At 41.2% G+C, this 144,179-nt stretch overlaps 1 protein-coding gene across 5 annotated transcripts; it reads right to left on the minus strand.

The window, feature by feature from the left end:
* Positions 1-1,501: 1,501 nt before the first annotated feature.
* Positions 1,502-77,127, minus strand: si:dkey-156n14.3 (zinc finger protein ZXDC). 5 transcript variants are annotated; one of them, XR_007970994.1, is made up of 10 exons: positions 75,191-77,127; positions 74,909-75,061; positions 74,734-74,812; positions 74,507-74,637; positions 72,740-72,910; positions 50,270-51,129; positions 49,109-49,360; positions 17,252-17,353; positions 7,323-7,560; positions 4,636-5,564 (listed from the first exon to the last, which is right to left on the minus strand). XR_007970994.1 is itself a non-coding variant. In XM_052131149.1 (9 exons), exons 1-9 carry the CDS (start codon positions 77,028-77,030, stop codon positions 1,617-1,619), a joined length of 3,666 nt encoding a protein of 1,221 aa, XP_051987109.1. In that variant the 5' UTR covers positions 77,031-77,127; the 3' UTR covers positions 1,502-1,616. The 5 variants fall into 5 exon arrangements, 4 of the variants coding, with proteins under 4 accessions (XP_051987109.1, XP_051987108.1, XP_051987110.1 ...); XM_052131149.1 differs by lacking the exons at positions 4,636-5,564; positions 7,323-7,560 and adding an exon at positions 1,502-1,694; XM_052131148.1 differs by lacking the exon at positions 7,323-7,560.
* Positions 77,128-144,179: the final 67,052 nt, after the last annotated feature.

Raw genomic sequence — 144,179 nt, forward strand, 5'->3', positions numbered from 1 at the left:
TTCCAGAGTGATTTTTACAGCCTTTTTCCTCACTCTGGAAGTGTATAGTTCTTGAAGGGGGGGCAGGGGGCAACCAATAATCCTCTCAGCAGACCGAACTGTCCTTTGTAGTCTTCTGATGTCTGATTTCGTAGCTGCACCAAACCAGACAGTTATTGAAGTGCAGAGGACAGACTCAATGACTGCTGAGTAGAACTGTTTCAGCAGCACCTGTGGCAGGTTGAACTTCCTCAGCTGGCGAAGGAAGTACAACCTCTGCTGGGCCTTTTTCACAATGGAGTCGATGTGTATCTCCCACTTCAGGTCCTGTGAGATGGTAGTGAGGGGGACAATGTTGGGGTGTTCCTCCTAAAGTCCACAATCATCTCCACCGTTTTGAGCGTGTTCAGCTCCAGGTTGTTTTGACTGCACCAGACAGCCAGCCGTTCAACCTCCTTTCTATATGCAGACTCATCATCATCTCGGATGAGGCCGATCAGTGGTGTCATCTGCAAACTTCAGGAGCTTGACAGAGGGGTCCTTGGTGGTGCAGTCATTGGTGTACAGGGAGAAGAGTAGTGGGGAGAGCACACATCCCTGGGGGGCACCAGTGCTGATGGTACAGGTGGTGGAAGTGAATTTTCCCTGCCTCACAAGCTGCTGCCTGTCCGTCAGAAAGCTGGTAATCCACTGACAGGTAGAGGTGGGAACAGGGAGTTGGTTTAACTTAGTCTGGAGTATATCTGGGATGATTGTGTTGAAAGCCGAGCTGAAGTCCACAAAAAGGATCCTTGAGTATGTCCCCGGTCTGTCCAGATGTTGCAGGATGTGATGCAATCCCATGTTGACTGCATCATCCACAGACCTGTTTGCTCGATAAGCAAATTGAAGGGGGTCCATAAAGGGTCCAGTGATGTCCTTCAGGTGGGCCAACATTAGTCTCTCAAATGACTTCATGACCACAGATGTCAGGGCGACAGGTCTGTAGTCATTAAGTCCTGTGATTTTAGGTTTCTTAGGGACAGGGATAATAACTGAGCATTTGAAGCAGCATGGGACTTCACACTGCTCCAGTGATCTATTGAAGATCTGAGTGAAGATGGGGGCCAGTTGGTTAGCACAGGAACAAAGGCATGCTGGTGAGATGCCATCTGGGCCTGGAGCCTTCCTTGACCTTTGCTTCCAAATACAATATATAATACAATAGTATATTAATTCTGCATGTAACATTCTCTAATTGAATTACAAACTAATGAACTCTGAACACAGTAACACAACTGGTTCTGTCACAGATTAGCCCAGCATTCAATAATAGTGCAAGAACATAAACAAAGATATCTATGATTACATATTTACTGCTAGTTTCATAAGTGTGCTCACAAAAGACCAGTAAAAAAAAAAAAAAATTGTAAAAAGGAAAAAAGTGATTTGTCAAATTAGCATTTTGTCTGGAAAATTTTATTTTTTGGAAGAATTTACTGAAAAACATCTCTTAAGGTTGCTGTATTAAGCATGAATGAATGAACAGGATTTGTTGCATTAAACATGGTAATGACAAAACCAGTGGAAACATTCAGGGAAGATTTTGAGAGCAAGAGACACAAAAGAAGAGAACATGGGTTTTCCTGGTTCTGTTGTCATTGTAGGTTGATTGTGCTGCCAGTGAATTGGGAGCTTTCAGATCCATTTTCGTCTTCAGCAATGGCTGTGGGTTCCTAAATGTGAAAATGTTTAGATTATACCCCCAAAGAAAGATTATAGCAAACTGTGTTAAGGGGCTGTTCACACAGGTGGTGTTCTTGCACTAAAAACAGTAATTGAACAGAAGCAGCGTTTTCTAGGTGCTATGGGTGTAAACAACGTTTCAATAAAAAAAAAAAAAATCCTAACAATTAGGATGCAGGATGAAATCTAAAATGTAGTCACGATTCAATATGATTATTTTAGAGGGATTCGTAATTTATGCAGAAAAGATATTAAATGTTTTTACTGAACTCTTAATTTAGACACATGCACTATACTTGAGCACTAAAGTCACAGATGCATTTAGGACTAAGAAGGTTTGGCTTTTGTGTGGCTGCATTTATAAACTGAAAAATTATAAATAATGTTACATGCATTACTGATCTGAAATGAATAAAGGTTAACAATGTAACAATGACTTGATACAAACACACAAACAGACAGTATGTAAACCATGGAAGAAGTGTTATAGATTTGCATATAAATATGTAACGTTAAAATTGATTGCTGCAATAATTACAAATGAAATGTAATCAATGCATTTTTACACTCCTATTAGGTGCATACCGTATTTCTGGAAATATAGTTACACCTGAAATAAATTGCATTGTTGAGAGAGAAAAAATCCCCACAGATAAGTTGCATGTGTGTATAAGTCACTCTGACAACCTGACAGAAGATGCCTGTAGCAGGCAGGTGCAGCCAACTAACCTTCAGCCGCTCAGCATGTCAACATGCGCTCTGAGAAGATTACCTCAGAATCTACTTATCGCATTTTATTTGGGATTGTTTTAATCACAAACATCTGCTTAGGAGTCACGTGATGCCATGCGAGGTTCGGAATTGTGAACGGCAAGCTCTGTTCTTGGCTAGTTTTTATATTTTTTGTGTCATAAACCAGTGAGATTCGAAACACCCTGATACATAACTGTTCTAGGAAGACAATATGTCAAAGAATTCAAAATCCTCGAGCTCTGGAGACATTAAAAGACACTTACGTGCTCAAGCTGACGCATCCCCAGAGGCCCAGAGCGATTTGGTCGGAGAAGTGAAAGAAATATGGCGTGAATTGTTAAACGTGTCGGCAATGCTGACGAAGGTCGTTGCTGACTTGGAGGAGCTTGCTTCAATATGTCGATCGATCACGGCCATGGAGACGAAATTCACAGAGGTGGTTACAAATGGCAGATGTCTAGAAATGGGTCGATTGTCTGGAGTCATCGGAGAGGGAATTAGCTGCTAATCTGCTAGCGACCAAGGCGGATTTGGAGATTGTTTGTAAGAAGCAGGAGGACATGGAGAATCGTAACCAGAAGAAAAAAAACAGAATTGTTGGAATTCCGAAGGAAGCAGAGGGACAGAATATGGTTGAAATCCTGGACGGGCTGTTTCTGAATCTGCTTGACATAACAGGCTATAAGCTAGAAAATCAAGTGAGTTCACAGGGTACTAGCTCGGCGATCCAACTGAGGGAGACAGGCCCCAATCAATTCTGAGTTTATACGACGAAGAACTCCTGTTACGCAAGGCGAGGAGTAAAGGAAGGCTTTCTTGGAAGAACCACAGCATTTTCTTTTTCCCAGACTTTGCGAATTCGACAAAAACAGAAACGTGATCGAATCAAGGAATTCAAAAAACTTTTACATCAACCGAAGATCGCTTTTGTTCTGATGTTTACAGCCAAATTGAGAATAGATACTAAGGATGGCTGCAAAATATTTACATGCCCATAACAAGCATGGTGTTTCATAGAGACAATGGGGTGAGTCACCATTTGGTGAGTTTCATATGGCCTCCAAGTGAGCTATCTCACCGAAATTCACTTTACCGTCCATGGAAGCTGGGTGAATTTTTTGTTTCTTTTTGTGCTGTTTCCGCCTGGTGGCTTAAGTTTGTTTTGTAGAAATAACACTCCTTCAGGACAGCTTTGGATGAATCTGCTTGTTCCTTGTGCTTATGCCTCCTATTGGCTGGAGCTTGTTCAGTGGAGTATTTTTTGCAGGACATAGGAATGATTAGGTCATCTGCTGAACTTATGAACGGCTGGATCACTGAACATTCGTTTGACAGTCCGAGGAAATTGAACGGCTTTATTTTTATTTAATAATTTTGTGTACTGGTTCCACTTGTGGCTGGAATCTGTTTTGTGGAGGAATACACCTTTGAGACACTTTTGTGAATGAATCTACACATTCTTTGTTTATTACATACAAAAATTCTTCAGGAATAGATTGAGTAACATGACCATGAATTCAACTTGGCCTCCAAATTACCCAGGTCTCAATCCAATTGAGCATATATGGGATGTGCTGGACCAACAAGTCCTATCCATGGAGGCCCCACCTACAGGACTTAAAGTACCTGCTGTTAACGTCTTGGTGCCTGATACCACAGGACACCTTCAGAGGCCTTGTGGAGTCCATCCCTTGATGGGTCAGAGCTGTTTTAGCACACGAAGTGGACCTAAAAGATATTAGGCTGGTGGTTTTAATGTTGTGGCTGATCTGTGTATATGCAATTAAAATGGAAGCTACGCCCCTGAAAATAGCCCTAGTCCTTATGAAATGGACAAAAATGACACAAATCGGCACTGACTCTAAGCTTTGTGGTGTGCGGTTACAAAAAGTCAATGTGTATTTAATGAACCAAATATTTTTTTTCTGAGTGATAATTAATTGTTTAGATTTAAAAGTATGACTTGATTTAAAAAATACATCTACACAAGAGAAATTTTCATTGGAGTAAAAAGAGTGAAAACTAGCATGTTCACCTTATAGCACACTTTTCACTTTTGAAAGCGGATTTTAAACATGTTTGAATGGATATGAATATAAATTAAAGCATGCAACACGAAATTGCTGACAAAAACAAGAGCCAAGAATTTATTTGAATGTAAAACTTTAATAACTTCTTTCGAACCAAACATATTAAATAAGTTACAATTGCATGATTTATAAAAAGTAGAACAAACTTTTTCACAAACATAGAACATAATTGTATCTGCAACTTTACAAAGCCATACAAAAATAAACATGAAAAAACATATTTTGTTCTGTCAGACTTTGTAGCTGTAAAACAGGACAGGAAAACCAGATAGACTAAAGATGACAAAGACAGTAAAAGATCATAATTGTTGCCAGGAACATTCACATTAATAGTAAATATGCCCAAGAGTTCACATCAAATTGCTTTTTCAAAACTAGAGCAACCTGTCTGCATTAGTTATGAAAGTATTTAGTATGACTATAATTAAAAATGCTGCATTATCATTTTTGATTTGGGGTGGCATTATTGTGGGACAATGCGGTGCTTTTATGCACCTTTATTATTTATATAATACAATAGTATATTCATTCTGCATGTAACATTCTCTAATTGAATTACAAACAAATGAACTCTGAACACAGTAACACAACTGGTTCTGTCACAGATCAGCCCAGCATTCAATAATAGTGCAAGAACATAAACAATGACATCAATGATTACATATTTACTGCTAGTTTCATAAGTGCGCTCACAAAATACCAGTAAAAAAAAAAAATTAAAATTAGCATTTTGTCTGGAAAACTATTATTTTTGGAAAATTGTACTGAATAAGATCTCTTAAGGTTGCTGTATTAAACATGAATGCATGAAAGGGATTTGTTGCATTAAACATGGTAATGACAAAACCAGTGGAAACATTCAGGGAAGATGCAAGATTTTGAGAGCAAGAGACACAAAAGCAGAGAAAAAGGGTTTTCCTGGTTCTATTGTCATTCCAGGTCTTGTAGGTTGATGGTGCTGCCAGTGAATTGAGAGCTTTCAGATCCATTTTCGTCTTCAGCTATGGCTGTGGGTTCCTAAAAGGTGAAAATGTTTAAATTATACCCCCAAAGAAAGATTATAGCAAACTGTGGGGCTGTTCACACAGGTGGTGTTCTTGCACTAAAACAGTGTGTTGTTTACACAGGTGGTGTAAACAATTATTTGATGAAATTTTTTTTCCAAATGATTAGAATGCAAGATGAAATCATATAGTCACGATTCAATATGATTATTTTAGAATGATTTGTAATATATGCAGAAAAAATATTTAAAGTTTTTACTGAACATTCTTAATTTAGACAGCCCACACATTAACTACACTTGAGCACAAGTCACAGATGCTTTTATGACTAAGGAGGTTCAGCTTTTGCTGTATGTAAACCATGGAAGTGTTATAGATTTGCATATCATAACGTAAAAATGTATTGCAGCAATAATTACAAATGAAATATAATCAATGCATTTTTACACTCCTATTAGGCGCATACCATATTTCTGGAAATAAAGTTACACCTGAAAAAATCCCCGCAGATTAGTCGCATGTGTGTTTAAGTCACTCTGACAACCTGACAGAAGATGCATGTGGTAGGCATTACGACCAGGGTGCAGCCGCTCAGCGTGTCAACACGCGCTGCCATGCATGAGCACGTAAGTGTCTTTTAATGTCTCCAGAGCCCAAGGATTTTGAATTCTTTGCCTTATTGTCTTCCTAGAACTGTTATGTATGCCAAGTGAGGTTCGGACGTGTGAACGGCAAGCTCTGCACACTTTGCTAGTTTTGATATTTTTTGTCTCATAAACCAGTGAGATTCGATACACTCTGATACATAACAGTTCTAGGAAGACAATAAGTCAAAGAATTCAAAATCCTCGAGCTCTGTAGACATTTTAAGACACTTACGTGCTCAAGCTGACCCCCCACCCCCCGGGATGATGGTGTTGAAAGTTGAACTGTAGTCCACAAAAAGGATCCTTGCATATGTCCCTGGTCTGTCCAGATGTTGCAGGATATGATGCAATCCCATGTTGACTGCATCATCCACAGACCAGTTTGCTCGATAAGCAAATTGAAGGGGTTCTAAAAAGGTTCCAGTGATATTCTTCAGGTGGGCCAACACAGTCTCTAAATTGATTTCATGACCACAGACGTCAGGGCGAAAGGTCTGTAGTCATTAAGTCCTGTGATTTTTGGTTTCTTTGGGACAGGAATACTGATTGACTGTTTGAAGCAGCATGGGACTTCACACTGCTCCAGTGACCTATTGAAGATCTGTGTGAAGATGGGGGCCAGCTGGATAGCACAGGATCGAAGACACGCTGGTGAGACGCCATCTGGGCCTGAAGCTTTCCTCTCTTATGTTTCCGAAAGACCAGGCTCACATCATCTTCACAGATCTTAAGTGCAGGTTGAGTAGCAGGAGGGGGAAGGAGGGGGGTTGCAGGAGGTGTCGATGTTTGTGTGAAGTGAAGGTAAGTGTGGGTGTGGGGTGTGAGATACGACCTTTCAAATCTGCAGTAGAACACATTAAGGTCATCAGCCAGTTGTTGGTCCACCACAGGGTTGGGGGTAGGAGTCCTGTAATTTGTGAGTTGTTTCATGCCACTCCACACTGATGCAGGGTCTTTAGCTGAAAACTTGTTTTCCAGCTTCTCAGAATATCTTTTTTAGCCACTCTGATTTCCTTATTCATTGTTCCTGGCCTGAATTTCTGCCTGTAGGTTGGTCTGTGATTTGACCAGTCAGCTGTTAAAGCGCTGCGTTCACACACGTTTGGCGCGATATACACACTTACCAGAATAAATGAGGAAAACTCCCGCAGCAAGAAGAATGGCTTACAAAGAGTGCTTCCAAATTAGGACAGCATATTCTCTTTAACGTTGTTACATCTGTACACCAACTTTCATTGATGTAAAAGCCTGTTCCACAGCCTCTCGTTTTCCCTGTTAACTCCACGATGCGATCCGCTCTGAACAGCTGAAAGCCTGGCAGATGTAACGCGCTGTCCGGAATGGCTTCACTCAGCCAGGTTTCTGTGAAGCACAAGGCAGCAGAGTTTGAGAAGTCCTTGTTTGTACGGGTGAGATGATGTAATTCGCCCGTTTTGTTAGGAAGAGAAAGCTGCGCAGATGGAATTTGACCAGCACACTGGCTCATCTCCCTCACCTGCATCTCATAGGGCATTTAAACAGCTGTGCCTCTGACTAAAATGTCCAGCAAAACGTACAAATAAGACCAAGCCTATGTAATCTTGAGGGGGTCCAGTAAAATCTATGCAAAATCTTAAAATTGTAATAGGTGAACCCTTGCATCTCTAGATACAGACTTTATGTTTGTAAGAATCCTAGCCCACACTCCCTCCACCAAAAACAAATTTAAATCTTCCTCCCATAATCTATTGAGAGAGTTCTGTCCCCCAGACTCTGGATTAGCAGGGAGTAATACACTGATGCCTCATGACCCTTCCCAAAAGCAGCACTCACCACTCCCAGAGCATCTGCCACAGATACTTATAAAACTGAGATCTGGTAATCCCAAAATAGTGAACCAAATTTTAAAAAGATACTACACTCTCATATAGGTCACAGAGTGCATTACCCCCCCTCACAATCCAATCTGACCAACAGAAAGGGAACTTATTAATACATAGTTTAGGGTTCAGCCATATGCTCAAGGCTACGTTTAAATAAATATACGAATTAAACACAATGGATATTTTTGTCCATATGAGTGTAAATGCAAGATAATGGGGTATAATTTAACAGAATAGTTTGATTGAAAAGGCTTTGCGGTGGCGAGATAGGGGCAAGATCTTTTTTAATACAAAACAAGAGGGGCTCCCTCTCAGATGGAAGCGACCAATCAGCCAAATATCTGAGATGGAATGCATAGTAAAAAAACAAAATCTTGGGTAGGCCTAACCCACCTTTGTCAATCGTGCTATGTAACTTATACAAATTTTACCTGGGATGCTTACAATTCCAAATGAATGACTTCGTTATACTATCAAATTGCTTGAAATAAGAGAGGGGGAGATCTACAGGGAGAGATTGTAACAGGTAATTGAATTTTGGAATACAATTACTTTTAAAAATATTAACCTTCCCAATCATCGATAAATGTTATGAAGCCCACCTGTCCACATCATTAGAAAACCTTTTTATTAAGGGATCAAAATTAACTCGACTAAATCAGACTAATACTTAATGCCCTGACTGGGCCACTGGAAGGCGCCTGGCTGGAAGGCCGTTACTGGACAGTACGCTGTCAAAGCCAGTGTTTCGGCTTTAGACCTCTGTATCCTAAGAACTTGGAAAAGGAATGAATAATTCTGTGGAGGCAAGGCATAGATTTAGTAGGGTCAGAAGTATAATAGAATATCATCTGTGTAAAGCAGAAGCTTATGCGCCACTCCCCCCGCAATCACCCCTGGAAAATCAACCTCCTTTCTTAACACGGCTGCTTTCTTAAAACGGCTGCCACTTTCCAGAGTAAAATAATCTGAAATTATTAAATTAGTTTGTACCACCACTACAGGTTGTCTATAAAGTTAAATTAATTAACTAAAGTTAACTAAACTTAATCCAACCAATAAATGTACTCCCGAATCCATACATTTCCAACATTTTAAAAATATAATCCCATTCTAACATATTAAACACCTTTTTGGCGTTAAGTGAGATGGCAGCGACCGGAGTCTGATCATTCGCTACGGACCACATGATATTGATGAAACGCCTAATGTTATCAGAAGAGCTGTGGCCCCGAATGAACCCCACCTTATCTACAGGTGAAACTCGAAAAATTAGAATATCGTGCAAAAGTTAATTAATTTCAGTAATTCAACTTAAAAGGTGAAACTAATATATTATATAGACTCATTACAAGCAAAGTAAGATATTTCAAGCCTTTATTTGATAGAATTTTGATGATTATGGCTTACAGCTTATGAAAACCCCAAATTCAGAATCTCAAAAAATTAGAATATTGTGAAAAGGTTCAGTATTGTAGGCTCAAAGTGTCACACTCTAATCAGCTAAACACCTGCAAAGGGTTCCTGAGCCTTTAAATGGTCTCTCAGTCTGGTTCAGTTGAATTCACAATCATGGGGAAGACTGCTGACCTGACAGTTGTGCAGAAAACCATCATTGACACCCTCCACAAGGAGGGAAAGCCTCAAAAGGTAATTGCAAAAGAAGTTGGATGTTCTCAAAGTGCTGTATCAAAGCACATTAATAGAAAGTTAAGTGGAAGGGAAAAGTGTGGAAGAAAAAGAAAAAGAAAGGATTGTCAGGAAAAGGCCATTCAAATGTGTGTGGGAGCTTCACAAGGAGTGGACTGAGGCTGGAGTTACTGCATCAAGAGCCACCACACACAGACGGGTCCTGGACATGGGCTTCAAATGTCAAACGTCTTACCTGGGCTAAAGAAAAAAAGAACTGGTCTGTTGTTCAGTGGTCCAAAGTCCTCTTTTCTGATGAGAGCAAATTTTGCATCTCATTTGGAAACCAAGGTCCCAGAGTCTGGCGGAAGAATGGAGAGGCACACAATCCAAGATGCTTGAAGTCCAGTGTGAAGTTTCCACAGTCTGTGTTGGTTTGGGGAGCCATGTCATCGGCTGGTGTTGGTCCACTGTGCTTTATTAAGTCCAGAGTCAACGCAGCAGTCTACCGGGACATTTTAGAGCACTTCATGCTTCCTTCAGCAGACAAGCTTTATGGAGATGCTGACTTCATTTTCCAGCAGGACTTGGCACCTGCCCACACTGCCAAAAGTACCAAAACCTGGTTCAATGACCATGGTATTACTGTGCTTGATTGGCCAGCAAACTTGCCTGACCTGAACCCCATAGAGAATCTATGGGGCATTGCCAAGAGAAAGATGAGAGACATGAGACCAAACAATGCAGAAGAGCTGAAGACCGCTATTGAAGCATCTTGGTCTTCCATAACACCTCAGCAGTGCCACAGGCTGATAGCATCCATGCCATGCTGCATTGAGGCAGTAATTAATGCAAAAGGGGCCCAAACCAAGTACTGAGTACATATGCATGATTAAACTTTTCAGAGGGCCGACATTTCTGTATTTAAAATCCTTTTTTTTTATTGATTTCAAGTAATATTCTAATTTTCTGAGATTCTGAATTTGGGGTTTTCATAAGCTGTAAGCCATAATCATCAAAATTATATCAAATAAAGGCTTGAAATATCTTTCTTTGCTTGTAATGAGTCTATATAATATATTAGTTTCACCTTTTAAGTTGAATTACTGAAATTAATGAACTTTTGCACGATATTCTAATTTTTCGAGTTTCACCTGTATATGTATAAGAGATGTCAACTTAATTGGTTAGCCAGAATTTTTGACAACATGTTTGCATCAAAATGGATCAGGGAAATTGGATGCCAACTCTTACACTCGCTTGGATCTTTGTCCTTTTTAAGAATCAGACTGATACGGGCTTGTGTCATGGTTGGGGTTAGCTAATGGTTCCACAAAGTTTCTATTATCCTCATCAGTAGACGTAGACGTGGAACTATAAAGACCTAGATAGAATTCTTTAAAAGCATTATTAATGTCAATGGCCAAGGTATACATTTCACCACCAGCAGATTTCAGGAAATGGTAGAAAAAGACTCTCTGCTTTATATATCTAGCCAAAACTTGCTATATCTATATCTAGCAAAAACGAAGCCAAAAATAGTCTTGCCCCGAAAAACCAAAACTCCACTTTCCGTGACAAAATAGTATTATATCTGTATTTCAAATCGCGTCAATTCTCTGAGGCCATCAGACGACATACAGTGCTTCAGCTCTGCACTTTTAATATTTCCTTCCAACTCCACAAGTTCTCGTATTTTAGATTTTTTTTTTTGTTTTTTACGTATGAGGCATACTGTATGATCCGGCCCCTAACAACCGCTTTAAGTGCCTCCCAAGCCATGCCCACAGAGGATACTGAGGACCAGTTGGTCTCCATATAAACAACGATTTCAGTCTTTAACATTTGTTGGAAATCAGGATTTTGCAAAAGGGATACATTAAGGCACCAACTAAATTATTTCTTTTTCTCCGTATATGGCAACACCTCTAAACTTACCAGGGCGTGATCTGAGACGAAGATGTTTCCAATTGAGCAATCCACAACAGATGAAATGAGTGACACACACATATACATACATATATATATATATATATATATATATATATACATATATACATACATATATATACATACATATACATACATATATATATATATACATACATATACATATATATATATATATACATATATACATACATATATATACATACATATACATACATATATATATATATACATATACATATATATATATATACATATACATATATATATATATATATATATACATAAACTATTCTAGAATAAATCTTATGGACTGATGAAAAAAATGTACAGTCCCTACCAGATTGGTTCAAATGTCTCCAAATATCTGTAAGACAAAGATGTTTACACATCATGTGAAGCATCAATGTTGCACTAGGGGGCTTACACACTATTGCTTCACTATGATCAAGGACTGAATTCATCAATATATTAAAAGTCTTCTCCCAATATTATATCATGAGGGGTGCCAGGGGCTTGCAACATTCCTTTAAGATCTCTAAAAAAGCCCAGATCCTCAGAATTAGGTGAGTAAATATTAGCCAAAAATCAGCCTTTGCCCTTGAATTTCCAATATAATGTATACAATCTCCAATACATTTCCAAATGTATCATTAATCTGTTTGAGAAATTTAATTTGTAGATGTTTATTTATCAGTATGACCCCCCTACTCTTACTTGTGCCAGCACAAAAGAAAACATGTCCACCCCATACCTTCCCATATTTTCCAGCTTCCTGTGGAGAAAGATGTGTTTTTTGAAGAAACACAATATCATATTTCTTACGTTTAAGAAATAACCATCCTTCTTTTTATGGGGTGCCCCAACCATTCATATTCCACGTGGAGAGAGATAGCCAACTCATTAACATTTGACATTTTGATATAGAAAAAACATTGTGTATGAAAAACTAAATTATAAAGAATCAATCCCCGAACTTCCCACCGAATCAAACAAACAGAAAAAAGAAAAACGCGCGCATTAAACCAGCACACGACAGCGCCAACCGGCGTCGATCAATCTAAACTCAAAAGCTCCATGTACGCTTACGACTTTCCCCACAACAACTTTGCCATCGGATTGCTAAATTGTTCTTCAGAAATTTGCAAATTAATGTTCAGTGAGCTAGCTCTTTGAGTGCAGCAGATGATGTAATCATTCCAATGTCCCGCAAAAATACTCCACAAATCAAACAAACTCCAGCTGCTAGACGAAACTACCACATAAAAAAAACAAAACATGCATCCCGGTTCCTTGGATGGTCAACAGACAAATTCATTTGGGGGCCACATAAAAATATATACCATGACTTATTCAGTCCGTCAACTTTCTAAAATAATTTTTTGTGTAGGCATGTAGATATTTTGTGTCCATTCACAATCTAGCCAAAAGGAGTGTCATTCCACAAAAAAAAAAAACTTCAGTCGCCAAGCGGAACCAACACAAAAAGAAACAAAAATGATGCCCAGCTTCCTCCGACAATCGAGTATGTTCAGCGTGTCGATCCACTCACATGGGAAACCACCCAATGGTTACTCACCCATCGTTTCAATAAAATATTTTTGGGGGCACAAAAATACCTTGCAGCCATCCTTGGTGTCTAGGCCCAGTTTGGCTGAAAACATCAGTGCAAAAGTGATCTTCCGTTGATGTAAGAGTTTCTTACATTCCTTGAACCAAATCGCATTTCTCTCGTTGAATTTGAAAAGTCTGGGAAAAAGAAAATGTTGTCATTCTTCCAAGAAAGCTTTCCTTTGATCCTCGCCTGGCACAACACAAGATCTTTATTGGATAATCTCAGAAATTTGGCCAAAATTTATCAGGGCCCGTTTCCCTCAGCAGATCTGTGAGCTTGCACCATTTCCAGTTATGTTGAGCAGACTCGGGAATAGCTCGTCTAGGAATTTCACCATATCTCTGCCTTCTTCATGCTCAGGAATTCCAACAATCCTTCAGCTCCTCTTTTCCAAATCTTCCAGATTTTCCAAAATGCCTTCCAGGTGTATTTTGGTCACGAGTGGATTAGCGGATAATTCCCTCTCCGATGACTCCACATAATCGATTAATATCTCAACCTCTGCCACTCTTGTAACCAACTCAATGGAATTGTTTCCATCGCTGTAATTGATCGACATATTACAGCGAGATCCTCCAAGTCAGCAACAATCATCATCAGAATCAAAAACATGTTGGACAGCTGACGCTGAATTTCTCTGGCCACGCAATCCAAATCGAGTCCCCGGTCTGCAGGCCTATCAGCACTCTCATCTTGAACATGTAAGTGTCATTTAATATCTCCAGAGCCCAAGGGTTTTGACTTCTTTGCCATGTTTAGCTCAAACAGCAAATGTGTCACTGGGTGTATCGAATTTCACTGGATTATGACATTAAAATAATAAACAAATTAGCAAAGTGCGCAGAGCTGTCGCTCACACATCTGCTTCTCGCATAGCGCCACATTCCCCCTAGAGCAACATTGACACTTCACAGGATGTGTAAAAATCTTGGTCTTGCAGATATTTGGAGACTTCTGAACCCATCTGGTAGGGACTATAATTTTTTTCCATAAGATTTATTCTAGAATAGATTTTTTCTAGTCCCTCATTTCTTCTATCATTGATTGCTCAATTGGAATCAACCAATCTTATTCTCAGATCACGCCAGATCTATAAAGCAGAGAGAGTCTTTTTCTACCATCCCCTAGGTGAAATCTTTACCTCGGCCATTGATATTAATAAAGCCTTTAAAGAATTCTATCTTGATCTTAATAGTTCCAAATCTTTGTCTACTGATTAAGACATTAGAAACTTTGTGGAACCACAAGATCTACCTAAACTGACGACTGAGCAAAAAATTATCTTGATTCAGAGATAACCTTGGAGGAGCTTGACGAGGTAATTAATGCCCTGAATACAGGCAAGGCTCTGAGGCCAGATTGTTTTGCTGCTGAATTTTGTAAATGTTATGCTACAGAATTGGCTCCACATTCATTAGAAGTTTATACAGAATCATTCAAGAATGGAAAGCTTCTGCCAAGCTTGGATCAGTCTGATTCTTAAAAAGGACAAAGATGCAAGCGAGTGTATTGCATTAATTTCCCTGATCCAGCTAGACATAAGTTATGACATCTCTTATATATACACACACAGATCAGGTGGGGTTCATTCAGGGCCGCAGCTCTTCTGATAACATTAGGTGTTTCATCAATATCATGTGGTCAGTGGCAAATGATCAGACTCCGGTCACTGCCATCTCACTTGATTCCGAAAAAGAGTTTGATATTGTAGAATGGGATTATCTTTAATACTTTGGAAATGTACAGGTTCGGGAACACTTTTATTGAATGGATTAAGTTACTTTATATAGACACCCGGTAGTGGCGGTAAATGGATTCATTTCAGAGAATTTTACTCTGGATAGGGGCATCCAGCAGGGTTGCCCTCTTTCCCCATTATTGTTGTGTCTTGCCCTGGAACCATTAGCAGCCGCGTTTAGAAAGGAGGATTTTCCAGGGGTGATGGCGGGAGGTGTGGCGCATAAGCTTTTGCTTCACACAGATGATATTTTATTATTCGTCTATGACCCCACTCAATACCTTGCCTCCATAGAATTATTAATTGCTTGTCCAAGTTCTCAGGATACAGTCAATTGGTATAATCCGAAGCTTTGGCTTTGACAGTGTAATGCCCTGGCATTACACTGTAATGCCCTGGCATTACACTGTCAAAGCCAAAGCTTCAGATTATACCAATTTGTGTGATTTAATTAAGAGTTCATTTCGACCATTTAATAAAAAGATTTGAGTGATGCGAGTAGGTGGGCTTCATTATATTTATCTATAATTGTGAAGGTTATTATTAAAAATGAATTGTATTCCAAAATTCAACTTCCTGCTAAAATCTCTCCCTTTAGATGTCTCTTATTTCAAGCAATTTGATATCATAACGAAGTCCTTTATTTGGAATGGTAAACGTTCCAGATTACATTTCAACATGTTACAAAGGCTGATTGACAAAGGTGGGCTAGGCCAACCCAAGATTTTGTTTTATTATTATGCATTCGGTCCCAGACATTTGGCTCATTGGTCACTTCCATTTGAGAGAGCCCCTCCCTGGTTTCGTATTGAACAGAAATTCTTTCCCCCATTTTCCATTGCAAAGCCTTTCTACTAAACTAACCAGAGAAGATAAGTAACACCCAGTTATCTCGCATTTGCACGCGGTATGGACAAAAGTTTCAAGAATGTTTAATTCGGACATTTATTTAAATGTCGCATCAAGCATATGGCTGAACCCAAAATTATGTATTAATAAGTCCCCTTTCTGCTGATCAGAGTGGATTGTTAGGGAGGTTAATACGCTCTGTGACCTATATGAAAGTGGAGTGTTGAGATCCTATGAAAATATTGTTCAACGTTTTAGGATTCCTAAAACGTTGTATAAAAAAACGTATTAAGTGTTACCGTAATTTAACTGTGTGTGGCATAAACATGTAACTGCACAATATAACTAGTAAAAGTGTGGCAAAGGGCACTTTTTTAAAAAAAATCGGTATCTGTATCAGCTGATCTTTGTGCAAAAATTGGTATCGGCCTCAAATTTCCTGATCGGTGCACTACTAATTAATAATTAAAAAAGTTGTTTGTACTGTAAATCACAGGAACTTTTGGATGATGAAAAAAACGGCACTCCCATAACCTACATAAACAATATGCTGTCCATATCTAAATATGTACAAGTCTTTCAAGGCTGTGTGTTAAAAACGGAACACTTTAACCTAATCTAGCACATATTTCCATATATAAACAATAATATAGAGCAAACATAAGAACACGTCCTGTGTGAACAGCCCCTAAAAAGGTAATTTACATAAATAACAAATATTTACAATATTATTGGATGATTTTGCTGGCGGTATAAAATGAAGCATTATGTTGAATATCGCAATGATATAAATGCACTTTTTATTTGGCCACTATGCCAAAGAGCATGTCAGACTAATTTTGTGATTCTTTAGGGCTGCACAATTAAATCAACATAAGATCAAATTCGATGAGATTGATGGTCTGTATGCACTTTAGAGTGAGAGAATGGGTGAAAACCACTGTTCTGTACACTCACAGGGCTCCCACACCTCTGTTTTCAGTGGTTTCAGAGCAGTTAACAAAGACTGTAAAAGCAAAGTGCGGCAGGTCTAACCGATTGGATCGCTTCATTAGACCTGGATTAATCCACTTGAGTATTATAGAGGACTTTTATGTCCTTTTGGAGCTTGAATATTTGGACACCATTCACTTACATTTTATGGACAAACATATCTACATTAAAATATCTCAGTTGGTGTTCCACGGCAGAAAGAAAGTCACATGAGTTTGAGATGACATAAGGGTGAGTAAATGTTGGGTTAACTACTCCTTTATCTTTTGGATTGATATGGAGTAATCCCACAAAACCAATTTAAAAAGAATAAACTCAAAAATACACATGCTCACTGACACTCAGCAAGTCCATGAACATAAAAATACTTCAGCAAATTTTATTTGTTCCACTAACATTACAAAGCATTTCAGTTACCTGTAGGATGTTGACAGGCAGATCCACTGTGAGCTGAGAGTGTGAACATGAGGCCTGTGAACTCAACTGGAAAGCCAATTCTCCATCAGCAGCTGGATCATCCTGCAAAGAAACACAAATCAGTGCACTGAATTACAAAAGTGAGAACTGCCCCAAAAAAATGGTTTCCTGTCATGATATGCAGCTCAGTGCAATGAAAACTCTTATCAACTTGACATTTTGTCAGTTCTTTAGGAAAAGAAGCTAATTGGTCACCTGACAAGAACACAAAGAGCTTGCCCCTGCGACAGAACAATTTTTTTTAGTCATATTGGATCCTTTTTTCAGATCGCCATTACCATTAACTCAGCAGGGAGTCCCAACAGTCAAGGGATTAACAAAATCCCAATGGCACATGCTAATGTGCATTCAGTCTCTCACCTACTGGCCGGCAATTTTATAAACGCAGCTCACATCAGAAAATTACTGGAAAAATTGGCTAGTGTGGCACCAGCTTAACCAGCTAGAATAAAAATGTATCAAATACTTACTCAAGTACTATTTTTAATTTCTCTACTTGAATATAAAATATTTTACTTAACATTTGGACAAAAATGTAACTTTTACTCCAATTCTCAATATGCCTTTTCATTACTTTAGTGACGGGGGGGGGGGGGGCAGCATCAAATGTAATGTAGGGCCCTATGCTTTCCACAATTGGAAATCATGGAACGAATCGCAGTTGAGTTATAAAAATGCAATTAAGAGCGAAACATGGAATTTCACAGAATTTTACAATTTTGGGATGACAAATGGACAATAATTCTAATTGTGATACGTTAATGTGTGATTTAACAACAAAAGAATGTGTTCTGAACCTGCTTCAGAACATTTTACTTCACTCTCACACAAACACACACAGAGTACGCAATGTGGTGTTTTCAGAGTATGGCACCCTGTGAATGCTCCACATGAATTAACTTTTTGGTGCTGCTCTCAGAGTTAAGTTCTAGAGCATGTCAATATTTTATTTAGAATGAGAACCTAAAAAAATAAAATAATAAATTACAGGAGTGTTGAGATCCTTTTAAATTTAGGTAAACTTTTTGGGATTCCCAGATCTCAGTTCTATAAGTATTTACAGCTGCGCCACCTGCTCTGTACTGTTTTTGTGAGTAGTTTACACCCCCCTAAATCTGCAGATACTCTGGGAGTGGCAATTACCGGTTTTGGAAAAGGTCATGAGGCATCAGAGTATTGCTCCCTGCTAATTCAGAGTCTGGGGGACAGAACTTCAGGGGCTCTATCAGGTGGAAGCGATCAATGAGCCAAATGTCTGAGACCGAATGTATATTAATAAAACTAAATCTTGGGTAGGCCTAGCCCACCTTTCTCAATCAGCAAATGTAACTTCTTGAAATTTAATCTGGGACGCTTACCATTACAAATGAAGGACTTCGCTATGCTATAAACTGCTTGAAATAAGAGAGGGGGACATCTACAGGGAGAGATGAAGGTATTATTCAAAACAACAGGTAGTTGTTTTGAATAATGTTAATAACATTAATCTTACCCATCATAGATAAGGGTTACAAAGCCCACGTCGCTCGAAAACTTTTTTATTAAGGGGTCAAAATGAACTAAATCACACAAATTTGCTGGGAAAAAAAATGCCCAAATATTTAATGCCCTATTTGGGCCACTAGAAATCACCTGGCTGAAAGGCCACCACTGGACTCATACGTTGTCAGAGCCAAAGCTTCGGATTTGCAACAACTGACTCTGTATCCAGTGGATGCAAGGCATAGATCTAGTGGAGGGGGTCGGAGACTACTCTTGGAAAATCATCTTCCTTATCACAGTTGCTAATGGTTCCAGGGCAAGACAACAATAATGGGGAAAGAGGGCAACCCTGCCAGGTGCCCCTGTCCAGAGTAAAATAATCTGAAATTAATCCATTTGTTTGTACTGGCACTACCGGGTGTCTATAAAGTAATGAATCCATCCAATAAAAGATATTCCCGAACCCATATATTTCCAACATATTCAACAGATAATCCTATTCTACCATATCAAATGCCTTTTCAGAGTTTTTAAGAACCAGACTGATCAGTGCTTGTGTCATAGTTGGCAGAAGCTTTCCAGTCTTTAATGATTCCATATAAACTTCTAGCAAAAGTGGAGCCAGTTCTACAGCATAAGATCTAACAAGTTCTGCAGCAAAGCCATCTGGCCCCAGAGCCAAGCTCCTCCAAGGTTATCTCAGAATCAAGATAATGTTTTTGCTCAATCATCAGTTTAGGGAGTTATAATGGTTCCACAAAGTTTCTAATATCTTCATCAGTAGATGAAGACATGAAACTATAGAGATCAAGAAGGAATTCTTTAAAAGCATTATCAATATCAATGGCCAAGGTACAAATTTTACCATCAGTAGATTTCACTGAAGGAATGGTATTAAAAGACTCTCTCTGCTTAATATAACTAGCCAAACACTTCCCTGCTTTTCCCCGACTTTAAGTATGACTGTCTTGCCCTGAATAGCCAAAACTCCACCTTCAGAGACAAAATAGGATTATATCGGTATTTCAATCAGGTCAATTCTCGGAGGCCATCAGACAGCATTCGGCACATCAGCTGTGCCTCTGCCCTTTTAATATTTCCTTCCAACTCCACGAGTTCTCACACTTTGGATTTTTTTAATGAATGAGGCATACTTTATGATCCGACCCCCAAGAACCGCTTTAAGTGCCTCCCAAGCCAATCCCACAGAGGATACAGAGGACCAGTTGATCTCCATATAAACATTGATTTCTGCCTTTGACCTTTGTTTGAATTTAGAATTTTGCAAAAGGGATACATTAATAGAGCAAACTATACGATTTATTTTTCTCCATATGTGGTAACACCTCTAAACTCACAAGAGCATGATCCGAAGATGTTTACAATTAAGCAATTCACAATAGATGAAATGAGGGACATGTATCTATACAAAAATAGATTCTAGAATAAACCTAATGGACTGATGAAAAAAAAAAATGTACAGCCCTACCAGATGGGTTCAGAAGTCTCCAAATATCTGCAAGACCAAGATTTTAACACATCCTGTGAAGCGTTACTGTTGCTCTAGGGGGCTTACACACTTTGGTGCGTTAATATTAGCCAAAATCAACCTTTGCCCCTGAATTTCTGCTAAAACAATAATGACTCTTCCTAATTTAAATTAATCTGTTTGAGACATTTGAATTGTAGAGGTTTACTTATCACTGTAATGACTCCCTTGCTCTTACTTGACCCAGCACTTGAACATGCCCACCCCATCTTTTCCCACATTTTCAGCTTCCTGCGGGGAAAGGTGTTTCTTGAAACACTATATCATATTTCTGACATTTAAGAAATAACCTTCCTTCTTTTATGGGGTGCCCCAACCCATTCACATTCCACATGGAGAGAGACAATCCACACTGAAAAAAGTGAAACGACCGTGTCATTTAAAGTACATTTTTATATTGGTCTAATGTAAAATCGTGTTTTCTAGTTTAAACCTGTTTTGTTCAGTTTGTCCAAAAGCAAATAGCATTCCTCTTAGAAAAACTTAAATAGTATTTTCGCTTTACACCAGAGGTTTTCATGTCACGTGACCACATGACGTTGCATCAGGTTGCTCCTTGTCGAGTTTTCTGTCAGCCATTACATCGCTTCGAAAGTGAAGTAATTTTTTCCTGATTGGGGGGGGGGATCAAGATTCATTGATTTTGCTGAGGGCAAGGCTAGGCTCCCCCGTCCCACACATTTTGTAATATAAATATAGTGATATAAATATTATGTAAAATAAATATTATTTTGTGTGTAATTATTATAATTACGTACTATACAGTGAGTACTGACTGAAGAGGAACAATTCATATTCCATTTATCTGTCAGTATAATGCAGTATAGTACAATACCATCACTGTCTAAGGTCTAGTTAATAAATAATTCAGCAGAGACAATTATGCAAACTGTCCCAACAAAAAACTAAATGTGAAATCTGACCTTTCCTTTTGTGTGGTCTCCTGAAAAGGTCGCAATTTTAGACATATTGCTGAAGTTGGTAAGTCCCAGAATGAACAACTGTGAACGTTATTTGCATGTATGTTTAAATACAAAATAGAAATGCTGCACTTTCGAGAATAGCTTGGAGCTTACCACATATGTATACTTACTAATATAGTATGTAAATGTGAATTCAGTCACTTCACTTGCATTTGTAATGTAGTGGAAATGACATGATAGTATGAAAATTGAACAGCACGTTCACTTCACATTAGTATTTTTATATTTATTTTTAAATAATTGCAAACACAGTTACCCGCAAGTTAATTTGACCAGACAATAACAATAAATAAATTGGCAAGTAATTTCATGTAGTTTTTATTATCCTTAAAAATCCATCTAAAATATTAATGTTAAAAGAGAATGACTGCTGTTATATTTAAACCTATTTCAGCTTTTGAATCATTGCAGAGTATGCAGATTTTCAGCATGGCTTGATAAATTCAAAAGATTTATGGAAATAAATAATGATACCTCTTGAAAGAGTTACAAGTTTAAATACTCTATGTTTCTATCAATTAAATGCAAATGTACCATGCAGCATTTTGTAAATTGGATTAAGTGGCAAATGGGTAAGGTGGTTTATTTTCCCTCCTAGTCTTCTGATGAATGTGGAAATGCAAAGACTGTGGTACTTCCGTTTCACGAAGATCTGAGATTCTTAAACATTACAAGTTTGAACACAGACATGGATGATACCATTCCTATCCATGCATCTATTTCAACTGTCCATGTGCATGCAAGATTTGGAATGCACTATTGAGCCACTTGTCAAGATGTCATCAGCCATCCTCACAAACTGAACTGACCACATTTAAATAGCTCTTATGCAGTTGCAATCAATGTTCAACTTTAAAAGACTATTTTCAACATATAGCACAGCATCTGCAAAACAGCAAAACAGTTGTTTGTGTGTTTCAGGGGTGTTCATACAAATCAAATATTTATGGTTCGTTTCGAACTCACAAAAGCAGAAACCATAAGGATTGTTCAGTAAACAACTTAAAGCCTGGAATACTTGAGACAGGGGTCAAGCTTAGATCTTTGTTGAAAGTCATTATTCTGACAATATCCAGATTGATAAGTGTTGGTACTGAGCCCTCAGATGATTTAAGTACAGAGGACTTGGGTGATTCTAGTTTTGATGTTCAGGATTTAAATGACTTACTACATAATATAATTGACTATGTAATGTAAATTATTTGCTACGTAGGCGAGTGGTGATGGCGTAGTGGGCTAAAGCACTAAACTGTTAAGCAGAAGGTTGTCGGTTCGATCCACACAGCCACCACCACTGTGTCCTTGAGCAAGGCACTTAACTCCAGGTTGCTCCAGGGGGAGATTGTCCCTGCAATAAGTGCTCTGTAAGTTGCTTTGGATAAAAGCGTCTGCCAAATGCATAAATGGAATTGTAATGTTGAGCTCAAAGGTGCCTCTCTCTTAATGAAGCTAGAACGAACGAACGAACGTACGTACGTACATACATACGTACATACGTACATACATACATACATACATACATACATACATACATACATACATACATACACATAGATATAGATATCTTGTTCCTGGTGTGGCTGTTGATGAACTTTTGCAAGAGTTTGACTATTTAAGCACTGCTTCTCTCCCTCTTATCCATCAAACCTTAGCTCAGCACTTACAGAATGGTAAGTGTCAAGTAGATGAAACTGTTCTTCAAGAGCTAACATCTACTCTTATTTTTTATTATTATTATTGAAAGGAGTAAAGCAATATACAGTGAAACCATGAAAGTTAAATTTTCCCTCCTTCTAATTTTAACTATAACAACCCCCCTCACCCCCAAAACATCCATAATTTATAATTGGCTTCAAACAAAGAAAAGGAGCGCATCATGTGAATTCCAAGATATTTAAAGCCATTTGGAGAAAAACGAAAGGGTAATGATTCTTGTTGAATTTGTAATGCCAAATCATTAATGGGGAAACATTCACATTTTGGGAAATTTAATTTGTATCCCAAAAGGTACCAAACCGACCTAATAATGATAGAATTAAAGGACATCTAGATATGGGGTCACTAATGTAAAGCAAAAGGTCATCGGCGTATAAAGACACACGATGTTCAATACCCCCCTCCTAACCCCCTGGAACGCTGTGGCTGTTTTCAAAGCTATTGAAAGAGGTTCAATCACAATGTCAAAAAGAAGTGGGGACTGACGTGTTAACGTGTTGACGTGTTGAGGGACCGGACGGGTCCCTCGTGTTAATGGGAAAAAGTCTGATCGAGAATAATTAGTCCGAATTGATGCCGAAGTGGAATGATATATTAATTGGATCCAAGACATAAAAATATTACCAAAACCAAACTTTAAAACTGCAAACAAATATGGCCATTCAATTCGATCAAACGCCTTCTCCGCATCCAAGGAGATAACTACCTACGGATGCGGAGAAGTGTCAGAAAGATACATTATGTTAGCAAGTCTACGAATATTACAGAAAATTGGTGACCTTTAATAAATCCTGTTTGATCGTCTGAGATTATCGAAGGGAGGACATGTTCTAAACGAAATGCCAATACTTAAGCTAAAATTTTTATGTCGGTGTTTAATAGAGATATAGGACGATACGATTCACACCGGGTAGAGTCTTTATCTTTTTTAAGGAGGAGTGTAATAGATGCTTGCGAAAAAGTTGGAGGTAGGGAGCAAAGATTCTTTAAAAACTTCAAAAAGAACTGGTGCAAGTTTCTCCTTAAATTTTTTATAAAAATCAATAGGATACCCATCAAGGCCTGGGGACTTACCACTACTCTTCATTGCCATAATGGCCTTACTAATTTCTTCAATCTCAAGGTCACGTTCTAAATCTATTGCCCTATCTGATTGCAAAGTAGGAATATACAAATTGTTTAAGAAATTTTCCATATCCGTTGTATCTGAAGGGAATTCAGAAGTATATAATGAGGAGTAAAAGTTTTTGAAAATTGTATTAATTTCTTTTGTGTTGCTAACTAAAGTTTGATTTGAGTCTTTTATCTGAGAAATAAGTCGGGAGGCAGTTTGACGTTTCAGCTGATGAGCCAAGAGCCAACTTGATTTGTCTCCATATTCATAGTAAAGACCACACGTCCTCATTATTAATTGTTCTGCATGAGAAGTGGATAAAAGTTTTTACTTTGTCTGCAAGTCAACTCTTTTTATGTAATTTAGCTGTGGGAGATTCAGAATACTGTTGGTCTAAATCTAATATGGATTGTGAGTGTGTTTGCAGTTCCTTCTTACGTTCTTTGTTAGCATACGATGTATAAGAAACTATTTGACCCCTCAAGTAAGCCTTTAAAGTCTCCCAAAGTAATAAGACACTGTATCTATTTTATTGTATTCCAGAAAATAATCTATACTAGATGAGACAAAGTTACAGAACTTATCATTGGATAGCAATAATGGATTAAATGCCCAGATTGGTCATTCTCTGATGTTCAAAGGGAAGAGCAGGTCCAGCACCACAGGTCAAATCAAAATCACTTTATTGTCACACTACCATGTACACAAGTGCAACAGTAGGTGAAATTCTTGTGTGCAGTTCCGAGCAACATAGCAGTCATGACAGTGATGAGACACATACCAATTACAATAAACAACACTTACACAACACAATTTACATATCAAATGTACACATACTTACACAACACAATTATATACAATGTACAGTAAACAATACACACAATATACAATAAGTAAGGAGTATATATATATATATATATATATATATATATGAAGTAGTATATTGAGGAGAATGTTGACAGTCCAGTGTGAGATTATAGATTAATAAAGTGCAGTGCTAATTATTGATCCTGATAGGTCAAGTGTTCAACAGTCTGACTGCTTGGGGGAAGAAGCTGTCATGTAGTCGGCTGGTGCGGGTCCTGATGCTGCGATACCGCCTGCCTGATGGTAGCAGTGAGAACAGCCCATGACTTCGGGTGGCTGGAGTCTCTGATGATCCTCCGAGCTTTTTTCACACACCGCCTGGTGTATATGTCCTGGAGGGAGGAAGCTCACCTCCGATGATGTTTCTGGCAGTTCGCACCACCCTTTGCAGGGCTTTGCAGTTGTGGCCGGTGCTATTGCCTTACCAGGCGGTGATGCAGCCAGTCAGGATGCTCTCTACAGTGCTGGTGTAGAACCGTGTGAGGATGTGGTGGTTCATTCCAAACTTCCTCAGCCGTCTCAGGAAGAAGAGGCGCTGGTGAGCCTTCTTCACAACGGCATCAGTGTGGACGGACCATGTGAATTCCTCAGTAATGTGGACACCGAGGAACTTGAAACTGCTGACTCTCTCTACCAGTGCTCCATTGATGGTGATGGGGCTGTGTTCTCCGTCTTTCCTCCTGAAGTCCACCACAAGCTCCTTGGTTTTACTGACGTTGAGGGAGAGGTTGTGCTCCTGACACCAGCATGTCAGAGTGTGCACCTCCTCTCTGTAGGCTCTTTCATCATTGTCAGTGATCAGACCTACCACCGTCGTATCGTCAGCAAACTTAATGATGGCACTGGAGCTATGTGTTGCCACACAGTCATGTGTGTACAGGGAATACAGGAGTGGGCTGAGAACACAGCTCTGCGGGGCTCCAGTGTTGAGGGTCAGTGATGTGGAGATGTTGCTGCCCATTCTAACCACCTGACGTCTGCCTGACAGGAAATCCAGGATCCAGCTGCACAGTGAGCTGTTTAAGTCCAGAGCCCGGAGTTTCATATCAAGCTTGGAGGGCACTATGGTGTTGAATGCTGAGCTGTAGTCTACAAACAGCATTCTCACATGTGTGTTCCTTTTTTCCAGATGGGAGAGAGCAGTGTGTAGTGTAGATGCAATGGCATTGTCAGTGGAGCGGTTGTTGCGGTAGGCAAACTGCAATGGGTCCAAAGAGGGGGGCAGAACAGAACAGATGTAATCTCTGATTAACCTCTCAAAGCATTTGCTGATGATGGGGGTCAGAGCAACAGGACGCCAGTCATTTAAGCAAGTGATTGTGGCTTGCTTCGGTACAGGCACAATGGTTGATGTTTTAAAGCATGTGGGGACTACAGACAGGGAGAGGGACAGATTGAAAATGTCCGTAAAAACACCAGCCAGTTGATTCGCGCACGCTCTGATGACGCGGCCCGGAATGCCGTCTGGACCCGCGGCTTTACGGATGTTCACCCGTCGGAAGGATCGGGTTACATCCACAACAGAGACGGAGAGTGAATCAACCTCTGTAGCGTCAGCCGCGAGGGCTCTCTCCGCGAGGGCGGTGGTGTTGTCCTCGAAACGAGCATAAAATGTATTACGTTCATCCGGGAGAGATGCACAGCGATACAAACTAACAAAAATGTACTATACTCATTAGCCCAAAGTCACCAGTTTCACACTGCACATAATCTGCACATGTGCAGATTTTCTAAGCCATCTTTGGAGGTTACTGATGTTTCAACACTTCCCCTGGATATTATTAAAGACGATATTGCACTGGCAGTGAAACAGAAACACCCACATATGGACACTGTGAACCTTGCAAAAAATGTATCCTACAATGGCTTCAGCTACAGGATTGGAATGGTGGTAGCCCATGCTGGCTGGTCTTCCAGAGTTTCGTGAAATAGTTCATATGATTGTTCTACAAGAGACACTATTTTTCATTGTCAAAAAATGTGATGCCTGGTACTTAGTTCACTAGCAGCAGAAATGACCAAGTCATAAGCTCGATAATGTTCTATGGCTTGTAGCACATGAATTTACAGATCCCAACCCTCTGAATCACTACATGTATTGTGGATGGTGCCTCATCTCTCTGAAGAGATACATACATGCATAAGGTTGTATATGTATTGGTGTGGGGTTAAAAATGTTTGGAGAAATATTTGTTTTTTTTAAACTTGCTTTCTTCTATCAATTTCTATTTAATTGTCAGACAATGAACCCTCTTTTCTAAGAATGTCCCCTTAGCCTTTAAATCACTCCTGATCTAATTCAGTTCTGATAAAATAGGCAGTTTTTTATAGTATGTGATACAGCTGTGCAACTGACTAACAACATGCATTTAATAGCTGAATAGCTTTGCAATTTTGATGACACCAGGAAGCTAATTCTGCCTGATGGAATTCCAGAGACAATGGAACAGTTTATGGATTAAGTCAGAAAAGTTTGTGGGTTAAATGGGAAATTAAGACTGCAGTACCAAGACAGAGACTTTGGAGATGCACTAGTAAACTTGACATCTACTGCTAACTTGATGATTTGCCAACTATCAAGGTCATCCCAATAACTAATGATTGCAGCCCAGGATTTAACCTCATTGTCTGTGATTTTGTGTCTACTCAATCAGATGACACAGAGCTCCTCTCCGCACTCTCCAGCACTGTTTCTACAAGAACTCAGGTGTGGCAAAGAGAGTTTCTATCCGGGAAGACACGCAGGCTTGAGTGAAGTTTAAGATGCCATTTATTTGATAGATGTAAAACAGAAAGTAATGTCTCTCTCTCGGCGGTCCAAGGGAGTTGTACCCGGAACCGTCATGTCCTGCCGGAGATAGGAGGCAGGGGCGAGGACCCACCCCCGTGCGGGACGTGGCTCAACTGGTGGTGGTGGGGTGGTGGAGGTTGCAGTGTTAGCACAGCGAACCAGCAATGTGATAGATTGTGAGCGGACTTATAAAGCAATGGCTTACATGCGATTGGCTAGGAATTTCCCAGCTAATGATGTGATGATGTACAGCTGCTAGACTTCCCGCTAGAACTACGCTGCGCTTCCATTTCTATCGGGAAGACACGCAGGCTTGAGTAAAGTTTAAGATGCCATTTATTTGATAGATGTAAAACAGAAAGTAATGTCTCTCTCTTTGGCGTAGGCCCCGTCCGGCGGTCCGAGGGAGTTGTACCCGGAACCGTCATGTCCTGCCGGAGATAGGGGCGAGGAGCCTACCCCCAAAACGAGAGAAAGTAGTATACTACCCCCAAAAGAGATGATCCAGTTTGGTACGAACCAGGTCTTGTCTTAGGCGTTCATTCTGGAGGAGAAAATAAGAGATGTGAGCGTCAGAATTTGACATGAAATCTGCAATACCTCTGGCATGATTGTGGGAAGCCTTTGCAATGGGAAAGCAGTTTTTCTCCTTTTTTCTCCTCGAGTTTAATTTAGTCCCTGTGCATTTCCTCTTTGTCCTCGAGTGTGATTTTGGGCACTCCGTCAAGAGCCCCTGGTTGAGCAGAATCTTTGCTTTAGGCCGGCATTGCTGTGCAGTGTCTTTGTTGAAAGATAAGCGACATTTGATATGAAAACCCTCCGGCGAGGTAAAAGTTGTTTGAGGTATCTTTGCCGAAAGGTGAGCAACGTGGTTGCTTATCTTTGGTTATCTTGCGTATGGCATTATATATGCTGTAAGTGAACAGCATACATAACGCCATACAATAATGGCGATGTTGTCGTGCAATACCTTGTTGAAAGAAAACATTTGATATGAAAACCCTCCGACGAGGGAAAAGTTGTTTGATGGTTATCTTTGCCGAAAGGTGAGCAACATGCGTGATGCCATACGATTATGGCGACGTTGCGTGCAATCCCTTTGTTGAAAGAAAACATTTGATATGAAAACTCTCTGACAAGGGAAAAGTTGTTTGATGGTCATCTTTGCCAAAGTGAACAGCATACATAATGCCATACAATAATGGCGATTTTGTCGTGCAATACCTTGTTGAAAGATATCTCGTTATGGTGCAAGCTTTCCGGCGAGGGCGGCTGGCTTGAGCAATACCTATGCGAAGGAACTGTGCTTGAGATTATGGAAGCCTGGTGAGGGGGGGTGGGGGACATAGTTATGCGCTATCCTTGCGAACGGTGGGCTTGCTTGAATCATGAGCTTGAATCAACAGCCACCAACCACCACCAGATATTTACATTTACATTTATGCATTTGGCAGACGCTTTTATCCAAAGCGACTTACAGTGCACTTATTACAGGGACAATCCCCCCGGAGCAACCTGGAGTTAAGTGCCATGCTCAAGGGCCCAACAGTGGCATCTTGGTGGTGCTGGGGCTTGAACCCCCGACCTTCTGGTCAGTAACCCTGAGCCTCAACCACTGAGCCACCACTGTCCCTATGCATGAGAACTTATAGCTGATGGGGAGTTGAGCTTGTTTGATGATTTGGGTCAAGTAGACCATTTCAGGTACGATTGCGGAGAGCAGCAGCCGAGCATCTTCATTGTAGATTCCAGTATACCTCGAAGGGTGCCCGTAGAAGCTGGTCTGTGGAACTCCTGCGAAGCTAGGGAGTCAGAGACTATGTTGAAAAACCCAGGAATGTGTCTGGCTGGGATGATGAAGTTACAGGAAATGCTCTGCCATGTCAGACGTCTCATAGGGGACATGATGTTTCGAGAAGGGCCAGCCTTTATTGATTGTAGTGACGACTGCGGAATTGACGCATGACTACGATGCGTTTGCGTTTCTGGAGGGAACCCATATGACGTTGGCCGTGATGATGGGTGTGGAATAAGAAAGGCATCTTTTAAACTTCTCTTGTAGATGTAGCTTGCTGTGTCATCGCAAAACGAGGCTGCAGTGGTTCTGGGAATGTATTTCCTATTTCTGAACTTAAACATATTATACCCCTTATAGGGTATAGAACCATTTCATTGGAGGGTAGAGGGGAAGGTTGTTTGCTGGACTATACGGTGAAGTGCTGTACAAATGGCGAGGAAGGATTTGAAGCTTGGGTCTCGGTGTAATTTCTTTCTTCCCTCCGCTGAGCCGCATCGAGATGGGGATTGTAGATAGAGAACATTTATTAAATACTTAAAATTATGAAACGTATAACAATGGGATTACTTTCGAAGAGAGCATCTGGAGCGTAGGAAGCTATAGTGAAGACAGTATAATTCTGGCCATTCCCCTGTGAACCATGGTCCTAGACGGCAACCCCTGAATCCTATGGAGGGAGCCATGTCCGAGAATAGGGGTGTGTCGTCCGGAGATTCTCGGCAGCCATTGTCGAGCTGGAGCAAATACGGTGAGAAGAATAATGTCTCAGCTTCATGAGAGTTTTGTTGTTGGCTGTAAAAGGAACATAAGAGTCTTCATGTACTCCCGGCGTAGAGCCCTGAAGATGCAGTGGACAGTTTCGTTTTTGAAGGAAGTGTACCCCAAAACATACAAAAATGTCTGTATGTTTGTGCAAACCATTTGCACAAGACTGCTTTGTGAATGTGTGTTGATATGAATCGGGATCTTCGAGAATATGATTCTCGAGCATGGATCAGTTCTAGCTGTTCATGTCCCACCTTTACGACCTGAAGATGCAGTATCGCACTTTATATTTTGTGAATATTTGCGAATCTGCTTGATGGCACATCAGCCGTCGAATCAGCTAAGTTACCATTGTCTCTGACAGTATTCCGGAGACCAGATACACACACACACACACACACACACACACACACACACATGGCTGAATTCCGGCATTTACGCTGTCAATCATATTGGTTCTGATTGCTGTAGTGGTCTGACCACGATGAGTGAATGATTTGTGAAGACATGCCAACGAATTTCTGCTCTTTGATGATGCCTGAATGATAATAAAATATAAGTATGCCATGAGATGGGAATTACTCGCTGTATGACCGGATCATAGCGAAATACCTTACGCTGGTGATAGATAATCTGATAAGGGTGTTATGGCCTCAGCATTCATAGGTGTTGCCTGTGTATTCTTGTGTGTATGTTGTCTTGTTTCCTAATTGGTGTTTCTTTCTGAGTGTAGGCTCCTCCCTGCACACCTGTGGTTCGTTGCTCTGATGGCTCGTGCTGGGCATATAAGTGGCGTGTGCAGGAGGGTGAGACACGCAGCGGTGAACTCAGTGCGCGTCATGATGTCTAGCGGCTGATCAACTCCAACTGTGTTCTTTGTATTGTGCTACTACTTTTGTTATATTTGTTAGTGTTTAGTAAGACGTTAGAGTAAAGTAAATGTGTGTTATCTGTGGAGTGAGGGAATTTGAGAGACGTGAGTTTGTGCAGTCATTTATTAGTCTAATAATAAATGTTTTAAACTGCTCTTTGCTTTGCGTCTCCTCTTGGGTTGCTGAACCCTTACGAAACGAGCATAGTTAACAACAGGGGTTCGTAACAACGGGAAGCGGTGCGGAGCCTACCGCTAGGTGTCAGAGTCACGCCGCAACAGTGGTGCTAGCGATGAGAACATGGAAGTATGTCTGGAGTAAGAAAATGCTGCGTTCTATGGATCTCATAAATGCCCCCTTGGAGGCGCTCTGGGAACCTCATCGAAATGTTGTACCGAACGAAATAAATTCTTTCACAAGGCTAGAAGGCTATATTAACCCATTGATGTGTATTTGTTCGCACTCGGGAGTGACGCCACTCTGCTTACGTTTAATATATTTGCATTCTGATATATACATGCATGGATATGCGATTAATGTTAACAGATTATACGTCTCTTCGAAGGTCTAAGTGTTCAAAGTTGGTATCCGATCTATGTTGCATGATTGCAATCCTCCAGAAACAGCAGTTTGTTTATTTGTGCCGGAAGTGCGAATGAAAACATGCAATATCAAAACAGGACTTCATACCTTATTATGAAATCGCGATAACCAGATGAATCCAGTTCAGCCTGCTTGGGTCAACTGTCCATGACAGAGTTCATTCTATAACGTCCAGTAGCACTTTTGTACGTAATTATAAATCTTGATATGTTCTCCATTGTTTACATGAGATCTCGTCTGGAAGAATTACACTTCATCGTTGTTCTTCGACGGACTATGCAATCTGAACAGCATTCCTGTTGTAAAACTGTATATTATCTTATATATTGAAGTCTTCTAAACGGACTGAGCCCATCTCAATTATTATTTAAATGGATTGTAGTTTTCTAGCTTTAAAAATATCAACATGACTTCCGCTTCCGGCCGAATGGAGTGAGCAGCGAAGTTAGGCAGCTCCGCAAAAGTTTCAAGAATTTAATTAACCAGGGTCAACGAACATCGCCCTCTATCGGCAATTCACCTATAAAAATAATTTAGAACAATATTTGAAATGAAGGGCACTCGGAAATACACAAAAATCTTTACAAGCTACACCTGCACCGTGTTAACGAAGTCTCGGCTAACAAGGCCTCAACTGGCACGGCGAATGCTATTGCAGCACAGGCTAACAAAGCCCCAACTGACACTGCTCCAGCTAGTGAAGCCCGGGCCTGCTCACAAGACGAAGGCGCAATGGCGGAAGAAACACCTCTCTCTGTGGGAATATTTCGAAGCGAGCTACGTGCATACCGCGAAAATTTTAAGAATGATATTAAAGCGGAAATCGAGATTATGCATCAAGATATACGCAAAGACATCACATCGCTAAGGGAAGAAGCTAAAGCAGACATTAACACGCTCCGAAACAAACTTTCACAGAAAATAGAAACACTACATAGAGCCCACACTGAAACGGCAGACACACAGAAAGAGATGGAAAGATCTCTCTGTGATGTTTCAGACAAAATATCCGCCACGGACAAAGCACACGCAACCTTACAGAAAGATTACAATAAACTGCAGGGAAAATACATGGACCTGGAGAACAGAAGTCGCAGGCAAAACCTACGTGTGGTGGGAATTAGCGAAGATAGAGGCAGGGAACCCAAACCCCTTCATAGCGGAGTTTTATTCAGAAGTGCTCGGTGAAGAAAACTTTGAATCACCAATTCTAATAGATCGAGTTCACAGAACCCTGGCCCCTAAGCCCCGAGCAGGAGAACGCCCGAGAGCGATGATAGCTCGCCTACATTACCACACCGACAGGGAGAAGATTCTGCAGCTGTCCAGGAGTAAAGGCATATCTTTCCGGATATGAGTCCAGAGGTCAGCAAGCTGCGAGCTTCTTTCAACCCGGTTAAGGTGAAACTACGCAACGCTGGAATACCCTACAGTCTGTACTACCCGCCAAAGTTTATCATAACGATAGACAACACCAAACATTCGTTCACTGACCCACGGGCAGCTGAAAACTTTATCAAATCCCAGTCCCCAACTGCACAGGTAGTAGAAGATTAAAGGTATTTGAGTATTTCTTTCAACATACAATTGGGATGCCACCAAGGAAAACATATTAAAGACACTTCTCTTTTGCCTGTATCACATGGTTTTTAGAGGATATTGAAGAAAGGTTGATTTGACAGATAGAAAAGGAGGGGGAAGAAAAATGATGTGTTGGCAGGTGGATTAGCTGGAGGTGTGGGTGTATATGCATAAGTAGGTATGTAGGTATATGTATATTTATTTTATTCTGTTTTATTTATTTCTTCTCCTACCCCTCAGGTTTTGTTTATAACAAGGTTAATTATTATTATTTTTTAATTTTTTTTACGCGTATTGGACAACAATCTGATTTAAATTTCATGTTTAGGGAAGTGGGTAAGGAGTTAAATTTAATTACTATACTAGATTTGATTTCAGTTTACTTTTATTCAATAAGTGTGGGCCACAAATACAAGTGATCTGACCCAGGAATATATGGTATACAACTTTGAGTTAAGTGGTAAGTCAAGTGTCCATGGACTTAGGGTTTAGGAACTTATTGATCTTTATGAAGATCATTTTTGTTCTTTGTTTTTACCCTAGCACGTTTAGTTTAGGGATGTTGAGAAAGTTAAATTGTTCAGTCTTTGTTCTACTTCAGAGGATATCGTACAAGATAGTTTTCACTGCCGTGCATTAATTAAATATGACCAAGGATAACACCATGTTGGCTAAAACAATTCAACACAACTTAGTCAAATTTGTGACTTAGAATTGCAAAGGGCTTAAATGGAGCCATAAAACGGGGTAATATTTTAGCACATTTAAAAAAACTAGATATGGATATCGGCTTTCTACAAGAAACACACTTGAAAAATCAAGATCACAACAGATTACGCAATAAATGGATTGGACAGATATTTCATTCTAACTTTGGTGCAATGAGTAGGGGTACAGCAATATTAATAAAAAAACAGACCCGTTTATCGCTTCAAAGATAATACCGGACTCTCAAGGCAGATTTATCATTGTCACTGGTAAACTTTATGATAATTTGATCACATTAGTTAACGTATATGCGCCCAACGTTGATGACGAACAATTTATAAACTCATTGTCATCAAAAATTTTAATTTAGTGCTTGATTCTGACCTGGATAGGTCATCACGTAGACCGGTTAGTGTGACTAAAATGGGAAAAAGTGTTAAGAAATTCATGAATAATTATAAAATAATAGATCCATGGAGAACCCTGCACCCCAACACACGGCAATATTCTTATTACTCCCCAGTTCATCAGACTTATACCAGAATAGATTACATTTTAATAGATGGGAAATTCCTTCAACAAATGAAACATTGCAATTATGAAACACTAATGTTGTCAGATCATAGTCCTCTAACTATGCATTTAGCCTTTGGATATAATCAAACATCGAGGAGCTGGAGGTTTGATAACAGCATATTATCATATAAAGGAATAGAATTAAAAAACACATACATTTGTATTTATCATTCAATGACACCCCAGACGTCACAAAATCCACCCTCTGGGAGGCACTAAAGGCATATATTAGAGGCCAAGTAATTTCATGGAAAAGCCTGAAAAATAAGCAACAAAGGGAAAGAGAAACTCAACTAAAAGAAGAAATAACAGAAACGGATAGACAACATTCATCTAGTCCCTCAGTAATTCTGCATAAGAAAAAGTTGGCTCTGCAGACAGAACTGGAATTAATATACACTACAAGAACGGTTAAAATGTTGACTAAAGCAAGGCAAAGATATTATGAACAAGGGGAAAGAATGGGCAAGATTTTGGCTCAACAAATGAAAAAACAAGCTGCAGCAAGGATTCAGGCCAAGTTACAAGAGACCAACAAGAGGTAAATGATACATTTAAAAAAAAATTATTAAAAAAACTATACACTTCAGAATCTAAGAAGAACCCCACACTAATAGATATGTTTTTTGATAAAATGTCTATTACAACAATTAGTTTAGAAAATCTAGAACAACTGGAAAAACCCATAACAAAACAGGAAATTGAACAAGCTATAAACAGTATGCAAAATTCTAAAGCGCCTGGACCAGACGGCTACACTTCAGAATTTTATAAAGGCTTTAAAGAGCAGATCTCGATGTTGCTGTTAGATGCAATAAAACATTATATAGGGGCTCTCTACCTCCAACACTTTACCATGCAAGCATTTCTCTTATTCATAAAAAAGATAAAGACCCCTTAGACCCCGCGTCTTATAGACCGGTGAGCTTACTCAATGTGGACAATAAACTACTTGCAACAATTGTAGCTACACGACTGGAAACAATCTTGCCGACAATCATTTCACAGGATCAAACTGGGTTTATCAAAAACAGACAGTTGTTTTTTAATATTAGAAGATTACTAAATATAATTCACACTCAGGACAAAAAGAATCTACATCCTGAAATTTTACTCTCCTTGGATGCGGCAAAAGCTTTTGACAGAGTAGAGTGGGATTATCTCTTTTCGACCCTGTCAAAGTTCGGATTTGGCTCAAATTATATCTTTGGTAAAATTATTATATGCCCAGCCCCAGGCTTCAGTGCGGACTAACAATGTGCATTCAAATTATTTCCCCCTCAGCCGATCGACTAGACAGGGCTGCCCGCTCTCACCATTACTTTTTGCAATAGCCATTGAACCCCTGGCTCTTGTATTATGGGCAACGGAAGAGTACATTGGGATTAAAAGAGGAAAAACGGAACATTAAGTTTCTTTGTACGCGGACGATCTGTTACTTTTTATTTCAAACCCTGTTAAATCTGTTCCTGTGATAATGGAAATGCTGAAGGAATTTGGGGCAATATCAGGTTACAAATTGAACTTATCAAAAAGTACCTTATTCCCAATTAATTCTAAAGCCCGTATGAATATTAATGTGTTTAATATCTTTCCCTTTTCAATCTCAACTGAATTTAAATATCTTGGGATAAATATTATGCAGGAATATTTCAGCCTCTTTAAGCACAACTATCTGAAATTATATGATCAAACAAAAAAGGATATAGATACATGGATGAACCTACCACTTTCATTAGCAGGTCGAATAAATATTATTAGAATGAATGTTCTGCCCAAGTTTCTGTTCTTGTTCCAGTGTATTCCTATTTGGATAGCCAAGGCATTTTTTAATAAACTAGATTCCCTCATGTCATATTTTATATGGAATGGAAAAACTCCAAGAATCAAGAAAGTGTTCTTACAAAGACCAATTTATCTGGGAGGTATGGGATTACCCTGTTTTCGACGTTATTACTGGTCATGTAATATCCGCTCAATGTCCTTGTGGTTGTCCACTCAGGGGGCTGATTGGAGTAGGATGGAGAATGAAAGCTGTCATCCCTCCTCGTTAAAAGCATTACTTTATTCAGCTTTGCCTATTTCAAAACAAAAACTTGAGAATCCAGTAGTTTCTCATTCAGTTAAAATCTGGTCCCAGATTAGAATTCATTACGGATGGAGAGGCGCATCTGCTTTAAGTCCATTGACAAATAATCACACATTTCCTGCATCAGTCTTAAACACAACATTTCTTCAGTGGGAACATAAAGGTATTCGATGTATAAAAGATTTATTTATTGAAAATATATTTCCCACATTCAAACAATTACAGAGCAAATACAAATTAGAAAGTAAAGATTTCTTCAAATACCTACAGATCCGAAGTTTTGTTAAGGGCTTATTTCCGTCTTGTCCTAATCGGCCCCCAGACTCCGCTATGGAAACAGTGTTTTTGTCTGATCCATTTAAAAAAGGTCTAATTGCTAAAATCCACAATGTGCCAACACAGGAAGAAACAACACCTACATTGGACCATTTGAAAAATGCCTGGCAGGATGACCTAGGGGTGACTATTACAGACAATCAATGGTCAAAGCCCAAAGAAATGTTCATTCTACCTCTGTATGTATTAGACATGGTCTTTTGCAGTTCAAGGTGCTACACAGATTGCATTTATCCAAATTGAAATTGTCAAAGATGTGTCCTTCCATTAGTCCTTCTTGTGATAGATGTTTACAAGGGCCGGCCTCTCTTGCACATATGTTTTGGAATTGTCCTCGCATTACGACCTATTGGAACACTATATTTCAAACCCTTTCCAAGATCTTGAAAAACAGCTTAAGCCAGAACCAATCTGGGCTCTTTTTGGTGTGAAGCCAGTCAATGTACAACTTTCGGACACCCAAAACAGCATGGTTTGTTTTATGACCTTGATGGCGCGGAGACTGATTCTCTTGTGTTGGAAACATAAAATGCCCCCTGCTAACTCAGCCTTAATGAAAGACATAATGGATCATTTGAAATTGGAGAAAATTAAATATATGTTAAGGGGGAAGTCTGAAATATTTTGTTCAACGTGGCAAACTTTCATAGATTACTTTGGTGAGAATGTATAATTGATTTGTTTAGCACGGCAATGGCAATGATGTCCTCTGATGTCTGTTGTTTGTTATTGTGTTTTTTTTTTGTCTTTCTGTATTTTATATGCAAAAAACCTCAATAAAGAGAAGGAAAAAAATAAAAATAAAAAAAATAACATTAATTCTGAAACTTGGGAAATAAAGCCCAAAGTGTCTTCTGTCAAAAGATACTACAACTGTGTCCATACTCCAAGGGGGCCAGTGAAGACAGCCATTTAAGTTGGGTATGTCATTTGCATGGTTTGTGCTAAAAAAAAAAAAAAGGGGAGTTAAACTGTGAAGTCATGCTCCCTCGGAATGCTCACATCATGGACTCGGTCTTCCTAGTGAGTAGGGCATAGGGATGATGAATTGAAAAGCACCCATTACGTGATTTGGGCGAAGGTGACCGACAAAAACGGGGGTATCTTCCGGGGAAGTAATGAGAGCCCGTACGATAAGCATTGACTGTACATGATGATATGCCTGAATAATTATCTTAATTCCCCGATGGGGAACGCTCGGGCATGCAGACGGTAAATGACAAGTGAATGAACATTGACCGAGCTGCCCTCATGAGATTACGCGATTGCCTGCCATTACATTGAGAGTGAATGTGCTGTTGACGTGAAATACTGGCTTTTGATATTGATGCGTTATGATGAACAGGCAGCGTTGCAACTTTGTAATGAATAGGTAGCATGGCAACGGAAGGCCTAGACCAGGGGTGCCAAATACGTCGATCGCGATCTACCAGTCGATCGCAAAAGGCAATGCTGGTAGATCGCACAAAATTTAAAATGTACTTTCGTTAAATTTTTATACAAATAAATATAATGTCTTTCCTTTTACTTTCTGTCTGACTTGCACTTGACGAGTAAATATTGACCAGGCGAGAATTGTGTTTATTCAGTTGCCATAACAACTAGGTTTGCGCATACACGCCTTCCAAGGGCTTCTGAGAACAGAGCGCGAAATTGCGATGCTAGCAGTGTTTGAGACCTGCTACCAGCAGCTACTGCCCGGATTATGCTAAACTGTCTGATTCCATTCAGTGCAAATCATCAGAATAAGGTAAATGCCCTGGCTATTGTAATCTATTGTGCTGTAGGTGTTTTGGGTTTAGTTTTAAACTGAATGATATCAACATTGAACATTATAATATATATTTTTATTAAATAGAAGATGAAGATGAATTCCATGTAGTTGAGGGGGTTATGGTATATAACCTTGAAAAACAGGTGTATTTCTTCAAAAACAAAATGTGTTTCTGTTAATCAATAGTATTCTGATGTGAGTCCTTGGTGTGTTTCCTTTGTGCTGGCACGTATCTTTGCAAAGATACTTTTAATCAGTTATTATATGAATGGTGTCTTGTTCTAATAAGCTGAGTGTATGATATCTTTGAGGCTGGTGTTTTCTTTCAAATAATAATGTGTATGAGTAAACAAGGCTGCCTCATTGTGGGAATGCACTGAAAATGTAGGACAAAGATAAAAAGTATTTGATGGGGACATGGCTGTTTATGCAGATGTTTCTAGGAGTTCATGTACTCTGTCCTTGAACTGTAACATGAGGTCAAGGTATGAGAGGCTACCAAAGATATACGTTTCTTTTCAATAGAGAGGCGAGGATATATGTTTCTTTTTAATAGATGGGCGAGGGAAAGAAACAAGGCAGTGACCTCGTTAGTCAGAGATGGTGGGTAACAAGATAACAAAGTAGTATATAATCATGTTTGTTGGTGTTCAATGAACTACAACTTTGGCATCTGGAACTCAAGACTCCGAGAGTTTTATTACAACTTAGAGAGATTCATCACGATTTTCCACGACAGGGTCAACTAGTGTTGATGTGTTAAAAAAAAAAAAAAAAAAAAAAAAAAAACATACTGGATAGCTTTATTGTCTGCAGAAATTAATGTGTTTTTTTTATTTAGTATTTATTTATTTTGTTGTACATTACAGAAAAGGTGATGCATATTTTAAAAAGACATCACAATAAACAGTAAGGTCTTTCGAAATGAATATTCCTGTATTTATTAATAGTAAACTAAATTAAGCATTGACTAACAAAAAATGTTATCTTAAGTGAAAATTCTACTTTTTATATTATAGCTACTATAGTTTTGTTTAAGTTGAAATTTAAGTTGTTAAAAAGCAAAAAACAAACATATACACACACATATACATTCTATGGGATTAAGGTCTGGAGATTGGCTAGGCCACTACAGGACCTTAAATGTGCTTCTTGAGCCACTCCTTTGTTGCCTTTGCCATGTGTTTTGTGTATTGTCATGCTGGAATGATGTTCTCACCCAAGATGTGATGGTACATGGCCCTGTCCATCGTCCCTTTGATGCAGTGAAGTTGTCCTGTCACCTTAGCAGAAAAACACCCTCAAAGCATAATGTTTCCACCTCCATGTTTGATGGTGGGGATGGTGTTCTTGGGGTCATAGGCAGCATTCTTCCTCCTCCAAACACGGCGAGTTGAGTTGAGTTGATTCCAAAGAGCTCTGTTTTGGTCTCATCTGACCACAACACTTTCACCCAGTTCTCCTCCAAATCATTCAGATGTTCATTGGCAAACTTCAGACGAGCCTGTACATGTGCTTTCTTGAGCAGGGGGACCTTGCAGGCGCTGCAGGATTTCAGTCCTTCACGGCGTAGTGTGTTACCAATTGTTTTCTTGGTGACTATGGTCCCAGCTGCCTTGAGATCATTGACAAGATCCTCCTGTGTAGTTCTGGGTTACGGTGAGAAACCTCACCGTTCTCATGATCATTGCAACTCCACATGGTGAGATCTTGCATGGAGCCCCAGACCAAGGGAGATTGACAGTTCTGTTGTGTTTCTTCCATTTGCGAATAATCGCACCAACTGTTGTCACCTTATCACCAAGCTGCTTGGCAAAGGTTTTGTAGCCCATTCCAGCCTTGTGTAGATCTACAATCTTGTCCCTGACATCCTTGGACAGCTCTTTGGTCTTGGCCATGGTGGAGAGTTTGGAATCTGATTGATTGATTGCTTCTGTGAACAGGTGTCTTTTATACAGGTAACAAACTGAGATTAGGAGCACTCCCTTTAAGAGTGTGCTCCTAATCTCAGCTCATTACCTGTATAAAAGACACATGGGAGCCAGAAATCTCTGATTGAGAGTGGGTCGAATACTTATTTCCCTCATTAAAATGCAATTCAATTTTTGACATGCTTTTTTCTGGATTTTTTGGTTGTTATTCTGTCTCACTGTTCAAATTAACCTACCATTAAAATTATGGACTGATTATTTATTTGTCAGTGGGCAAATGTACAAAATCAGCAGGGGATCAAATATTTTTTCCCTCATTGTGTGTGCAATATATATATATATATATATATATATATATACATATACACACACACACATACATAAAATAACATTTTGGCTTGTGTCTTAAGTAAATATATTGATTAAGGTATAATTAGAAATTATTATTTCTACATAATCAGAAATTTTACTTGCCTATAACAAAAAACAAATTAAAAGATAAACATCATATAAAAATAGGGCTACTAAACATTAGATCTCTTTCTACCAAAGCACTAATTGTTAATTAAATTATTACAGATCATAGTTTGGATGCGCTCTGTTTGACTGAAATCTGGTTTAAACCGGATATATATTAGTTATTATGAATCTACTTCCCCAGGTTATTGTTATATACATGAGCCTCGTCTGAATGGTCGAGGAGGTGGTGTTGCTACAAATTACAGTGGTGTTAATAAAGTTTTTGGTGTTACATTTATATCCTGTCTTAAGTCTTTTGAACTAATAATTCTTAATGTGACACCGTCAGATATAAATGCAAAAAACCATGTCATCTTTTTATGCTACAGTGCATAGATCACCCAGGCATTATTCTGATTTCCTTGGTGAACTTGCAAATTTTTTATCAGATCTTGAGGTTACTGTAGATAGAGCTTTAATTATTGGTGACTTCAACATTCACATAGATAATGAAAATGATACATTGGGATTAGCATTTATCGATATTCTCAACTCTCTTTGAGTCAGACAAAATGCAACAGGACCAACTCATTGCCATAATCATATGCTAGATTTAATTCTGTCATATGGAGTTGATAATATAGAAATTCTGCAGCAGAGCAATGACATCTCGGATCATTACCTCGTCTCTTGTATGCTGCGATCAGCTAACGTTACTCAATCTACACCACGCTATCGTTCAGGTAGAACTATTCTTTCAACCACTAAAGATAGCATCACTAATTATCTTCCAGATCAATCTCATAATCTCAATAAACCCCAATGCATAGAAGAACCAATGCATAGAAGAACTTAATAAAATAACAAAAAATATAAAATGCAATCTTCTCTAGCACCCTTGATGGTGTCGCCCCACTTCGAAAATTTCATAAATAATCCCAGCACCATGGTACAGTGATCACATTCATGCTCTCAAGAGAGCAGCTCAGGTCAGCATATTTTAGCAAACTCATAGAAAATAACTCATAAAAATTGGAATGATGCAATCATCTGTCATAGCACCTCTATGAAAACAGTGTCTAATGATTTCTCATGTGCAACTACAATCCTTCTCTGTCATAGGTCATGAAGAGCTAACAAAACTTATCGAAACATCAAAAGCCACAACATGTTTGTTAGATCCAATACCAACTAAGCTCTTAAAAGAGGTATCTCCTGTAATTTCAGAACCTATTCTTAAATATTATTAACTCCTCGCTATGCTTAGGACATGTCCCAAGAAACTTTAAAATGGCAGTTATCAAACTGCTTATTAAGAAGCCACAACTTGATCCTGGAGAACTGGCTAATTATAGGCCGATTTAAAATCTTCAATTTAGGTTGAAAATACTAGAAAAGGTAGTATCCTCCCAAATATGTTCATTTCTACAGAGAAATGGTATACATGAAGAATTTCAGTCAGGATTTAGGCCTCATCACAGTACAGAGACTGCACTTATCAGAGTTACAAATGACTTATCTGATCATGGCTGCATTTCTCTTCTAGTGCTTTTAGATCTTCGTGCTGCATTCAACACGATAGATCCCGAAATTCTCTTGAATAGGCTACAGAATTCTGTTGCATTAACATGGTTTAGGTCCTATTTTGCAGACCCCTACCACTTTGTCTATGTAAATGAGGAATTGTCAAACCAAACAAAAAGTAAAATATGGTGCACTACAGGGATCAGTTTTAGGGCCTCTGCTTTTCTCCTTGTATATGCTTCCCCTGGGAGATATTATCAGGAATCGTGGAATAAGTTTTCACTGCCATGCCGATGATATACAACTTTATATTTCTTCAAAACCTGATGAGATTTCACAATTCTCCAAATTAGCAGTGTGTATCAATGAAATAAAAGATTGGATGGCCAGAAATTTCCTTCTACTCAATTCTGACAAAACAGGTACTAATTATCAGACCAAAAAAACTCTAAAAATAAGCCACTAAAATATAATTTGACTCTCGATGGATGTAATGTTACATCATCTTCAACAGCGAAGAACTTGGGTGTTATATTTGATACCAATCTGTTCTTTCCGGTGTTTGTAGAACAGCATTCTTCCACCTAAGAAATATTGCTAAATTACGGCACATGCTCTGTTGCTGAAAAACGAATTAATGCGTTCATGACATCAAAACTAGATTATTGTAATGCATTACTGGGAGGATGCAAAATTCAATTGGTTCAAATCGCAGCAGCCAGAGTGCCAATGAGAACCAAGAAATATGATCATATTAGCCCCATTTTATCATTTGTTACATTGGCTACCTGTTCAATTTCGTTTTCATTTTAAAGTTCTGTTAACTACGTACAAAGCTTTGAATGGTCTAGCTAAAAGTAATTGAAACCGAAATTCAGAAGCTCTAACCGATGTAATTTTCCCATGTCGGTTATTTCGTTTTTTAAATCCAGTTACTACATTCCCCTTAAAGGGGTCATGACATGGTTTTTTTTATTGTATTATTATGTTCCCTTAGGTGCAATTATAGTATTAATATATTTTTTTTTAAGAAAAACTTTTAAAATCTAGTGATTTATGACCTTTTCCCACCCTGTTTCTCATCCTCTGATTCAAACAGTCTGTTTTGGGGGCGTTTTCCATTTAAGACTTCAGTGTTAACGCCCACTGTTATGATTGGCTAACGTCAGTGCCTATGTATCAATTATTGACGCTCCCAGCCAGAACAATATGCAAGTAAACTAAGTAAAAACACTGTGATTATTCATAATGAATGAAATTGCGCTTTAAAAAGTAGTTTAAAGTTTAAAATAGATTACTTACAGTTTAGCGTCGTCGTTGTTCCCAGAATAGTCGGCACGGACTTATCTTTGAGCAACAGTTTTCTGGCAAAGCCAGCATCATATTGAGATTTGTTCTCAAAACAGTCATCCTTAAAATGTACAGAACAAACGCTTAAGTTAACACTGCCGTGACTGGGTCGATCCGCAAAAAATAAACTGCATCCATTTTTCCCTGACGTCTGGATCTTTCGGCAGCTTATTCAGAGGTTTTGTTTGACCACAGCCAGGAACAGCACATCTGTGTGGCATCGTAATTTTCCTGTGCACAAGTAGTCTCTGTCAGAGCTCGCTGTCCATCGACTGAACACTTGTGAGGCGCACGGCGATACTGAAATGAGCGTAGTTGTCTTGCGCTTATAGCGTAGTTATGTTGTGCTGGAGGCGGTCATATGCAAACGCTGTTACGTCACTTCTAACCGACACGTCACTTCTAACCATGAATCCAGAACGAGCTGTATTTTGAGCTTGATTAAATAAATGATTCGTTTAGAATGGGGAGGACGTCTTAAAATATTAAACTTGCAGGACGTTTTAATGATACAAAGACCTCTTATATACCAAAAGATCAAGGCAAATTTGGTTTCTCATGTCATGACCCCTTTAAAAACATACTACCGCGTGCGTCACTTGACTCCACCCCGCCCAGTCAGCGGCATTGAAGAAACATAGAGGCGAATTCAAACTCCGAGTCAACTAAGCAACAGGAGCAGCTTGTACCAAAGAAAGACGCAGTGTCTGTCGTTTGGACACATTTTGGCTTCAGTAAAGAAGACACCAAACAAAATGAAGTCAAATGTAAACACTGCAGAAAAACCATTTCAACGACTAAAACCACCAATCTGTTTCAACACTTGGAGCACAATCACGTTACCGAATATGAATAGTGCATGGCTCTAAAAAAGAGAGAGACTGACAAGCGCCCAGTAACAAGTGTCTCCACAAAGCAGGTGTCGATAACACAAGCATTTACAAATGCTACACAATATGAAAAGGATTCAAGAAGATGGAAAGAAATAACTGACGCTATTTGTTACTACATCGCGAAGGATATGGCTCCCATAGCTACAGTGGAGCGCAGTGGGTTTAAACACCTCGTTAAAATTCTCGACAGAAGATACACCATATTTTTCCCAAACTGCGCTGCCCAACATGTACAAAATATGTCGCAAAAAGGTAGCTGTTGAACTGAAGTCTGTTCAGCACTTTGCAGCCACATCTGATCTCTGGTCAAGCAGGACGATAGACCCATACTTGAGCCTTACTTGGCACTACATTGACGATGAATGGAAGCTGTGCAACAGATGCCTTGAGACGGCATATTTTCCAGTCGATCACACGTCAGAGATTATTACACAGGGCCTGAGAGATATGCTTTCTGCATGGGAACTCACGGAAGAGAACCTCGTGGCCATTACGACAGACAACAGCGCTAATGTTGTCAAAGCTGCACAGCTGAATGGATTGACACGGCAACAGTGTTTTGGACACCGGCTGCACCTTGCAATCGGTAAGTGCACGTAACGACTTAATGCTATAATATTCAATAATCTAATTGGGCATATCTGGGTGGTGAATTCTTTGTGTGTTTTGTTGTATGTGTCAAATTATAATGTCTATATGTTTTTATATTACTTTTTTATTATTTTCTTTTCTGTGATGTTCTTGTTAAGCATTTTGTTACATGTGTTTAAAAAGGTGCTATATGAATAATATTTTACTTCAGCACACTAACTATATAATGTGACAACAATAAAAAAAAAAAAAAAACTTCATATTAGCACCTTTCTTAAAGTTACAATGTGCTTAATATTTACAATGTTACAATGTAACAAAATGCTACATTGAGTCATCATTAAAGTAGAAATAAACAAATAATCTAGAAGTGTTATTAATCTGATAATATTCTAGTTGTTTAAGAGGCTTTTCTGTTATTAATTTTGCTACATTTTTGTAAAAGACTCAGGTATAAGTGAAACTATCAATAAGATAATAATACATTTATTTGCGTGCATTTACTTCAGAAAATGGAATGAAAGATCAACGTGTGGCACGGGCAATGAGGGTGTGCAAAAACATAGTCCGTGCTTTTTCCTATAGTTGGAAAAAAAAAAGAAGGCATTAGTGAAGGCGCAAGAAGAGCTGAAGCTGCCACAACACAAGCTGAAAATGGCATGTGTCACCAGATGGGGATCAATGCAAATGATGACTGCAAGGGTCCTTGAGCAAAAGAAAGCCATCACACAGGTCCTCGCTGATGATAAAAAAAATAAATCAAGGCATCTTGTTCCATCTTGGGCTGACCTGGATGTCTTGGAGGCTGTCAATAAAGCTCTCTACCCACTGATTGAGTTCACCGATGCCCTGTCAGGAGAAGAGTATGTGACCATTTCATTCATGAAGCCTATCCTACACATCCTCAATTCACGAGTGCTGGCTGAAGAGGAAGATGACACGCAGCTGACCAAAACAATCAAAACCAGCATCCTTGAGTACCTTGAGGGGAAGTACTCAGACCCCATCACAGAAGAGCTACTGGACACAGCCAGTTTTGTTGATCCCAGATTTAAAATGACTTTTCTGCACACCATGTCCCCATCATTCAGGAGAAAGTGAAAACAGATGGAGTCAGCAGCTGCAGTCCGCAGGGAAAGTCCCTCAGAGAGTACAAAGCCCTCTACAACTTCATCAGAACCAAAGAAGCCAAAGAGGTCATTGGGAAGTTTTTTCAAAGGAAGTGAGGCAACTCCTTCAACTGTACCCACTTTGTCACTTCAGCAAACACTAGAAGCAGAGCTGAGCAGTTACTTGTTGTCCCCCCTTGCTGGATAGTGAGGAAAATCCACTGGAATGGTGGAGAAAGCATCATGTACACTTTCCCACTATAAGCAAGGTGGCAAAAAAGTATCTCTGCAACCAGCAACTAGCTCCCCATCAGAGCGGGTTTTCAGTTCAGATCCTCCTGAACTGAAAACCCGCTCTGATGGGGAGCTAGTTGTAATATAGTTACATGCCTCAGATCCTGCCTGAAACCTGAAAAAGGTAAACATGCTAGTGTTTCTTAGTAAGAACCTAGAGTAAATACTTGTGCATATAGAGTGACAGGACAAGATCACTGAGAGGAATATCACATGCAACAGTGATCAGATTCACATCTATAACGATGACAGGATACACAGCCTGCTGATCCATTAGAGGTGCCCTGTCCAAGCCCTGCTCTTAATCAGCATTTTTTTTTTTGTACATGGCATTGTTTCAAATATTTGTTTACAGGAGAAGTTATTATTTTCTACTTTTCACATTGCATTATTTAAAATCATATTTATTTACAAGAGATACAAGTTATTTTCTACTTTTGACATGGCAATATTTAAAATAATATTATTTATTTTCTACCTTTTTAGGAAACTTGATATTTACATCAAAACTGAAATGTGACCCTTTTTTCATAAGACGTTTTCATTTCAAGCAATGTGTGCTTTGATTTTAATTGTTTGAAATATTCAATAAATAACCATAAATAGTTAGTTTCCTTCAATTATTTGAAAATCTCAAAAGATAAGAAATGCTTTCATTAGAAAAAAAAAAATACCCACCTTTAATAGTTGAGCATATTTACAGTACAAACCTTGTCAGTAAACTATGAGGGCAAAAAAAATAAAAAAAACAAATCGTTCATTCAATCGTAATCTAGGTAAAATTATAAATGAATCGAGATTTTGATTTTAGGTCATATCGTCCAGCCCTACCTTCTACCACGCTATATTCCATCACATTCATTATGATCAAAATATTCTGGCCCGTTAACAGTTCCTAGAATATCAAAATCCACAAAAGGAACCTTTTCACATTTGGCACCTAAACTATGGAATGGTCTCCCTAACACTGTTCGAGATGCAGACACATTCCCTCAGTTTAAGTCTAGACTAAAGACTCATCTTTTTAGCCAGGCATACACCTAATTTATCCTCCAACCCACAATTAGGCTGCCGGAACCAGAAAAATTGATCATGATCTATAACTCTGCAATAAATTGAAGGGCATCTATGCTTATATTATTTTATTTGTTTCTCTGTCTCAACCTCGGCACTCCACTTCCTCGGATGATCAAGTGTGTACTGAGCGAGTCAAATTCACTCTGAGGCCGCGTAAAAATTTTTAATTAAAATATATATATATATGCCACTCTTGTGACCAACTCAGAGAATTTTGTTTCCATCACTGTAGTCGATCGATGTATTACAGCGAGATCATTCAAATCAGCAACATCCATCATCAGCCTCACAGAGATGTTGGATTTCTTCCACCAACGTGCTTTCCAAATCGAGTCCCTGGTCCATAGGGCCCGCCAGAGGACTCAGCTTGAACACGAAAGTGTCTTTTAATGTCTCCAGTCTGAGGATTTTGAGTTCTTTGCCATGTTTACCTCAAAGAGCAAATATGTAACTGGGTGTATCGAATCTCACCGGATTATAAAATGAAGATACTAGCAAAGTGCGCAGAGCTGTCGCTCACACGTCTGCTTCTCGCATGGCGTCACGTCGCAATCCGGATTTTGAATTCTTTGACATATTCCTAGGACAGTTAAGAATCAGGGTGTACCAAATCTCACTGGTTTGACCAAAAAGTATTAAAAAAAAAACTAGCTAAGCACGCAGAGCTTGCCGTTCACACGTCCGACCCTTGCATGGCACCATGCTTCCTATACATAGGTTTCTTAAAACGGAATAGTTGAGCTCAGACAAATGCACCGCCTAGTCAAAAATTGTCAAGTCATACTCGTCTGCTCTTCAATAAACATTTCTTTATTAGAAAAAATATGGTTTTATGCTGCTAATTATATTGTAACATCAAATTGCAATACTAACAGAGTCGCAAAATTTTAAAACGCAAATCCTATACTGAATCGGCAACTAAAATTTGTTGTAATATCTGATTGGGATGTCTGTGGCAATCTCACCTGTAACAGCTGAATCTGCACAAACTGTGCACCAGTCACTGCATCCCGAATGGGTAGGTCACCATTTCTTGTAGCAGCTCCTCCAAAATGACCACATGAAGTATTCGGCAGAGCAGAGCTTGCACCCTTTGACCCTTTAGTCTTTCTATGGTCCGTCTCTGAGGCACATGTGGAAGACCCTGAACCTTTCTGTTTCCTCTTCTTGGCAAGATGGACGGCCCTGTAGTCTGTGCGTGCTGATCCACTGCTCTCCTAACACCAGAACAAATCATCTTAATTTCATATTTACTCTCAAGTCCATTTGTTTTTTTAATTAGTGAACAAAGGACCATTTAAAATCAACAAATCCAAAAGTTTTACATGTTACTTTAAGCCTAATGTTCTGTTGAGATTGACTCATAAGGCATGGGTTATTGAAGCCATTTTCCTTGTTTTTCTGCAGTTCAGTTGCACACTTTAAGAAATGTGACTGGTAACGTTTCTGTTAGGGGTCAATCGGACCACAGCAAAACACATTGTAGAAAAACACAACACAAGAAATCAAATTAAACATCTGTCAGGAGAGTACCATGACAGTGCATACAACAGTCAGAAAATCTTAGCTTTTATTCACGTTTATTATCTTTATCATCTCATTAATTACTGTAATCGAATTACTTTTTAAAGTACAAAAAGTAGTGTAGTGCATTACATTTCCAATTCTTGTAATCAGATAAAAATTACTGACTTTCGATTAAGGTAATTAATTGGGCAACACATATCTAAAATAATATTCAAAGTGTAGAATACATTTAATACATGCATTACATTAATATTTACATTAAAATGTAAACAATTTTGACAGCTAAAGGGATAGGACAGGTGGAAAGATGGAAATACAGGGATTATTTAAAATTTGTTAAATGTGGAAAAATAACCGCTTTTCTGTGAAAACTTGCTTTCGAAATAGATTTTAAAAGCAATTAGTAATGTGATTATTTTATGAAGTAATCAGAAGTCAGTAATGTAATTACAGCTGTTCAGTAGTAACTTGTAATTTATATTGAATTACTTTTTTTTTTTTTTTTTTAGTAACTTAACACTGCTTGGGTCTCTCAGACCCCAAAGAAAACATGAGGTTAAGGCTAACAATTTCCCAAATCTCCTCTCTCTCCAACTAACCATAATGGGGCAGGGGGTGACAGAAGCCAGCTCTGTGTTTGTCTGCCCACAGTAGGATCCACTGTGTCTGGGGAACACAAACTGGCACATCCCCTTATCGCAATCTGACGGGGCCATGACCTCAGCTCTGCTCAGCAAGGGCCCCACAGCAGTCTCAAAGGCTGCCAACTTGGCCTCTGGAGAAAGCAACTCTGCCACAGGGGCTCCCGCGGAGGATAGATGGGCAGAGAGAGAGGGAACAAGAGATGAACTGAGCGCTGGAGGCAGAGCTGATGTCAAAGAGGAAAGAGATGGAGTGAGTGATGATGAAAGTGTTGGCATAAGAGTAGATGGTGTTTCTACAATCAAAGCACTGCAGGAGCTCAGAGTGTGAAGTTGTTCTGACGATGCAGTACTTTGGATAGCCAGAGCTGTTAGTGTTCCCAGCTCTTCTGGGTTGACAGTTTGTACATCATCTAAATGCAATGTTGCCTGTGGTAAAACCCCTCCACCTCCTCCAGGGCCCAATCCTGCATCTAATATGTGTATTCCCATATCTTGCCCGGGTGCTAAAATGAGAGGATCTACAGTCTTTGCCCCATTAAGAGCCGATCCAACTGAAACTGGATCTATCGTAAGGATTCCAGTGTTGACCAGAGACAGATCCATGGAGAAGGATGCTGGCCCAGAGCTACCTACAGACCCCAAAGAGACAGCAGTAGTCGCTGGACATGCAGGGACTTTGGAGAAGAGGGAGGTCAGGTCTAGACTGTTGATCTCTGCTCCTGCAGATCCTGGGGGGGTGCTGACAGCCTGTGATGTGCCTGTCAGTTCGTTGCTGGGGGTTAGAGTGGCTGTGCTGTCCAACTGACTCAATACATCTGCGAAAGAGAAAAAAGATACATTCAGCTTGGCTGGACCAACAGCACCTGTGTCAATTAATAAATGTGTCTGGAATTACACAGAGATGTTGCGTACACTAGAGCTGCGCCAAGAGGCAGATGATTAAAACATAACTAAAATATAGTTGCGAGCAGCGATGACGGGCCCAAGCACCATGGGTCTATTTCCACCTGTTGGCTTTCGGAAAACAATACAAGATGGACACATGCATTAGTGATTTGACATTATTTTGAAGCAACTTGGGTAAATATAAGATAGCTATTTTAGTCTCTTTTAAGAGCCACGCTTTCTGCTGCCCAGTGGTGGCGCTATGTCCTTAACAAAAAATAGTCAAATCCATTTGATTAGCCCCAACATACATCTGCTGTGTGCAATGTGTGATTTCAATCAAAATTGAGATGTGAGACACTGCTGTTCCCAATTTTTTGCCATTAATTTAATGCCTCGCTATGGCAACACCATTTGATATGTGAAAATCTGTTCACAATTTAGCATCTTCAATATCTTAGCATAATGTTGTCTAAATTTGGGGACTGTCTCATGAATCCCCTAGGAGGAGTATTTAAAAGTTCAAAAAAATACAATATTAAAACAAAATCCAAAATGACGACTTCCTGTTGGGTCGAGCTAATAATTATAATTCTGAAAGTTGTCCAGCTTGATGAGAACTATATATGTACTAATTTTGGTGACTGTAGGTGAAAATGGGGGTGCTACAGAGGCCGTCTTACATGCCCATTTTAAACCTGTTAACTGTCACTGGCCAACAGGTGGGCTATTTGAATGTGGCTATAAAACAAATTCTTTGTTTTAAATCAAAAACTCCAATGTTCACAAACTTGGTATCATATTAAACCTTAAAAACTCCATTTTCATCTTCTGAAGTCTATTTTGCAATTTGAAAGTTACAGTGAAAACATTTTAAAGAGTTCATTTTTAAAACATGAGACATGTGAACGACAGTACTTATGTTTCATGTCCTCCGTTTATTATCCAATCCAATAATTGAAGATCATGCAATTCATTGTGATGAAAATGCAACAACCACATCAGATTGGTTAAGTAACATTATTACCTTCTAGTTTAAATTCTGTTAATATTTTTGAATCTGTGATTTAGCAGCTTTATTCACCTGAAATGTCCACTAACATTGCCAATTGTTTTTAACTTAAATTTTTTATACAGGATAAGCTTTTATGTAAATATGTTTGATGCTATTTGTTAAAATACATTTATACATAATATAAATGTGAATCAATCTATCGATCTATCTATCAGAGGTGGGTAGTAACTCGTTACATTTACTTGAGTAACATTTTGGGGGAAATTTACTTTTAGAATAGGTTTAAATGTGGGTATTTTTACTCTCACTCAAGTCAATTTCTAATGATTTTTTTTTTACTTTTACTTCTTTACAGTGTGTGGCATTACTGTTGTTACATTACTGGGTCATTTGTTGAGAGATTATTGAATGGGACTTTTACGAGAACGGACGTTCACAGCTGTGCGTGATGAGACGCTCCCACTTGAGTGAGGAGACTGTCGCTCAAGTCATCAGTGCAGCGGCACCAAACTCTTCAAAGTGAAACACTTTCTTTGCTCCGCACAGTGAAAAAAAAAAGTTCCGTCATGCAATGCCTTCTTTTAACACCAAGACAAGCTGATATTTAAAGTTTAAAGTCACAGCTCCAACTTCAGGCAGCACGCTGAGGTATGTTTTTACTGTAATTCTAACGCGGGCTTTTCTGTGTAATGAGATAATTTTCAGGGTGATTCTGTAAATGTCCTCTTATGACTTCAGTTTTTAAGAGTACATTTTTAAATCTTGGAACAACATGATGGTGAATGATGACAGAATTTCCATTAATAATAATCAAAATTCTGTAGTACATGTTCAATGTGTAATGTCACAATAACAAAACCTTGTGCTTTTGTAAAATAAAAAGGGTGAGCTGCAAGCAGTCTCTGGGTTTGCGAGCATATATCTGAAACAAGTCACAAAAATTAACTGAAACTCCGCGAATACTTATAACACAAACATGAAACATATGTCTAAAGAAAGCTTAAAATGTCTACTTTTAAATAAAACAATTCAAATTTAAAACAAATATTCTCCTGCAATGTAATCTGTATGAAACAAAGCGATGTACAGTTTTTACTAGCTCAGCTAATTATCTCTAATGTGATCACACCCACCAGCAGAGCGCACCATTCATACAGTAATGTGCTGCAACGATCAAATCAAATGGTACATGCCCCCGACTGTGCCTTAAAAACGAAATCATTGACTTTTCTGCACGTTTGAAAAGACAGCATGATACACAAGTGAGAAAACGCCTGGTTAGTGACGAAGAGTTACAATTTTCCTCAGAAGAAGAGCGGGAGACTTGATCCAGCCGAGGATTCAATTTCGGACGAGCAAGTCATTTAGTTTTCATTAGCTGACATGCTATTTTATATAAACATGTACATATTTTAATAGTGGGACTGTTTCCAGACTTGCCAGCCAAGATTCAGAGTATTGAAATATGTCCTAATAGGCAAGTTTTAGTTACATTTAAATGCTGTTTCGGCTAAAGCAGGTATTTAAATTGTATGCTGTATGATATAAATATGATATAAAAACAATATGAATGTTTAATTATATTTTAACTAGTGTTTATGCTGCCTCATTATCATCAGCAAAGCTTGTGCTTGCAAATATGCGTTCAGGTTAAATGAGTATCTTTATGTTTATATAAAATGGCATGTCAGCTAATGAAAACTAAATGACTTACTCCTCAGAAATGTTTTCCTCGGCTGGATCAAGTCTCTCTTCAAAATACGTTCGGAGTCCCGCTCTTCTTCTGAGGAAAATGTTAACTCTTTCTTAATATCCAGGAGCTTTCTCACCTGTGTATCGTTGCAAACGAGCAGAAAAATGAATGAAATGTGTTTACAACCTCACTGTCGGGGGTGTTTACCATTTGCCTTGTTCGTCTCAGCACATTAGCGTATGAATTATCACATTAGAGATAATTCGCTGAGCCAGTAAAAACTGTACATCGCTTTGTTTCAAACAGATTGCATTGCAGGAGAATATTTGTTTTAAATTTGAATTGTTTTATAAAAAGTAGACATTTTAAGCTTTTAGATATAGGTTTCATGTTTGTGTTATAAGTATTCGTGGAGTTTGTTCATTTTTGTGATGTGTTTCTGAAATATGCTCGTGAACACAGAGACTGCTGAAAGCTCACCCTTTTTATTTTCTTTATTTTACAAAAGCACAAGATTTTGTTGTTAATGTGAGTGTACACAAATAAAAGTAGACCCTTTGTCTCTAATGATGTCTTACACTTATCTGTATACCCAAAAATTACGGAGTATTTTAAGTTGTTTCTGCTGTAATGACGAAAATATCCAGCAGGACGTGCCGGCACGTCCATCGACCCCAGTGTGTTAAATGTTTATGTGTTTGTCAAGCCGGTCTCAGCTTCCTCCTTTCCCATCTTTAAGTGTTACACCTTTAAATTATGTTGGGAAAATAAGGACATCAATTAGGTTACACTACTGCATATCCGCCCATAGAATAATCATTAAAAGCAAAAATTACCAACTGGTAACCAACCGACAAACAACTATTGTTTCTCGATGTTGCCTACGAATATCGGAAATTCTCTTTTCTGTTGTCAAAACGTAATCAAATACATTGCCACAACGAAAGTTTGGTCATCAAGTTATGGTGTAGTTAGGTAATGCAAGAAAACACATCTAAGTTTAAAATAGATGTACAATAAATCTATAAACTAAAAAGACAAAAGGAGAATTAAATAATTAGTAAAGTTGCAATATTTACATTTTCTGATATTTAAATCTGGTATATGGCAACATACCAAGCTTCATTGCAACAACTACTAGTTCATTAATTGGAGTCACAATTAAATTATAAATATCCATGAATTTGCGATAACACTGCATTTCCACAAGAATCAAAATTTTGCTATTGAATAGACAACATAAAAAAAAAAAAAATACAAAAAAATCTCCAGAGTATCAATACATTGTCTATTAAACATCAACAAATTCAAAATGTTCCTTAGCTTGACATAAAACGCAATCTGGAATAACCTACACATTATTTATTTATTTTTTTTTTAAGTGTACCCCTGGATGGAGTGCATGCATGTCCAATGTTATTCTGCTAATAAAATCCTGTAGGCCTTACAGGATTTAAGAAAACTGTACCTTGGGTGGCAGTGCTACTGAAGTCATGAATATTAATTATTTTATGCACAATAAGAGATCATTTTAAAATCACCTATTTTGATAAACAGTCGTTCTTAATGGGGCGCTGCGGAGCTGCTAATGGAGTAGGATGCGAAGTTGGAGGCCCCTGCTGTTTTCGATTAAAATCGTAATTTACTTGCGATTTTCAGTCATACATTTGATCTTGACTTACTTTACTCAGTTTTTTTGTTTGCACGTCTAATCTTGAACAAGGGCTGGTCGACCTGGCCAAAATAGTTATCACGATAATCTTTCATATGGTTCGATATTTATCACAATATACATTTACACATTGCACCCCCCCCCCAAGTTGATGGAAGAAAAACTTCTAAACAGTCAAAATAGTCTACAAAACTGCACAGGGGGTCCAGAGACAGCCAAAGCAGTGGGGTCTGCGGGATCTTTTACCAAAATATTTTATAGATTATCAATTGAAAATGTTAAAAAACAGTCCAACTGTTTGTTCTGAAGCATAGGTGACAGCAGTCCAGTATTTGTTAGAATATTTTTACATTAAAATTAAATATTTTCTATATGTAACCAAGTATGCGGGCATAGAAGCCCTTCTGACTGTGGAATGATGCTGAATGTGGGTTCAGGGGTGTCCCGAGAGAAAATGTAGAAAACGTTTATTTTTATTATTTTTTTAAACAAATTTAACATTTTCATTAAAAATGTTTAAGACTATAAATTTAAAACTTCAAAGTCATACATTTTAGTCTTTCCTTATCCATTCCAGACATCCAATTAATTTTCACAAGATTAGAACAGAAATCGATTTGTTTATTATTAAAGGCTCGTAACAGCGCTTCGTGTTTACACATGCAGGGAAGAGGCAACACGTGCGGAGTGGGACGGCAGAAATTATGCACGTTTGGTGCTAGAGAACAATATTCAAGATTACAGCACAGTAAGATCAGAGCTGTTGTCCACATCACTGTTGTTCTTTCGTGCTCTTCACTAGAGACAATGAGTGGGCGCAACCATTGTCATGATGTCTTGCGGTGCGGATGGCAAGGCCGCTAGCATTAGCCTTGCTAACTAGTTAGCAAGGCCGCTAGCATTAGCAAGTTCATCCAGTCTGACCCTACGTTACCACTGGAGTGAGCGATGCAGAGAGCGTTTTCAATCCATTCCTATGAAAGCCAAGCTTCATGCTCGCAAGGTGGATCGTAGGATTGGAAGTGGTGCGGACAAGCTCTCTCCTAGCGCTGCAAGCGCCTTTGAGCAGATTTCGTCCGCCCCAGTGGAAACGCAGCCTGAGCAACCAAACTGCTTGTGTTTTAGCGACACGCAGTAAATATAGAAAATTCCTCAAAAGCTTATCGTTGATATCGTGGATTATTTATCGTGATAAATATCGATATTGTTTCATCGCCCAGCCTTAGCTTGAACTACGTTAAAATGTCTGGAAAAAACAAACTCCTAATACTATTCAGACACAACTGAGGCCTAGTGTACACGCCACGACCACAGCCTCAAGTGAATCAGCTTCTTCCGCAGAGTCCCCCTTGCTTCGGTTTGACCCTGACATTGCCGCCCTCAGGCTCAAGTTGCTGGCTTCGCTGAGTAAAGACATTGCCGATATTTTTTAAATAGAACTGCAGGAGACTCTCGGGGAAGCTCTGCCAACAATCAAGCTCGACCTGCAAGCCATGAAGACACAGCTGATTAAAGAAAGCTGCTACTATATTGACACTGAAAGGTACTGTTGGGGAAATGGAGCATGCTCTCTCCGGTTGTACCGATGACATAGCTCGGATGAAAACTACTATTGAGTGTCTCAATGCTACCGTAGCCAAGCTGGAGAATAAATGTGACAATTTGGAGTCTAGGTCATGGCGTAATACATTAGGATATTGGGAGTTCCAGAGGGGCCTGACACTTGTGCCACTGTTACTGTAGCCACCTTGCTAAAGGGAGCGTTTGGTCTGGAGGAGGAGACCGTTTTGGACCGGTCCCACCGGACCCTTCAGCCTAAGCCCAAGCCTGGTGAATGACCACAAGCTATTGTGTGTAGATTTCATCATCACAGTGATTGTGTTGACATTTTACGACATGTGAGAGAGCTCCAACGGATTGCTGCAACAGCGCCATCTTTTTCGCCCAGGTCTCAGATCTTTAGGCATTTACAGTTGCGCCACCTGCTCTGTACTATTTTTGGGAGTAGTATACACCCCCTTAAAGCGGCAGATCCTCTTGGAGTGGTGAATACTGCTTTTGGAAAGGTTCACAAGGCATCAGTGTATTACTCCCTGCTGATTCAGTGTCTGGGGTGGAACTTCGGCTTCTCTCAAGAGATTATGGGAGAAAGATCTATACTTGGTATTGGAAGAGGGAGTGTGGGCTAGGATTCTAAAAAATGCCAAGTCTACATCTTGATGCAAGGGTGCAATTTAAGATTTTACATCGATTCTATTGGATCCCATCTAGATTGTATAGGCTTGGTCTGAAAGACACACGACCTGCTAGCAATGCAAATCAGAAGACGGAGACACAATACATGTTTTTTGGTGGTATCCAGGAATTTTGGTTTGGGGTTTAGAGTTGTATGTGTGACGTATTGGCTCTCAAATTTCATTTTGCCCCAGACTCTGTATTTTAGGCAATAAGGCAGCCATTAACATTGGAGATAGATAGATCGATCTAGATAGATCTATATATAGATGTATATATAAAAAAAACAGGGTGCTAGCCAGTATTATTATTGGCAGACAGATTATTTCAAGAGTGGTGCGGCATTTAAGGAAATGTCATGTAGAAGGCTAGGCAATTTAGATTAATTTAATAAAAATGGGCAAGTTACTTGGCCCTCTTGGAGGGCAATCGGGGAGGGGCAGTGGAGAGAGAAGTGCAGTTTTAATGTGTTTAAATGTGTGCGATTATTTTTATTTATTTTAATACATTTAAATTTTTTCTTTATTTTTGTGTATATTCAAGTGTGACCACAGGATATTTGTTGAGGGTCACACCCCGCTCTGTGTTCGCTCCTTTATTAGAACACTAAAATTATCCAAAGACTAAATTAAATAATTTTTATAGCTTACTTTTGAAACATATCGGCAGCATTCTCCTGGTTTGATCAATTAAATAAATTGCTAGATGCAAAACCAAAAATTTTAATTAAAAATATAAATTACAAAATGAAATTAATAAATTACCAAATACATTTAAATAAAATAAAAAATAATATTTATTTTTGTATTATTGCCTATCATTTTCTTTTATTGCACTTTAACCTTCTGTGAACGAAAAAAAAAAATTCAGAATGTTCTACACTTTTTTTTTCCCCTCTATTCGCATTTGCTGCGCTTCTTCATCTGCAAATGTATAACGCATAAATTAGTCCACGGCACAAATCTTTTTCGATGGCAATCGATTAAAATCAAACTATACAATATTAACCTGTTAACATGTTGATTAGTTCAGTTTTTGGTGTTTTGCGTCGTTAAAAGTTAAATTCTATTTAATGTGGGACATAATTGTAAACCTACAGTTAAGATTGATATGCATTAGATTAGAATGTTGATATGATTATTCAAAATATTTAATAGGGGATATGCATTACTGACCTATTATTACCTCACACATGTGAACGGATTATCATCGTGTTTTTGGACACGTCTTTTAGGATTTCACAACAAACATTTGATTGTGGCAATCACCTCCCAACACGTTTTCTCCTTCGTCTTTCATCCCATCATTAAATAATTTTTTCCCCAACCATTTTTCTGCCACAGCACACTTTTTACGGCACACCACTATCCCACAGGCTAACCATCATCAATATTTTTCCTTTTCAAGAACTTGTCCATGTTTTCTGTCTGTCTGTCTTATAGTGGAGCGGCTAAGTGATATAATCGTTCAGTTTATGATACAAGTGTGAAAACTGGCATTAGCAGTCTCCATAGGTCACTTGACAAGAATATTGTCCGAGCCACTTTAAATTTCAAGATGGCGGCCTTTTTTTTTCAAGATTACCACCACCTAAATGGAGCAGTTAAGCGATATAATTGTTTAGTTAGTGACATAAGCATGCAACTTGGTATGAGCAGTAAGGGTTGCTTGACAAGAAAACACTCTCAGCCACTTGAAATTTCTATTTTCAAGATGGCCGACCCCTGGATCCTCAAAAGATCAATTTTCCGATAGAAATGTATTGGGTTTTTTTTTCATTAAGGACGATTTGGTGTCATTTTATTTTATATGTTTTAGATTATTCTAAAGAGCAACTTTTAACGCATCAAAATACAGTTGTGTTGATTTGTTGATTATAGATAGATTAGACAAGAGTGAATATCTGCACTACCAGGGCACACTGGTGATATATCACTGCTGTTAAACTCAGAGTGGGGTTCAATGTCAGCTAATTGTAAAGTTAGTATCCCAAATGCTGTCTAATTTACCTCAAAACAGTTAGATAGCCGCACCTGAATTGACAGGTTGTGCCAGCGCGGGAGAGCCGAGCCAAGGTTAATGGGGTTTTAGTTAACCGGATGGTGTACAGATCGCACGGGATATAAATGGCATTGGATGAACGATCGGACTAAGTGTAGGGTTAAGGCATGAACTTAGTTGTATCCCATACATCAAAGTGCTTGGTAAAAGGTAGTAAAAGGATAAACCCTCAGCCTCTGCCTACACATTTACTGCAGACATGGCAGAAGCCATCATAACAGTTGAGAAAACTAACTGGGACAGATGTTTCATTTGTCAGGACACCAAGGAAAAACTCATTCATCCGAGTTTATTCAACAGAGCACGATCGTACTGGTTATGATACCATTGCAAGAAATGTTCCATTATTTCATAAGATCAATGCTCTGCCTATCTTACTTAGTCCAACCCGACTAGATGAAGGCATAGAAAACACATTGACAAGAAACAGAGCAAAATATCATTCAAGTTGTAAACTTATGTTCAATAACACAAAGCTGGAAAGGGCCCAAAAGAGAGCATCTACTGCTGCCAAAGACACTGAAGATACCAAAAGGTATCCATGTCAAGAGGCCAAGAGGATCCCAGCCCTCGAAAGCTTTGTGCTTTATATGTGAAGATGAGAGTGCAATGTCCTCCTTACGAGAAGCAATGATGATGAAACTTAATGAAAGAGTCAATGAATGTGCCCATCAGAGACTGCTCATGCCAATTTTCATGCTTGTATCACCAAATAAACCACTATATCACTTAACTGCTCCACTAAGGTGTCGGCCATCTTGAAAAATGGCGGCCATCTTGAAATTTCAAGTGGCTCTGACAATTTTCTTGTCAAGTGACCCATGGAGACTGCTCATGCCAATTTTCACGCTTGTATCATAAACTGAACGATTCTGCCAAACATAAGCACTTAGCCGCTCCACTATTAGTAGCATGTTTACTTGTAATGTTTGAAATTCATCTATGCCTAAAAAAAAAAAAAAAAAAAAACTTAGTGCTTGCCTTCAACTTTCTCATATGTCCGTCATTTTGATGGACAGGGTCATAAAAATTCCGTCATAATCTATTATTACCCGTCATTTTAATTTTCATATTTTATTCATAAGACATTTAAAAGCTTTTATTTTCGTTCATATTTTCATTTTGTGGAATGTTGCTCAGTTGGTAGAGCGGTAGGCAGGGTTGGTGGTTCGAATCCTGGCCCACACGACTCCACATGCCGAAGTGTCCTTGGGCGAGACACTGAACCCCAAGTTGCTGCCAATGGCAGGCTAGCACCTTACATAGCAGCTCTGCCGCCATTGGTGAATGAATGTGTGTGTGAATGGGTGAATGAGATGCAGTGTAAAGCGCTTTGAATACCGTTAAGGCTTAAAAAGGTGCTATATAAGTGCAGACGACCATATATATAAGTGCAGAATTTACAGGACGAGCATATAGCAGATTATGCATTTATTTATGAACAGATGCACAACAAGGACACCACACGAAACAGATTTATGTTTTTTTTCCCAGTAGTGACAGTGGAGGCCATTAAAACACGACATATGACCTTTGCATTATTACAAAAAACAATCGATTAAAATATTAACTAAATCGACAACTCAAACTTTCCTCCTGTTCCGCATCGACTTAAACTCGCCTGTGCGAAATCAAACGCATCAAGGGAGGCTGATGCCGAGGCAATTGTCATTAGATTTTCCTTCTTTGCCTTGGACAGATGTCTTCTCGTGGCAGTTTTAATTTGGATCCGGGGGCTGAACCCATTGCCCTCCACATGACAAGATTTGCAGAAAGTGTCAGGGGGCGATTTTAGGAGTTTGCCACGTAAAAAAGCGGGAGGTGTGCACAATAAACATTGAAAACATGTATTTGGAAGAGAGAACAAAAGCTTGCAGTTGCTTTGATAGCAGAATGTAATAAAAGGACTTTCTTAGAGAATTGAAATTAGCTCAATAACTGGGGTCTCTGATATTCGTAAATGATAAGGTAATATTTAAAAGAAATCGAGACGTTCAATGTCTCAACAGATTTGAACAGTTTTTAATATTTCTTGTTGCCTAGTACTCTCAAGGACATTATTAGAAGCAAAAACGTGTGTGTGAAAAACACTTTGGTGTGGTGTCACTTCAGATACTTAAATGTATTCAGCAGCGCTGATGCGAGTCGTGAAAAACAGCAGTCCATTTTGCACATTAATCATTGCTCTTCACAAATCACAAAAGTGACCGATTATGGTTTCAACGGCGAATATATTTTTTTCCATGCATTGTACATGTGCGATTTACAATTTATCCTGGCTCAGCTAATTATCCCTAATGTAAATCACACCCACGGGCAGAGGGAGCTATTCATACAGTAATGTGCTGAGGCGATCAATGCAAATGGTAAACGCCCTCGACACTGTCTTAGAAAGCATCAAGTTAATTCACTTTTCTGCACGTTTGGAAGATGGCACGATACACTGGTGAGGAACCTCCTGGATAGTGACGAAGAGTTAACATTTTCCTCAGAAGAAGAGCGGGACTCTGATGAATGTTTGCATTTTGAAGAGTGACTTGATCCAGCCGAGGAAACAATTTCGGATGAGGAAGTCATTTAGTTTTACTTACATTAGTTGACATGCTATTTTATATAAACATACATATTTTACTAAAGGGAATGTATCCAGACTTGCCAGCCAGGATTCAGAGTATTGAAATATGACTCCTAATAAGCAAGTTTTAGTTTTGGCTAAAGCAGGCATTTAAATTGTATTCTGTATGATATAAATATGATATACAATATGATATAAAAATAATATGAATGCTTAGTTTATATTTTAACTAGTGTTTATGCTGCCTCATTATCAACGAAGCTTGTGCTTGCAAATATCGGTTCAGGAGTAAATGCGTAAAATGCACTTTAAATATGACCATATTAGAAAATAAGCATATTATGATGATTTCTGAAGGATCATGTGACACTGCAGACTGCATTAATGATGCTGAAAATTCAGCTTTAATCACAAATTGCATTTTACAATATATTAAAATATAAAACTTATTTTTTTTAATAATATGTTGCATCTGCTCAACTACTTTCGTGAAGTTTTCACTTTTCTTTTAGGATTTATAGGTTTTTGAGTACATTTTGCTACGGCCATTTTCAAAATGACCCTGTTATAGCTATACAAAGAGTAAAGTTCCAAATATTTGATAACTATTGACCTAGAGAGTCCAGAGAACTGTACTGCATTAGTTTTATTAGTTTTAACCTACTGCATTAGTTTTATTAGTTTTAACCTACTTTAGCGAACTAGTCCTAGGTTTTTAGCTCAAATGTGAATATTTAATGAACGATTTGATTGACAGCAATGCTCCTTGAGGCAAAGTTATTCAGAATGAGATCTAAGATATGATATGCATATTGTGTCTGTGTGAAAGTCAGCATGATTAACGAGGCTTAAAACTAATTAGCGCCACTATGTGTCCAATTTCTTTCAGATTTCTCACAGACGTCTAGGGCCAGGAGTCAAACAAGCCCACTAAGTTTTGTGCCGATTGATGATGATTTAAGCCTCCGTTAACCTTGTCTAACAGGTGCTCAAACTTCATTGACCAATGGCGGCCGTGTTTTTTGAGATATACCAATGTCCTCAGACAGTCATGGCACCATGGACACAGACACTGCATGCCAATTTTCAACTCAGACTAACAGTTGCGTAGTTAGACAATTTCATGTTTTTTTTGGGTTTTTTATTATACAAAACCAACTTTTCTGGACAAACAAAGACTGACCTCTTACATGAGCATGTAAAGTTTGGTGAAGATATCTAATTTCCTTCAAGAGTTATAGCATTTACATAAAATTGGCCACTCCTACTTCCTATGTTTTCCTGTAAATAGCTCAAGTCAAAAGTTAAAACTTTTTTTTGATAACTTTTGATGAGACTCCATAGAATTGTTTGGCACTGGTTTGGTCCCGATCGGAAGAAAAACCTAGGACTAGTTTGCAAAAGTAGGTTTTATGAAAAATCCAAGATGGCAAAATTTGATATACGCATTTGAGTCTACGACAAACGGTCTAGGAGTTATGAAGAGTTGATAGCGCGCCCGCCCCCATTGACCGATTTGGCCGAGTCAGTGTTTGAGTGGCAAGCAATACTACTACCATCTATCAAAGTTTATAGTCTCTAGGCCTTAAGGTTTGCTCTGCCCGATCATTATGGTGGAATAATAATAAACATAGCTGCAAGCAGCAATATGGAGTCCTCCTCAAAATGGCAAATCATTCAAAAATGTATCAGTAGATGGTTGTGGTTAAACCCTCACGATGGAGAAATCCTGAAAAACATGTCTTTGTTTGAATCCTAAACAAAAAATTATGGCTGTGGCTGGATTTGAACCTCTGACACTTCACTTACCAGCACAACATCTCAGCTAAGTTAGCTATTCACATTGCTGAGTATTTCTGCTTTCAGTTTTGGTATAAAGAACTAATGGCTAGCATTTTCAAATTTGGCCCAAGTTCAAACAGCTGTAATTCAGTCATCTTTTGAAATATCAAGGTGAAATTTTGCAGGGTACTTTAGATTGATGTCATGTTGAATCATATTAGGTTTGAAAAACCACCAGTCACAATGACATTTGATTTATTGACACATAAATATATTGAGTAGAGATGCACCGATCGCAATTTTCTTGGCCGATTCCGATTTTTTGCAAGCGTGACCTGCCGATACCGATTTTTTCCAATTCCGATTTTCTTTCTTTACAATTTACAAACAAAATCTACCTTTCTTCAATGCAACATTTTATTTTCATAATAAAATAAATTATTAAACATTACAATTTCCCCCAAACTGCACTAAGTTACAGGATCTTCTCTCACTTAAACAACTCTCAAAATAAAGTGCTCTGTGACTGGAAAGAGGTAGAAATAACAATTAACTGCAAATGAGTTGCTTTATATAACAAATGTAATTTTCCACTATTTTTATAAATGGACCTTTTTCTCTTTATTACTCGTCTAACAAAACAATTCCAAAGACCTGAAAAACTGAAGTGTCCAATACGCTCAACTTACATTAGATGTCCAAATATCAGTTGTAAAACTGAGCACTGTTTCGGGAACGGCTTGTAACCATACCCGTCAACACTCCCGTTTTTCCTGGGAGTCTCCAGTTTTGTTATTTCTCCCAAAAAAAACTCTGTAATTTGTATGGCCCAAACCACGTTCTATGAATAATCACATCAATATATTATTCCAAGGTGGTCCAGTTGCCAGATCTTGAATGAAACGTATCCTACTCACACAATCGACACATACACAATACAAATCATTTATGACCTCAACCTGGCAACCTACAACCCATTTGAGCTGTTGATATAGGTAGTAGACACGGGATGTCAAATCAAGCATCACTGGTAGATGGGAGAAGACGACTCCGCTGGTGCTCCGGTGAAAAAAACAAAATATACATGTACATTTAACAACAACTGGATGGAATTTAATTTCATATCCCGAAGCCATATCGACAATGTCCACGCCTTTTGCAATGTGTGTCGCACTGATTTTAATATCGGACACGGTGGGAAAAATTACGTCAGCACATTAAATCACAACGGCACAATTTCTATAGTATTTAGCCTGCCTCTGCCATCCAGCACCCCACTTCCCCTCAGCCGGTCCGGCCGAGCATGCGGAAAATCGGCTAATTCCGGTCCCTGGCCGGTCGATGCGTGCATCTCTAATATTGAGGCAATGTAGACATTTACAAGAATATGCTCCTTTCAGCCCTTTTGTATTGTATGCATTTTTGCTAAGTACCAAATTGAAAAACATCAATTCTACACATGGGTACCAAATTTCAAGTCAATTGGATCTACGTTTCAAGAGAAGAGGATTTTTGTAGGATGTTTTGTAGAGGATTCCTACTGGAGGAATCTAATAATAATAGAACAGTCAATAACAATAGATTTCCTCCTACCGGAGGAATCGAATACAAATCTTAACAATTACAATAGGGTTTCAGCGCGAAGCACTTGAACCCCTAATAATAATAAAAATCCTAGCAAAAACAATAGGTTTCTAGCACTTGGGGCTTGAGCCCCTAATAAAATAGTAAAGACCTGGTAACTATAGCAAAACTTGTTGTAATAGCTTGTTATATTATTGGGGGGTTACCTCCCCCCATTCCCCCAGAATATATGCCCCTGGATGGTAGCGTTCTCTCTCATTGCTGTGATATATAGACTAATATATAGGTAGAGGGGGCTTCAAGGTATGAATTGGGTATCACCAACATAGATGTGAAAAGAAAACCTAATATACAGTGCATCCACATTGTTATGTTACAGCCTTATTCCTAAATTGATTAAATTATTTTCCTCAATTCTACAAACAATACACCATAATGACAACGTGAAAGAAGTTTGAGGAAAAAAAGAAAAGAAAAAAAAAAAAAAAACGCATGTACATAAGTATTCACAGCCTTTGCCATGACACTCAAAATTGAGCTCAGGTGCATCCTGTTTCCACTGATCATCCTTGAGATGTTTCTACAACTTGGAGTCCACCTATGGTAAATTCAGTTGATTGGACATGATTTGGAAAGGCACACACCTGTCTATATAAGGTCCCACAGTTAACAGTGCATGTCAGAGCACAAACCAAGCCATGAAGTCCAAGGAATTGTCTGTAGACCTCTGAGACAGGATTGTATCCAGGCACGGATCTGGGGAAGGGTACAGAAAAATGCCTGCATCATTGAAGTTTCCAATGAGCACAGTGGCCATCATCCGTAAATGGAAGTTTGGAACCACCAGGACTATTCCTAGAGCTGGCCGCCCGTCCAAACTGAGCGATCGGGGGAGAAGGGCCTTAATCAGGGAGGTGACCAAGACCCGATGGTCACTCTCTCCACAGAGAAACGCTGGAGCTCTGTCAGAGGAGAACCTTCTAGAAGAACAACCATCTCTGCAGCACTCCACCAATCAGGCCTGTATGGTAGAGTGGCCAGACGGAAGCCACTCCTCGGTAAAAGGCACATGACAGCCCGCCTGGAGTTTGCCAAAAGGCACCTGAAAGACTCTCAGACCACGAGAAACTAAATTCTCTGGTCTGATGAAACAAACATTGAACTCTTTGGCCTGAATGGCAAGCATCATGTCTGGAGGAAACCAGGCACCACTCATCACCTGGCCAATCCCATCCCTACAGTGAAGCATGATGGTGGTGGTGGCAGCATCATGCTGTGGGGAGGTTTTTCAGCGGCAGGAACTGAGAGACTAGTCAGGATCGAGGGAAAGATGAATGCAGCAATGTACAGAGACATCCTTGATGAAAACCTGCTCCAGAGCACTCTGGACCTCAGACTGGGGTAGAGGTTCATCTTCCAACAGGACAATGACCCTAAGCACACAGCCAAGATAACAAATGGGACAACTCTATGGAAGTCCTTGAGTGGCCTAGCCAGAGCCCAGACTTGAACCTGATTGAACATCTCTGGAGAGATCTGAAAATGGTTGTGCCCCAACACTCCACATCCAACATGAAGGAGATTGAGAGGTCCTGCAAAGAAGAATGGGAGAAACTGCCCAAAAGTAGGTGTGCCAAGCTTGTAGCATCATACACAAAAAGACTTGAGGCTGTAATTGGTGCCAAAGGTGTTTCAACAAAGTATTGAGCAAAGGCTGCAAATACTTATGTACATGAAATCTTTGCAAATTTATTAAAACGAAAAAAAAAAAAAAACAAAAAAAAATCACATCTCATTTCCGCCGTACATGCTTTACCTTACTCACTGCGCCTGATACATGGACATGCATTTGATCTGCTTGTGCTTTATTTCTCTATAAATCTGTGAGCTCGCGCGGTTTAAAAACGAATGGTCATTTCAGTGGACACTCACTGACTAACATTTGTTTATCGATTTCCTCAATAAATAAATATTTCTAGATATGAGATTACGTTACTTATTTGATAAAGATTCAACTCATATAATTGAAAATAACATGTTGCGAGACACAACCAATGTTTTTTGGGGGTGTGATATGATTCAAGAAATTTGGTTGAAGGTTCAGAGTTGTGTGATGTTTTGGGCACTAAAAATTTTACTTTGCCCCACACTCTGTATTTTGGGTGATGGGGCAGTCATACATTTGGGGGATAAACAGCAGGCAAATTATTTTAAGTAGTGATGCACCGAAATTTCGACCACTGTTTTGGCCGAAAGAGAAAAAAAGGTCGAAAATATGAGCCGATTATATAAGCCTCCCCGCCCCTCAGTGCTCAGGTTTCACTCTTGATTGATCTAATCATAATCACTGCGCTGCCAAGGCCGATGTCACCGGTGTGGAAATACTATATAATACTAATAAGCAGTACCGCCGCAACCTATACGCATACTACGCAGTCTGCGTAGGGCACCAACTCCCTAGGAGGAAACCAGAAAGTCCACCGGGTGCCCTTCCTCACACGTTATACGTTATTCAAGGACCCGAAAGCAGTTGCGGAACACAGTCGATCGCTTCATGCTCATATTGCGAACGCGACAATCCTCTTGACTCCTGGCGCATTAACAAAGATCACTTTCCATTGATTGCGCGGATTGATTGTAGAATATTTAAACTTTTTGTATTTGCAGCCTAGAGCTGCTAAGTTTTCTAGAACATTACATTTATTGGATAATTGGTAAAAAAAAAAAAATACATGTTAAATTTGATTGTTAAAGAACTGAATAAGTATAATTTATTTAATATTGTTATAATATATTTTCTGTCCAATTTTGGTGAGTTACTTTCAATAAAAGTGTGATATTTTTATTGATTTGTAGTTTTCTTCAATTCAGATTAATTAAATTCATGAAATTAATTAAAAAGTATATTAATACAAATATATATATATATATATATATATATATATATATATATATATATATATATATATATATATATATATATATATATATATATATATATATATATAAATAAATAAACACTTTTAAAATGGGTATTAAAAAAAAGAAGTCATTTTTGGTTTTGGCCCAGAATTTTCATTTCAGTGCATCACTAATTTTAAGGGGATGGAAGTCGGATGGAGTGCCCTCTTTTCCTGAGTGGTGTGCGGAGATGGGGAGGGTGCTAGCTTTCGAGGAGGTGGCAAATAGAAGACTGGGGTTTTGGGACATGTTTGTTAGGAAATGGGCCAATTATTTAGTGTTTTTGGGGGACTCTCAGGGAGAGGATGTGGAGAGAAGTTTAGTTTAATTCTGTATGTTTATTATATTTTCTTATTTGTGTGTGTATATTATATGTGACCACAGGGGTGTTCGGGAGGGATATTAGTGGGGATAAATGTTAATTTGATGTATTGGTGTTGCATTTTTCTTTTGTTGTGCATTTATGATTGCATTAAAACATTTTAATTGGAAAATAACATGTTGTAGGAGTGTAATATGTGTTTATATTTACTACAAATGAAGAGAAGCAGATGTATCTGAAAACTGTACACTTCAGTGGTAAGAATTTAGTGTTAGCCTTTTAAGGCCAATACAAAGTTTATTCCATTTTTAATGTCAATACATTTCTGATTTTAAAAAAATCTAGACTGTGTATGACTTCAGTAATTTGGAAAAATGTACCTCAATATCTGTATATTAATGTCTAGTAATGAGGTAGCTGAGGAAATGCAAAAATCATGGCTAAGTTTTCAGTAGGCTATGGTACAATGTTAAATAAACAAATACACTTAAAAATATATATATAAGCTGTAAGAGATTAGGAAAACATTAGGAGAATATTAGTAAGATGTAATGGGAACATTCAAATGGGAAAAACAATTAAAAAAACGCATTAACAGGGGCCTGACGCTGACTACCACCCCAGGAGTCGTGAGATTGAATCCAGGGTGTGCTGAATGACTCCAACCAGGTCTCCCAAGCAACCAAATTGGTCTGGTTGCTGGGGAGTGTAAAGTCACATGGGGTAACCTCCTTGTGGTCTCGATTTGTGGTTCTTGCTCTAAATGGGGCGCGTGATAAATTGAGTGGATCGCGGAGAGTAGCATGAGCCTCCACATGCGGAATTGGGCATTCCAAATTGAGAGAAGGGGTAAAAAAAAAAAAAAAAAAAAATTCAAAAGTGTGTTTTTACAATAAACAGTCAATGAATGGTTTTATTATTGATAATGAAAATGAATAACTGATGAGTTGTTGAATAGGCTGCATTATATTAGGCAGACACTGGTAGCTGCACTACCATTTTTAGAAAACTGTGACAAAAACATTCCAAATTAACAAATTAATTACTTGCACATGCACTTTTATTGTATCCCGTCTCACCATGTTCTAATATTTGTGGGTGTTCCTTTTAAGATGAATTGCGATTTAAAAAGCAGGATGCATTTAGGAAACATTTTTAATGCGTACCGACATTTTATAAATCTAGTAGGAACATTTAGGAAATTGTTGTACATTCAAATTTAAAATAATTTTACAAACGTCTTTATAAATGAAGCCCCTAGACTTTCTAAATAATAAACTGTAGAAATAAAATGTTAAGTTTAGTTTGATTTCACATAGCACCTTAAAGTAAAACATTTTGTATTGAATTCAAAAGATTCCATACACTTGTAACAATGGTGAAATTCCTATCCAATGTATACATTAAATGCAATTAAGTAGCTAGGTTCTATATTAAATAAAATTATTTCATAAACCAACTTCGAGCATTAGGATGATCATATAAGTCAATGACAACCAAAGACCATTTTTGACCCCTGAAAAACACTTTTCACTCATGGATTAAACATGGCTGACTGTGAATAGTTCATTTCTACAATGGCACTGGTCACTGAAAACAATTGCGATTGAATAATGCTGCACCCAGGCCTCGAAGTATCAGTGTTAAGCCAAAAGTATACTTTGATTTTGAAGCGAACGCTCAGCATCTGTGTACAGTCGAACGTGAGCCTGTCAAATTATACTCCATTTGATGGTGCGTGCATACACAGGCGTTTGGCGCATGCGCGCTACAACTGCTATGAAATGCTATGAGACAATTTCTCTTCAGAAGTTTAGAAACATAAAGACGTCTTTATATTCCTTCACACTCATGCAGGCCTCTCCCGACCTCCTCACACACACTTGATGTGCATATCTACTGTTGTTGTTTTCAGGCACGTGCCGTGGGCTTTGAGACTAGGCAAGCATTTGAAGATTTTTAATACACATTATTAAACGCAGTGCCCAAAACACATTATAAAGCGGAGTGTAATGTCGTGGAAATGTTATAGATGTAAATCCCAACAGTCAATGGAAAAAATTGTCACAGTGGCGAACTACATGACCAAATTGTTTTAAATTCAGGATAGTAAAATTGCTCATATTACACAGTTAAAGATTGTCATATATTGAGCCAAGCATGTTTATGTTCATTAAATCATACAATGAACCATAGTGCCAGAAGAGCTTGTTCTAACATACAACAAAAATAAAAATAAAAGCATAACCAGTTACTAGCAGGCTATAAGTTTCAACATAACAGGCCTCAAAAGACACTTCCAGTAAACAATGCTTTTAAATCAGAGAAAGCATAACCGTACGTTCACACCAGAGGCGGAGAGAGCGTCAAATCGACCGGAAGTCATTGATTTTCAATGACAGCCAGCGTCTCTCGGCGGCGAGAAACAGCGCGGCGAGTCTTGAGCGGTGTGGGCGTCAGATGAAAGTTCAAGTGCAGTCAACATTATGGTAATGAGCTGTGACGCGGTTCAGCGGCAACCTATTGGAATATAGAAGTGCTCCGCTCTAGCGAAGTCTAGAGAACACAGTGTAAACTTTGGTTCCCACCAAATATTAGTTCCGAAGATAAAATAAAGGAGAAACTAATTATTGCCGTGGCGGGTTTCCCAGTAATACATTATCTGTCCCTGTTTGCTTACAGGGATATAAAACAACCAAGACCACAGTTATCATTACAAATGCATTTTATTTTGATAAACAACTATAATTTTAATTTCTGCCATCGGTTGATTTCTTATTTTCACATTTTAAAGAGTTCATGAGGATATATGCTACTTGTGATAGGTCGGCAAAAAGTAAATGGTCGACATGTCTGAATGTTTAAATTGCAGCCCCTTTAAATATAGTTCACAAAACAAAAGCATTCTGAACATTCCGCCTATTTCAACTACGTCAGAGCGTCCACGAGCGTTGAAGGCAGGGCAGCCAGAGCGAATTTTGACGCTCTCGTCGCTTCTGGTGTGAACCTGAGGGTGTGTAAGTGCTTATACCTGAGGGTGGCGCCAAAGCGAATTCATGAATAAATGTCTGTGCTGCTAAAATGAGATGAAAGATGACGAAAACAGTAGTTTATATTAACAATTATTTTTTTAAATTTCATAGTGTCATTTTTCTTTTCACCCTTATGTTAGGTAAGCACTGCTTACCTTGCTAATATGGATGGCAAATCCCTGGTTGTTTTTACCTTAGTCTCCTGTTATTTACTGACGATTACGTCTTCTAGCATTTCTTCGTGACAGAAACGGCAAAGTATTGCCACCTTGTGGATCCACTAATTTGTGCGAATAATTCCAGGAGCATTCGCAGTCTGCGTGTTCAAAAGACATGCAGTTACAAAAATCGGGCTGCACACGTTCAGTGCTCGAGCTCTCTGCTTATGACAAGATTTGCGTCACGTGTCCCGTACGCAAACACTCTTACTGAAGTATACTTTGGCTTGAGTCCAAGATGACATAAACAAAAATTACTGAGTGCACCTTTAACCTGAAGAGCTAAATACATAGTATAATAGAATATCCTACAGGTTAGTAAAGCCCAAAATCACCAATTCAAAAATCTTGCACAGCCCTAAACTCTTATTATGATATAAAAATGTGTACCTGGGCTGAAGTTGTGGTGTTTAAGCATATGTGTCTTTAGACTGCTGCGTGATGAGAAGTGTTTGGTGCATCCAACCACAGGACAACGACTCCTCAGACTCACTCCATTCTGCTTGTGTTTTTTAGAATGGATGTAGAGACTACTGCGAGCTGAAAACTTTGCATTACAACCTGCACATTTATAAACACAAATATTATTATAATTAAAAATTAACTTTTTATCCCAAGTTACTAATAGTAGAGGGATAAAAAAACACATGTGGATGGTGGTCACATCAAGAAAATGTTTACAAGCCAGGAGCATTTAATATTTTAAGTGACAGAAAAAGTTGATTGCCAGTTCGACAAAAAACAACCAGCAATGCAATACAACATCTCAAAACATAGCATCCATAACTCTAAAACACACTTATTGCACAACAATGTCAACTCCTGTGTCTTATTCAATTCTGACAGAGATGTGTAGCTCCTGTACCAAATATTATTTTCTTAAAGGGGTCATGACATGAGAAACCAAATTTGCCTTGATCTTTTGGTATATAAGAGGTCTTTGTATCATTAAAACGTCCTGCAAGTTTAATATTTTAAGACGTCCTCCCCATTCTAAACGAATCATTTATTTAATCAAGCTCAAAATACAGCTCGTTCTGGATTCATGGTTAGAAGTGACGTGTCGGTTAGAAGTGACGTAACAGCGTTTGCATATGACCGCCTCCAGCACAAGATAACTACGATTTAAGCGCAAGACAACTACGCTCATTTCAGTATCGCCGTGCGCCTCACAAGTGTTCAGTCGATGGACAGCGAGCTCTGACAGAGACTACTTGTGCACAGGAAAATTACGATGCCACACAGATGTGCTGTTCCTGGCTGTGGTCAAACAAAACCTCTGAATAAGCTGCCGAAAGATCCAGACGTCAGGGAAAAATGGATGCAGTTTATTTTTTGCGGACGTTCCAGTCACGGCAGTGTTAACTTAAGCGTTTGTTCTGTACATTTTAAGGATGACTGTTTTGAGAACAAATCTCAATATGATGCTGGCTTTGCCAGAAAACTGTTGCTCAAAGATAAGGCCGTGCCGACTATTCTGGGAACAACGACGACGCAAACTGTAAGTAATCTATTTTAAACTTTAAACTACTTTTTAAAGCGCAATTTCATTCATTATGAATAATCACAGTGTTTTTACTTAGTTTACTTGCATATTGTTCTGGCTGGAGGCGTCAATAATTGATACATAGGCACTGACGTTAGCCAATCATAACAGTGGGCGTTAACACTGAAGTCTTAAATGGAAAACGCCCCCAAAACAGACTGTTTGAATCAGAGGATGAGAAACAGGGTGTGAAAAGGTCATAAATCACTAGATTTTAAAAGTTTTTCTTAAAAATTGCACCTAAGGGAACATAATAATACAATAAAAAAAACCATGTCATGACCCCTTTAAATTCTAGGAATTGAAACTTTTTTGTCAAGCTATATTTCCTTACCTGATTCTTATAACTTTTTAACTATAAGAGCACTAAAAGTTGCAGCACACAGTATTCCCAGTGATCATTCAAAAATATTTTAATTACATAAATCATTACAAAATACATAGCAGATCAGAGCAATACAATAAATGTATTACCTTTGTCTCAAAGTACTAATATCAAGCTTAAAATATTTTAGACAATTTGAAAAACAAAACAGTGTAAAAACAACTGAATAATTGAAGTGTTTCTATAGTTAGTAAATTTCTAGTTAATCAATTTCTAAGATGCTGACCTTCTATAGGGCATTCAAATGGCTTGGTGCCCAAGTGTGTGATACAGTGGCCCTTCAGGTGCTCAGCCCGTGTGAAGGACTTCCCACAGCCTTCCTCTGGACAAGCAAAACGCCTGTCATCATCATGCTTCCTGAAGACAAAGGGTTAAATAAGACATAGAAAACTGTCAAGAGCTTCTAAAACACTTAAAATGTCAAACATACTTTTTAATCTTTCATCTTCTCACCGTTTGTGCCGAAGTAATTTTGACATGCTGGTGAAAGTCCATCCACAGGAATCAGAATCACAAACAAAAGGTCTCTCGCCTGGAAAGATCAAATTGGGGATGACTGGTAGAAAACTGGACATGACTAAAGTCATTACTCGTGACATGACTTTATTCCAAGGAGCAATTTGCATACCTGTGTGACTGCGGAGGTGTATTTTAAGTCTGCAGGCCTTGTCATATCTCTTTTCACAGTCAGGGTAGGTGCAGGTGAATTCACCCATTTCTCTGAAGTGGGTTCTGTTGTGGGAGAACATGGCACTGAAGGTGATGAAGGTCTTCTCACATCCTGAAGAAGCACAAAAACAAAGACACCTCCACATTTAAATTGGTTAGGGTTTACAAGTTCATCTTTACCTTTAATGTCAACACTGACTCATGTTTGGTTTAAAGCAATCAATCATATATTCAAACTCACCTGGGAACTCACACTTATGTGGTCTCTCTGGTTCAAAGTGTGTTCTCTGATGATTAGCAAGTTTTGTGGCAGTGCGAAACCTCTCACTGCATACTTCACAGATAAATGCGTTATCCTGGTCATGGGCTCTAACATGAGCCTTTAGATTATAGACGGTGGTGAAACAGCGACCACAGTTTTCCCATTCACATTTATAAGGACGCACTTTGTCATGAGACTGTAGGTGCCGTTTCAGTTTGTATGATGTTGTGAAGGACCAACTGCAGCCCTCTACTGTGCACTTGAAGGGGCGTTGGTCCTCTGTATGCAGAACCAAATGAATTTTGAGATTGTGTCGAGTATCAAACATGTTAGAACAGCCTGGTTGAGGACATCTATACTTCACAACTGAACCTTTCTTGGCCAAATTTGCCACAGCTAAATGGTTCATTGGCTGTAGTTCATCACATGTAACTGGTTTGATTTTTAAATTTTGGCAAATAGTTTTTCTATTATCTATAGCACATACGGTTTCTAACTCTTTCTTGATTGGTGGGCAAGTATCCAGAGTGACACCCCTTTCTGATTGTGAACAATCATCAACTATAGTCAACACTGAGTCACTGCTGGCCAGTCCAGATTTAGGCTCAACTTGTGGACTTGTGCTTACATTCCACATTTTTCCAATAGATTTACATCCCCCATCGTAGTTGAGTAGTACAAGATCATCATCATCTTTCATCCCCAAATGTTCTTTTAAGCTTATAATACCATCCTCCTTGTAAGCATAGCCCTCTGGTGAGGTGGCCAGGGTCAATAATCCATTCTCAATAGTCACAATAATGCTCTGATTGTTCATCATGATAGTCCCGGAGAGTGTCTCATGCACAAGCATCGGGTTTCCATCAGGAACGCAATCCCCATTACTGAGGGACTCCTGACTTGCATTGTCTACGATATTCATTTCAGCAGTCTTGTTTTCTGTTACAAAGGCAGAGCAATTTTTTACTACACACTGGGTCAATTCATCTGTTGAGCATTCATCTGATACTAAATGATTGCTGGTCATTCCTGCTTTGGAGATCTTTGGCGTTTGTCTGCTCCCAAAATAATCTTCGGATAATGTAGGGTCTCGATTGACTGCCTCAAGACAAATCTCTTGTCTAACAGTTTGGTGTGTTCTTTCAGATCTGATACTTAAACTGCTGTGTGCGTATCTTGAAGTTCTACTAAAAAGCTCATCGGAATCTGATCGAGAAAATGGTGTCTTCGAATTTGATGACGATTCATTCTCTTCAGCTTTAGTTTGATCCTCTTTATGCACTATGTTAAAAACCACGTACAGTTCATCTGGGCTCGAGCCATTAGAGACAGCAGTTTTGTTGAGAGTCTTCTCTGGCGTATGTCTTTGTTCACGGCTCACCAGGAAGGGAAGCGCCATTTGCCGATCGCTGACATCATCTTCTTCAGCCCTGTAAAATTCTGAGGGCAGAAGCTCTGATTCATTAAAAATCTTCTTAGGCGCTGTCATGTCACTGAGCTCAGCATCTTCAGACTGAAAATCATGTGTCTTAACCAGTTTGGTTTTAGAAGACAGAATGCAGCCGCTACCATTTCCCGCCCGCCGAAGCGGATATGACCTGTCCTGGTGGTTGTTGTTGTTGTCGTCGCTTTCCAAGCCGAGCGATCCAGAGAGATCTGAGACCTCATTTTCAGTCACACGGGTGCTCTCATTAGTCCCTAAAGCTGTACCCTGCTGAGAGAATTCAGTGCGAGACTGGACGCCATGTTGATAACGAGTGTTTTGGGTGTCAGTATGCCCCTGGATTTCCATCTTGGTATCCCTGTAGCAGCAGCACATGAAAAGCCCGCCCTACACATATGAGAGCCTGATCCTAATAGGCTGTTATATATTTTATGTAATTCAAAACGGCTGCGACTCCATTCGCCTACTTACAGCTACTACGCCCTTAAATGGGGTCATGGCATACTTCTTCTTTGTTGTTTTATGGCGGATGGCAAACCCACAAAAGGTGCATTTCCGCCACCTACTGATTTGGAGAACATCATAAACTTTAATATGCTTTGGGGCGCTTTGCAATAATATTTTCAATAATATCTCTTCTATATCCATTTCTCTTCATTATTATCTGAGTTGTGTTCTTTCATTTTCAATTGCTGTGCAAGAAATACTCATATATATATATATATATATATATATATATATATATATATATATATATATATATATATATATATATATATAAATTGTATTATCTTCCCTGAGGTTCGCATATAATGTTAGTATAGTTTTTTTGCATAAAAAATAATTTAGTAATAAATAATAACTTTCCAACCTGTCTTTGGCCCTCTGTCTGAAATGCTTGTTTTTAAGCTGTCTGGCCCTTTAAAACTTCAACGTAAACACCCACTGTTCAGCCTTTCCAATACAGCCATATTTGCAATGCAATCCAAAGAAAATTAATGTTGGGTGTAAAGCGTTACAAAGTAATGTGTTACTGTAATCTGGTTACATTTTACGGTAATGCAGTAATGTACCATGTGACGTCACTTAACAAAATTAAGTAATCTGATTAAAGTTAAAGACATGAATAAATTAAATTACTTGGATTACACATTTATTATGAAAACAATAATATTAAGTAAATAGAATGCATTTTTAAATGTATAATGTTCCTACTTTAGTAATTTTATGTGTGTTGCTGTGTCAGCTAATGAACATGTGCTCTGACAAACCCCCATGGTATTGAGGTATGTATTGAGGTGATGGCAGATGTGTGAGCTGTGTTACTATGGATGCAGTGGTGTGTAGTTGTTTAATTCAAACTGAAAACGAAAGTTTCAGGTTTTCATGTGCTCACAATCAATCTCAGTGAGCGCTGTCTCAGCATGCTTCCAGCCCTGGCTGAGGCACGGCCGCCGACAATTCCTCCTTAAATATCCATGCTCCGCCCCATCTCGCTGCCGCGAGTGTTTATGGAAAACAGCGCTCCTTCCCGTCTGACAGAAGGATATATCATTCACAAGGTAGAAACATTTGCAGACAATAAAAAACAAACAAAATGCGTTACAGAAGCACAAGTGATAAAAGATACATAATTCGAGCTCAAACAGGGAGATAATCCACTCGCTGTAAAGTTGTGTAAACACACACGTGCTGGGAAGTCACGTGACGCCATGCGAGGGTCGGCAGCTCTGCTCACTTTGCTAGTTTTTCATTCTTTTTGTGTCATAAACGGTGAGATTCAATACACCCTGTTCCATAATGAGGTCAATATGTCAAATAATTAAAAATCCTCAGGCTCTGGAGACATTAAATGTCACTTACATGCTCAAGCTGATACCCCTGACAGGGCCGTAGACCAGGGACTCGGTTTGGATGGTGTGGCGGGAGGTGTGTAGGTGATGCTTATGAATGTCGTAGCAGACTTAGAGGATCTTACTGTTATACATCGATCAATCACTTCCATGGAGGTTTCTTGGTTACAAGAATGGGGGACGTCGAGGAATGGAATGATTATCTGGTGTCATTGGAGAGGGAATTAGCTGCTAATCCTCTAGTGACCAAAGTAGATTTGGAACATGTTTGGGAAAAAATTCTCGGTTAGCGTTGTAACCTCCATTCCCTGATGGAGAGAACGAGACATTGTGTCAAATGAAGCAACACTAGGGGACTTTCTTGAAGGCCTCGGTTACCTCGGTTACCACCGTAAGCGGTGTGCGAGGAAGCGGAAGCATGGCAAGAGGGCGGGGGCCCATGATAGTCTAAAAACAAACCCTAGCCGGCCGGCTCTCCCGTCTATCCTGCTCTCAAATGTTTGCTTCCTGGACAATAGACTGGACTTCATCCGACTACAGCAGACTACGCAGTGTGAGTTTAGAGACTGCTGCGTCTTTGTTTTCACGGAGACGTGGCTCAGCGACAGAGTTCCGGATGCCAGCTAGACGGGCTCACCTCGTTTCGTTAAGGAAGTGAACTGTATGGGGCTATTAGCGAACTGCAGAACGCTCACCCTGACGGACTGTTTATTGTCGCCCGAGATTTCAACCACGCGAATCTCAAGACAGTGCTCCCTAAATTCCATCAGTATGTGGACTTTGCAACGAGAGGGCGAACACGCTTGATCTTGTTTACACAAACATCCCAGGTGTGTACCGGGCGGAGCCCCGCCACCCCCTCGGCTACTCAGACCACATCTCTGTTATGCTAATTCCAGCATACAGACCGCTCATCAGACGCACAAAACCGCTTCAGAAGCAGGTGAAAACCTGGCCAGCAGGAGCCATCTATGCTCTTCAGGACTGTTTTGAGAAACATATGACGACTCTACCAAACTGGAGGAATACACAGCAACAGTGATCAGCTACATCAGCAAATGCATTGATGATGTCACTTTCTCCAAGACCATCACCACACGCTCTAACCAGAAGCCGTGGTTGACTGCAGAGGTGCGTACACTGCTGAGGACTCGAGACTCCACCTTCAGAACAGGTGACAAGGCAGCCCTAAGAGCATCGAGGGCCAAACTGTCCCAGGCCATCAGAGAGGCAAAGCGTGCACACGCGCAGAGAATCCATAGTCACTTCCAGGACAGCGGCAACACACGGCGCATGTGGCAGGGCATCCAGGCCATCATCAACTACAAATATTCCAAATGCGCTGAACAACTTTTATGCTCGGTCTTACCACGTCCGATGTGAGAAAAACTACGTAGAGTCAACCCACGGAAGGCAGCTGGACCAGACAACATTCCAGGCAGAGTGCTTAGAGGATGTGCAGACCAGCTGGCAGATGTTCTGACCGACATCTTCAACATCTATCTGAGCAGCGCCATTGTTCCAATGTGCTTCAAGGCCACCACCATCACCAAAGAAGTCGTCAGTGTCCTGCCTCAATGACTACCATCCCGTCGCACTCACACCCATCATCATGAAGCGCTTCGAGAGGCTCGTCATGAGGCACATTAAGACCCAGCTTCCCCCCTCACTAGACCCACTGCAGATCACGTATCTTCACAACCATTCAACAGACGACACCATCACCACCACCCTTCATCTGGCCCTCACCCATCTAGATAAAAAGGACTCACACGTTTGAATGCTGTTCATAATCTTCAGCTCAGCATTCAACACAATCATTCCTCAGCACCTGATTGGAAAGCTTAACCTGCTGGGCCTGAACACCTCCCTCTGCAACTGGATCCTGGACTTCCTGACTGGGAGACCTCAGTCAGTCCGGATCAGGAACAGCATCTCCACCACACAACACTGAGCACTGGGGCGCCCCAGGGCTGTGTGCTCAGTCCACAGCTGTTCACTCTGCTGACTCACGACTGTGCAGCAATGCACAGCTCGAACCACATCATCAAGTTCGCTGATGACACGACCGTGGTGAGTCTCATCAGCAAGAACTACGAGTCAGCATACAGAGAGGAGGTGCAGCGGCTAACGGACTGGTGTAGAGCCAACAACCTGTCTCTGAATGTGGATAAAACATAAGAGATGGTTGTTGACTTAAGGAGAGCACATAGTGCTGAACATCGACGGCTCCTCTGTTGAGATCGTCAATCGTCACATTCCTTGGTGTTCAGCTGGCGGAGAACCTCACCTGGTCCCTCAACACCAGCTCTATTACCAAGAAAGCCCAGCAGCATCTCTACTTTCTTCGAAGGCTGAGAAAAGCACATCTCCCACCCCTCATGCTCACTACATTCTATAGATGGACTATTGAGAGCATCCTGAGCAGCTGCATCACTGCCTGGTTTGGAACTTGCACCATTTTGGACCGCAAAGCCCTGCAGAGTATAGTGAGAACAGCTGAGAAGATCATAGGGGTCTCTCTTCCCTCCATGAAAGACATTTACATAAAATGTTGCATCTGCAAAGCAACCAGCATTGTGGATGACCACACACACCCCTCACACAAACTCTTCACTCTTCGGATTATACAGAATGCCTCATTCATCAAAAACGTGGTCAGGGTAACGTCTTGGGTTACATGTGTAACCCTTGTTCCCTGAAAAAAGCGGAACGAGATGTTGCGCTGCTAAGCGCTACGGGGGAACACGTCTCAGTGTGACCAGCTGTGAATATATATGCAACACGTCAATGAACACTGACTGGAATTTATAGCCTCTGCCGATGTAATCATTGGACGCACCTGGTGCAGTGGCTATAAATAGATGTGTCACCGGTGCATCATCAGATATTTCGTCTGAAGAGAAGTCCTGGGACGTCACAGTGTGGCAAAGAAGCGCAGCATCTCGTTCCGCTTTTTTCAGGGAACAAAGGTTACACATGTAACCCGAGACGTTCCCTTTACAAAAAGCTTCACTACGATGCTGCACTGCTAAGCGCTACGGAGAACACAATACCCACGCCGCCGCACTGGGGCTGTCCGGACCCCTACGGTTGTGGTGTGCTCACAAGAACGCGAGAGGTCTCAGACATGAGCTTGAGATGTCGACTCAAGGGCGTAAGAGCCCGGAGTAGCATAAACATCTAAACCATAAAATTTGATTAATGTGTGCGGAGAGGACCAGCCATCTGCATCACAAACTTGTTCAGACATGAGCTTGAGATGTCAACTCAAGGGCGTAAGAGCCCAGAGTGGCAAGAACATCCAAACTATAAAAGTTTAATGAATGTGCGCGGAGAGGACCAACCTGCCGCACCACAAACTTGCTGCAGAGGGAGACTTCTGGCCAAGGCTTTAGAGGAGGAGAGCCCTCTGGTAGAGTGCGCCCTAAAACCTACTGGCGAAGCTTGACCGTGTGCCTCGTAGGCCCGGGCAGTAAGGTCCCTCACCCAAAGTGACAACCCGGTCACGGCTTCAAAGTGAAGAACTGCTGCCCTGACTTTACGCCACTAGCAAATGCGGTGGACATAATTCTGAAGGGCACAGACTGGACAAAGTCCGAGTAGTCTTAGCTGCTCCGGCATTACGGCAGGGAGCAGAAGGCTTAGAGAATGACTGGCCGAGGGTCGCGAAAGGCACCTTGGGCAGGTAGTCAGGGTGAAGGTGCAAAGAATGCTTTTGGTCATACCTGGGGCAACTCAAAACAGGCCTTAGAGACGTAATTGCCATAAGAAAAACCATCTTGAGAGTCAGACAGTCACCAAACGCTGACTCTAGAGGTTTTAAAGGGGGGTCTTACCCCATCAAGAGGTCCTAGCAAGGATGCCTCTTAGAGGGCACCCCGCCCACCAAGGCGTGGCAAACCGAAGTGGAGGCCACATAGAACCTGGCAGTGGTGAGGCAAGTGCCCGCTGACAGTTCTTTCTACAGAGACTCCAAAACTGAAGCAAACTGGCAGTTAGCTGGTTCTGTAATATGAACTTATTAGAAGGAAACGCATGCAGGCACATTTGTGCCATGTATGCGCCACCACGATCAGCCCCCCCAGGGGGGGGCTTATTGACTCAGGGAGAAGTAGAGGAGACATTGCGCTATCAACATAGGGCAAGAGGTCCTCTTCTGCCCTTTAAAATCTACCCAGATCAGTTCCAAGTGGAGGGAGCCCTAGCACTTGAAATGGTCTTGATAACCTCAGGAAAAAGCCCTGTGAACCTCAGTTGGTACCCTAGGGGCCAAGCATGAAAGGTTTCACAATTCGGGCCGGGGATGAATATGTCCCCTAAGCCTGAGAAAGAAGGACCTCCCTGTTCGGAATCGACCAAGGTGAACCGTAGAGGAGAGATATTAACTCCGAGAACCATATCCTGTTCGGCCAGAGCAGCGCCATAAGTAGGAGGCAAGACCCTTGCTGGTGAACATTGGCCAAGACTCCTGGGAGCAGAGAAACCGGGGAAAGAAACGCATACAGACGCGCTGTGGGTCATGTATGTGTCTTAACTTCCAGACCCAAGGGGGCTGGGTGACTCAGGGAGAAGTAGAGGAGACATTGCGCTATTCATAGAGGCGAAGAGGTCCTCTTCTGCCCTAAGATCTCACCCAAACTTGTTCCAAGTGGAAAAAGCCTGGCATTTAAAATGGTCTCGATAACCTCAGGAGAAAGCCCTTCCTTCAGTTGGTACCCTTAGGGGCCAAACATGAAAGATTCCACAATTCGGGGCATGGATGAAATATTGCCCTGTGCCTGAGATAGAAGATCCTTCCTGTTCAGAATCGCCCAAGGCGAGCCGTCGAGGGAAGAGATTAGCTCCGAGAACCAAGCCCTGTTCGGCCAGCGCGGTGCTATCAGTAAGAAGCAAAAACCCTTGCTGGCGAACTCTGGCCAACTACTACCTTAGAGTGGAGTTTTCACTCCCCCGTTGGTATTTTCTGTCTGGACAGTAAATCTGCTCCCACATACGGGCATCCAGGGATATAAACTGCCCAGAGTGACAGGAGCTGCCCTGGGCCCCAGGGAGAATCCGACGCGTCAGAAATACAGCTGACAAGAACGTGGATCTCCCTGATGGTTTATGTAAGAGGCTACCGCTGTATTGCCCACCTGCACCAAGACATGGCAGCCTCAGGAGGAAGTATTTCAGGGCCAGAAATACAGCCATCAACTCGAGACAGTGACTGTGACAACCGAGCTGATGACCCTCCTATCCCCTTAAGCTGGACGACCACTTAAGGCCGCTACCCAGCCCGTCAGAGAGACGGCTGTCGTTAGCAGCCTGCGACAACATGACGCACCTAGAGTGGGACCCAAGGTAGAAAACCGGGGTCTGAGCCACATAGAAAGGGAACAAAGCCCGAGGCGCGTAACCCTTATTAGCCTAGGGGGTTTGGCCCTTGGAAGAAATCCCCTGGCTTTGAGCCACAACAAAAATGGTCTCATGTGCAGAAGGTCCAAAGGGATCACCGAGGACACGGTCGCCCTGAGACCTAGTAGAACCTTGACCTTGCCTGAATTTGCTCAGGGTATACTGAATGGACTCGATTCTAGTGGGAGACATTTGTGCCCGCATAGCGATTGAACCCCATACCCAATGGACAGTGTTCTGAGTGGGAGAGAGGACGCTTTTCATGGCGTTGAGCCCCAACCCCATGAGCTAAGACGGTATCCCTGTGCTGAACTGCCAGTTGCTGGAACTGTGCTAGGATCAGCCAGTCGTCTATGTGTTTCAAAATGTGGATGCCCCGGAGTCACAAAGGAGCCAGTGCTGCATCATGCATTTGTGAATGTGCGGGTTAAGAGGGCTAGGCCGAATGGAAGAACCCGATACTGGAAGGCTTCGCACTCGAAAGGGAACCTCAGGAGCTTCCTGTGTTGCGGCAGAACTTCTAAGTGAAGAAGTTCTTGCCACATCGTTGAAACGCGGAGAAGGCGAGAGAATTCAATTCTGTAGCCACTTTCTACTGTTCTTAGAGCCCACATAGAAATACCAGGCAGAAGTTTCCATGCTGCCAGGTTTTCTAGGATGGATACTAATTTCAGAACTTCCTGTTGAGGGGATGTCAGGTGTTCCAAGTCCTGGAATAAGGCAGGAAACAGCGGTACACCCAACTTTTAGTTAGAAGCCTCTGCTTCCTAAAACACCAAAGGCGGCGGGAAAGGAGAGGATTCGTGAGGGTACCGGGAGGGGCGTAGTGAATAGAACACGTGCCCCGTCCCGAGGGGAGCTACCCCCACCAGGTTGAGGGCAAGACACTCAGGGTTTTTTCCTCCTTGAGATAACTGCCCTGAGGTCTTGCTTTGGAGGCTGTCGGGGGCAACGAGCCTGTCCCCAGTCCTTACGAGGGGGAGCACGACTCGCCACGCTCTGTTTTTGAGCCTCTCTTCTAAGAGCACCGGGGTGGGACTGGGTGGACGATGGCCCCGCCCCCTGAGTGCGGTGAGGGAAGAATTGTCCAAATGCTTCCTCATGGCTTTTTGCCTCCTGGAACCTGGAAATAACCGTAGTCATAACGTCTCCGAAAAGCCCAGAAGGTGAAATTGGGGCATCAAGGAGAAAAGTTTTATCTTTGTCCTTGATGCCTGATAGGTTGAGCCATAAATGTCTCTCCGTGCTGACCAATGCGGACATAGACCGGCCAATAGTACGGGCTGTCTGTTTGGTTGCACGAAGAGACAGGTCCGTAGCTCGACGAAGCTCAGAAAATGCTTCCTCGTCGAGCGCGGAACCTGCACTCAGGTCCTTAAGCAGATCAGCCTGGTATGCCTGCAAGACCGCCATGGTGTGCAGGGCTGCACCAGCCTGGCCCGCCGCTTGATACGCCTTCCCCACTAGCGTGGATGTGGTCCTGCACGGCATCGTGGGGAGTGATGGTCTTTTCATTGATGATGCCAAGCCTGGTGAGAGATAAACCGCAAGTGTCTCATCAAATATCCCCATGCCTCAACACCCATGATAGTCGAATATATCGACGTCGAGGGCACGTGAATACAGGAAGTATAGGGTCTCCTCCATGAACGAGAAAGCTCGTCATGGAGGTCATTAAAGAAGGGAAGGGACTGATGAGGCGTTCCCTTCCCCCGGCCACCAGACAAAAATCTATCCTCCAATTTGGAGAGTTTGGGGGCCACAGCCTGGCCACAGCATGAGTAACCACGTCGAGCAATTCCTCTGTTGATTTATTATCAAACCCGGAATGCCGGTGGATAGCTCTATCTCCGCTGAACCAAACGAGTCATGGTCCTCCTCATGAACCGAAGCGGCACCGTAGCGCACTTCGAGATCACGGGAAGGACCAGCTGGATCTGAGGAGAGAGCAAGCGAAAGGGACAAACCCGTCTCTCGCTCCTTATCCATGTGAGAGCCCCACGAATGAAGTGTGGGCGCTGACTCCCGGAAGTGAGCGAGGCGAGCGCGAAGCATTTTGCCCGAAAGCAGATCACAATGCTCGCGCCCGCCTTGCCCCAACGCGAGAGCAGCATGTTCTTCCCCCAAACAAACGAAACAAAACTGATGCGTGTCCGTCTCGGTCATAGAGCGGAGACAGGGAAATACGCATCGTTTGCCTTGATTTTCAGTAATTTTTTCTTTTAAAACGACAGATATATATATATATATATATATATTTTCTTTTCTTTTCAGAGGAAACAGAAAGGAGAAAAGGTTCAACTGCACACTGCCTAACAGAATCTAACTCCTAACAGAGGAAAGAAAGTTTGACAGATTGTGAAAGCACACAGCACAGAATGGCTCTGAAGACGAAATGTCTGATGATGCACCGGGACGCATCTATTTATAGCCACTGCGCCAGGTGCGTCCAATGATTACATCGGCAGAGGCTATAAATTCAAGTCAATGTTCATTGACGTGTTGCATACATATTCACAGCTGGTCACACTGAGACGTGTTCCCCCGTAGCGCTTAGCAGCGCAGCATCGTAGTGAAGCTTTTTGTAAAGGGAACTGGTGGAGTTGGAAGGGAATATTAAAAGTGCTGAGGCAGTGCTGAAGTGCTGAATGTCATTTGATGGCCTCAGAGAATTTACCCAATTGAAATAGATATAAAACTATTTTGTTGCGGAAGGTGGAGTTTTGGCTATTCAGGGCAAGACAGGGTGGGGGACAAAGCAGGACTTTTGGCTAGATACATAAAGCAATTTTTACCATTCTCTCAGTGAAATCTGCTGGTGGTGGAATTTTTACCTCGACCATTGATATTAATAATGCTTTTAAAGAATTCTATTTTGATCTCTATAGTTCCACATCTTTGTTTACTGATGAAGATATTAGAAATTTTGTGGAATCATTATAACTCCCTAAACTGATGACTGAGCAAAATAATTCTCTTGACATGTACAGGTAAAGCTCCTGGGTCAGACGGATTTGCCACTGAATTTTTTAGATCTTATGCTACAGAATTTGCTCCACTTTTATTAGTTTATACGGAATCCTTAAAGAATGGAAAGCTTCCGCCAACCATGACACAAGCTTGGATCAGTCTGATTCTTAAAAAGGACAAAGATCCAAACAAGTGTAAAAGTTACCGTCCAATGTCCCTGATCCAGTTAATTTATTGTCAAACATTTTGGCTAACCAATTAAGTAAAGTTATTACATCTCTTATACATATAGATCAGGTGGGGTTTATTTGGGGTCACAGCTCTTCTGATAACATCAGGTGTCTAATCAATATCATGTGTTCAGTAGCAAATTGTCAGACTCCGGTGGCTGCCATCTCATTTGATGGCGAAAAGGCATATGATAGAATGGATTTTTTTTTTTTAAATATTATTAACATTTTTTATTGATTCCATCACAAGACAGATAAACACAGCATGAAATACGGAATCAGTTATGTAAATTAACCCCCTCCCCCTGAACAACCCCTGACACAAGCTACAGTGGTCACTTACAATTATAAAATTAAAATTAAAATTAAAAACCTAAATATATATAAGTATATATAAATATATACTTTCAAAAAACAAGAATGCACATACACATCAAACTCGAAATCCCTCTCCAGTGCTCCTCCCTGAGAACCCTCCAAAAAAGCTAAATATCCACCCCACTTCCTATTGAACAAATCCCATTTTCCCAAGATTATAAAGATCGCCTCCTCCAATGCTGCCCCCTCGCCCATCTCCCCGCACCACTGAGGGTGCCCCAGCCGTCTTCCACCACCAAGAATGATTTGTCTACCCACCATAACTCCTGCTAGGCACACACTTTTTACGTTTTTATCGCCAAAATTATTGACCGTCCCATCATCTAAGATGCAGAGTATTTGGCAAAATGAAAATTGTGTGTCCAATACGTCACAAATAAATATCTGAACCCTCAACCAAAATTCTTGTATCCCCAAAACATTTTTGTTAGTCATGTCATCGTCTTCTGAACTGCATCGTCAAGAGGTGTGTGTGTCTTTAAGACTAAATAAAAATGGAAAATACATCACAGGGGGTTACAATGTATTCAGCACCTGTGGAGCACCTATCCCAGTACAGGGCATATTAGTACCTGTAGTGGGTCTGGCTGCAAACTCCTCTGCTGAATTCACGAGCCACAGGGCTAGGGAGGAAGGACATCCAGTGTCCCGCCACCAGGAAAATCATGTACAATCATCTTCCCTTCTTATCACGACAGAACAATAATGGCAAAAGAGGGCAACTCTGCTGGGTGCCCCTATCCAAAGTAAAATAATCTAAAATGAATCCATTTGTTTGAACCGCCAATACCGGGTATCTATAAAGTAAATGAATCCATCCATGCAATAAAATTATTACCGAACCCGTATATTTTCAAAATCTTAAAAAGATAATCCCATTCTACCATGTCAAATGCTTTTCAGCATCAAGTGAGATGGCAGAAAATCTGATAATTTGCCACTGACCACATGAAATTGATGAAACGTCTAATGTCATCAGAAGACCTGCGGCCCCGAATGAACCCCACCTGATTTGTATGTATAAGAGATGTCATAACTCTGTCATTTTAACGTCTAGCTGGATCAGGGAAATTGGACAGTAATTCTCACACTCGCTTGGATCTTTGTATTTTTAAAGAATCAGACTGATCCAGGCTTGTGTTATGGTTGGCGGAAGCTTTCCATTCTTTAGTGATTACATATAAACTTCTAATGAAGTGGAGCCAGTTCTGTGGCATGAGATCTAAAAAATTCAGTGGCAAAGCCATATGACCCTGGAGCCTTGCCTGTAGGCAGGGCCTTAATTACCTCGTAAAGCTCCTCCAAGGTCATCTCCGAATAAAGATAATTTTTTCGTCTGTTTAGGGAGATCTAATGGTTCCACAATGTTGCCAATTTCTTCATCAGTAGACGAAGTCATGGAACAATAAAGATCAAGATAGAATTCTTTAAAAGCATTATTAATATCAATGGACAATGTAAAAATGTCACCATCAGCAGATTTCACAGATGGAATGGTAGATAAAGACTCTCAGCTTTATATATCCAACCAAAAGCTTCCCTGCTTTGTCCCCAATCTCAAAATATAACTGTCTTGCCCTAAATAACCAAAACTCCACCTTCCATGACTAAAATATCTCTATTTCAATCAGGTCAATTCTCTGAGGTCATCAATTTTCAGTTCTGTCTCTGTATTTTTAATATTATCTCTCAACTCCACAAGTTCTCATGCTTTGGATTTTTGATGAATGAGGCATGCTGTATGATCAAGAGTACAGTACAAGATCAGTATAAGGTCCTCCCATTCAGCATGCCCCTGTCCCCTCGTGTCTTCACGAAGGTCGCAGAGGCAGCCCTTGCCCCGCTAAGGGAAGTGGGTATCCGCTTTCTCTGGACAGACCTATGTTTTCTGTGGACAGGAGTCCCCTTACACCAGGTGTCCCGATGTGTTCAGACACAGCTGACCCTGGGGGCTGCGCAAATATGCATTTCCCCCAGTGAGCCTCCCATGCTTGGCACGTTGCTTTGTTCCCCCCTTTGGGGTTAGGGGGAATCTACTTTTATCTAAAAAGTTATGATGATTTTATGAGGCATTGGGGAAGGGTACGTGCAGCCTGATGCTTTGGCACGCAACTGCCTGCCCGCACCTGCATCAGCAGCGCACGTACACAGTTCAGTGCATGGTGTGATTAAATATGGACCCCTAGTGTCACTTCTTCGACACAACGTTGAGGTTACTAGGTTACTATTGTAACCTCTGTTCCCTGATGGAGGGAATGAGACACTGTGTCCTCCTGGCCACGACGCTGAACCAAGCCACTGTTATTGCCGAAACTCATTCTCGGCTCCTCAGGGCAAAAACTTGAATGCCATTTCCCTCCCTTTTCCCTCCCTTTATACCCCGGACATATGGGTCGGGACATGCAAATTCTGTCTGCCAATTTCTCATTGGCCTTTTCTCAAGTTCAGAAATGTACGAGGCTCTCAAGAGAGACCCCCAGTGTCGCTTCTTCGACACAACGTCTCGTTCCCTCCATCAGGGAACGGATGTTACAATAGTAACCTAGACATTCTGTGTTGGCATTCAGATTTCTTCATTAAAATGACTATGTCTCATCATGCATGCAAAAATTTTATTAATGTATTTTAATGTTTTTAATGCTTTCTTCTGAAATGCATGGCTGACAAAGAGTGAAATTAGAGAAAAAGTAATGTTTCAAAGTAAAATAAGTTCTATCGGGAAGACACGCATGCTTGAGTGAAGTTTAAGATGCCATTTATTTAATAAATGTAAAACAGAAAGTTATGTAACTCTCTTTGGCGTAGGCCCCGTCCGGCGGTCCGAGGGAGTGGTACCCGGAACCGTCATGTCCTGCCGGAGATAGGAGGCAGGGGCAAGGAGCCTACCTCCAAAAAGAGAGAAAGTAGTATACTACCCCCAAAAGAGATGCTCCAGTTTGGTACGAACCAGGTCTTGTGTTAGGTGTTCATTCTGAAGAAGGAGAAAATAAGGGATGTGAGCATCAGAATTGACATGAAATTGCAATACCTCTGGCATGGTTGTGTGAAGCCTTTGCAATGGGAATGCAGTTTTTTTTTCTTTCTCCATTTTCTCCTCAAGTTTGATTTAGTCCCTGTGCGTTTCCTCTTTTTGTCCTCGATTGTGATTTTGGGCACACCGTTGAGGGCCTCTGGTTGTGCAGAATCTTCGCGTTAGGTCGGCGTTGTTGTGCAGTACCTTCGTTGAAAGACATTTGATATGAAAACCCTCTGATGAGGGAAGTTGTTTGACGTATCATTGCCGAAGGTGGACAACGTGTGTAAAGCCATACAATAATGGCGACGTTGCGTGCAGTCCCTTCGTTGAAAGATATTTGATATGAAAACCCTCCAGGGAGGGAAAAGTTGTTTGAGGTATCTTTGGCGAAGGGGACAATGTGTGTAGAGCCATATGATAATGGTGAGGTTGCGTGCAGTCCCTTCGTTGAAAGACATTTGATATGAAAACCCTCCGACGAGGGAAGAGTTGTTTGAGGTATCTTTGCCGAAGGTGGACGACGTGTGTAAAGCCATACGATAATGGTGACGTTGCGTGCAGTCCCTTCGTTGAAAGACATTTGATATGAAAACCCTCCGGCATAGTTATGAGCTATCCTTGCGAACGGTGGGCTTGCTTGAATCATTGTGTAGGTAAGGATGAGCTGGGGTAGAGCCACCAACCACCACCAGATATGCATGAGAACTTATGGCTGATGGGGAGTTGAGCTTGTTTGATGATTTGGGTTAAGTTGACTATTTCAGGTACGATTGGGGAGAGCAGCGGCCGAGCATCTTCATTGTAGATTCCAGTATACCTTGAAGGGTGCCCGTAGAAGCTGGTCTGTGGAACTCCTGCGAAACGAGGAAAGTCAGAGACTACGTTGAAAAACCCGGGAATGTATCTGGCTGGGATGATGAAGTTACAGGAAATGCTCTGCCATGTCAGACGTCTCATAAGGGACATGATGTTTCGAGGAAGACCAGCCTTTATTGATTGTAGTGACAACTGCGGAATTGTCGCATGACTACGATGCGTTTGCATTTCTGGAGGGAACCCGTATGATGCTGGCCGTGATGATGGGTGTGGAATAAGAAAGGCCTCTTTTAAACTTCTCTTGTTGATGTAGCTTGCTGTGTCATCACGAAACGAGGCTGCAGTGGTTCTGGGAATGTATTTCCTATTTCTGTACTCAAACATATATTTTACCCCATATAGGGTAAATAACTATTTCTTTGGAGGATAGAGGGGAAAGTTGTTTTGCTGGACCATATAATGAAGTGCTGTACGAATAGGCGTGGAAGGATTTGAAGCTTGGGTATCGGTGTAATTTTTTTCTTCCCTCCGCTGAGCCGCATCGAGACGGGGATTGTAGATCAAGAACATTTATTAAATACTGTACATTAAGTTATGAAATATCTAACAATGGGATTACTTTCGAAGAGAGCGCCTGGATCCTAGACGGTAACCCCTGAATCCTATGGAGGGGGTTACCGTCTAGGATCCAGGCGCTCTCTTCGAAAATAGGGGCATGTTGTCCGGAGATTCTCGGCAGCCATCGTCGATTGGTGAGTAGGAGAGGCTGTCTATGGAATGAGCTAGAGTGAGGAGGTGGGAAAACGAAGGAGTAGCCTTGAGGAATGATAATCATGGCAAAATTGAGGCAGCCTGATAGGGACTGGAGATTGCGTTAGGAGACCCAGACTGACCAGAGAATGACGTGCAAATAGACCTGATCCTGTCATGTTTCTTTAGGGGGGAAGCTTGCATGTTTAGAGAATAGTGTGAGATGCCTAGAAATTCTAGAGATGTGGCTCGTTGTGGGGATTTATTTTTTATTTTTTTTCTTCTCCATCTCCTTCCTCTTATTCCTCGAGCTGGAGCAAATACGGTGAGAAGAATGTCTCAGCTTCATAAGAGTTTTGTTATTGGCCGTAAAGGAACATAGGAGTCTTCATGTACTCCCGGTGTAAAGCCCTGAAGATGCAGTGGAAAGTTTAGTTTTTTAAGGAAATGTGCCCCAAAACATACAAAATGTGTGTATGTTTGTGCAAATCATTTTGCACCAGACCGCTTTGTGAATGTGTGTTGATATGAATCAGGATCTTCAAAAATGTGATTCTCGAGCATGGATCAGTTCCAATTGTTCGTGTCCCACCTTTACGACCTGAAGAAAGTGTCGCACTTTATATTTTGTAAATATGTGCAAATCTTCTTCCAAATGTGCTTGATAGCTGATTCGAAGGCTGATGTGCCATTGTCTCTGACAGTATTCCGGAGACCAGATATACACCTACACATGTTTGGTTGAATTGCGGCATTTACGCTGATTTGTGAAGACATGCCAATGAATTTCTGCACTTTAATGATGCTTGAAAATGTAAGTTTGACATGAAATGGGAATTACTCGCTGTCTGACCTGATCATAGCGAAATGCCTTACGCCGGTAATAGATAATCTGATGAATAAGGGGAAGCGGTGTGGGGCCTACCGCTAGGTGTCAGAGGCCCGCCACAACAGTGGTGCTGGCGATGAAAACATGGAAGTAAGAAAATGCTGCGTTTTATGGATCGCATAAATGTGTCCTTGGAAGCACTCTGGGAACCTCATTCGAAATGTTGTACCGAACTAAATAAATTATTTCACAAGGCTTTGGTGAAGGCTACAGTATATTAACCCGTTGATACGTATTTGTTCGCACTTGGGAGTGTCGTCACTCTGCTTACATTTAATATAATTGCATTCTGATATATATGTATGTATATGTAATTAATGTTAACCGATTATACGTCTTTTCGAAGGTCTAAGTGTTTAACGTTTGTGTCCGATCTCGGTTTCATGATAGCAATTCTCCTGAAACAGCAATTTGTTTATTTGTGCCAGAAGTACGAATGAAAACAATATCAAAATGGGACTTCATAACTTATTATGAAATCGCAATTGCCAGATGAATCCGGTTCAGCATGCTTAGGTCAATTGTCCGTGACAGAGTTCATTCTATAACGTCCAGTAGCACTTTTGTACATATTTATAAATCTTGATATGTTCTCCATTGTTTACACGAGATCTCGCCTGGAAGAATTACCCTTCATCGTCGTTCTTCGACAAACTATGCAATCTGAGCAGCATTCATGTTGTAAAACTGTATATTATCTTTTATATTGAAGTCTTCTAAACAGAATGAGCCCATCTCAAAGTCTAATTTTTAAAAAATGGGGTGTAGTTTTCTAGCTTTAAAAATAACAACATATATTAATTCTAAAACTCGGGAAATAAAGCCCAAAGTGTCTTCTTTCAAAAGATACTACAACTCTATCATACTCCAAGGGGGCCAATGAATTCAGCCATTTAAGTTGGGTATGTCATTTGCATGATTTGTGCTCAAGAAGGGGGAGGCGCACATCAACGGGTGAAACTGTGATGCTATGCTCCCTCGGAATGCTCACATCATGGGCTCGGTCTTCCTAGTGAGTAGGGCATAGGGATGATGAATTGGATTGGAACGCACCATTACGTGATTTGTGCGAAGGCGACCAGCAAAAATGGGAGTATCTTACTGAATGAAGTAATGAGAGCCCATATGTTAAGCATTGACTGTACATTATGATATGCCTGAATAATTCTCTTAATTCCCCGATGGGGAACGCTCGGGCATGCAGACGGTAAATGACAAGTGAATGAACCTTGACCGAGCTGCCCTCATGAGATTACGCGATTGCCTGCCATTACAATGAGAGTGAATGCGCTGTTGACGTGAAATACTGGCTTTTGATATTGATGCAAATGCGTTGTGATGAACAGGCAGCGTTGCAACTTTGTAATGAACAGGTAGCATGGCAACGGAAGGTCTAGACCCATGACTAGATCTGAATGCATTTGATGGATATGAAAATGACTTAGCTTATTTCTGATGGAAGCCAGCTCCTGCCTGAGCCGATGATTTTGCAGAATTTGGGGGGTGCGCGCTCCTTCCGCACCGGGTCGTGCAATGCGATTGAGAGAGATCTCCTAAGTGACTGACATATGGGTGAAGATTCGGGTTTGTTGGTTGTTTTACTCCCCATGAGTTTGATGTTGGCAGAAGTTGAGATGAAGTGACGACGTCGTTGGAAAGGGAAGGCGGGCTTCCAGAGATGTTCTGTGCACTGGTTATCCTGTGGCCTGGAGAGGTTGAAACGTGTCTATTTGCCTGTGTTAGCACACTGAAACACCAATGTGATAGATTGTGAGCAGACTTATCAAGCAATGGCTTACATGCAATTGGCTAGGAATTACCCATCTAATGATGTGATGATGTACAGCTGCTAGTCTTCCTGCTAGAACTACGCTGCGCTTCCATTGAATTTGGATGAATAAAGACTCCAAACATATTTTTAAGCTTAGAAAGATGGCTTTGAGAGCTTTTTCAATAAATGTGTTCAGTTTTGTGTTGACATACAGTTTTCTTCATTTAAATAACTGTTCCCCTTCTCGATGTTGTGTCGATTGTAGTGACACAAGGGGTCTCTTCTGAGAGCCTCGCGTACCTCTGTACTTGAGAAAAGGCCAATGTCAAATTGGCAGACAGAATTTGCATGTCTCGCCACCGGATATACGTGTATAAAGGGTATAGTATATTTTTCAATATTCTAGTATGTTTTTATGTCAAAGTACTTATATGAGTTTCCTAGCCTTTGTGTGACCCAGGAGAGGGAATATGAGGTTACTAAAAGTGTTGATGCTGCAAAAACCACAAAGAGCACCCAGCTGTAACAAAATAATGAACCTTGAAAACACAGCTGAAGGAGTAAAAACAACCAGTGGTCAAAGTAATTAAAAAGATAGTCTAAAGCCAAGTTTCTACCAGTAAAAAGATATTAAAAGGCTCTGTGAGATAATGGTGGCGAATAGTATCCATTGGTTACAAAATAATGAAGGGGAGTAGAAATGAGGTAATGCCAGATAACAAACTGTATAGAAGAGGAGGTTTTGGACTAAGAAAGTCAGAACGGACAGCTGACCGGACTCAAGTTTTTTGGTGATTCAATAAACTTTAACTTTGGCATCTGGAACCCTGGACTCCGAGAGTTTTCTTGGATTTTAGAGAGATTCGTCAAAGATTTTCCACGAAAAGGGGAGTGGGCGAGCATCTGTCAGACAAATGTTTTCTTCGGAGCCGAGTGGTTGTGCAACAGCAAAGCTGAGTTCACCACTGTTCCACTCACTTCTACTGGCGATAAGCACTGCTGTTGGATCTACGGTGCATTCCAGCAGCTTTCTGCTCCCTGCACGCTGTGCAGTCCATGCCCCTGGGCGCTTCGACAGCGCTTTCATTGCCTGAAAGAGTGTTTCTCCTCTTAAAAGAGTTTATTTCCTCTAAAAGAGTATGAGTTTCAACTCATAAAAGAGCAATACACAGCAGGCGTTGAATGTCCTTTTCAGGACGTGTCTTTTTCAAGATGCCCTTCTGCCTCTGTGTGCTGATGATTCATCTGGGCTGCCACCTTCGGGTCTGCTCGCCCAGTCTGAGCCTGATGCACGGATGTCCGCTATGCTTTCCCGGGCCGCTGTAAGCATGAGGCTGGACTGGAAACCTCCGCCACCCCCCACTCACGGCTACTCGATCAGTTCCTCGGGCCAGGGCGCCACTCATAGTCATGCCCCCGGTACCTTTCTTCCCGGAAGTGCACGACAAGCCAACGAGTTAGTGGAGGGCACCTTTTACTGGAACAGGAACAGACCTCCTCCAGACCATAGTCCGCTATGACTACCCTGGTCAGTGGGGTGGTCCACGTATACACGGAGGTCCCTCAGGTGGACAGGGTGGTTGCGTCATGCCGCACCGCCACATCAACGCAGCCCGTGCCCCATCTGAACGCTGAGTGTGTCCCCCTGTGACTAAACCACAGCCATTTCCGCTTCAAACGGGCCCAGCTCTCATCCCCAGCGTCGAGTGGCTGTGTACGCCCGCCGTCTCCAGAACCCCCTCTAGTACCCGTGAAGCTACCCCAGAGATGGAAGACCCGGGCAGTCAGATGTTTGCTCCAGAGCTGGTACCTTATACTTCATTGCCACACCCCTTCGGGCTGCGATATCCACATTGTTATTAAAAGAGTGATTTCTCACTTCCTGGGTCATCTAACACACCCGTGGGTTCTCATGGCACCCCAGCAACAAAGTCTTACATTCCCGGCTCCTGGACGCAGTCATCTCGCCCCCGGACCCTCGACTGTACAGGACCATCAAACTCGGCTACGCGATTCAGTTCGCCGGGCTCCCGCCTCGTCTCACCGGTATTCGCTCCACTGCATGCGCGGCGGAAATGCCAGCACCTTACGTACAGAGGTTATGACTCTGCTACTCAGAGATGTGATAGAGCCTGTCCCTCCAGCCGAGATGGAGAAGGATCTCTACAGCCCTTACTTCATTGTACCCATGGTGGGTTGTGGCCAATCTTCGACCTGCGAGTTCTCAACCGGACTTTACACAAACTCCCGTTCAGAATGCTCACGCAGAATCAAATTATAACCTGCATTTGCAATAGATTGGTTCGCAGCGGTAGACCTGAAGGACACTTACTTCATGTCTCCATTCTGCCTCGGCATCGACCCTCCCTTTGGCTCGCGTCCGACGGTCAGGCGTATCAGTACAAGGTCCTCCCCTTCGGTCCATCCCTGTACCCTCGCGTCTTCACCAAGGTCGCAGAGGCAGCCGTTGCCCTGCTACGGGAAGTGGGCATCCACATACACAATTACCTCAACGAAAGAAAGAATGCCGCCACCTGGCGGGACCGCCTGGTATTCCCCTCCAAGGCCTGTAGGACAATGTCATCACTGACTGCAAAGGTCTACAGCGCCACTGGACAGGCCACCTCCGCCCTGCATGCCATGGCTCTCCTGCAAGTTCACCAAGCAAAGGCACTTAAAGATCTGCACCTGGGTAGTCTCGATCCCGATGTGCTGCAGGAACTGGCTGCACTGGCTTCAAACTCGAGTCCAGAGATGGGCATGGTGCCGCGGCACATACTGTGTGTTAATCCCCCCTTCCTGCCATCAGACTTTCAACCCTTGGACAGACCTCTGTTTTCTGCGGACAGGAGTCCCCCTACAGCAGGTGTCCAGACATGTCGTGGTCACCACAGCCGCCGGCTCCTGGATGGCCCCGCCTGCGTTGGCACATCAACTGCCTCGAGTTTTTGGCTGTACACCTTGCCCTGTGGAGGATTCTCCCGCTGATTCAGGGCAAGGACGTCTTGATCCGTTCAGACAGCACCGCCACGGTAGCAAACATAAATTGCCAAGGCGGCAAACGTCCCTGTCACATGTCACAACTCGCCCGCCATCTCAGGTCGCTGCTCGCCACTTACATCCCGGGCAACTACAACACAATGGCAGATGCGCTGTCGCAACAGGTCTCGCTCAGCGGAGAGTGGAGGCTCCACGCCCAGGTGGTCTGGGACTGCTTCTGCAGGGCACAGATAGATTGCCTCCCAAGATAACTCCCACTGCCCGCTCTGGTACTCCCTAACAGAGGCCCCTCTCAGCAGAGATGCGCTGGCACACAGCTGGTCCCGGGGGCTGCGCAAGTACGCATTTCCTGTAGGTAAGAGCACCACACCTTCCCCCGGTGGAGGGCTGGGTGGAGGTTCTTTATATTCCATTCTTACCTCACCGCATGCCCCAAGGGCCACACATTCCCAAGAATCACATTCTAAGAAAAAGTGGTCTTCTTATTTTTTGGGCCTCACAGTCGGTGTCCCTGGCCATCGTTATCATGACCACCAGGCACCGTTTCTCTCTCTGGCAGGTATGGCGCCTCGGAGGCGGCAAAAACCCAGCTGTGGCAAAAATCTGTGGATGGTCTCCATGGGCTATGAGGACGAAAATCTTCCTTCCCTGTCCCAGGCTGTTCAGGGAGAGGTCACAAGGAGCCAGGTAAGTGCTTTGATGTCTCTAGACTCTGGACATTGGGCTCCGCCCCATCGCTCCGCCCCAATTGCTGGTACGTCCGACGCTGTAGTTCCCTTGATCCCTCTTGCGCTGAGCTTGGGGACGTGGCTCGTGTTCCCCAACCTGTCATGTTGGTTGATCAGGCCTGTCCTACTCGGCTACACGATTAAGTTCGGAAGGCCCCGAACGCTGCCTTGTGCGCGGAGATTGCCTCCCTTCTATGAAAGGTGCGATAGAGCCTGTCCCTCCAGCCGAGATGAAGGGGTTTTACAGCCCCTACTTCATCGTACCCAAAAAAGGCAGCGGGTTGTGGCCAATCCTAGACCTGCGAGTTCTGAACCGGGCTCTGCACAGACTCCCATCGAGATGTTCATGCAGAAACGCATTTTAGCAATCGTCAAGCATCAAGATTGGTTTGTGGCAGTAGACCTGAAGTACATGTACTTCCATGTCTTGATTCTTCCTTGACACAGACCCTTTCTCTGGTTTGCCTTTGAGGGTCAGGCATATCAGTACAAAATCCTCCCCTTCTGCCAGTCCTTTTCCCCTCGTGCCTTTACGAATGTCGCAGAGGCAGCCCTTGCCCCGCTAGGGCAAGCAGGCATCCGCATCATCAACTATCTCGACGACTGGCTAATCCTAGCTCACTCGCGGGACATGTTGTGTGCGCACAGGGATCTGGTGCTCAGGCACCTCAGACACTTGGGGCTTCAAGTCAACTGGGAAAAGAGCAAGCTGCCCCGGTTAGAAGCATCTCTTTTCTTGGTATGGAGTTAGACACAGTCTCAATGATGGCGCGCCTCACCAACGGGCGCGCGTAATCAGAGCTGGACTGTCTGCATCTGAGCAGACAGAACACGTTGTCCCACTGAAATCTTTTCAGAGGCTCCTGGGCATATGGCATCCTCAGCGATGGTCACGTTGCTTGGGTTGATGCATTTTAGTCCACTTCAGCACTAGCTACAGGCCCAAGTCGAGAGACGAGCATGATGCCACGGCACACACCGCATCCTCGTCACGCAGGCTTGTCTCCGTCTATTCAGCCCCTGGTCAGACCTAGCTTTCCTACGGGGAGGAGTTCCCCTAGACCAGGTCCCCAGGAAAGTAGTGGTTATGACAGATGCCTCCCAGCGTGGCTGCGGCACCATGTGCAATGGGCAATCAGTCATCGGCCCTTGGACCGGCACGTGACTGCGTTGGTACATAAAATTCCTTGAGTTGCTGGTGGTACTACTTGCCCTGAGGAGGCTATTGCCGTTGATCCGGGGCAAGCATGTGTTGATCCGGACGGACAACACAGCGACGATTGCGTACATCAGCCACCAAGGCGACCTACACTCTCGTCGAATGTCACAACTAGCCCATCGTCTCCTCCTTTGGAGTCCGCAGCGGCTTAAGTTGCTGCGAACCACACACATCCACAGTGGACACGCTGTCGCGACAGGTTACGCTCATGAGAGAGTGGAGACTCCACCCTCAGGTGGTCCAGCTGATTCAGAGGCGATTCGGCCAAGCACAGGTAGGCCTGTTCGCTTCCCCAGAATCCTCCCACTGTCCACTTTGGTACTCTCTGACCGAGGCTCCCCTGGCACAGATGCCCTGGCACACAGCTGGCCCCTGGTGCTGCACAAGTATGCGTTCCTCCCAGTGAGCCTACTTGCACAGATGTTGTGCAAGGTCAGGGAGGATAGGAGCAGATCCCTCTGGCTTGACTCTTGGGTAGGATCTACCTCGGCGCTGCTCCGCACAATGTACTTTCCCTCCTATCAGGTAACATCATGTGTTGCATTCCACATGAAAATCCCCCCCTCCTCTGTGGTCTCTGCGGTGTCCTCCTCTTTGGAGGGACACCCCCCAGCTTGGACCATATATATGGCCCCCAGCCGAACGATTTCGTTCTTTTTTTAATGAGAACAATAGAGAGAAGGCCATGGTTGGGCCATACTTCTGAGCAGTTAGCCGTTCCTAGGACCGCTTCATGCCTGCCAGTGTTGGTAGTTATGGGGCAGGGGTAGTTATGTAACGGCATGCTGTGCTGGCTACGAGGCACACAGAGGTCTGTCCGTCTTGCACCAACAGTCTGCGTAACTTGGTTCAGCTCTTGTGGCGTTTTCCAGTGGGACCCCTAGTGTCAACTCAGACACATCATCGAGTGAGTGACAGGCAGGGAAGATCGGTTACTGATGTAACCTCCGTTACCTGATGGAGGGAACGAGACGTTGTGTCCCTCCTGCCACAACACTGAACCAACCACTGAAATGGCTGGGTCTTTGGCTCGGCTCCTCATTGCGATACCTGATGTGCACTTGCAGCGTCACTCCTTTTATACCCGTATGTCCAGGGGAGTGGCATGCAAATTCCACACGCAAATTTTCATTGGCCTTTTCTCAAGATCAGACAAGTCTGGGCTCCCAAGAAGTGACCACTAGTGTCAACTCATCAACACAATGTCTCGTTCCCTCCATCAGAGATCAGAGGTTACATCAGTAACGAGATGATTTATTAATTAAAATTATAATTTTGTCTTACAATACATGTTGTTATGAAGTATTTTGGTTTGTAATGCTTTCTTTTGAAATGCACAGTTGCCAGAGAGGGAAATTAGGAAATGTCATGTTTCAGAAAAATATGTGAATTTGGACGAATAATGACTCCAAAATGCTTTTGTATGCTTAGAAAGATGGCTTTTTGGCTTGAGATCTTTTTCAATACATTTTTCCAGTTTTGTGTTGACACAGTATTCTTCATTTAAATTACTGTTTTGTCTTATCATGCATGCAAACAAGTTGTAATGATGTATTTTGCCTTGTAATGCTTTGTTTTGAATTGCATGATTGCCAAAAAGTGATTGTAGGCGACAATCTGAAGCTCAATTTTGGTGCCGAGAGGCTGAGTAGGGGAATAACTTGCCAGACGCGCTTAATAATCACTGAATCCAGATTTATTTGCACTTAACACAAACAAGATCCAATACATCCCATAATTGCGTTTCTGGCATACGAAGTTGTGTCAAAAGGCATAAACAGCATTTAGAAAAGAGTAAAACAAGTGTGAAAAACAGCGGTCAGCAAAAAATGAGACTTCCCCTTTCACCCCCTCTCTCAGTACCCAAACCAGAACAGGTGAACAGATTATATTACTTTGCTTCCTCCACCCCCACCAGGTGCCTTAATTAACATAAATGTCCTTTCAAAATAATCGAACTACACCTGGCTCTTACATTCCGGCCACTAATATTATAGTACAACATATTACTTTGCTAGTTTTAGATTAAAGTTTTTGTCTTCTGTGTAAAAATAACTTTCTGTTCCATAAACTTGGTACTGATAACAACTTAACATTATTTACATTAGTCTTCCATTTTGGGGTCTTTGCTATTATATTGCAATATCATTATGCCTCAGTTAGCTAGTTATAGATTAAGAGTTGTTGTTTTAGGAGTACATATGACTTGCTGCTGTGTATAATACTTTGTGTGAGAAAATAACATTCTGTTCTGTCAAATATGTACTCTTATGAAACTTCCCTAGGAGCACTGTTGAAATATTTTGGAGGTGGGCCACAACCAATGCCCCCTGCCCCAAGTGCCAGTGCTACATCTGATAATGATTTTTCAACAATCCCAGATCAATATTTATATGGATAAACCATGCCTTTTGTGAGACCTTTGTTTTGTTTTTGACAGACAGTTGCATTACCTTCTAATATGACATCTAACATGGCTAGCTTTTATTATTATTATTTTCATCTTTCATCAGGTCCATCCTCTGCTGTCGAGGAGCAGTTCCCAGCACCTGCATCCACTGATCGTACTGTTCCATCCATGTCTGTTTCAACCTCAGCGGATGTGGCAAGTTAATAGCACAGCAGCCTTTGTATTTGCTCAGTTACTGTAGAAATTCTCCTATTAAGCGTACTCGCATATTAGAATATTTGCACCGTAAATCGATTTCCTGTGCCCTGATACAGGAGACCCATTTAAAACAATGCGATGTGGCACGGTTTCAAAACAAGTATTATAAATTGGCAGCCTTCTCCTGTGCTCTTAATAAAACTAAGGGGGTGCTGATCTTAGTCGAAAGGAAGTTACATATAACTATTGAGCTTACCGGGAATGATGATGAAGGTAGATTTGTTTTTATACGTTGCAAAATACATAATGACAGGTTAACACTGGCCTCCATTTACTGCCCGAATGAGGCAGACAGTGCATTTTTCGTGAATATATCCTATACATTGCTTGAGCAGACTGATTGTCATTTAGTGGTGGGTGGTGATTTTAATGCCGTCTTAAACCCTGCATTGGATAAATCTCACCCGGATACAACAGCTAACCCATCTTCCAAGTTATTGAATACATTTATCATTGAACTTAATATAATCGATCTTTGGAGAATTCAAAACACTACATCTAAGGACTTTACTTTTTATTCTAACAGACATAAGACTTTCTCTAGGATAGATTACATATTTCTCAGCCCATCTCTAATTTTGTCTAACTCCTCTATCTCTATATTACCAATTTTATTGTCTGATCACTCTGCAGTTTTGTGTAATATTCACCTTTCCAACATTAAGACCAAGGCACCTAGATGGCATTTTAAAACATCAATACTAAGTAATCAGATGTTCATTAACTCGCTAAAAGATCATATTAAGGAATTTCTTGAAATTAATACTTCTCGCGATGTAGACCCTCAAATATTGTGGGAAACAACTAAATGTGCTATACGAGGATTCTGTATATCTTTTTCTTCTACTCTTGCCAAAACGAAAACCCGCCAGTTTACACAATTAAAAAGTAAGATCCAATTATTACAAAACTTACAAAAACAAAAAGTTTTTCTGATCAACAAGCTACACGATTGTCCTCCTTAAAAGAAGAATATGATTTACTTTCACAATCAAAGGCAGAGTTTATTATACCTAGAACTATACAAAAATATTATTTCGAATCGGAGAGACCTAGCCACTTATTGGCCCTCAGGTTGAGGGAATGCAAGTCTAGGGCATTTATCAGTGCAATAAAATCTTCGGATGATCAGGTCACCACGACTCCTGTGATAATTAATGACATATTTCAAGATTTTTACACAAATTTATACAAAGCCGAAACCAATTTGGATGAGTTGATTTGCAAAGAGTATCTAGGTAAATTAGACCTGCCTCGGATCTCACAGATGGATAAAGACTCTTTGGAGGCCCTGTTAAATTTGGAGGAGCTCCACGAATCACAAAAAATCTTCAAAAGAGCAAGTCACCAGGCCTAGTTGGCATCCCTCCTGAATTGTATTTAGAAATATGGGATTTGGTAGGGACTCACATGCTTGATTCGTTTAATTTTGCAATTGAGCACGGGGCATTTCATAGGGATCAAAAAACATCTTTGATATCATTGCTTCTTAAAAAGGGGAAAGATCCGCTAGATTGCTCCAACTATAGACCAATATCACTCATCTCATGCGATTTAAAAGTTTATGCTAAAGTTCTTGCCTCTCGCATGGAGAAAGTAATCCATAGCTTAAGGAGGACCAAACCGGTTTTATTAAGGGGCGTCACGCATCCGATAATATGCGTCGACTTTTTCATGTTCTGGATTTTGCAGACGCCCATCCGAGCCCTTGTGCGGTTTTTTCACTCGACGCAGAAAAAGCCTTTGACAGGCTAGAGTGGGACTATATGTGGGTAGTTCTGCAATGTTTTGGTTTTGGTGAACATTACATCTCTATGATTAAGACACTTTACCACTCACCTGAGGCATCAGTCGTAACTGGTAATATTATTTCCCCCCCGTTCCCTCTACAGTGAGGAACGAGGCAGGGATGCCCACTTTCCCCCTCATTGTTTTGGTTATCCCTTGAACCACTAGCGCAAGCCATTAGGAAATCTGAAGCAACACCGATTAAGATTCACGACCATAATCATATTATTTCGTTATATGCGGATGACATTATTTTATATTTAGATCATTTTGATATGTCAATAACCGGTATAATTAAGGAATTCGACCGCTTTAGTAGTTTATCGGGATACAAGATAAACTGGACCAAATCTGCTTTAATGCCAATTAACAATGTTAAGGTTAATAATCCTATCCCCTCATTCATTCCTATTAAAGATTCTTTCATCTATCTGGGTATTACCATGTATAAAAACATCCATAAGATTGCCAGGGACAACTTTAATAACATTTTAGGCACGATCAAGAGTGATACTCAAAGATGGAATAATCTTAAAGTCTCTTTTCAAGGCCAAATCTCCGCAGTCAAAATGAATTTGTTATCTGGAATGGTAAACGACCCAGAATAAAACTAGCCACATTGCAGCATCCTATACTTTCAGGAGGATTGGCTGTGCCAAATTTTGAATTATATTACTGGTCATTCCAATTTAAGGCTCTTCATATTTGGATTGATTCTCAGTCCAAAGTTCCATGGAGAGAAATTGAAGCTGACCAGGTCAAACCACATAGGCTCCAAGATATTCTATTTGCTGGTACAGGAAATAAAAATAAGTACAAATTCGGCCCGGTTGTGGCCAATTCTATTAGGATCTGGAAAAGGGTTGAACGTTTGATGGGAGGACCTTTCAAATTTTGTAGCAACACACCTTTATGGCACAATTGTAATTTTTTATGTGGAAATCAGCCATTTGTTCAGCCTTCTTGGTCTTCATTTGGCATAAACACATGTGGCGACTTATTTGATAACCAGAGTCAGCGTCTGATAAACTTCTGACTCTCAAGATGTTTTTTCTTATGGCGATTACCTCTCTAAAGAGAATTGGGGATCTACAGACTCTGTCTGTTGCCAGCCTGCTTAGATTTTGCCACAGGAATGGCTAAAGCAATTTTGCACCCTCATCCTGACTACCTGCCTAAGGTGCCTTTCTCGACCTTACATCCGGTCACTCTCGAAGCCTTCTGGTCCCCGTCGTTTACAACGCCGGAGCAGGAAAGACTTCGCAGACTTTGTCCAGTCCGTGCCCCTCAGACTTATGTCCACCGCAATAGCCAATGGCATAAGTCAGGGCAACTATTAGTTTGCCATGGGGGCCGCAACAGGGGGCGGCCGCCACCAAGCAGACTATGTCGCATTGGGTGAGGGACGATATTGCCCATGCCTACGAGGCGCACGGTCAAGCTTTGCCAGGAGGTATCATGGCTCACTCTACCAGAGGGGTCGCCTCCTCTTAAGCCTTGGCTAGAGGTGTCCCTCTGCAGCATGTTTGTGATGCGGCAGGCTGGTCCTCTCCGCACACATTCATTCGATTTTATAGTTTGGATGTTCATCACAAGCTCATGTCTGAGACCTCTCGTGCTCTTGTGAGCACACTACACAACCGTAAGGGGTCCTGACATCCACAGTGTCTTGGGAACATCTCGGGTTACTTGACTGTAACAGTTGTTCCCTGATAAAAGCGGAACGAGATGCTGCGCTTCATTGCCGCACTAGGATGCCCCAGGACTGCTCTTCAGACAAAATACCTGACACCTGTGATGCATCTATTTATAGCCCTGCTACAGGTGCATCCAATGATGTCACCGGAAGAGGCTATAAATTCCGATCAATTTTCATCGACGTGTTGCACACATATTCACAGCTGGCCACACCTAAAGTTGTTCACAAAGCGCTAATTCAGCGCATCATCTCGTTCCGCTTTTATCAGGGAACAAGGGTTACAGTCAAGTAAACCAAGACGTTTTCTTCATTTAAATGACTGTTTTGTCTTATCCTGCAATCAAACATGTTGTAATGCTGTATTTTTGGCTTGTAATGCTTTATTTTCATATGCACTGCTGCCAGTGAGTGAAATTGAGAAATGTCATGTTTCAGAGTAAAATACGTGATTTTGGAAGAATAATGTTTCCAAAATGCTTTTTAAGCTTAGAAAGACAGCTTTGGGGATTTGAGATCTTTTTCAATAAGTTTTTCCAGTTTTGTGTTGACACAGTTTTCTTCATTTAAATTACTGTTTCAGAGTAAATACGTGAATTTGGACGAATAATGACTCCAAACTGTTTTGTCTTATCCTGCAATCAAACATTTTGTAATGATGTATTTTGGCTTGTAATGCTATATTTTCAAATGCACGGCTGTCAGTGAGTGAAATTAGAGAAATGTCATGTTTCAGAGTAAACACGTGAATTTGGATGAATAATGACTCCAAACAGATTTTTAAGCTTAGAAAGAGGGCTTTGTGGCTTGAGATCTTTTTCAATAACTTTTTCTAGTTTTGAGTGACATACAGTTTTGTCTTATCTGCATTCCAAAATGTTGTAATGATGTATTTTGGCTTGTAATTCTTTATTTTCAAATGCACAAATGCTAGTGAGTGAAATTAGAGAAATGTCATGTTTCGGAGTAAAATAAGTAAATTTGGTCAAATAATGACTCCAAAATTCTTTTTAAGCTTGGAAAGATAGCTTTTTGGCTTGAAATCCTTTTCAACAAGTTTTTCCAGTTTTGTGTTGTTTTCATTTAAATGACTGTTTTGTCTTTATCCTGCATTCAAAAATGTTGTAATGAAGTATTTTGGCTTGTTTGGCTTTATTTTCAAATGCACGGCTTCCAGAAAGTGAAATTGAGAAATGTCATGTTTCAAAGTAAAATACGTGAATGTGGACAAATAATGACTCCAAAATGCTTTTTTAGCTTGAAAAGACAGCTTTGGGGAATTTAGATCTTTTTCAGTAAGTTTTTCCAGTTTTGTGTTGACAGTTTTTTTTCATTTAAATGACTGTTTTGTCTTATCCTGCAATCATACAATTTGTAATGATTTATTTTGGCTTGTAATGCTTTATTTTCAAATGCACGGCTGTCAGTAAGTGAAATTAGAGAAATGTCATGTCATGTAAATACGTGAATTTGGACGAAGAATGACTCCAAAATGCTTTTTAAGCTTAGAAAGAGGGCTTTGTGGCTTGAGATCTTTTTCAATACATTTTTCCAGTTTTGTGCGACACAGTTTCCAGTGTTGTGTTGAAATATTTTCTTCATTTAAATGACTGTTTTGTCTTATCCTTCATTCAAAAATGTTGAAATGATGTATTTTGGGTTGTAAATGCTTTATTTTCTAATGCACGGCCACAGTGCTAGTAAATGAAATTAGAAAAATGTCATGTTTCGGAGTAAAATAAGTGAATTTGGTCAAATAATTACTCCAAAATGCTTTTTAAGCTTGGAAAGATAGATTTGTGGCTTGAGCTCTTTTTCAACAAGTTTTTCCAGTTTTGTGTTGACACAGTTTTCTTTATTTAAATGACTGTTTTGTCTTATCCTGCATTCAAAAAGGTTGAAATGTATTTTGGGTTGTAAATGCTTTATTTTCAAATGCACGTCTGTCAGTGAGTGAAATTAGAGAAATGTCATGTTTCAGAGTAAATATGTGAATTTTGACGAATAATGACTACAGAATGCTTTTTAAGCTCGGAAAGATGGCTTTAGTGCTTGAGATCTTTCAGGTTTCAGGTCAGCTGGGAGAAGAGCAAGCTCACCCTGGTCCAGAGCATCTCTTTTCTCGGTTTCGAGTTAGACTCAGTCTCAATGACATCACGTCTCTCCAACGAGCGTGCTCAGTCAGTGCTGGAATGCCTCGCTTCCTTCAAGCCAGGCGCCGTGGTCCCTTTAAAACGTTTCCAACAGCTCCTGGGGCATATGGCATCCTCCGCGGCGGCCGCACCGCTGGGGTTGATGCATATGAGACCACTTCAGCACTGGCTCCAGACTCGAGTTCCGAGACGAGCATAGCGCCGCGGCACACACAAGGTGAAAGTTACCACTACCTGCCGCCAAGCCTTCAAACCCTGGACAGACCTCTGCTTTCTAAGGGCAGGAGTGCCCTTGCAGCAGGTGTCCCGACGTGTTCTGGTTACGACCGACGGTTCCAAACTGGGTTGGGGCGCCGTTTGCAACGGGCGCGCAGCCGCAGGCCGGTGGAACCGAGGCCCGCTGCACTGGCACATCAACTGCCTAGAGCTGCTGGCTGTTTTTCTTGCTCTAAAGAGGTTTCTTCCGTTAATTCGGGGCAAGCACGTCCTAGTCAGGACAGACAGCACCATGGTGGTGGCCTACATAAACCGCCAAGGCGGAGTACGCTCCCTCCACGTCACAGCTCGCCTGTCGTCTCCTCCTTTGGAGCCAGCAGCGACTCAAGTCACTGCACGCCACTCACATTCCCGGCAACTGCAAGTACGCTTTTCCCCCAGTGAGCCTTCTTGCACAGGTGCTATGCAAGGTCAGGGAGGATGAGGAGCAAGTCACTCTGGTGGCCCCCTACTGGCCCACCCGGACGTGGTTCTCGGATCTCAAGATCCTCACGACAGCCCCTCCCTGGTGAATTCCCCTGAGGAAGGATCTTCTTTCTCAGGGATGGGGCACGCTCTGGCATCCACACCCAGACCTCTGGAACCTCCATGTCTGGCCCCTGGACGGGACGCGGAAGAGCTAGCCGGCCTACCACCGGCTGTCATAGACACTATCAACCAAGCCAGAGCCCCTTCGACCAGGCATCTTTACGCCCTAAAGTGGCGTCTGTTCGCAGACTGGTGTTCTTCCCGAGCCGAAGACCCACAGAAGTGCGCGGTTAGGTCAGTGCTCGTGTTTACACAGGAGAGGCTGGATAGGAGGCTGTCCCCCTCCACCCTCAAGGTGCATGTCGCCGCTATCGCGGCCCACCACGACACGGTAGATGGCAAGTCTCTTGGTAAGCACGACTTAATTGTCAGGTTCCTAAAAGGTGCCCGGAGGTTGACTCCCTCCCGGACTAACCTGTTCCCGTCCTGGGATCTCTCGGTTGTCCTCACTGGACTCCAGAGACCCCCCCCCTTCGAGCTGCTAGACTCAGTTGGACTCAGGGCCCTCTCTCTCAAGACCGCCCTGCTGATCACGCTCGCCTCCATCAAGAGGGTCGGGGACCTGCAAGCATTCTCTGTTAGCGACTCTTGCCTGCATAAGGGAAGCCAAGTCAAACCAAGTGCAAAATCCAAAAACCTCATCAAATAGGTGGTTAATAGCCCATTGCGATATGGGAACGTGTCCGAGGGTCCCTGTACCCTGCGCGCCAGTCTCAGAAAATGTTTCGGGGCCCCGGGGCGGGCGCCCATTCGTTCAGGGGGTCCGACGGGGAAGGTCTGTGACGTGGAGGGCGCAGCGGACCCCTGCCATGGGCGTTTAAAGGAAGACCCACGAATATAGCCTCTCCAGTGCAGTTCAGCCTTTACCCACATGAGGGCGGCCTCACGTCCCACCTCTGACTCGAATGAATAGGCGCCTTCTCCATTCATATCGATGGCAATCGGGCGCCTCTCGGGGCAGGGCTCTCCCTCGTTCCATTTGTTGCAATGTGTTCTTTTAATGGGAGAGTGGGACGCAATGCCCCCTGAAGACCCCCACGGACCCCTGTGCCACCCTGGGGGCTGTCCACGGACTTATTATCATCCCCTGACCCACTATTTTACCCAAACTGACCAGTGAGACCCCTGACCACCCTGGGGGCGGGGCTGTCCACGGACCCATTATCCTCCCCTGACCCACTATTTTACCCAAACTGACCAGTGAGACCCCCTGACCACCCTGGGGGCGGGGCTGTCCACGGACCCATTATCATCCCCTGACCCACTATTTTACCCAAACTGACCAGTGAGACCCCTGACCACCCTGGGGCGGGGCTGTCCACGGACCCATTATCATCCCCTGACCCACTATTTTTCCAAAAGTGACCAGTGAGACCCCTGACCACCCAGGGGGGGCGGGGCTGTCCACGGACCCATTATCATCCCCCTGACCCACTATTTTTCCAAAAGTGACCAATGAGACCCCCAGACCACCCAGGGGGGGCGGGGCTGTCCACGGACCCATTATCCTCCCCCTGACCCACTATTTTTCCCAAATTGACCAGGGAGACCCCTTGACCACCCTGAGAGGGCAGGGCTGTCCACGGACCCATTATATGCCCACTAACCATCTATTTTGCACACAAACTGAGTCAACCAACAGACTAACTATCCATTAGCAATTAATTGTATAGCTGTATGTCCACCAACACACTAACTGTCCATTCATTTGACTGTAAGCGGGACCACCCACGTACAATTTATTCAACAGGCTATCTGCACATTAGCAATTGATTGTATAGCTGTATGTCCACCAACACACTAACTGGCCATTCATTTGACTGTAAGTGGGACCACCCACGAATAATTTATTCAACAGGCTATCTGCCCATTAGCAATTGAATGTAAAGCTGTATGTCCACCAACAGACTAACTGCCCATTCATTTGACTGTAAGTGGGACCACCCACGAAACATTTATTCAACAGGCTATCTGCCCATTAGCAATTGAATGTATAGATATATGTCCCCCAATAGACCACTGCCCATTCATTTGACTGTATATGGGACTACACACATGCAATTTATTTGCATTGGATGAAATCATTGAATTTGATCCAGAAGTTATAAAAATGCAGTACACCAAGTGATGATTTTGGGTCCATTAAACTGATTGGAAGTGGGTAGTCCCACTTCCAATCAAAGTAATGGGCTAAAAGGATAGACAGACAGACAGACAGATAGACAGATAGACAAACATCCTACAGATAGATACATAAATACATAGACATATATTGGACATATTGAGAACTGCACTGTGCAAAAGTGCTAAAAAGTGGAATTCTTAGCAAAGAATCACAGACAGGGATTGCTGAGATCCCACATACAATTTGTCCCATTAAATTGATTGTAATTGGGACTACCCACATTAAATTTGTGGGATGTGTATCTCAGCTCTAGACAGACTTGGGAAGCTGAAACTTGTATTTCTGTTCATCTCCAAGCCTCCTCTTTCTATGGTATACATTTCATTAAGATCAGAGGATGTCGTAAATTTCGTGCGTGCCCCTTTAAGGATTTGTGCGTGCAAATTTCGACTTCCTCAGATTTTCTTGAAACTCACAAGATAGGAAGAGGAGGCTTGGAGAAGCACAGAAACAGAGGTTTGAGCAAAAAAAGTCTGTCCAGAGCTGAGATCTGGACATCCCACATGCAATTTATTTGCATTGTCTGAAATCGTCACTTTTTGGACATGGTTTTTTTAACTCCTGGATCAAATTTTTGACTTAAAATCACATTTAGGTGACTGTAGGACTCCCCCTGAACATCATAAGCCCTTCAAAACATGAAAATTCCACTGACCACGAAACCTTCATTTCTGTGAATGGGTCAAATTGGAGTTGGGATATGCATATCTCAGCTCTGGAGAGACTTGGGAAGCTGAAACTTGTATTTCTGATCATCTCCAAGCCTCCTCTATCTATGGTATACATTTCATTAAGATCGGAGGATGTCGAAAATGTAGTGTGTACACCTTTAAGGATTTTAGCGCGCAAATTTCGACTTCCTCAGATTTTCTTGAAACTCACAAGATAGAAAGACCAGGCTGAGATTAGGACAGAAACACAAGTTTCAGCTTCCTAAGTCAATCCAGAGCTGAGATCTGGACATCCCACATGCAATTTATTTGCATTGTCTGAAATCATCACTTTTTGGACATGGTTTTTTAAACTCCTGGATCAAATTTATGACTTAAAATCACATTTAGGTGACTGTAGGACTCCCCCTGAACATCATAAGCCCTTCAAAACATAAAAATTCCACTGACCACGAAACCTTCATTTCTGTGAATGGGTCAAATTGGAGTTGGGATATGCATATCTCAGCTCTGGAGAGACTTGGGAAGCTGAAACTTGTATTTCTGATCATCTCCAAGCCTACTCTATCTATGGTATAAATTTCATTAAGATCGGAGGATGTCGAAAATTTAGTGTGTACCCCTTTAAGGATTTTAGCGTGCAAATTTCGACTTCCTCAGATTTTCTTGAAACTCACAAGATAGAAAGAGGAGGCTTGGAGAAGCACAGAAAAAGAGGTTTGAGAACAAAAAGTCTGTCCAGAGCTGAGATCTGGACATCCCACATGCAATTTATTTGCTTTGGCTGAAATCATCACTTTTTGGACATGGTTTTTTAAACTCCTGGATAAAATTTTTGACTTAAAATCACATTTAGGTGACTGTAGGACTCCCCCTGAACAACATAAGCCCTTCAAAACATAAAAATTCCACTGACCACGAAACCTTTATTTCTGCGAATGGGACAAATTGTACGTGGGATGTCCAGATCTCAGCTCTAGACAGATTTAGAAAGCTGAATTCTCTGTTTATGTTCCTCTACAAGCCTCCTCTTTCTTTGGTATAAATTTCAAGAAGATCGGAGGAAGTCGATAGTTCGCACAAAAAACTCAAATGTATTGTATCCCTTTGAGTTTTTTGCGCGAAATTGTCGACTTCCTCCGATCTTCTTGAAACTCTCAACATAGATAGAGGAGGCTGAGATTAGGACAGAAACACAATTTCAGCCTCCTAAGTCAATCCAGAGCTGAGATCTGGACATCCCACGTACAATTAGTCCCATTCGGAGAAATAAAGGTTTCGTGGTCAGTGACATTTTTTTGTTTTGAAGGACTCAGGTTGATCAGGGGGCTTCACTGAGTCACCTAAATGTGATTATACATCATGAATGTTATCCTGGAGTTATATAAACACAGTACACCAAGTGACGATTTCAGCCAATGCAAATAAATGGCATTTGGGTAGACCCACTTCCAATCAAAGTAATACAATTTGTCCCATTAAATTGACTGGAAGTGGGTAGTCCCACTTCCAATCAAAGTAATGGGCTAAAAGGATAGACAGACAGACAGACAGACAGACAGATTGATTGACAAACATTCTACAGATAGATACATACATACATAGACATATATTAGACATATTGAGAACTGCACTGTGCAAAAGTGCTAAAATGTGGATTTCTTAGCACAGAATCACAGACGGGGATAGCTGAGATCCCACATACAATTTGTCCCATTTAATCGATTGGAAATGGGACTGTCCACATGCAATTTATATGCATTGGCAAATGAGGCTTTCCTTTCAGCACCACTTAGAGGCTGTCTCCCCCTCAGGCAGCACCATGGGCCCTTTTTATGTTCCTGGTGGGATAGTGAGAGGAAGCTGGGCTCCTTGTAAAGGTCTCAGGCAGCCCTTTAGAACGAGGTCAGTCCCGAGGTCGTAGCCCGAGAGCTGAGATCTGGACATCCCATGTACAATTTGTCCCATTAAATTGATTGGAATTGGGACTACCCACATAACATTTTTGGGATGTGCATATCTCAGCTCTAGACAGACTTGGGAAGCTGTTCATCTCCAAGCCTCCACTTTCTATGGTATAAATTTCATTAAGATCGGAGGATGTCGAAAATTTCGTGCGTACCCCTTTAAGGATTTGTGCGCGCAAATTTCGACTTCCTTGGATTTTCTTGAAACTTACAAGACAGAAAGAGGAGGCTGAGATTAGGACAGAAACACAAGTTTCAGCTTCCTAAGTCAATCCAGAGCTGAGATCTGGACATCCCACATGCAATTAGTCCCATTCAGAGAAATAAAGGTTTCGTGGTCAGTGACAGTTTTTTGTTTTGAAGGGCTCAGGTTGATCAGGGGGCTTCACTGAGTCACCTAAATGTGATTTTAAGTCATAAATTTGATCCAGGAGTTAAAACAAACCATGTCCAAAAAGTGATGATTTCAGCCAATGCAAATAAATGGCAAGTGGGTACACCCACTTCCAATCAGTTGAATGGGTCAAAAATCATCACTTGGTGGACTTCATTTTTATAACTCCAGGATCATATTTTTGACTTAAAATCACATTTAGGTGACTCTGTGAAGCCCCCTGAAACACATAAGCCCTTCGAATTTGTGTATTCTGTATAGAATACACAAATACAACATGTTTATGCAACTTACAACTCATAAACATGCATCATTTGCCTAAAAAATGAAAGTGTCCATAAGCATTTTGTCCTATGGAGACTCAACAGCAGGTTTATGGGCTATTCATTTGAAACACTTAACATTTACATGCAGTTTTATTGACAGAGTCCCTTTGGCAGCACTCAGAATACACAATACAACAAGTTGATGCAACTATCAACTCATAAACATGCACAATTAGCTTCAGAGTGAGACTCAAAGGTCAATGATTAATCATTACCATTGTAATACGCTTATAGTTGGAGAACCATTGAATCTGGCTTGAAAATGGACATGGGGGAGGGGATCCAAATACAAGCCAAAACACGCAATTGAGGTTGGAGTGGGGGGAAACAGTATGCTTTATTATGTTCCTTTATGAAATAGTACTCAACTCAGCCTAATTTAACAAGCTGATGCAACTATCAACTCATAAACATGCACAATGAGCATAAAAAATTAATTCCCACGAGCCATGCATTTGGTGCCATTCAAACCAGTTGGAAGTGGGCACTTCCTGTATGATTCGGTGAAAAAAGCCTTGAATCATATGCCAGCTACTTCAGCCGTCGAGTACTCCTTCCTGAGGCCTTCAGATACAACATGTAACAAATTCAAGTCCCTCGGTGTTAAGTACTTTAAAAAAAATCAAGAAAAATATTCCTGAAAAATGATTGTCACATTACACACATTAGTCAGCCAATGAAGCACTTAACAAAGTCATTCAGACTTGAACCTTTTCACAGTGACTAAGGGGCCCCTGAGAAGCTACAGATTTCAATTTAGAGCCATTTGGACCTTTCCAAGTCATGTCCACGGTCCCACTGTGAAAATGAATGGTACAAATGGTAAGTGGGATTGCTCTTCCCGATGTCCGAAAAGACCCCAGATTTCGCACGGTGACACGTCAAGGGCCCCTTATCGACATACTAAGAGGACTAAGGCCTAGGGTGTAAAAAAGTATTTTTCATTAATTTCAACAGATCTCTCTGCCTGTCACAGGAATCAATGAGACAGGCTTCATTTTGGGCCTGTGTGCGACAGTCCGTTCATCGGAGCCTTTAATACTCAGCAATCCCCCAGGGCTTCCAAACTCTAGGACCTGACTCGGGGGCCCCTGGCGATAAAATATCTGAAACTTCGAGGTCCTGCGACCTCGGGAACCCCCTTTTCTAGACGTCCCACTATCCCTTTCAATCAATGCATTTTTCACAACGTGTTTGTGGACAACGTCCCTAAATGGCCCAAATGAATGGAAAATAAGGTCAAAAGGTCACGAGACTCTCCACATTGTCTAAGGGCACCCCGACGATGCGCATATGTCGATTTAGAGTCGTTCGGACCTTTCGGAGCTCCGTCTGCCAACCTGTCGTTGAAAATGAATGAAACGAATGGCACGTGGGCTTTTTCTAGAAAGCTCCCCCAGCCCCCAAATTTCACACGGCGGTAGCCTGACGCCCCCCGAAACACATACCGAGAGCACGTGGCTCTAGAAAAAAGGAAAAGGTTTTTTGGGGGAGTTTGTGCAAGATTCCCTCAAAATCCTTTTGCACTTAAAGCTTGAAAGAGCCTCTTGAAGGATGAGAGGCCACTAGGGTTAGGGTTTGAATATAAGCTCAGGAAGGTTCTAGAGACCCCAAACTTTGGTTCCTGATTCGTGGGGACCGGACGCTCGCGGTTCGGGAGTTTCGAGAGCCTGCAAACCTTTTGACCCCTCTTTTCCAGACGTCCCACTATCCCTTTGAATCAATGCATTTTTCACAACGTTTTTGTGGACAACGTCCCTAAATGGGCCAAATGAATGGAAAATAAGGTCATAAGGTCACAAAACTCACCACGCTGTCTAAGGACGCCCTGACGACGCGCAAATGTCGTTTTTGAGTCGTTCAGACCTTTCGGTGCCCTGTCCATCGACCCGTTGTAGAAAATGAATGAAATTAATGGCAGATGGACTTCTTCTAGAAAGCTCCTCTGGGCCCAAACTTCACGTGCTGGTAGTCCGGGGCCCCAAGCGCGTCATATTAAAAGCGCAACTCTCTAGAAAGAAATTTTTTTTCCATTTTTTTTTTGGCTTGAACGAGAGAATCAACCTCACAGCTCCAACGGACCCCAAATTTCACACGGTGACACGTCAAAAGCCCCTTATCGACAAACTAAGAGGACTAAGGTCTAGGATGTAAACAAGTATTTTTCATTATTTTCAACAGATCTCTCTGCCTGTCACAAACTTCCAGGTTCTGCGACCTTCGGAACCTCCTTTTCTAGACGTCCCGCTTGCCCATTGAACCAATGCAATTCTACAGCGGTTTCGTGTACGGGGTCAAAATTGATGCTCAGACCTGGGGGCTTCGAATGCTTCATTGTTGGGCCCTCAGAAACAACATATTAAAAAGGTGTGTCCCTCAGAGTTAAGGAAGTACTTTAAAAAAAATCAAGAAAAATATTAGAGGAAAATGTTTGTCACATTGCAATCATTAGTCATCCAATTAAGCACTTAACGAAGCCATTAGGACTTGAAAATTTGCACACTGACTAGGGGGGTCCCTGTGAAGCTACTGATATCAATTTGGAGTCGTTTGGAGCTTTCGGATTCGTGTACATGGTCCCGCTGTGAAAATGAATGGTACAAATGGTCAGTGGGACGTGTTCTAACATTGCAACCTGAGCTCCAACGGACCCCAAATTTCACACGGTGACACGTCAAAAGCCCCTTATCGACATACTAAGAGGACTAAGGTCTAGGATGTAAACAAACATTTTTCATTATTTTCAACAGATCTCTCTGCCTGTCACAGGAATCAATGAGACAGGCTGCATTTTAGGCCTGTGTGCAACGCTACATTCATCAGAGGTTTTAATACTTAGCAAGCCCCAAGGGCCTCCAACATTTAGGACCTGGCTCAGGGGCCCCTGAGAAGCTACTGTTGTAAATTTGGAGCTGTTCGGACCTTTCAGGGTCGTGTACATGGACCCGCTGTGTAAATGCAAGGTACAAATCGTACGTGGGATGTGCTCTAACTTTGCTCCCCGAGCTCCGACGGAGCCGAAATTTCACTCGGTTGCACACCTGGTGCCCCTCTATCACATACTAAGAGGGCAGACACCTCCTGCCATTCTTTTTTTTTCACCTTCAAAATATGCCATTTCGAGGGTGTGGGCGGGCACCCCGGCCACCATACGCGTGGCCTGTGAAATCCCAGAGCGTAAAAACCTATTTGGGAAAAACAGTTGGTCAGGGGGATGATAATGGGTCCGTGGACAGCCCCGCCCCCCCTGGGTGGTCTGGGGGTCGGTCAGGGGGATGATAATGGGTCCGTGGACAGCCCCCCGGGTGGTCAGGGGGTCTCATTGGTCACTTTTGGAAAAATAGTGGGTCAGGGGGAAGATAATGTGTCCGTGGACAGCCCCGCCCCCCCAGGGTGGCACAGGGGGTCTCACTGAACAGTTTGGGTAAAATAGTGGGTCAGGGGGATGATAATGGGTCCGTGGACAGCCCCGCCCCCCCCCAGGGTGGTCACTGGTCATCGTGAGTGGTCAGCGGGCAGACAGTGGGACCGTGGGACGCCGGGGGTCTCACCGCAGCTTACAGCACCCCCTATGTGTGTCCGTTCGGTCATGTATTCCGGACCGCAGACTCCGTGGAAATTTGACCGTCCACAGACCGATAAGCTCCATCTGTCCATTGAGATTGTTTACAGGAGGGCGGTACACGAACCTGTCACTGTCCCTCGCATCCGTCAAACGTACAATGGCCATTGATCTCAATAGGACTTTTTCCACCAACCCTCTAAGTTCCCTTACCTGGAGTTCAGTCCGGCAGTCACTTTCGTGATCTTAAGGCCGCGACCGGGCTATGTGCCCAAGGTTCTTACCACACCCTTCAGGGATCAGGTAGTGAACCTGCAAGCGCTGCCCCGGGAGGAGGCAGACCCAGCCCTTTCACTGCGGTGGCCAGTACGTGCTTTACATATCTATCTGGACCACTAGACGCTCTGAGCAGCTCTCGTCTGCTTTGGGGGACAGCAGAAAGGGAACGCTGTCTCCAAGCAGAGACTCGCCCACTGGGTTGTCGACACCATTTCCTTGGCTTATCACACCCAGGCCGTGCCCCCCCCCTTGCTGGTCCGAGCTCACTCCACCAGGAGTGTTGCGTCCTCGTGGGCACCGGATAGGGGCACCACCTTAGCAGACATCTGTAGAGCAGCGGGCTGGGAAACACCTAACACTTTTGCGAGATTCTATAATCTCCGAGTTGAGTCAGTATCGTCCCGTGTTTTCTCAGGTCCGAGCCCGTAGAACTCGGTAGCACGCTGACGATCTGACCGGGTGAACTGCTTGCGCCTAACACCCTTTCCCCCTAACCAAGGGAAAACAGTGCGCCTCTGTTCCCAGGAGATCCCATTTTTTGGACCACTGGTTGACTCCTCCCTAGCCCTCGCGTGTCTGCAGTTCAGCGGAGGAACTCGCCGACCCAAACCACTGCGGGTACCGCAAGCTACCCTGTACTGGTATAGGTGCTCCACAGGTAAGGCCTCCTGTTCGGATTCCCCCTGTGTGTAATGCCAAGGTACTGTCCCCTCATGAGCTGACTCCCTTGTCTCCCTTAGGCAGTTACAGCTGCCGCGGTCGCCGTGCTGTATGCTTCCCCCCTCTACGAGGCTGGATCTACCACCGCACCAACTTTTCCACATAGGTCCTAAGTTAGGCCATCTGATGTATTTGCCAATAAAACTTGCCTCCCCTCCCGGGTAGGTGTGGCCTAAGACCCCCTTCCCTCAATGCCTGTAAGGGCCCCGGCCGTAGTTGCTCTATGCGAGAAACATAGAGAGAAAAGAGGCCCAGCCAGGCTGGCCCATTCCCAAGTTGGCAGCCATCACCTTGTTCCCCCCTCCAGGGTAATGATAAGGAGTCTGATGGCTTAAATGGGGCATTGGGGAAAGTTACGTGCAGCCTGATACAGTTGGTCGTTCTGCACGTAAGAATACCTGCTCGCTCCTGTATCAGCAGTTCACGTACACGGCTCAGCGCATGGCACTTTTTAAGTGGACCCCTAGTGTCGCTTCTCTGACACAACGTGGAGAGAGCGACAGAAGGGGAATGTCTAGGTTACTTATGTAACCTCCGTTCCCTGATGGAGGGAACAAGACGTTGTGTCTCCCCTGCCACATCGCTGAGCCGAGCCACTGTTGTGGCTGGACCATTTCCGGCTCCTCAGAAAAAACCTGAATGAACTCCCGTATTTGTGCCGCTTAAATACCTGTATGTCCGGGGGCGGAACATGCAAATACTGGTTGCCAACTCTTATTGGCCTTTTTTCATAGTTCAGAGGTGAATATCTGCGCTCAAGAGAGACCCCTAGTGTCGCTTCTCTGACACAACGTCTCGTTCCCTCCATCATTTGCATTTTCAAATGCAAAGCTGCTAGTAAGTGAAATTAGAGAAATATCATGTTTCGGAGTAAAATAAACGAATTTGGTCGAATAATGACTCCAAACTGATTTATAAGCTTAGAAAGAGGGCTTTGTGGCTTGAGATCTTTTTCAATAACCTTTTCTAGTTTTGTGTTGACATATAGTTTTCTTCATTTAAATGACTGTTTTGTCTTATCCTGCATGCAAACATGTTGTATTGATGTATTTGTGGCTTGTAATGCTTTATTTTCATATGCACTGCTGCCAGTGAGTGAAATTGAGAAATGTCATGTTTCAGAGTAAAATTCGTGAATTTGGATGAATAATGTCTCCAAAATGCTTTTTTAGCTTGGAAAGACAGCTTTGGGGATTTGAGATCTTTTTCAATAACTTTTTCCAGTTCCCCGTCTGTCGCTCTCTTGACATTGTGTCGGAGAAGCGACACTATTGGTCTCTCTTGAGCGCAGAATATGCCTCTGATCTATGAAAAAAGGCCAAGGAGAAGTTGGCAGATAGAATTTGCATACCCCGTCCTCTGACATACGGGTATAAATGTGAGGAAATACTATGAGTTCATTCAGAAACTTTCTTCGGAGCCGATGGTTGTGCATGCTGTTTGCTACGAGCCAAACCTGTTCCTGTATTCCTTTGACACTCTGTATGCTGTTGGATTGATGGCTCATTACATCGGCTTTATCCTTCCTTGCATGGCAGTGCCCCTGGCTGCTTCGACAGTACAGAAACCAAACTCAAGAGTTATTTAAAAGAGTGATTTTTCTAAAAGAGTAAATTTTCACTAAAAGAGCAATACACAGGGGCGTTGAACGTCCTTTTCAGGAAGCATCTTTTTAAAGATGCCTTTAATGCCCCCGTGTAGTTCCTGGATGCGGTAGAGTGCTCTCCGCATCAGACGGCCACAGCGATCACACCGAGGCTGCATTTGTGGATGGTTCATGCTCTCACTGCAAGGGCACGACCATGGCAACGTTGCGGTCCCTGCTCCCTTTCAATAGAAAGCAAGCCACTCCAGCCGCCCCGCATTGCTCCTTCTTCCCATGGGATTGAGGACGATGCGGCTGGCGCTGGAGTCGATCTAGGGATGGCAGCGGGTGCAGCTCCACCGGGTATGCCCCCTCGGACCACCCATCCCCCGGCACACTCATTGACTCCAGTCCGTGCTCGAGGCAACAGCGGCTCGCCTTACAGCCAGCCTGCCTATCCTCTGGAGCTCGAAGTGGATGAGCTCGCTACTGCATCGGAGAGCGCGGTATCTGACATGGATGACTCCCCTGGGCTGCCGCCTTCGGGCCAGCACGCCCAGGCTGAGGCTGACGCTGAGATGACAGACATGCTTTCCCGGGCCGCCGCCAGCGTGGGCTTGGACTGGAACCATCCGTCCTCCCCACAGACATCATGGTTGGATGACTGGTTCCTGGGGTCTGGGCGCCGCTCACAGCCACGCCCCCCGGTCCTGTTTTTCCTGGTGGTGCATGATGAACTGACGTCATCGTGGAGAGCACCCATCTCCACTCATCACAAAGCCACTCTCGCTCTCGCTACCCTCGATGGCGGAGCGGCCCACGGATACATGGCGATTCCCCCGGTGGATAGGGCTGTTGCGCTCCTGTCCCGGAAACCCTACCACCTGGCGGGGTCAACCTGTGCTCCCTTCCAAGGCCTGTAGGACAACATCCTCGCTGACCGCGAAGGCCTACATTGCCGCCGGACATGCCACTTCCGCCTTGCACGCCATGGCCCTCCTGCAAGTCCACCAGGCCAAGGTGCTCAAAGAGCTGCACGTGGGTAGCCCTGATCCCGATGTGCTGCAGGAACTGTGCTGTCGAAGGTCACAGCGCGGTCACTCGGGCAGGCGATAGCCACGCTCGTGGTCCAGGAACATCATCTGTGGCTGAACTTGGTCGAGATGCATGAGACCGACAAGACTCACTTTCTCGATGCCCCAGTCTCCCAGTTCGGCCTCTTCACGACACCGTCGAGGACATCGCCCAGCAGTCGGAGGCCATCTCTCACATCCTGACCAGCCACAAGTCTGCCGCCATGGGCCATGCCCCGTCTGCTCGCCAAAGGCATCCCCCTGGGAAGAAACACCAGGAAGCTCCGCCTCAACCTGGGCCCAGCTCTCAGCCCACGCGTCGAGCGCCCCACAGGAAGCAGACACCCCCTGTCTCATGGACCCCCTCGAGGAACCAGAAGGCTCCCAGGCTCTCCTGAGACATTCGACCCAGTGCCCGAGATGTTAGCTCCGGAGATGTAAGACCACTCCATCCCCCGGTGGAGGGCCAGGAGGAGAATCTTTTGTTGAATTCATTTCATTTGCCGCCCCCCCTAGACGGGGCTGCGGTACTCAAATTCTCAATAATAGAGCTATTTCCTTTGTCTCTGGGTCACCTGGCCCGCAAATGCCATTCTCACGGCACTCTGCCACCAGATCTCAACAGTCCCGGCATGCTGGACGCGGACCCCCCGCCTTCAGCCCCACGACTGTTCCCCGGCTGGCCGGTTACGACGAGGACGCCTACACCGGACTTCCTCCTCAGTCACTAACCCGCCCCCTGCCGGGTGTGCGGAGCAAGGTTAGTGCTTTGAGTCTTTTGTCAGCACTAGCAAAGCCCTACCGGGTACGTCAAAAATACTTGTTCCTTTGGTGCCCTTAGCACGGAGATTGGATGCGTGGCTTTCACTTCCCAACCCGTCACGCTGGCTGTCCCGGACCATCCGACTCGGTTACGCAATTCAGTTTGCCAGGCCCCCGCCCCCTTCGCGTGTGTCCGCTTTACTGCAGTACACGGCGAACATGCCAAATCCCTGCACCCGGAAATCGCTGCCCTTTACTCAAAGACGCGATAGAGCCTGTCCCTCCAACCGAAATGAAGAAGGGGTTCTATAGCCCTTACTTCATTGTACCCAAGAAAACCACCGATCTTGGACTTGCGAGTTTTCAACCGGGCTTTGATCAAACTCCCATTCAAAATGCTTTCGCAAAAACACATCTTATCTTGCGTCCGGCATCTAGATTGGTTCGCAGCTGTAGACCTGAAGGACGCATACTTCCACGTCTCAATTCTGCCTCGACACCGACCGATATTCACCTCTGATCTATGAAAAAAGGCCAATGAGAAGTTGGCAGCTGGTATTTGCATGTCCTGCTCCCGGACATACGGGTAATTAAACGGCGCAAATACGGGAGTTCATTCAGGATTTTTCTGAGGAGCCGGAAATGGTCCGGCCACAACAGTGGCTCGGCTCAGTGCCGTGGCGGGGAAGACACAACGTCTCGGGGGACGGAGGTTACATACATAACCTAGACGTTACACGTACCCTTCTATGGTTTGCGTTCGATGGCCAGGCATACCAGTACAAAGTCCTCCCCTTCGGCATGTCTCTGTCCCCTCGCGTCTTCACGAAAGTCGCAGAGGTACAGGTGCGCAGTTAGGTCAGTGCTCTTATTCCTGCAAGAGAGGCTGGAGGGGAGGCTGTCCCCTTCCACCCTAAAGGTGTATGTCGCTGCTATTGCGGCCCACCACGACGCAGTAGACAGCAAGTCCTTGGGTAAGCACGACTTAATCATCACGTTCTTAAGAGGCGCCAGGAGGTTAAATGCCTCCCGGCTAAGCCTGTTTCCCTCCTCCTGGGACCTCTCGGTAGTCCTCACGGGCCTCCAGAGACCCCTCTTCGAGCCGCTAGAATCAGTTGGACTCAGGGCCCTCTCTCTTAAGACTGCCCTGCTGATCGCGCTCGCCTCCATCAAGAGGGTCGGGGACCTGCAAGCGTTCTCTGTTAGCGACACTTGCCTGGAGTTCGGTCCGGCAGACACATATGTGATCCTAAGACCGCGACCGGACTATGTGCTCAAGGTTCCTACCACACCCTTCAGAGATCAGGTAGTGAACCTGCAAGCACTCCCCCTGTGTGTAATTCCGCGGTACTGTCCCCTCACGAGCGGACCCCCGTGTCTCCCTTAGGCAGTTACAGCTGCCTCAGTCGCCGTGCTGTATGCTTCCCCCCTCTATGAGGCTGGATCTACCACCGCACCAACTTTTCCACATGTATTTGCCACTCGTTGCCTCCCCTGCCGGGTGAGTGTGGCCTCCGCAGGGTCTTCTCCCCCTGAAAGAAGGGCTAAGACCCCCTTCCCTCAATGCGTGTAAGGGCCCCGGCCTTAGTTGCTCTATGCGAGAAACATAGAGAGAAAAGAGGCCCAGCCAGGCTTGCCCATTCCCAGGTTGGCGGCCATCACCTTGTTCCCCCCTCCAGGGTAACGAAAAGGATTCTGATGGCTTGAATGGGGCATTGGGGAAGGGTACGTGTAATGTCTAGGTTATGTATGTAACCTCCGTCCCCCGAGACGTTGTGTCTTCCCCGCCACGGCGCTGAGCCGAGCCACTGTTGTGGCCGGACCATTTCCGGCTCCTCAGAAAAATCCTGAATGAACTCCCGTATTTGCGCCGTTTAATTACCCGTATGTCCGGGAGCGGGACATGCAAATACCAGCTGCCAACTTCTCATTGGCCTTTTTTCATAGATCAGAGGTGAATATCGGTGCTCAAGAGAGACCCCAGTGTCGCTTCTCTGACACAACGTCTCATTCCCTCGATCGGGGAACGGAGGTTACATACGTAACCTAGACGTTTTCTTCATTTGAATGACTGTTTTGTCTTATACTGCATTCACAAATGTTGTAATGATGTATTTTGGCTTGTAAATGCTTTAATTTCTAATGCACGGCCACAGTGTGTTATTGAGAATTGTAATGTTTCAGATTAAAATATGTGAATTTGGATGAATAATGTCTCCAAAATGCTTTTTAAGCCTGAAAAGACAGCTTTGGGAATTTTAGATCTTTTTCAACAATTTTTCCAGTTTTGTGTTGACAGTTTTTTTTTTTTTCATTTAAATGACTGTTCCCTTTACAAAAAGCTTCACTAAGATGTTGCGCTGCTAAGCGATACGGGGAACAGCTTTAGCTGTGAGCCGAGCTGAATAATGTGTGGAATTTATAGCCGGAATTTATAGCCTCGGCTGATGTAATCATTAGATGCACCTGAGGCCAGGCTATAAATGGATACGTCACCAGGTGTCGTCAGAAACTCTTTTTTCAGAGCGTTTCTGTTTCTGTGTGTTTCACAAACCCTGTCAAAACTTTCTTTCCTCTGTTAGAAGTTAGAATCAGTTAGGCAGTGTGCAGTGAACGTTGTTCTTTTTGTTCTCTTTTTTTCTTCTCTCTTCTGTTTAGAAAATAATATATATATATATTTCTAAAAAAAAAAAAAAGAAAGAAAAAAAGAGAGAATGACTGAAAGCCGCAAACGGTGCGTGTTCCCCTCTTCTTGCTCTATAGCTGGAGAGGACACACATCAGTTTTGCTCTGTTTGTTTGGGGGTAAGAGCACGCTGCTCTCGCGTTGCAGCAGGGCGGGTGCGAGCACTGTGATTTGCTTTAACAGGCAGAGTGCTTCGTGCTCGCCTCGCTTGCTTCCGGGAGTCAGCGCTCACGAAAAAAAAAATATATATAAAGATCGTTCGTGGGGCTCTTGCATGGATTTGGCTGAGGAGCAAGAGACGGGTTGATCCCTTTCTCTCACTCTCTCCCCAAACCCAGCTGGTCCTTCACATGATCTCGAAGCGCGTTCCGACGCTTCTTCGGATCATGAGGAGGATCGCGATTGTCTTCTCGCCTCCAAGCTTTCCGTCCGCGATAAAAAAATCTACGGAGGAATTGCTCGATGTTGTTACTCAAGCGGTTGCCAGATTGGACTGGCCACGTGAAAAAGAGACACCAAACCCTCCAAATTAGGGGATAGATTTTATCTTCCAGTCTAAGGAAGGGAACGCCTCATGAGTCCCTTCCCTTCTTTGATAACATGAAGAGCCATGAAGAGCTTTTTCGCTCATGGAGGAACCCCTAAAAAATGTAAAATAAATAAATACATAAATAAAATATATATATATATATATATATATATATATATATATATATATATATATATATATATATATTTTCTTCCCGTGTTCACATACCCTCGACGTCATTATATTTGACCATCATGGGTGCTGAGGCACGGGGGTATTCAGTGATGCCGCCGGTCGAAGAGACGCTTGCGGGCTATCTCTCGCCGGGCTCGGCATCGTCACTTAAGAAGCCCTCTCTCCCCTCAAAGCCTTGTAGGACAACCTCCACTTTAGTGGGAAGGGCTTATCAAGCAGCAGGTCAGGCTGGTGCTGCTCTGCACACCATGCTGTTTTACAGGCGTACCAGAATGACCTCCCGGACGACCTGAGTGTGGGTTCTGCACTTGACGAGCAAGCCTCAGACCCGCCTCAGTCCTGTCTGAACAGAGGCTCAAAAGCAAAGCATGGCGAGTCGTGCTCCTCCTCCCAGGGATTGGGGACAGTCTCGCCTCCCTCGCCAGCCCCCGAAGCAAGACCTCAGGGCTATCATTTCTAGTAAGAGAAAACCCTGATGGTCTTGCGCCTAGATTAGGGGGTAGCTCCCCTCGGGACGGGGCGCGTGCTTCACTTCACCCCTTCCGGTACCCCCTCGAAGCCCCTCCATTCCCGCCACCTCTTGGTGTTTAGGGTTGCAGAGGCTTCCGTCAAAATCGGGTGTTTATTCAGGACGGAAACACCCGACAACCCCTCAACAGGAAGTGTTCAAATATAATACCCATCTCAGAGATCCTGGCAGCGTGGAAATTTCTGCTGGATATATTCTTTTCTGTGTGTCTTATAAGGGCGTCAGGATTTAATTCACTCGCCGCTTTTCCGTGTTTCAACAGCGTGTTCTCACTACCGTAAACTGGATTTCTTTTTTTTGTAAAAAAAAAAAAAAAACCTCAATCTCCTGGTTAAAGGGGCCATGGTATGTGTTCCCCTTCCAGAGAGAGAGTTAGGTTATTACACTAAATACTTCCCGTTTCCCATGGAGGGTGAGGGGTGGCGTCTGGCTTAGATCTTAAAGTTGAACTACCCGTGGGTGTTCAAGTCCAAGATGATGCCTGTCAAGACGGTCGTGTATCAAGCCCTACAACTCGTTTGGCTGGTCACCATCGATCTTATGACGCACTTCTATACTTCATTTAGAAGTTCTGCCACAACATGGAAAGTTCCTGAGGTTCACTTCCAGGGGCGAAGTCTTCCAGGGTCAGGTTCTTTCACTCAGCCTAGCCCTTTTTACCCGCACATTCACAATGCATGATGTAGCGCTGGCTCCTTGCGACTCCGGGGCATCTGCATTCTGAATTATGTAGACGACTGGCTGATCCTAGCGCAGTTCCAGGAACTGGCAGTTCAGCACAGGGACATTGTCTTAGCTCATCTGTTTCTCTGGGGTTGAGGCTCAACGCCAAGAAAAGCGTCCTCTCTCCCACTCAGAACACTGTCTATTGGGGCATCGTATGGAGTTCAATCACAATGCGGGCACAATTGTCTCCCGCTAGTATTGAGTCCATTCAGATCACCCTGAGCAAAGTCAGGCTAGGTCAAGGTTGCACTGTTATCAGTATCAAAGATTTCCAGGTCTCAGGGCGAACGCGTCCACGGTGATCCCTCTGGACCTTCTGCTCATGAGACCATTTTTGTTGTTGCCAAAAGCCAGGGGATTTCTTCCAAGGGCCAAAACCCCTAGGCTAAATAGGGTTACTGCGCCTCAGGCTTCGTTCCCTTTCTATGTGGTTCAGACCCGGTTTTCTGCCTTGGGTCCCACTCTAGGTGCGTCTTGTTGTCGCAGGCTGCTAACGACAGACGCCTCCCTGATGGGCGGGTAGCGGCCTTAAGTGGTTGTCCAGCTTAAGGGGATAGGAGGGTCGTCAGCTCGGTTGTCACAGTCACTGTCTCAGGTTGATGGCTGTATTTCTGGCCCTGAAATACCTCCTCCTGAGGCTGCCATGTCTTGGTGCTTGGTGGACAATACAGCGGTAGCCTCTTACATAAATCATCAAGGAGACCCACGTTCTTGTCAACTGTATTTCTGACACGTTGGGTTCTCCTTAGGGCCCAGGGCAAGCTCCTGTCACTCAGGTCAGTTATATCCCTGGATGCCCGTATATGGGAGTAGATTTACGGTCCAGACAGAAAATACCAACGGGGAGTTAAGAACTCCACCCTAAGGTAGTAGTTGCCCAGAGTTCGCCAGCAAGGGTTTTTGCCTCTTACTGATAGCACCGCGCTGGCCGAACAGGGCTTGGTTCTCGGAGCTAATCTCTTCCCTCGACGGCTCGCCTTGGGTGATTCCGAAGAGGAAGGATCTTTTACCTCAGGCACAGGGCAATATTTCATCCCTGCCCCAAATTGTGGAATCTTTCATGTTTGGCCCCTAAGGGTACCAACTGAAGGACACAGGGCTCTCTCCTGAGGTTATCGAGACCTTTTTAAATGCCAGGCTTTTTCCACTTGGAACTGATCTGGGTAGATTTTACAGGGCAGAAGAGGACCTCTTCGCCTCTGTTGATAGCACAATGTCTCCTCTACTTCTCTCTGAAATCACCCAGCCCCCTTGGGTCTGGACGTTAAGACACATACATGACCCAGAATGCGTCTGTATGCATTTCTTTCCCTGGTTTCTCTGCTCCCGGGAGTCTTGGCGATGTTCACCAGCAAGGGTCTTGCCTCCTATTAATGGCGCTGCGCTGGCCAAACAGGATATGTTTCTCGGAGCTAATTCCTCTCCTCGACGGCTCGCCTTGGGCGATTCCGAACAGGGAGGACCTTCTCATCCTTGGCCCGAATTGTGAAACCTTTCATTCTGGCCCCTAAGGGTACCAAATGGGGTTCACGGGGTTTTCTCTTGGGGTTATCGAGACCATTTCAAGTGCTAGGGCTCCCTCCACTTGGAACTGATCTGGGTAGATTTTACAGGGCAGAAGAGGACCTCTGTTGATAGCGCAATGTCTCCTCTACTTCTCCCCGAGTCGCCCAGTCCCCCCCCCTCCCCCTCGGGAGAGGCTGAACGTAGTAACACAAATGCGCCTGCATGCGTTTCCTTCTACTAAAGTTCTTATTACAGAACCAGCTAACTGCCAGTTTGATTCAGTTCTGGATTTTCTGTAGAAAGAACTGTCAGCGGGCACTTGCCTCGCCACTGCCAGGTTTTATGTGGCCACTGCGGTTTGCCACGGCTTGGTGGGCGGGGTGCCCTCAAAGAGGCATCCTCATTATTGCCCGGGCCTACGAGGCGCGCGGTCAAGCTTCGCCAGTAGGTTTCAGGGCGCACTCTACCAGAGGGCTTTCCTCCTCTAAAACCTTGGCTAGAGGTCTCCCTCTGCAGCAAGTTTGTGATACAGCAGGTTGTCCTCTCCGCACACATTCATTAGATTTTTATAGTTTGGATGTTTTGCCACTCTTATGCCCTTGAGTCGACATCTCAAGCTCATGTCTGTACAAGTTTGTGATGCGGCAGGCTGGTCCTCTCTGCTCACATTCATCAGTTTTTATGACAAGTTTGTGTTGCGATAGGGTTCTCTTCGCACACATTCATCGAACTTTATGGGCTAGATGCTTTGCTACTCCGGACTCTTATGTCCTTGAGTCGACATCTCAGCCCATGCCTAAACAAGTTTTTGATGCGGCAGGTTGTCCTCTCCGCACACATTCATTGGACTTTTTTAGTTTGGATGTTCTGCACTCCGGGCTCTTATGCCCTTGAGTCGACATCTCAGCTCATACCTGAACAAGTTTGTGATGTGGCAGGCTGGTCCTCTCCGCTCACATTCATCAGTTTTTATGACAAGTTTGTGGTGCGATAGGGTTCTCTTCGCCCACATTCATCGAACTTTATGGGTTAGATGCTTTGCTACTCCGGGCTCTTATGCCCTTGAGTCGACATCTCAGCTCATGCCTGAACAAGACTGTGATGCGGCAGGCTGGTCCTCTCCGCTCACATTCATCAGTTTTTATGACAAGTTTGTGTTGCGATAGGGTTCTCTTCGCACACATTCATCGAACTTTATGGGCTAGATTCTTTGCTACTCCAGACTCTTATGTCCTTGAGTCGACATCTCAGCTCATGCCTAAACAAGTTTGTGATGCGGCAGGTTGTCCTCACCGCACACATTCATTGGACTTTTTTAGTTTGGATGTTCTGCACTCCGGGCTCTTATGCCCTTGAGTCGACATCTCAGCTCATACCTGAACAAGTTTGTGATGCGGCAGGCTGGTCCTCTCCGCTCACATTCATCAGTTTTTATGACAAGTTTGTGGTGCGATAGGGTTCTCTTCGCACACATTCATCGAACTTTATGGGTTAGATGCTTTGCTACTCCGGGCTCTTATGCCCTTGAGTCGACATCTCAGCTCATGCCTGAACAAGTTTGTGATGCGGCAGGCTGGTCCTCTCCGCTCACATTCATCAGTTTTATGGCAAGTTTGTGGTGCGATAGGGTTCTCTTCGCACACATTCATCGAACTTTATGGGTTAGATGCTTTGCTACTCCGGGCTCTTATGCCCTTGAGTCGACATCTCAGCTCATGCCTGAAAAAGTTTGTGATGCGGCAGGCTGGTCCTCTCCGCACACATTCATCAAAATGAATGTATACTCCGGGCTCTTATGCCCTTGAGTCAACATCTGAAGCTCATGTCTGAGACCTCTCGCATTTCTGTGAGTACACTGCACAACCGTAGGGGTCCGGACAGCCCCAAGTGCGGCGGCGTGGGTATTGCGTTCCCCGTAGCGCTTAGTAGCGCAACATCGTAGTGAAGCTTTTTGTAAAGGGAACGTCTCGGGTTACATGTGTAACCCTTGTTCCCTGAAAAAAGCGGAACGAGATGTTGCGCTGCTTTGCCGCACTGGGACGTCCCAGGACTGCTCTTCAAAAAGAAGTATCTGACAACACCTGGTGACATATCCATTTATAGCCTGGCCTCAGGTGCATCTAATGATTACATCAGCTGAGGCTATAAATTCCGGTCAATGTTCATTGACGTGTTCCACACAGTATTCAGCTCGGCTTACAGCTAAAGCTGTTCCCCGTAGCGCTTAGCAGCGCAACATCTCGTTCCGCTTTTTTCAGGGAACAAGGGTTACACATGTAACCCGAGACATTTTGTCTATTCCTGCAATCAAACAATTTTATTGATTTAGTTTGGTTTGTATGCTTTATTTTCAAATGCACGGCTGTCAGTGAGTGAAATTAGAGAAATGTCATGTCATGTAAATACGTGAATGTAGACGAAGAATGACTCCAAAATGATTTTTAAGCTTAGAAAGAGGGCTTTGTGGCTTCAGATCTTTTTCAATAAATTTTTCCAGTTTTGTGTGACACAGTTTCCAGTGTTGTGTTGAAATACAGTTTTCTTCATTTAAATAACTGTTTTGTCTTATCCTGCAATCAAACATTTTGTTATGAAGTTTTTTGGCTGGCAGTGCTTTATTTTCAAATGCACAGCTGCTAGTGAGTGAAATTAGAGTAATGTCATGTTTTGGAGTATAATAAGTCAATTTGGTTAAATAAATGACTCCAAAATGCTTTTTATGCTCGGAAAGACAGCTTTGGGAATTTTAGATCTTTTTCAACAATTTTTCCAGTTTTGTGTTGACTGTTTTTTTGTTCGTTTAAATGACATTTCAATTTGTAATGATTTATTTTGGCTTGTAATGCTTTATTTTCAAATGCACGGCTGTCAGTGAGTGAAATTAGAGAAATGTCATGTCATGTAAATACGTGAATGTGGACGAAGAATGACTCCAAAATGCTTTTTAAGCTTGAAAAGACAGCTTTGGGAAGTTTAGATCTATTTCAGCAATTTTTCCAGTTTTGAGTTGACAGTTTTTTTTTTCATTTAAATGACTGTTTTGTCTTATCCTGCAATCAAAAAATGTGTAATGATTTATTTTGGCTTATAATGCTTTATTTTCAAATGCACGGCTGTCAGTGAGTGAAATTAGAGAAATGTCATGTTTCAGAGTAAATCCGTGAATTTGGACGAATAAAGACTCCAAAATGCTTTGTAAGCTTGTAAAGACAGCTTTGTTGCTTGAAATCTTTTTCAACAAGTTTTTCCAGTTTTGTGTGACATACAGTTTTCTTCATTTAAATGACTGTTTTGTCTTATACTGCATTCAAAAATGTTGTAATGATGTATTTTGGCTTTATTTTCTAATGCACTGCTCATTGTGTTATTGAAAATTGTCATGTTTCAGATTAAAATTCGTTAATTTGGACGAATAATGTCTCCAAAATGCTTTTAAAGCTTGAAAAGACAGCTTTGGGAATTTTAGATCTTTTTCAACAATTTTTCCAGTTTTGTGTTGACAGTTTTTTTCTTTTAAATTACTGTTTTGTCTATTCGTGCAATATGTAATGATTTATTTTGGCTTGTTATGCTTTATTTTCAAATGCATGGCTGTCAGTGAGTGAAATTAGAGAAATTTCATGTCATGTAAATACGTGAATGTTGACGAAGAATGACTCCAAAATGCTTTTTAAGCTTAGAAAGAGGGCTTTGTGGCTTGAGATCTTTTTCAATCAATTTTTCCAGTTTTGTGTGACACAGTTTCCAGTGTTGTGTTGAAATACAGTTTTCTTCATTTAAATGACTATTTTGGCTATTCCTGAAATCAAACAGTTTGTAATGATTTATTTTGGCTTGTAATGCTTTATTTTCAAATGCACGGCTGTCATTGAGTGAAATTAGAGAAATTTCATGTTTCACAGTAAATACGTGAATTTGGAAGAAGAATGACTCCAAAATGCTTTTTAAGCTTGTAAAGACAGCTTTGTTGCTTGAGATCTTTTTCAACAAGTTTTTCCAGTTTTGTGTGACATACAGTTTTCTTCAATTCAATGACTGTTTTGTCTTACACTGCATTCAAAAATGTTGAAATGATGTATTTTGGATTGTAAATGCTTTATTTTCAAATGCACGGCTCTCAGTGATGGAAATTAGAGAAATGTCATGTTTCAGAGTAAAATAAGTACATTTGGTCAAAAATGACTTCAAAATGCTTTTTAAGCTTAGACAGATGGCTTTGGTGCTTGAGATCTTTTTCAGTAAATGTTTCCAGTTTTGTGTGACACAGTTTCCAGTGTTGTGTTGAAATACAGTTTTGTTCATTTGAATGACTGTTTTGTCTGCATTCAAAAATGTTGTAACGATGTATTTTGGCTTTATTTTCAAATGCACGGCTGTCAGTGTTGGAAATTAGAGAAATGTCATGTTTCAAGAGTGAAATATGTAAATTTGGTCAGAAATGACTTCAAATGCTGTTTAAGCTTAGACAGATGGCTTTGGTGGTTGAGATCTTTTTCAATAAATGTTTCCAGTTTTGTGCCTAAGTTTTCTTCATACAGATTTCTTCATTTGAATGACTGTTTTGTCTTATCCTGCATTCAAAAATGTTGAAATTATGTATTTTGGCTTGCAAATGATTTATTTTCTAATACACTGTGTTGTGATATTGAGAATTGTCATGTTTCAAAGTAAAATTCGTGAATTTGGAAGTGTAATGTCTCCAAAATGCTTTTTAAGCTTGGAAGCCAGACAGCTTTGGGAGTTTTATGTTTTTCAATAAGTTTTTCCAGTATTTGTGACATACAGTTTTCTTCATTTAAATGACTGTTTTGTCTTATCCTGCAATCAAACATTTTGTGATGAAGTATTTTGGCTGGTAATGCTTTATTTTCAAATTCACGGCTGTCAGTGAGTGAAATTAGAGAAATGTCATGTTTCACAATAAATACGTGAATTTGGATGAAAAATGTCTCCAATATGATTTTTAAGCTTGGAAAGACAACTTTGTTGCTTGAGATCTTTTTGAACAAGTTTTTCCAGTTTTGTGTGGCATACAGTTTTCTTCAACTGAATGACTGTTTTGTCTTATACTGCATTCAAAAATGTTGTAACAATGTATTTTGGCTTCATTTTCAAATGCACGGCTGTCAGTGATGGAAATTAGAGAAATGTAATGTTTCAGAGTAAATACGTGAATTTGAACGAATATAAACTCCAAAATGCTTTTTAAGCATCTTTGTGGCTTGAGATCTTTTTCGCTAAATGATTCCAGTTTTGTGTGACACAGTTTTCAGTGTTGTGTTGAAATACAGTTTTCTTCATTTGACTGTTTTGTCTTATCCGGCATTCAAAAATGTTGAAATGATGTATTTTTGCTTGCAAATGATTTATTTTCTAATACACTGTGTTGTGATATTGAGAATTGTCATGTTTCAGAGTAAAATTTGTGAATTTGGAAGAATAATGACTCCCAACTGCTTTTTAAGCTTGGAAAGACAGCTTTGGGAATTTTATTTGTTTTTCAATAAGTTTTTCCAGTTTATGTGACATACAGTTTTCTTCATTTAATTGACTGTTTTGTCTTATCCTGCAATCAAAAATGTTGAAAGTATGTATTTTGGATTGTAAATGCTTTATTTTCAAATGCACGGCTGTCAGTGATGGAAATTAGAGAAATGTCATGTTTCAGAGTAAAATAAGTAAATTTGGTCAAAATTGACTTCAAAATGCTTTTAAAGCTTAGACAGATGGCTTTGGTGCTTGAGATCTTTTTCAATAAATGTTTCCAGTTTTGTGACACAGTTTCTAGTTTTGTGTGACATACAGATTTTTTCATTTGAATGACAATTTTGTCTTATACGTGAATTTGGACGAATAAAGACTCCAAAATTCTTTTTAATCTTAGAAAGAGGGCTTTGTGGCTTGAAATATTTTTCAGTAAATGTTTCCAGTTTTGTGTGACACACTTTCCAGTGTTGTGTTGAAATAAAGTTTTATTCATTTGAATGACTGTTTTTTCTGCATTCAAAAATGTTGTAACGATGTAGTTTGGCTTTATTTTCAAATGCACTGTTGTCAGTTATGGAAATTAGAGAAATGTCATGTTTCAAGAGTAAAATATGTAAATTTGATCAGAAATTACTTTAAAATGCTTTTTAAGCTTAGACAGATGGCTTTGGTGCTTGAGATCTTTTTCAATAAATGTTTCCAGTTTTGTGACACAGTTTCCAGTGTTGTGTTGAAATACAGTTTTCTTCATTTGACTGTTTTGTCTTATACTGCATTCAAAAATGTTGTAACAATGTATTTTGGCTTCATTTTCAAATGCACGGCTGTCAGTGATGGAAATTAGAGAAATGTAATGTTTCAGAGTAAATACGTGAATTTGAACGAATATAAACTCCAAAATGCTTTTTAAGCATCTTTGTGGCTTGAGATCTTTTTCGCTAAATGATTCCAGTTTTGTGTGACACAGTTTCCAGTGTTGTGTTGAAATACAGTTTTCTTCATTTGACTGTTTTGTCTTATCCTGCATTCAAAAATGTTGAAATGATGTATTTTGGCTTGCAAATGATTTATTTTCTAATATACTGTGTTGTGATATTGAGAATTGTCATGTTTCAGAGTAAAATTTGTGAATTTGGACGAATAATGACTCCAAAATGCTTTTTAATCTTAGAAAGAGGGCTTTGTGGCTTGAGATCTTTTTCAGTAAATGTTTCCAGTTTTGTGTGAGACAGTTTCCAGTGTTGTGTTGATATACAGTTTTCTTCATTTGAATGACTGTTTTGTCTGCATTCAAAAATGTTGTAACGATGTATTTGGGCTTTATTTTCAAATGCACTGATGTCAGTGATGGAAATTAGAGAAATGTCATGTTTCAAGAGTAAAATATGTAAATTTGGTCAGAAATGACTTCAAAATGCTTTTTAAGCTTAGACAGATGGATTTGGTGCTTGAGATCTTTTTCGCTAAATGTTTCCAGTGTTGTGTTGAAATACAGTTTTCTTCATTTAAATGACTGTTTTGTCTTATCATGCATTCAAAAATGTTGAAATGATGTATTTTGGCTTGCAAATGCTTTATTTTCTAATACACTGTGTTGTGATATTGAGAATTGTTATGTTTCAGAGTAAAATTCGTGAATATGGACGTGTAATGTTCAAATTTTTGTGTCACACAGTTTTGTGTGACACAGTTTCCAGTGTTGTGTTGAAATACAGTTTTCATTTGAATGACTGTTTTGTCTGCATTCAAAAATGTTGTAACAATGTATTTTGGCTTTATTTTCCAATGCACTGTTGTCAGTGATTTAAATTAGAGAAATGTCATGTTTCAAGATTAAAATATGTAAATTTGGTCAGAAATGACTTCAAAATGCTTTTTAAGCTTAGACAGATGGCTTTGGTGCTTGAGATCTTTTTCAATAAATGTTTCCAGTTTTGTGACACAGTTTCTAGTTTTGTGTGACATACAGATTTCTTCATTTGAATGACTGTTTTGTCTAATACTGCATTCAAACATTTTGAAATGATGTATTTTGGCTTTATTTTCAAATGCACTTAAAGAAATTATAGAAATGTCATGTTTCAGAGTAAATACATGAATGTGAACGAATAAAGACTCCAAAATGCTTTTTAAGCTTATAATGAAGTCTTTGTGGCTTGAGATCTTTTTCGCTAAATGTTTCCAGTGTTGTGTTGAAATACAGTTTTCTTCATTTAAATGACTGTTTTGTCTTATCATGCATTCAAAAATGTTGAAATGATGTATTTTGGCTTGCAAATGATTTATTATCTAATGATATTGAGAATTGTCATGTTTCAGAGTAAAATTTGTGAATTTGGAAGTGTAATGTCTCCAAAATGCTTTTTAAGCTTGGAAGCTAGACAGCTTTGGGAATTTTATGTTTTTCAATAAGTTTTTCCAGTTTATGTGACATACAGTTTTCTTCATCTAATTGACTGTTTTGTCTTATCCTGCAATCAAAAATGTTGAAATTATGTATTTTGGATTGTAAATGCTTTATTTTCAAATGCACGGCTGTCAGTGATGGAAATTAGAGAAATGTCATGTTTCAGAGTAAAATAAGAAAATTTGGTCAAAATTGACTTCAAAATGCTTTTTAAGCTTAGACAGATGGCTTTGGTGCTTGAGATCTTTTTCAATAAATATTTCCAGTTTTGGGACACAGTTTCTAGTTTTGTGTAACATACAGATTTTTTCAATTGAATGACAATTTTGTCTTATACGTGAATTTGGACGAATAAAGACTCCAAAATGCTTTTTAATCTTAGAAAGAGGGCTTTGTGGCTTGAGATCTTTTTCAGTAAATGCTTCCAGTTTTGTGTGACACACTTTCCAGTGTTGTGTTGAAATACAGTTTTCTTCATTTAAATGACTGTTTTGTCTGCATTCAAAAATGTTGAAATGATGTATTTTGGCTTGCAAATGCTTTATTTTCTAATACACTGTGTTGTGATATTGAGAATTGTTATGTTTCAGAGTAAAATTCGTGAATATGGACGTGTAATGTTCAAATTTTTGTGTCACACAGTTTTGTGTGACACAGTTTCCAGTGTTGTGTTGAAATACAGTTTTCATTTGAATGACTGTTTTGTCTGCATTCAAAAATGTTGTAACGATGTATTTTGGCTTTATTTTCCAATGCACTGTTGTCAGTGATTTAAATTAGAGAAATGTCATGTTTCAAGATTAAAATATGTAAATTTGGTCAGAAATGACTTCAAAATGCTTTTTAAGCTTAGACAGATGGCTTTGGTGCTTGAGATCTTTTTCAATAAATGTTTCCAGTTTTGTGACACAGTTTCTAGTTTTGTGTGACATACAGATTTCTTCATTTGAATGACTGTTTTGTCTAATACTGCATTCAAACATTTTGAAATTATGTATTTTGGCTTTATTTTCAAATGCACTTAAAGAAATTATAGAAATGTCATGTTTCAGAGTAAATACATGAATGTGAACGAATAAAGACTCCAAAATGCTTTTTAAGCTTATAATGAAGTCTTTGTGGCTTGAGATCTTTTTCGCTAAATGTTTCCAGTGTTGTGTTGAAATACAGTTTTCTTCATTTAATTGACTGTTTTGTCTTATCATGCATTCAAAAATGTTGAAATGATGTATTTTGGCTTGCAAATGATTTATTATCTAATACACTGTGTTGTGATATTGAGAATTGTCATGTTTCAGAGTAAAATTCGTGAATTTGGACGTGTAATGTCTCCAAAATGCTTTTTCAGCTTGGAAGCTAGACAGCTTTGGGAATTTTACATGTTTTTCAATAAGTTTTTCCAGTTTTTGTGACATACAGTTTTCTTCAGTTAATTGACTGTTTTGTCTTATCCTGCAATCAAACTTTTTATTATGAAGTATTTTGGCTGGTAATGCTTTATTTTCAAATTCACGGCTGTCAGTGATGGAAATTAGAGAAATGTCATGTTTCAGAGTAAATACGTGAATTTGAACGAATATAAACTCCAAAATGCTTTTTAAGCTTAGAAAGTAGTCTTTGTGGCTTGAGATCTTTTTCGCTAAATGTTTCCAGTGTTGTGCTGAAATAAAGTTTTCTTCATTTAAATGACTGTTTTGTCTTATCCTGCATTCAAAAATGTTGAAATGATGTATTTTGGCTTGCAAATGATTTATTATCTAATACACTGTGTTGTGATATTGAGAATTGTCATGTTTCAGAGTAAATACGTGAATTTGGACGAATAATGTCTCCAAAATGCTTTTTAAGCTTGGAAGCTAGACAGCTTTGGGAATTTTACATGTTTTTCAATAAGTTTTTCCAGTTTTTGTGACATACAGTTTTCTTCATTTAATTGACTGTTTTGTCTTATCCTGCAATCAAACTTTTTATTATGAAGTATTTTGGCTGGTAATGCTTTATTTTCAAATTCACGGCTGTCAGTGAGTGAAATTAGAGAAATGTCATGTTTCACAGTAAATACGTGAATTTGGACGATAAATGTCTCCAAAATGATTTTTAAGCTTGGAAAGACAACTTTGTTGCTTGAGATCTTTTTCAACAAGTTTTTCCAGTTTTGTGTGACATACAGTTTTCTTGAATTGAATGACTGTTTTGTCTTATACTGCATTCAAAAATGTTGTAACAATGTATTTTGGCTTCATTTTCAAATGCACGGCTGTCAGTGATGGAAATTAGAGAAATGTCATGTTTCAGAGTAAATACGTGAATTTGAACGAATATAAACTCCAAAATGCTTTTTAAGCTTAGAAAGTAGGCTTTGTGGCTTGAGATCTTTTTCACTAAATGATTCCAGTTTTGTGTGACACAGTTTCCAGTGTTGTGTTGAAATACAGTTTTCTTCATTTAAATGACTGTTTTGTGTTATCCTGCATTCAAAAATGTTGAAATGATGTATTTTTGCTTGCAAATGATTTATTTTCTAATACACTGTTGTGATATTGAGAATTGTCATGTTTCAGAGTAAAATTTGTGAATTTGGATGAATAATGACTCCCAACTGCTTTTTAAGCTTGGAAAGACAGCTTTGGGAATTTTATATGTTTTTCAATAAGTTTTTCCAGTTTTTGTGACATACAGTTTTCTTCATTTAAATGACTGTTTTGTCTTATCGTGCAATCAAACATTTTGTTATGAAGTATTTTGGCTGGTAATGCTTTATTTTCAAATGCACGGCTGTCAGTGAGTAAAATTAGAGAAATGTCATTTTTCAAAGTAAATACGTGAATTTGGAGGAAAAATGTCTCAAATGCTTTTTAAGCTTGCAAAGACAACTTTGTTGCTTAATCTTTTTCAACCAGTCATTCCAGTTTTGTGTGACATACAGTTTTCTTCATTTGAATGACTGTTTTGTCTTGTACTGCATGCAAAAATGTTGTAATGATGTATATTGCATTGTAATTCTTTATTTTCAAATGCACAGCTGCTAGTGAGTGAAATTAGAGAAATGTCATGTTTCAGGGTAAATACGTGAATTTGAACAAATATAAACTCCAAAATGCTTTTTAAGCTTAGAAAGTAGGCTTTGTGGCTTGAGATCTTTTTCAGCTAAATGTTTCCAGTGTTGTGTTGAAATAAAGTTTTCTTCATTTAAATGACTGTTTTGTCTTATCCTGCATTCAAAAATGTTGAAATGATGTATTTTGGCTTGCAAATGATTTATTTTCTAATACACTGTGTTGTGATATTGAGAATTGTTATGTTTCAGAGTAAAATTCGTGAATTTGGACGTGTAATGTATCAAATGTTTGTGTCACACAGTTTTGTGTGACACAGTTTCCAGTGTTGTGTTGAAATACAGTTTTCTTCATTTGAATGACTGTTTTGTCTGCATTCAAAAATGTTGTAACGATGTATTTTGGCTTTATTTTCAAATGCACTGTTGTCAGTGATGGAAATTAGAGAAATGTCATGTTTCAAGAGTAAAATATGTAAATTTGGTCAGAAATGACTTCAAAATGCTTTTTAAGCTTAGACAGATGGCTTTGGTGCTTGAGATCTTTTACAATAAATGTTTCCAGTTTTGTGACACAGATTCTAGTTTTGTGTGACATACAGATTTCTTCATTTGAATGACTGTTTTGTCTTATACTGCATTCAAAAATGTTGTAACAATGTATTTTGGCTTTATTTTCAAATGCACGGCTGTCAGTGATGGAAATTAGAGAAATGTCATGTTTCAGAGTAAATACGTGAATTTGAACGAATATAAACTCCAAAATGCTATTTAAGCTTAGAAAGTAGTCTTTGTGGCTTGAGATCTTTTTCGCTAAATGTTTCCAGTGTTGTGTTGAAATAAAGTTTTCTTCATTTAAATGACTGTTTTGTCTTATCCTGCATTCAAAAAATGTTGAAATGATGTATTTTGGCTTGCAAATGATTTATTATCTAATACACTGTGTGATATTGAGAATTGTCATGTTTCAGAGTAAAATTTGTGAATTTGGAAGTGAATAATGTCTCCAAGATGCTTTTAAGCTTGGAAGCTAGACAGCTTTGGGAATTTTATATGTTTTTCAATAAGTTTTTCCAGTTTTTGTGACATACAGATTTCTTCAATTGAATGACTGTTTTGTCTTATACTGCATTCAAAAATGTTGTAACAATGTATTTTGGCTTCATTTTCAAATGCACGGCTGTCAGTGATGGAAATTAGAGAAATGTAATGTTTCAGAGTAAATCACGTGAATTTGAACTAATATAAACTCCAAAATGCTTTTAAGCTTAGAAAGTAGGCTTTGTGGCTTGAGAACTTTTTACGCTAAATATTTCCAGTGTTGTGTTGAAATAAAGTTTTCTTCATTTAAATGACTGTTTTGTCTTATCGTGCAATCAAACATTTTGTTATGAAGTATTTTGGCTGGTAATGCTTTATTTTCAAATGCACGGCTGTCAGTGAGTAAAATTAGAGAAATGTCATGTTTCAAAGTAAATACGTGAATTTGGAGGAAAAATGTCTCAAATGCTTTTTAAGCTTGCAAAGACAACTTTGTTGCTTAATCTTTTTCAACCAGTCATTCCAGTTTTGTGTGACATACAGTTTTCTTCATTTGAATGACTGTTTTGTCTTGTACTGCATTCAAAAATGTTGTAATGATGTATATTGCATTGTAATTCTTTATTTTCAAATGCACAGCTGCTAGTGAGTGAAATTAGAGAAATGTCATGTTTCAGGGTAAATACGTGAATTTGAACAAATATAAACTCCAAAATGCTTTTTAAGCTTAGAAAGTAGGCTTTGTGGCTTGAGATCTTTTTCGCTAAATGTTTCCAGTGTTGTGTTGAAATAAAGTTTTCTTCATTTAAATGACTGTTTTGTCTTATCCTGCATTCAAAAATGTTGAAATGATGTATTTTGGCTTGCAAATGATTTATTTTCTAATACACTGTGTTGTGATATTGAGAATTGTTATGTTTCAGAGTAAAATTCGTGAATTTGGACGTGTAATGTACAAATGTTTGTGTCACACAGTTTTGTGTGACACAGTTTCCAGTGTTGTGTTGAAATACAGTTTTCTTCATTTGAATGACTGTTTTGTCTGCATTCAAAAATGTTGTAACGATGTATTTTGGCTTTATTTTCAAATGCACTGTTGTCAGTGATGGAAATTAGAGAAATGTCATGTTTCAAGAGTAAAATATGTAAATTTGGTCAGAAATGACTTCAAAATGCTTTTTAAGCTTAGACAGATGGCTTTGGTGCTTGAGATCTTTTACAATAAATGTTTCCAGTTTTGTGACACAGATTCTAGTTTTGTGTGACATACAGATTTCTTCATTTGAATGACTGTTTTGTCTTATACTGCATTCAAAAATGTTGTAACAATGTATTTTGGCTTTATTTTCAAATGCACGGCTGTCAGTGATGGAAATTAGAGAAATGTCATGTTTCAGAGTAAATACGTGAATTTGAACGAATATAAACTCCAAAATGCTATTTAAAGGGGTCATGACATGAGAAAACAAATTTGCCTTGATCTTTTGGTATATAAGAGGTCTTTGTATCATTAAAACGTCCTGCAAGTTTAATATTTTAAGACGTCCTCCCCATTCTAAACGAATAATTTATTTAATCAAGCTCAAAATACAGCTCGTTCTGGATTCATGGTTAGAAGTGACGTGTCGGTTAGAAGTGACGTAACAGCGTTTGCATATGACCGCCTCCAGCACAAGATAACTACGCTTTAAGCGCAAAACAACTACGCTCATTTCGTATCGCCGTGCGCCTCACAAGTGTTCAATCGATGGACAGCGAGCTCTGACAGAGACTACTTGTGCACAGGAAAATTACGATGCCACACAGATGTGCTGTTCCTGGCTGTGGTCAAACAAAATCTCTGAATAAGCTGCCGAAAGATCCAGACGTCAGGGAAAAATGGATGCAGTTTATTTTTTGCGGACGTCCCAGTCACAGCAAGGTTAACTTAAGCGTTTGTTCTGTACATTTTAAGGATGACTGTTTTGAGAACAAATCTCAATATGATGCTGGCTTTGCCAGAAAACTGTTGCTCAAAGATAAGTCCGTGCCGACTATTCTGGGAACAACGACGACGCAAACTGTAAGTAATCTATTTTAAACTTTAAACTACTTTTTAAAGCGCAATTTCATTCATTATGAATAATCACAGTGTTTTTACTTAGTTTACTTGCATATTGTTCTGGCTGGAGGCGTCAATAATTGATACATAGGCACTGACGTTAGCCAATCATAACAGTGGGCGTTAACACTGAAGTCTTAAATGGAAAACGCCCCCAAAACAGACTGTTTGAATCAGAGGATGAGAAACAGGGTGTGAAAAGGTCATAAATCACTAGATTTTAAAAGTGTTTCTTAAAAAAAAATATATTAATACTATAATTGCACCTAAGGGAACATAATAATACAATAAAAAAACCCATGTCATGACCCCTTTAAGCTTAGAAAGTAGTCTTTGTGGCTTGAGATCTTTTTCGCTAAATGTTTCCAGTGTTGTGTTGAAATAAAGTTTTCTTCATTTAAATGACTGTTTTGTCTTATCCTGCATTCAAAAATGTTGAAATGATGTATTTTGGCTTGCAAATGATTTATTATCTAATGATATTGAGAATTGTCATGTTTCAGAGTAAAATTTGTGAATTTGGAAGTGTAATGTCTCCAAGATGCTTTTTAAGCTTGGAAGCTAGACAGCTTTGGGAATTTTATATGTTTTCCAATAAGTTTTTCCAGTTTTTGTGACATACAGATTTCTTCAATTGAATGACTGTTTTGTCTTATACTGCATTCAAAAATGTTGTAACAATGTATTTTGGCTTCATTTTCAAATGCACGGCTGTCAGTGATGGAAATTAGAGAAATGTAATGTTTCAGAGTAAATACGTGAATTTGAACGAATATAAACTCCAAAATGCTTTTTAAGCTTAGAAAGTAGGCTTTGTGGCTTGAGAACTTTTTCGCTAAATATTTCCAGTGTTGTGTTGAAATAAAGTTTTCTTCATTTAAATGACTGTTTTGTCTTATCCTGCCTTCAAAAATGTTGAAATGATGTATTTTGGCTTGCAAATGATTTATTTTCTAATACACTGTGTTGTGATATTGAGAATTGTTATGTTTCAGAGTAAAATTCGTGAATTTGGACGTGTAATGTACAAATTTTTGTCACACAGTTTTGTGTGACACAGTTTCCAGTGTTGTGCTGAAATACAGTTTTCTTCATTTAAATGACTGTTTTGTCTTATCCTGCATTCTAAAATGTTGAAATGATGTATTTTTGCTTGCAAATGATTTTTCTAATACACTGTGTTGTGATATTTAGAATTGTCATGTTTCAGAGTAAAATTTGTGAATTTGGACAAATAATGACTCCCAACTGCTTTTTAAGCTTGGAAAGACAGCTTTGGGAATTTTATATCTTTTTAAATAAGTTTTTCCAGTTTTTGTGACATACAATTTTCTTCATTTAATTGACTGTTTTGTCTTTTCCTGCAATCAAAAATGTTGAAATGATGTATTTTGGATTGTAAATGCTTTATTTTCAAATGCACGGCTGTCAGTGAGTGAAATTAGAGAAATGTAATGTTTCAGAGTAAAATTCGTGAATTTGGACGTGTAATGTCTCCAAAATGCTTTTTAAGCTTGGAAGCTAGACAGCTTTGGGAATTTTATATGTTTTTCAATAAGATTTTCCAGTTTTTGTGACATACAGATTTCTTCAATTGAATGACTGTTTTG

Source organism: Xyrauchen texanus, chromosome 7, assembly GCF_025860055.1.
Source record: "Xyrauchen texanus isolate HMW12.3.18 chromosome 7, RBS_HiC_50CHRs, whole genome shotgun sequence".
NCBI lineage: Eukaryota > Metazoa > Chordata > Actinopteri > Cypriniformes > Catostomidae > Xyrauchen > Xyrauchen texanus.

What these genes read in the sequence shown, in the direction of transcription:
- si:dkey-156n14.3 (XM_052131148.1), bottom strand. Translation starts at nt 77,030, where the DNA reads ATGTGCTGCTGCTACAGGGATACCAAGATGGAAATCCAGGGGCATACT. An exon ending in ACACCTCCGCAGTCACACAG is followed by an intron (nt 74,813 to 74,908) that starts GTATGCAAATTG and finishes TGATCTTTCCAG; the next exon opens with GCGAGAGACCTTTTGTTTGT. An exon ending in TCACCCCCTGCCCCATTATG is followed by an intron (nt 49,361 to 50,269) that starts GTTAGTTGGAGA and finishes TTCTGGTGTTAG; the next exon opens with GAGAGCAGTGGATCAGCACG.